This window comes from Acipenser ruthenus, chromosome 2, assembly GCF_902713425.1.
Source record: "Acipenser ruthenus chromosome 2, fAciRut3.2 maternal haplotype, whole genome shotgun sequence".
Lineage (NCBI taxonomy): Eukaryota > Metazoa > Chordata > Actinopteri > Acipenseriformes > Acipenseridae > Acipenser > Acipenser ruthenus.
Window position 1 is genome coordinate 25,616,464 of NC_081190.1, and position 121,896 is coordinate 25,738,359.

The 121,896-nt window shown below is 36.6% G+C and overlaps 1 protein-coding gene across 4 annotated transcripts; it reads left to right on the forward strand.

Annotated features, from left to right (window-relative positions):
• The first annotated feature begins 63,003 nt into the window (after positions 1-63,003).
• Positions 63,004-120,706, forward strand: LOC117433312 (semaphorin-6A-like). 4 transcript variants are annotated; one of them, XM_034903357.2, is made up of 20 exons: positions 63,004-63,513; positions 83,552-83,695; positions 84,472-84,589; positions 89,546-89,606; positions 90,031-90,093; positions 91,212-91,313; positions 94,875-94,965; positions 96,033-96,152; positions 96,820-96,908; positions 98,020-98,237; positions 99,195-99,326; positions 100,076-100,231; positions 100,817-100,990; positions 101,704-101,844; positions 102,079-102,156; positions 103,415-103,473; positions 103,865-103,885; positions 104,039-104,092; positions 107,348-107,506; positions 116,911-120,706. In XM_034903357.2, the coding sequence occupies exons 2-20, from the start codon at positions 83,596-83,598 to the stop codon at positions 118,077-118,079; spliced, it is 3,105 nt and encodes a 1,034-aa protein (XP_034759248.2). In that variant the 5' UTR covers positions 63,004-63,513; positions 83,552-83,595; the 3' UTR covers positions 118,080-120,706. The 4 variants fall into 4 exon arrangements, with proteins under 4 accessions (XP_034759248.2, XP_034759262.2, XP_034759255.2 ...); XM_034903371.2 differs by lacking the exon at positions 107,348-107,506; XM_034903364.2 differs by lacking the exon at positions 104,039-104,092 and having other exon boundaries at positions 63,005-63,513.
• The last annotated feature ends 1,190 nt before the right edge of the window (positions 120,707-121,896 follow it).

Here is a 121,896-nt window from a genome sequence, read left to right on the forward strand (position 1 = left end):
TTTTATAAAGAAACACATTGCAGTTCCTGCTTGGGTTTGTGTGGCATTGTGTCACTGTTTATGTTGAGTTTTATAAGAGAAACAGATGTAAAAAACGATAACAAAACATGTATGAATTAGGTTTTGTTTCAGAAGGTGGCAGCATCAATTAGAAATATATGTTTCCATATAGCCTCTTGGTTTTTATTAAAAGGTAGATATATTTTTTGAAAAATATCAAATAAATCACAGAGCACTGATTTATTGGGTCATTGTGTGGATGTTAAATTGTGTGAAACATGCTTTAACTTGCATCCCTTTGTAAATGAAATTTTGGATTTCATTTTTTTTATAACAGTTATTGTTTTTAATAGCTATGCTTTTCTTATTATTATTTTAATTAAAAACGCCTGTCAATTGCGCAGTAAATGGGAGAACGCTGTGCAAGTTTTTTGCATGGACTTCAAATTCAAACAGCCCCACATTTGGCATATGAGAAGGTTTATTATTGTCATTATCATTTAATGTAAGAGAGTTTCTTCCAAGAATCTAAGTGTTGATTACAAACCACAGCAACTTTAGATCAATGAGTTAAACAGCCTTACAATTTCTGATATATACAAATGTCACTTCAAATGCCACTTCAACTACAGATGCTAAAAAGTTGAGGAATGTTAGAAACCGTTTGAGTACTTGATCACAGCTACGATGTTATATGCAGATTAATGCAGTTAAAAACTGAATAACAGAAGTGTTTAAAGACCTACTGAATTAGAAAGCAACATTGATTTAGCATTGGAACAATACAACTTATGTATGAGTCCTGCATCCTCATTATTATTATTATTTATTTCTTAGCAGATGCCCTTATCCAGGGCGACTTACAATTGTTACAAGATATCATTTTATTTTTTACATACAATTACCCATTTATACAGTTAGGTTTTTTACTGGAGCAATCTAGGTAAAGTACCTTGCTCAAGGGCACAGCAGCAGTGTCCCCCACCTGGGATTGAACCCACGACCCTCCGGTCAAGAGTCCAGAGCCCTAACCACTACTCCACACTGCTGCCCTCATTTCAGCATAACACCTGGCCACTCCTAAAATAGTAAATGGGTTCATCTGTTAATTTTGTAAATATCTATTTAAAATAATAATAACTGTACATTTATCTTGTGTGTAGGGATGAGTGGGGTGGAGTGAGGACAAAACAATTTGATTTTAGTGAAGTGCCTTAATATTAGAGCTCCTTTCAAACAGACATCATAGGTTGAAAAATAACCACACCCTGCATTTAGTGAATAAATACGTTAACTCAGATGTAATCTACATTGTGGCAGACAGGCACTGCAGCTTGTCTGGAGGATAATTTATATTGAGCTTGGACCGGGTTTGCAAAGAAATTAGATCGAAGCTCAAAAGCCCCTTTTTAATCAATTTAGAGAAAACAAAGCAACAAAAGCTATTTTACTATCTTTTTATCTCCCGTGCTCAGTTGAGTTTTGTATATTTCAAACCATTATAATTGTATCGTTGTTACACAGCAGGAAACTCTAAACATTTTATCTGGACACAGAATTGTGTGTGTTACTGTATATCTCTGTGTAGCTTGTGATGTTGTTGTTGTTGTTGTTGTTGTTGTTGTTGTTGTTGTTGTTCTTGTAAGGTTGCTTATTTTATCTTTTTTCCTTTCATGTAAAGACCTGCTGTTTATTACACAGATATTGTTTGATTTATCAGCATAGGGTTGAGCCTGAACACAAATTCTTATTCAGGTTTGTTACAAATAGCACATTTTTTTCTTCAGCACTCATGGGCACCCAAAATTTTCAAGCAATCTCAACCAAGTTTAGGCCAAACTACCTAAAAAAAAGCTGATTGACTGGACTCAAGATTATTTCTGAAGGGGAGGCGAGCCTGTGTGTCGGCCCATTAATCAATTGCTAGGGAGTATGGGTGCTCTTTTTTTAACCCTATCAGTGTACATCAACATTGTCTGTTCCAGCATAAGAAGGAACTCACTATAGTATACTAAGAATTCGGTACACTGTGATGTAAAATAAATAATAAATACATTCATATCTTTTCATTTAAATTTGTATTTATTGGCATTGTATTTTTCAGTTAAAACAACAATAACAAATGTCTGCGCAGTAAGGCAGTGTTTTGTGTTTAACACGAGAATGACCACCTTTATAGACATACCTAGAACTTCCATGACCAGTCCATTTGACCGGCGTATTAAAAACAACATAAATATTATAATGAAAGGACAAACAATTCAATATAAGTTGTAGTTTTATTCAGGAATGTCATATAAAGCATCTACACAACCAAAACATTGTAAATAAACTGACATTTGAATAGAAATGTGTTTATATGAAGACATATCACATAAAGTGTAACCTCAAAATGGTAAAAAATGAAATAAACAAATATTTGAAAATAAATGTGTGTATATATATATATTTTTTTTAATAAATGGGTTTATATTGCCTACATAACAAAGTGCATATATACTCAACCGAAGCTATGTGTTTATACACAGACATACTAAATAAGACATACATAAATGACATGAATAAATAAACATTTGAACAGAATGGGCTTCATTTACATCCTCTCCATATTGGACCCAAACAAACGGTTTCTATATAGAAACTGCAAATCTCCTTTACAGCTGCTATCTTATACATTATTATGTACAAATCACTTTTTTTTAATACAGATTTACAGTTTAAACATATCAACCCTAATGTTTTTCCGCCAAGCCCTACAGTATATAGAACACCCTAACCTACACAGGCCTTGTGTTGTGCTGTCATTTTCTCAAACAGTGTGCTAATTTATTGTAAGCATAAATGGAAAAGTCAGTAAATTTAAATAGATGGATTCAGTAGCAGCTCGGTTAAAGTTTATTACTATAGCTGTCAATAGCATACATATTTTACTGTGCAGGCTCATTAGCTAGTGTGCTTTTGAATAACAGGTCTCGACCATTCATCAGTTTTGTTTTGTTTTTTTTCCAGTTTAAGTGGATGTCTTAAGTGTTATTGTGATGGATTGGCTGGAATTTAATATATTTAATCATTGGTTTAAATATACCAGTAGTTGACAATGTTATTCTTAAAACTACAACGTACAGGAGGCTCCAGACTGATTGTGGCTAAAAGCTTTTTTTACATGTCCTGAAACTTGACTTTTCTTCAGTGTGATTTGGGATTCAGGCGGTGATGTCAGAAGACCAGGAATCCCACGAACATCAGTAGCTCTCATAGATCGTTTGGAAGTTTCATTATATTATGGTTTCTTAAGTAGTCGATAACAGTTTTATTTCATGTAGCTCAGTAACTAACTATTTCATGTCATGTAAATAAAATAAAGGATAGTGCATTAGTAAACATCCCCATGTATTTGAAATACAATGATCATAATCATATCATAATCAAATCAAAACCCTTAATTGTTTTCAATAGGTTTCACCTTTTTTGAAATGATGGATTTAAGCGTTTTATTTTTACTGTTGCTTATCATTTTATAGTGTTTCACTGTCAAATTATCTTTCATATTTTATTATTCTGAAGGCTGTATTCATGTCTCTTCATATGTAATGACTCTTATTTAGTATGTCTGTTTATCTCAAACCTTAGAGAAAATGAGAAAACACTGCCAAGCTATCAATATCCACAATTTATGTGAAAATGTAACTGTGCATTCTGTACATATGGAGGTATGGGTGGGGGGGTGGGTATCCACTGACAGACGTGAGAGACAGGAAATGCCCAACAGGCGCCAAAGATTTATTTACAATATTTATAAAAGTTTCCACAATGCCAGTTGCAGTTGTAGGTGGCTGTGATTATAGTCCTAGTGGGGTTGCTTTCATACACACACACACACACGCGCACACACACACACGCACGCACACACGCACATGGTGATATCAACAATGGTTATGACACGTGGAAAAATACACTGGCACAGCGCATTAAAAATTAACACAAAATACTGTAGAAGATACAACTAAGCAAACAAAAGTTGGCCAAAACAGCAGCCCAATGCTACAAGGGAGGTCCCGCTCCAGGAACCATCTATCCTGTCACACCCTCAATATACTATTGCGGGATTGGAATCCCCTAAGCTATGATCAATAGTGCGTGATCAATAGTGATTTCTTTTTTTATACTGTTTACTCCGGTTACTTACAAACTATACACAACCAGCTTCAACTTCAGCTCTCCTTCCAGGCTCCTCAGCCCTGAGGGTGTGTCTCATCGGAACATCTCACTATGAAAGGAGCCGCTGACACACCCTGTAAAATGCTGAAAGATGCAAAAAGAAATTAGGAACAATTTTTGTATTACAGCAGGTTCACAGCAGCATTTTAAATAGGTGATGTTTGAGTGCCCTATACTGTATGTACATGCATTGCACTTTACACACAACTGCAACTTGCATTTACATGTGTGTTCAAGCAAGCTGATATAATATTCAACAGCAGGATAAAAAGACTTTACATGCTGTAGATATTGAGGATTTTAGAACTCAACCCTTCAGGTTTTGTGTTACATACTGCAGATTAGAATCTGCATGTAAAAACAGCAACTTGTCCATGTTAGGTCCCTAATGAGGATTAGTTGCTAGATTTGTCAATCAGAATTTGGAAGCCAAGACTTCCCAGCGTTTTCTTGGGTTAGTTATTTTCTAAAATATTTTTTTCTGACCGGTTGTAAATATGGATGGAAACATTACTAAATGTATTTCTGAATCTGAATCTATATCTCATGAATATCTTATACTGCTACATTGGAATACCACAGCTTTTACTTACTAGTGGACTTAAAAGTGAGATCGAAACATATCTATGTTTTGTGTAGTTTGATACAAGTACATGTAGTCAAAGTGTCTGGAAAACTATGCTAGACAAACTTGAACATTTCTTGCTAAAACAAAATAAGCTTTATATGGTTTGTGCTTTCTTGCAAGTCCTTTATAATCTGTCTTTAGTTTTTAGACTTTATTTCCACTTTGAATTGAAAAAAAGATCATTTATCCTGTCACCATTCACTTCCTGTGCATCAGGTATTAAGATCCCTACTGACACCACTGAAAGTTTTATGTGAAGCAACTTAACTTTAATCTTTTAAGTGGGGTCCTAATAAATGCTGAACAGGGAAAGGGGTGACAGGTTATAAATGGAATTCATTAAAACTGAGTTAAATTGTAAATCTGGAGTGGAAAACTAATCTACAGAAATCGTATAATTGACTTTCGAGAAAGTTGCTACTGAGAGGAAATAAAATGTGTGTTCTTCCCTCTTTAAAGCAGTACAGTTTTGTTCCTAACTGTGAACTTGTTAAGAGATTGGCAGGAGTCAACTTATTAATTAGTAATTTGATTATTTTCCAGATGGACGGCAGTTTGTAACTTACCCTTACATGATTAAGTGGGGATGTAGGGCAAGCACTGCATAAATAATCTTGCAGCAACCAGCCTAACCCTGGGAGATTTGAGACATGTTGACAGATTAGAAAGACTAGTGAGTCTTCCCTCTGGAACACACTTGTTTTAAGCTAAACAAGCCTCCACAGTCATTAAACTGATATGGTATGACATTAAGGTCTAACTCCAAGTGAATTTACTTGGAAGAAAAATGAATGAATCCGTAGGACCTTAATATAAAATAAAGCATGCACATCAAAGAATACATCGTCCTGCTGTTTGACTTTTTAGATGACCATTTGCTTTTTGTTTCAATGCGTTGTTTCATTCTAGGTGAAGCTGTCTGTTTTACCATATTTTTTCTGATGAATGGTTCAAATAATTAAATGTGGTGCTTTTGTTGGTACTGTAAGCAGTTCAAATTAAATATTTTATAACACATCTATAGAAACAGAAAAACCTGAGCTATTCTAATGTTCTTGGGCGATTGTGTTATTCTGCTAATGCTGAATGTATGCTTTTTCAAATTTTCAAGGTGAAATCTGTCCAATAGGACATGTTTGCTCTGGGTGCTTGAATACATGATTAGGTTGTTGCTATAGTTACCAAGCAGTTTTTTAAAACACTCGTTTTCCTAGTTGAAGTCACAATAGAATATCTTTCTTTGTAAAACATCTCTGTTTTATTTGTGAAACTAAAAGAGTGACAGATGTCAAAACATAGGGTAGCTAATTTATTTAATGAATGAAAAGAAAAAAACGGAATGCAAGAGAAGAGAGAAGATTACTTCAGTTGTTTGTCTTAGTAATTTTTGGTTCGGGTGTAGTCAAAGCCATTGCAGGTTTAGAAACAACAGAGATTACTGAAAAAGAAGCTGCATTTCCAGCTACTGACTTTAAGTGGAGCCAAGACAGAGAAATCTCTACTGGCTCTGAACTCAGCAGGTGGTGGAATGTACTGAAGGGGGAAAGCTGCACCAACTGCAGGTTATAAACCCATGAAAAAGATGGTTTTACTTGGGCTAACATTTTTGGAGAGACTTGAAATTAAATTTTGGGGGAGGCTAAGTCTCTTAAATGCACTGCCACTCATCCCCATACCATTACTAACCTTGGTCAATAATTACTGTTGCCTCTATGCCGAGCTTTGCTTAAATCACAGATTACTTGGAAGGATTTTGTTTTTACAACTAATAGCGATTTTATAAAAAGAGAAACCAAGGTCTTAAAACATGATTGAAAAAAACCAGCTATACAGGAGACAAAACTGTGTCATATTATTGCTAGATAATTTATTCTTAACGGTCAACAAGTGAGCCTGCAGATTGAGAGAGATAATGCAAAGACTACAAAGTCAAGAATAGGGTTCCAAAGTCTCGAGTACTCACATAGAAATAATGTTTCACTATGAACTCTTTCACATCTGCACATTCTATTGATTTTAATTGTGTATGGGGATAGAAAACTACAAATATTGCTCATAATGCAAGTGTCCAGAGTTCTACTGTGCATTCATTCAAATTCAAAGACAGAATCACAGGGCAAAGAACACAAAGATGAATAGAAAAACATGCCAACGGGGGCGATGCTCAAGCCCAAATGTGTATATCACATGTTTAATTAACTACGAGTAGATATAAAGCTGTGTGTTTGAGACCTTATCTCATTCATTCAGCGTTGTAGTGACTGGTAATGTTAACACTTATAGTTAATTAACCATGTGATATGGGCTTCTCTGCTCCCCATTTGTGCAAGTATTTATATATTTTTTCATTTTTATTTATTTTTGGAGAGATTCCTTGACAACACACTGTTGAGATTTGGTGTGAACCTATTCATGTTAATCACAATCAAATTATATTTCTAAATCTTTGAAAAAAAAAGGTGTTTGTTTATTCAGAAGGGCTCGATCAATGAACTAAAACAGATTGCAACGTGTGATGTTTTATTAAATGAAATCCCAAATGGAGTGTAATGGAATGGGACTGGTAAACTGTTGTGCTCCTGTTGTACTCAAAGAGCCCTTACACCTGGCTTACTTTGGTAATTGGATCTACTTCTAACCAATTTGACTTAATCTGATTGCGAAGAACATTTATTCCAAAGGAATTACCTGCTAATAACATTTTTGCTGCATAACAAGAACGTAGATATTGATTCATCTCAAGCAGTTATGTGTATTCACACTAATGGTTTACATTTTCAAAGTACTTTTGGTAAAGCTTTTTTGTGTGGCAAAAATAGGAATTTAATTGATATGCCAGTAGGCATTCATTGAATCTCTATTTACATGTTAATTAACAACCAATAAATAATATAGAACATTTTGAATTACATCTTTTTAATACTCTAGAATGCCTTACACCACATTAATGTGACCATGACCTATAGTAGCATACTGGTAAGTTCATATGTTATAATGGACTGTTTTATTGAAAATATATTAGTTAACATACACTTCAATTAATAGTTAATTGTATAACAATACAATACTTATTTATGCACACAAAATGAAGTGTTAATAAAGATGTGTTAAATTTAGATTACACTATAGCATTGTTAGCGGTCCCACCCGTGTGTAACATCCAAAGAAGTAGCACACAGAATATTATGTTAAATCCTAATTGAGGTTTCCACACAGTTTATTGATTAGTCAAATGACCACCAAAAACATAATTTAATACAGGCTTACAGTGGACAGAAACCATTTGTGTTGATACACTGTCCTACCACATTATTATACTCTTGGTTGTGCTATGTCACAAGTAGCAATGTCATTAGCAATTTTGAATGGGGAACTGAGACCTTACTGTGGAAGCACAACTAGTAGTTGATCTTGAGAAAATATTGAGAAACTCATTTTCCAGTAGCAAAGCACTACATGCCAATGTGAACCGTGGTTGGAAAAGACCAAACAGAAAAGGATATGTGTCACCTGAATCTGAGAATGATCTAACAGGAATGCCACACTGACAGCTGTCACCTTAGAGAGCAACAAAACCTGTCAGCAATTAGTATCAAGCAGCAGCGTGAGCCAGGAGCTGCTCAGACAGAGCTCTTAACAAAGGGCAGCAGAGATGGTTCACTATAGATTGGAGATTAATACATACAAACAACATTTTCACATTAGCTACTCTGAGCTTTTTAATTCTCTATACAGGTACAAAAAACACATTTGAAGTGAATGTGTGAGATTTCAAAGCATTAAAACTGCACAACATCTCTGGTAACGTAGAAATATTACCTACATTTTCCTTAGCGCTTATATTTTCACAAGTAGGATTATAATCATTATACTGTATGTAAGTTCAGCTTGTCCAGAATGGATTGAACCACCCAGTGGGTCACTATTTAGGTCACTAAAATAAACCTTGGGATATTTTAGTAGATTTAAAAAATAATGAATGTGCTGAATGGCAGTTGTAGGTACAGTTGTAAACAGCCTTGTTGCAGTTGCTAAAAGCAGGTGGACCAATAGGACTGTGGCAGCTGTGAAAAGGCTAGGTCTGAAGAGTTGCATGGGGAGTGAGCAGACATCTTGTAGTAACTAGGATAGTGCAATTCAGAGTGAATAATCATTTAAAAAGCAATTCAACACTGTAGCTTATGTTTCCACAAGTCTCTTTGACATGAGATCAGTAAATGAATTAATGACGTTGTGCACTCAGACACACAGCACTGAAAGATACAATCAGAAACAAAGTCACTCCCATAACCTCCAGGTACGTTTTGCTTCTCATAACTTAAGGCTCTCAAGGATTTTTAATCTTTGGTGCCTGTAAAGCGGTAGAGAAACTCGTGTCACTACTGATCTTCTGGTTTCAAAATGAAATATATGAATTACAATAAAAATGGAATTAAGGAATAATATTTTTGGGAAAGTCTGCTGGGTTTTGCGTTTTAAAATCCTAATTGCCATTTTGCATGTGCAAAAGATTAATTGAACGCTCTTTTTTCATTCTTCATGACTTGCAAAGAGCTGTGTTGCCAGGGATATCTGAGATAATGGAGTTCTATTGATGGTCTTCCCTTGATTGGATTATCAGCTGTAGTGATCTCAATGTTATGACATCAGTTCACTGGCAAAGTGCCATCTAGCAGGTTCTGTACAGCAATCAAAATTAAATTTCCTCAAAGCCTTGAGGCTAGATGGCTGGAATCTTAAGAGTCAGGAAACAGCTGGCTATATACGTTGGAGTAGTTTTACATCCCAAGTAATATTGATTTATTTTTTATTTTTTATTATTAAATCAACATGTTTAGGAGTAATTCAGTTGTGGTAGAAAATGAGGTGTGATTGACACATATTGGGATGTATTCATTATTAGTTCAAGATCAATTTAAGATTTTCAGCTACCATCTGTTTAATAACAGCAGTGCTTTAGTTTGGAAAGTGTTTTGTATGTGTTGATGAGCAGATTAATCACAGGTGAGATTAATTAATTGGGAATCAAAGCATTGCTGCGTGCATTCCTATCTCCATGTGCCCACAATACACTATTCATGGCCAATGGATAACTCATTTACATGATAACAGACAGGACCAGACAAAAGGGCGAGAGCAACTGAGGCCGAAACAGGAGACAGTATAATCTAGCTCATAATTTGGTACAAGAAACAGGAGAATAAAGAGGGAAGATCCTAAATCCTACATATTGAATAACCAGTCTGCCATATTAGGAGTCATGTGATAGCCAAAATGTGCTAAAAGAAGTCCTTACCAAGCTCTGAAGATAATAACATGAAAAACCAAAGCATATATTTTACTTGTTTACTCATACCGCTTACCTTTATATGTTTTTCATATAACTTCCTGTACAAATACCATTCATTTAACATCCATCGTATTGTATCAAATGAGGCGTCCATTGTACAGTAAATCACAGCAGGGCATAATTCTTTGTCTGCAAATAAAACACATGTATATTGTCTCTGTTTTTCTCACCAATATACATATATATATATATATATATATATATATATATATATATATATATATATATATATATATATATATATATATATATTTAAAAATATGTTTTTTTCTGTTTCATTGTGAGGGAATCACCTGCTGACTGAAGTTTGTTAACAAGGTTAAGTCTTGTGAATTTGATCAGATACTATCGTGTACAGTTCCACTTCAGGAATGGAACAGAGACACCCCTGGCAAAGGCCTCTAATCCTGAATAGTTTGACAGAGTTCAATGTGTCCATTGGTGGCTCGGCGCGCTCTTAGTCAGGGGGTCAGGCTTTATACTTGAACAAATCGAGTCTGTGTTGCAAGTTTCCATGGTCTGCTGGATCATCTGTTAAAAAAAAACTGAATTGTGTTGATGAGTGTTGCCGAATAAGCTGTATTCATAAGAGCTCGTTTAAATTTGTTCTGATGCAATGCACGTTGCACAGAGACCACCAGACTTTTTCTTGGGTGTTGATGACTTAATATACTGTTTGTTTTTCAACAATATACCTCAGTCTTTCAGCCTTTTTCTTACAATCAAACTGACAAGATCTCAAAGTGAAACTCTTGTTCTGTCTATCAGTTTCTTAAGAAAAACAGAGCGTTGCTTTAAAACAACCCAATTGGACGTATAGACTGGCAATATATTTTTTTTAAAAACTGAATTTTTCTTTTTGCTCTGAAAATACACGCCAAAATGACCATACTATAAAATATGTTTTCATAAAACAATACAGAGCTCAAAGAATAAGATCTGAACAAAATAATTACAGCAACTTAATATCTAAAATTATATGTATGCATATACATATCAAATAGTTTATTGAAGGGTCATGTAAACAAACAAAAAAATGTTTTAATACTTTTATGTAAACAGTTTATTATTTTGTGTTGAACTTTACAAGAAAAGGCATAGATCCAACTGTTGATGTAAAAAAAATAGATTTTTCAACTGTAACTATTTAAAATTAAGAAATGAATACTTGTGTATTATTATTGTTAATATGACAAGATATTTTACAATACAAACTGTTTTTTAAAAGCAAGGAATTTAAAAGTAAAATGTAAAGAAACATTGTATTAAAAAAAATAACTGTACAGCTATGGCCAAAGGTTTTGCATCACCCTATATAATTAACTAATTTTGCTTCATATAGTCAAATGAAATCTGCTGAATAAAGTTACATTAACATATTGAATTACATGCCGCTTTGTAGTTAAAAATTGAAAAATGTGACATTTCAAAATCTAACATGAAATACTGTACTACTATTATGACTTCCAGCAGACTTTTGCAATATAATTTTGTAGTTTCTTTGATTACATGATGTTAAATAAAATATCTAAATCATGTTCATATAGTTTTTTTTCCTCAATCCAAAAATTCTAGGTGATGCAAAACTTTTGGCCATAGCTGGAAATAACCAGATTCCGAGTGGATAAACATATGAAACCTCATTAGAGAGGGAGACATATTTTCCAAGGCTGTTTATACTTGCGATGGAGACAGTTTTCTGAGTTTTTTTAAACAAGACAGAAATATATATTTTTTTCAAACAAAGTTGGCTACAGTAACTGCATATGATCAGGTAAGATAGTGCTGGTAATATGTTGTATTAATTACACCCCGGGGAATTACACAATTACGCGCCCATGTAATTTTACACATAAAATGTATCACCACGCATAGGTGCGTAAGAATAAATAATATCGCTGTTAACAGAGAAGGATAAGAGAAATGTTGGATCACACTAAGGATCAAGATCGATTTTGCCAGAAATCGCCACGACAAAGTTCCCACGTTGCAAATACAAAAGAGAGAGTAAAAGATTTTCTTTGCTTTGCTTTGAAGGTGGCACCGATGCAATCCAGAGCGCTCTACCACCTGGGAGATTGTCATTGACAGCTGACCATCTTCCTTGAAAACATTCACTTTCAGATATATCAGTGCAGCAACTCGCTGTGTAATCTTGTCCTGTCCGATCGGAGGCGTTCTCTTTCGGAAGACAAACTGAAAGAGCTGGTATTCCTTTATTTCAATCTTGGAATTTAGTAAGACTTTATGTTTTAAAAAAATCCATTGTTTTCTACTAGTATTTTGAGAACCAGTATGAGAGAAGAACCCAATACATACTTGTACAAAGATATCACATAATTTATGTTTTTTCTGTGCATAATTTCTATTTTTTCTGTGTATAATTCCCTGGGGTGTAATTAATATTTCAAAGTGATATGCACAGGCCCTTTGAAAGTACAGGTTTAATTCAGTGACGGCTGGGATTTGAGCTCAATTCTAATGAAGTAAAATAAAAAAAAGATCAACATATTAACAATACAACTCATTTCCACACATTTATTCACTATAACACTATAAAATGTGTCTTTTTTGACAGTTTTTTTACAGGTGATTTTATCACGTCATAACTGGGAACAGATGTTATAGTAAGTGCTGTTACATGGAGAGCTGTACAGTTCTATCAGACATAACAAACTATTTTGTAACTTCAAAAGGCAAAATAAAAATTGATCCAAGATTAGTCTCCTTTCCGCAACAGACGTTGTTTTAGTACTTGCAGGTGCGGCATTAGATTTGTTTGATATAGTTTAATGTTTCCTTTCCCTCATTAACCACATAAAACAGATTTAAAATATTGACTAGGATATATTGTCTGCTCAGGTTACCGTAATACATTTTAGCTCAATATAGTGTACACCAAATATAAGTCTAAACCTGAGATGGTTTATCTTTATATGGGATAAGATATTGATTATTCCAGTTGTTCTTAAGATCGATACACTGTACTTAATGAAATTGCAGTTGCAGTCATGCTGGCAACAGTAATGCAATGTATTTCATTCTTCAATGTACAGTGTTATTGTTTATTGCATTGCTGTCTGAACTGCTGGGACATGGGATTTATCCTGATGTGCAAAATGCAAGAAATAAAAACGTAAACATGCAGGACTCCCGAAGACCTTTATTAAATATCATTACATGTGGAGACTAATGAACTACAATCTACCGACAAAACTACCTTTGCAGCTCCAACTGACCCACACAACTAATCTATAATACAGCCCCATTATTGCCCAGCAGTAAACCCAGTTAACGGTACCTGAAATACACAAAAAGTGTTATGTGTGCATGCCTATTCATACCCTGAATAACAGTTGTATTGTTGTAATGCGCATTATGACCCTGTTCGATATTCACAAAACGTATTTCACAACTTTGTTTTTCATGACCTCGTATGGAATAGAGCCAGAGGATAATGTTCTGCTGTTTATCCTCTTGTTAAAATCACTAAGCCACATAAACCCAGTAAAGTGCTGTTGATATTCCAGAGTCAAAGAAGAGTGTGAGGGTGTGCCATAATGATCCCAAGAGCCAGCTATCAAGGACATGTCAGTAAAGTACACGTGCAGGAAGGGTGTAACTAGTTTGTCAGTCACTTTCAATTGTGAAAGGGAAGAAGCAACTCTTCCAGTACAAATTAGTTCTTCTTTGTTGTTGAAAACTGTAGTTTTCTTTTTTTCTGTCAGTCACCTTGGATGTTAAAGATGTTACAGGAGACCTTACTCGGGTTCATCCACCACAGACAATTAAGGCTTAAAAGAAACGCTGAGGCGAAGCTCAAAACATCTTGTCAACATTCTCTGGTAATATAAGTGAGGCTCCGGAAACGACTCCTTAGCATTTAACAATCAACTCGATATACTAACAAATTATATCTTGAAAAGCCAGGAGTATAAAAATTGCTTCAAGAGATAAACAACAGAGCCAGAGATCTCATGCTGGTTAATCCACTGACATTCAGCAGCTGTGGGTGAATTTTACAGCTGCTTCAGCCCTGCCTCTCTCAGCATATGTTGCTAGCTGAGCAACCTTATCATGGCAAAATGGTTGAAACTGAAAAAAATTTGGCCATATAAGGTAAATCTAAAAATTAATAATAAAAAAGCCTACAAGGCAGCTTAGGACAGGAATATTCATTAGGATAAAGTGCAATTTCAGCTTCCTTAATCTGATGAATCATTTCACTATTGCATGGGACTTTTGGTTCATGCAGCTTCATGGCTTTTTAAAATTAGAATTTATTGTACCATGTCCTGATTCCTATAAAGCATTAGTAACAGGCTGTTATAAAGGTATTATTTTTAGATGTCCTAATTAAAAGGTTACTTTTTATTCCTAATGCCATTATGTTAATTAAATACACTAACATATTTTTAATTTTTGCCCCTTCTCTTCTCTTGTGGAAGTTGTCACACGTCTTACGAAAGTAAGCCTCTAGGGTAACCTGGCATGCTTTCCGACGCACATTGCCTACTAGGAATTAGAAGTGTGATGCTGTTATGATACAGAATTAGAAATGTTCTCATATATATATTTCAGTTTGGTTTTCAAGTGGGTTCCAGCAGTTCAGGCATTCAGGTTTAATGTAGCATACTTGCTAGGTGTATATTTCATTACTATAAAAAAAAAAAAACATCATTCCTCTGTAAGCCTTGACACTTTTTAAAATGTATTTAATTTATTTACACACTAAAAGTAAAATTAAAAAAAGTAAAAATGTTGCCTATATCTACTGTAACATACTCTGTTACTTCATATTTTTGGGGAATTTGTTTAATTATAAATGATGAATAATTTAGAAGAGTAGACTAAAGCTTTGTTGCCCCCCAAATAATGGCTTCTATTTACTTACCTTTCCACATGACCAGTAAGGATTTTAGACTGCAGAAGTCCTTTGTGACAGAGATTAACTCATTTTATTTACAATCATAACCAGAACTAATTCAAACTTTACAATGCATTAGTAAGACCTCATCTAGAATATTGTGTTCAGTTCTGGTCACCTCACTACAAAAAGGGTATTGCTGCTCTAGAAAGAGTGCAAAGAAGAGCGACCAGAGTTATCCCGGGTTTAAAAGGCATGTCATATTCAGACAGGTGAAAATAATTGAATCTATTCAGTCTCGAACAAAGAAGACTACACAGCGATCTGATTCAAGCATTCAAAATTCTAAAAGGTATTGACAATGTCGACCCAAGGGACTTTTTTCGACCTGAAAAAAGAAATAAGGACCAGGGGTCACAAATGGAGGTTAGGTAAAGGGGCATTCAAAACAGAAAGTAGGAGGCACTTTTTTACACAGAGAATTGTGGGAGTCTGGTACTCCCCAGTAATGTTGTTGAAGCTGACACCCTGGGATCCTTCAAGAAGCTGCTTGATGAGATTCTGGGATCAATAAGCTATTAACAACCAAACTAGCAAGATGGCCCAAATGGCCTCCTCTCGTTTGTAAACTTTATGTTTTTATGTTCTTTTGTTCTAATTGATTAACTCTCCAGCTAAACTAACTAATTTTAAGTTTTTACTCTTTTGTTATAGTGAAATCAGGCAAGTAGCTCTTAATGTTATTACAACATTAAGACATGATTCAGGTGGATTCTGAGGTATGTGTGTGTCCAGGCCTGTGTCCATATAGCAGCACCACCTAGGTGTAGTGGGGATAGATGAGAGAAGAGGGGAAGAAATATGTAAGACTATAGTGGCATTGAAAAGCTTGAACAAGAAAAGCTTGAACAAGAAAAGCTTGAACAGCTTGAACAAGGAAGACAGAATGAAATCCTGGTTGAAAGGTAAGTGGAGATGTTACATCGAGGGAGTGGGAAGATTGAGCGATGGCAGAGGCCATATAATCTTGAGCTGAAGCGAGGAGATTGCAAATATCAGCTCGCTGAATGGAGGTACAAGCAGGTGGAAAAGATGAGAAGAGTGAACCAGACGTCTGAACCGGGAGATCTGCAGAAGGTTGCGAAGGCAGACAAGCCAGATGTGTGGGAGGAGCGAGTAGATGGAGCGAGGGCAGCAGCCATGTAATCTTGAGATATAATCATCTGAACCGAAAAATCTTCAATAATATTGCATCTAAGCTGAGGAGAGAGAGAATTCAGGTGGACCAGAGAATCAGAGGAGGAGCCAGATCTGGTGCTGCAGGAGTGGCAGAAGTGACACGCATGGCTGGAGTGGCTGATGTGGGGAGGTGGGGCAGGCTAGAGATTTAAGTAAAAAGAGCAGGATCGGGATTGAGCACAGCGGGGGAGGAGCGTCTGCTGCAAAGCCTGGTTTGCTGAACAGGCTGGATTGGCAATGCATATTAAATGAAATCTGATCGCTCCCCGTTGAAACTTTCAGAAGCTTGTAAGTGGGCCAGTCTTTAAAGAAAAGCTAAGCTGGAGAAGCATCCCGGAGGTAAAGGCGTTTAGCACAGCAGAGATGATAAGAAGCATCAGAGGCCTGAGTGATCCAGAAGGAGAAGCGTGGTCACCATTCGGGAATTCAGGATTCAATTGATAATCTTAGATTTCAATGATTGAGTCGGAGTCTGCAGAGCTGGAGTGGCATTTGTTAGCTGTGTAGCGATACGCAAACAAAAAAAGCAAGACAACAGAATAAGGGCGTAACCCGGGGTTAAATAAGGAGACTGATTGATATTTTGGCAGGACAAAACAGGGGAGGAGCCCTAGCTCCGTCCCCCTGAACCACACTAAAAGGTTACAATAAATTGACTGATTTATTTATAAATAAAAACAGACAAATACTTTTCTTTAAAAGGGTAGAAATAAAAAAAATAAAAGGTCATCATCACAATGAAAAAGCAATTAAAAAGCAAAAAATATTTGGTCTGTAGTCTGCCTCAAGCATTAATTCTACAAATGAACAGGGGCTACACAATATTTTTTTTTTGCAACTCTTAAAATTATCAAAGAGTATAGCATGTACTCTTTTACAAGTTTCAGAGAATTTCTGCTGCTACATACAAGCTGCAGTACAATGCACAGCATACTCAGTTAATAGTGTGATACAGTATATAGTACAACACAGTTTTTGTCATGTTAATATATAACACAAGATGTTTAGGTTATACAAAGGATGTAACTGAAGAATGCAATGTCTTGTGGAATAAATTAAATGGTTTTGTCACTGGTGGAGAGTTTTAAAATCCAAGGACATTAGTCCACAAAACAAAACAAACACACAATCAGTGCAAGAGTACAGAGCATTTGGAAAACCAAATGGCTAATTTGTATGGAGCAGGATGTAAAGCACACATTTAGCGACTGCTTCACTATCTAACGGTAACACTTACACAAGCAAGCTAAGAATAAAAACTATATTTTTGGCAATAAAATTGCTTTACATTTTGACAAAATGTCTCTGCAGAGTTAAAAAATAGTTAACAGCAATGACATATAAACCGTGTATACTTGCTCGAAGACACTAGTAGAGACGAGGTTGGTCGCACACTTAAAAATCTCTTCTTTCATTCTTGACCGCTAATAATTATATGCAGATTCCTCTTACATTTTGTTTTAAGAACCTTTTATTTTTTATTAAAACAAAACATGAAACAAACACAACTTGTTTTGACACATAGTGTGTCTTCATCAGGTGTTGCAGCGATTGTCCATTAGAAAACACAGTTTTATCGTATATAAAGGACACCAATCAATCCAATTGTTAATCATTAATTGGATTATAGCCATTGACATTATTTAAAGTTACAGATGACAATGTTCACCTGTCATAGCATTCATTAATTGAAAATGGTTTTAGAATCCATTATTAGTCCATAGTGTAATTATACAATAATTTAACTCAGACACTGATATATTTAGAGTGTACTGTTAACTGGGGCAGCAGTGTGGAGTAGTGGTTAGGGCTCTGGACTCTTGACCGGAAGGTCGTGGGTACAATCCCAGGTGGGGAACACTGCTGCTGTACCCTTAAGCAAGGTACCTTACCTAGATTGCTCCAGTAAAAACCCAACTGTATAAATGCGTAATTGTATGTAAAAATAATGTGATATCTTGTAACAATTGTAAGTCACCCTGGATAAGGACATCTGCTAAGAAATAAATAATAATAATAACATCAAAATGTGTTTTTAAAGAAATATGAAAATGTCATATATACTGTAGGCGTGTCAGAAAATCAGCAGGAGAAAAATAAAAGAAAATGAATGTGAAAATGAATGCTTCAAATGAAAAAAACAATCCTCCCATACCTAAAACTTTATCCCATATCTATATGTGTATGATTCTCCTTTGATGTAAAACGTATTGTAGTTGTTAACACAGAAAAGCTAAATAAATCAATGTCAAGCCTAACAATAGTGCATCACACAACACTGCACATTAATCTGTGAGAGGAAAAGAGAATCAAAATGTTGACTAATCTGCTCTTACTTCAATTCTGAGTTCTGACACAGACACGCAAAGTGAGCTTTTTCACCTTTGCAAAGACTCTTGTACAAAAACATGTGTTACAAAAAGAAAGCAACACTACAGTATTTATATGACCTTGAAACTGAACACAATAAAAAAATGGAATGCAAGTATGTGTCATCACGTTTTGGCAATGCAACATTGCACATTAATCAGTTTTAGAAGATCTAGATTAGTTCCAGTTTTGGGTGACTGGAAAATGTCATCAATCTCACTAGACCCATTAGACCTAGACTTTCACCTTTTACATTTACTTGATTTCTTCCCCTATAACATTTGCAGTAAGACACTATCTAAAACCATCTTCAATACTTAAAAGGTCACGTTTCTATTCCCGGGAACCAGCTTAAATTGTTGTTAGACAGGCGTTGGCCATGAACACAAAGCCATGCATAAGAAACAGTTTTCCACTTCTATTGAACATCAGCTGTTTTCGGTTTGCATACAATTCACAAAATGCGGCAGTTATGGAAATAGTGCGTTTTGGCATTTGGTGTTTTCATATATAAAAAAGGAGACAGACAATATTGCTATTATAGAATCCTACATTAAATTAAAAAAAACATCTAGGAAATTCTAAACCAGTGTTCTAGTTTTAATGGGTGCAACAGACTAATGCAAAATCAATGTGTTATTTCTCTGGTTCCAGTGGTATAATGTACTTGGGGACAGCTGAATGTTTTCATTGAGCATGAGTCATAAATGTCATGAGTCATAAAGAAGTCTAACAAGTGGGTTTAATTCAAGTCATCAGATTTAAAAAAAAAATGGTAACATTTATTGAGATTTTCCCCCCATAAACATGTCCGTTTTCTGCATTAAAAACCATGAGCTTCGATAGGTCATGATAATTCAGTTTAAAAGGCCTTCCTTATCTAAAACTATATTATTTTTAAAACGAATTATCTCTTAATTATATATTTGATTTTCCTGTGTGTTGGGAGATGTACAGTATCCGAGTTCAAAAATCTGAGCAGGAGGGAACAACCCATAAAATAGGGTATATAACTAAGGGTCTTAAATGTGTCAGTAATTCAAATATAATTATGTATGAACACACATTTTTCTAATTGAATTCATATTAATTATGCATTAAGGATACATTATATTGGTTGTATATATTTTTAAAGTACTTAAATATTAATAATTATGGTTAAGTATGAATTATTGCTTACTTCACAGAAAGAGATCTGGAAATTATTTTAAGGTATTAATAAAAAATATCAAGTATCTTTTTTTTCCTTGTCAGAATACCTCCATTGGGAAATTTAACATGAAAGGGTTTTCTTTTTTAATTAGAAATAGGAGATTACATTGATTATTTTTGCTGGAGAATGTAAAAAAAATAGAATATAATGATGTGCAGCTTAATGAAACAGTGCTGGTGAGTAATAACAAGAGTCCTCCTGGTAGATGTTAAAGTGTAATAGGAGTGTGCATATAAGGTTCATAGCGTTGTCTTTAATATGAATTGAGAACAATGCGTAAACTGAGGTGCTGGGTTTCTTGGTGTGCAGCACAGAGGAAATAATCAGTGCTGATCTCGTGATAAGCAAAGGCATCACAGTTGCCTCTTGTCCAAGCAACTTGAAACCCTCTTGTCTAGAGCATCAAAATGAAATCCAGTTGATGTATGGGGCTTCTGTGCAGTCTTCAGTTTACACACTGTGACAGGGAGGATTTTTAACCTGTCCTTTGTGTATCTTGATTTTTTAATGTTAGTTTAATAGACTGCATTAGTCAACAGTACTATACTCCTAAGAGCTGGATTGTACTGTGACACAAAATAAAAGATAATAAGAAGCATATAGTTGGTAGGTTTTCCTAGTAATGCAGTGGTGTGCAACTAAACTGACAGTTTATGATGTAAGATTACCAAGAACAACGTGGCAACGGGAGAATAGCATTACAGTTCACTGTATCTGCAGCCATAGCACCTTCAAATCTCATAGGTTAAGCAGCGTTGCTCCAGGTCAGTACTGTGTGGGTGTGAGACCTCCATGGAACAGCAGTTGTTGGTGTTACAGTAGGGGGCACTCTTCTCTCTGGGATGCCTACCACCCAGTGAGCTAATAAACAGCAATTCTGTCTGCTTTTGAACTCCAGTTTTATTCATAGGTATTCAAGTTTACTCAACTCCCAAATCTGCCTTAACAAATCTCATCTACAGTATTGCAGCTTGATTATGTGCAATATATATAAATATATAAATGTGAACTTTTTCATGCTATAAAAAACTTTTAAACCTAAAGTTTCTAAGGTTACATCACAATGAAGTTGAGGCTTGTGAAAAAGAGCAAGGACATTTTGCAAAAGATCAATTTCTGGATAAGAGTTATATTTCTGAATTTCACAAACACTGGCAAATATTTGTGAGTAGCTTTCTCTAAATCCAATGCAGTCAGCGGTGCACAGTTTTGAGTTTGTAGTTGAAACAGAAAAGATTAAAAAGGGAATATCGATTATATTGAACATATTTTATATAATGAGAAAAATCTACGCTAATATGCTAAATCCATTTCTATGTTTTACAAGGGTGTTCGTGACTGTATCATCACATTTTACAGCTGTTAGGAAAAAATCGTCAATTACAAAAACTTGTGGTGTATATACCTGGTTGTCGCATTCAGTCTTACTGATGAAAGTATTTCGAAAATAATATAAACTAATAGATTTATTTATGTATTTAATTTTTTTGCTGCCACTGTTTACAGATACGTTTACAGATACTTTAAAAAGAGATCTGCTCATATCACCACAGTTTCATGGTAGACTGCAATACATCATCATTATTATATACAGCATTACTTATTATTCAAGATTTTTATTTGGTTTTTTTTGTGTTCAGCTCAGAATGAATGAGTAATGTCTGAGGCTGGTGCTTTGTATGGATTCTAGGTTTTATTGATGTTTTGGGGCCAGCTGTGATTAGTGTGGAGACACTGCTGTATCTGCAATCTAAAAAGTCATTACTTTTGGGATCTCTACATTTCAGGGTACATTTTAGGGTGAAAAGGGAACAAGGGACAGAAGCTTGTTACTTGTATAGCCCATGATTGATGGAACAAATTTCCAGACTGCGATAGCTGCCAAAGATTAACAGTTTAAAAATAGTTGCTTATGTCCTTCAAGAATGCCAGCCTGTTTTTAAATTGAATTGATGTACTCCAATTATGTAAGGGTTTTGGTATTTTCTTTAAGAATTAGTATTTACATATTGTACATATGTTATGTTGTTGTTAGTTGGTGAGGGGCTTTCCAAAATGATCAGCATTTTCTGAAAGCATACAGAACGTGTGCTGGGAGGTGGTGGTGGTCGTGATGGGTTAGGGATGAAGTGGTTTTGGGCAGTTTATGCTTTTTATCAGAAATGATGAGCTTGGAATATTCACATGCCTTCCTGAAATAGTACTACGCCTTGTTCTCTTGGTGGAGATAACAGTGCCATGGGAGGATTCCATAGATCAGGCATACAACAGAAAGAAACTCTAGTATGCTGGAGAATCCGGGTTTATTCCAGTAGAGGTGGGCTGTCGGGATTCGTCAGGCACTCCATGACCCGGCTTCTCAGAGATACTAGATTCAGTGGGCAGGAGTTGCAGAGTATATTGAAGGCTCTGTCCGAGGAGGCAGAGAGAAGTAGCAACTGGCTCTGGTTGAGGAAAGAGGCCGATTGGGGACCTCAGAAGAGAGATGATGGAGGAAGATAACATCAGTGAAAAGGAAAGGATGACTAAGGTAAGTAAACTGTGCTGGGTTGTGTGGGGGATGGAGGGGAGTGGTGCTGGGACGCCAGCCTCACTGTCGAGCCTTCCTGAAGTGTCGTGTGCTAGTTGACAAAACACCAAAGACGGGAGGTGCCCATCTGATGACCCCTGCGAACTGCCCCACCCAGCCTATTTCAGACGATTGCCATGCTGAGGTTGTAGAAAGGCCACATTTTGGTTCCTGGAGCCAGTATCGCTGCCATTGTGTGTGTGCTGACGTGCAAAGGAAAAGGAAAAGCACAGAGGCTCATATATTACAGCAAAGCTGTGTCTTGCTTGGTTCCCATCACTACTGTCACATGTTATCTTGGCTAAAGCCAAGTCCAATATTAGCATGAAGTAAATAACAGCTACTCTCATGTAATAAAAAACAGCCACCAGATATGTCACTTTTGTCAGAGTTCATGATATTTTACTTTTGGTTGAGAAAAAGTAGGAGGCTGTGTGTGGTCCAGTGGTTAACGAAAAGGGCTTGTAACCAGGAGGTTCAAATCCCACCTCAGCCACTAATTCATTGTGTGACCGTGAGCAAGTCACTTAACCTCCTTGTGCTTCGTCTTTCGGGTGAGACGTAATTGTAAGTGACTCTGCAGCTGATGCATAGTTCACACACCCTAGTCTCTGTAAGTCACCTTGGATAAAGGCGTCTGCTAAATAAACAAATAATAATAATAAAAAAAGAAAAAGGATTCTGTCAGCACACATCTTATTCACACAATTTCAATAGTGAAATGTATATAGTCTGTATTAAAATCTGTGTTAGATTTTCTGTACAAAGAGCAGCAAGACTTCTATAGTTCTGTTCCATACAAAAAAGCTTCTGCAAACTAAAAAAATAAATACAACTAGTTTTATTTAGAAATCTGACTTTTGTAGTTGCCAAACTAAAACCACTTGTACTAACTAGCGGGCCTGCCAGTTGCACAAGAGTCTCTGGTATATTATTATAGCCTGTTGCTCTATTGTACATGACTCCATGAATAATGCCCTTATACCTGAATCTGAATTCAATCAATGTACTTGTAACCGGGGGAAGTGTTACGTGCGTGGGTCGTCACTGAATAATGAGTCAGACACAGAGCATTGGGTGTTATTTACAATGGTAAATAAGGGGGGTTCTTTAGTAGTTATCCTGCAGAGTGGACACTCTCCTCCTAGATGTAAACAAAGCACCCCGCTGAGGCACAGACACCCTTTGAACTGCGCGCAACCTCCCTGGGCACGTCCCCCAGCCAATCCAGACCTCCCGATCAGCTCAGCAGCAGGCGAGCCTACCTGCTCAGTTGGTTGCCTAGCAAAGCGTATCCTATTATGCGTCCCAGCTGTTTACATCCGCGCAAGAACCAGCGACAGGGTCCTCCCTGTCACAGTACTGATAGAAATCAGCAACAAAGTAATTAGTCACACAGAATTAATTCCATGTCTCTATAAATACATAGTAAATGAAACTACCTTGCTTAAAAAAAAAATTCTAATAATTACCTGCCCTCAGAAGCATCTGATTTCCGTAAAGCAGCTTTCAGATACAGTATTTGCACTCTAAGAGGTTGGCTCCTTTGCATCCAGGTGCTTATTTTGCTTGTTTTGGAACTGGTTATAAGCACGGTCTCTCTCAAGTTACTCTCACATTGTTTTCGGATGACGGTGTCCGGGTCCGGTGCATCTCTTTCTCTTGTTCGGCAGCTTCGCCCGGTTCACTGTTTATTCCAGGTTCACTCTTGTTCGGGACCTCAGCTAACAATTTATTTTCTTTTGATGCTTTTGCCTCATCAGTTACATTTGTATCTGTAAATACAGATAAGGTTTCAATTAAGTCTACCCACAGTGACTAACAGGTGTTACAGACCACTTTTTATTACTCAAACCCTGCTTGCTTTAGCTTTTCACTTCATGACATGATTTTTTTAAGAAAGGTTCGTTGCCCTCATGGACAATAAACACAAGATGTTGCATCTTATTAGTCTTTCCTGGAGAGAAACTGCATGTAATTTTCTGTTCAATCCAAAGTTAAAGTATTTTAATAATAATCAGGTTATTATTATGTCTTTAAAAAGTATAATAAAGCATACTTGAAAAAAAGGATAATGACAAGTTGATACCAAGAATTCATGTGTTGTCCTGTATGACCTCACACATCCAGTAAATTGATTTTTGTTTGTTAACCTATGCCAGTATCTTATGAATGTAGTTATTGTTACAGAAATGAGCTATCTGGGCTCATGACCTAAAAAAATATATTCAATTGGAAACCTACTGGTAATCAGGGAAGTTAATAGAAGCTAATCTGCTTTGTTTGCCCTAGGTAAAAAAATAAAATAAAAATAGGTTTACTAATGGTAAATGATGGCTTTACTTAAAAAAGGTTTGGGAATCATGTTAGTAAGGAAGCAATCATCAGCCACTTCCTACTGTTACTAACAATAGTCCAATATTACAGTAAACGCAAGTTTTGTAACATTGCCTGTTTTGCAGTTAAAGTCTTGCAGGTATGCTAAATTGGGAAGTTATAAGTGAGCAACAACACAGAGGCAAGCTAATTATTTTTCCCCAGGATGGGAGACTCCTTCCTGTTGTTAGCCATGTGTTTCCGTTTCTAGGATGGCTGATTTTGACAGATAGCGTGTTAACTACCCTTTCACTTCCAACACAAGGGTCTGACGCACAAGCTGGCTTCATGAAGTACTTTGTTGATTATCCCGTGCGTAAAACTATTATATACCACTGATTGGGTATCAAAGTCAGAGCTTTCTATTGTGATCCTAGGCATGACTAGCTGAAATAGTAGATGTATCACATTGTATTATTTGGATAAAATAAAAAAAATAAAAACAGAAGCTCTGTGATCTATAAGTTATATATACATTTATATTGTAACACATCTTTCAGATTTAGCAGCTGCATTGTTATACATGTGTTTAGATCGCAAGACAAAAAAAACCTACTATTTTCAGTCTGTGTCCAGTCTCGTGGCAGTTAGAAAGTCTTTTGTTCATTATAAAAACAAATTACTGAAGTGTCTGGAACAGCCATGCCCATCTTTGAGAACATGATGAAACACTCATCTGGATCCATGTCTGCTAAACAAGATTCAAAGGCATGTCTATCCAGACTGAGGGAAATGCGGCTTAAAACTTAGATCATGCGCATAATAACACATTCAATGTATTTTAAACTCTGTCAGCACCAAATCAAATCAAACTGGAATAGAACCAGCTGTTTCCTGCTCCCCAAGATTACAATTCAAAATATGACCTGCTTTTCTTAAACTGTGAAAAATGTAAACAAATTATAGTATTTGAATCATTTGCTCACCAGAAGCTGTGGGAATACACAGTTTGAGTTCAATTATAAATTGTACAGCAAAAGAAAAGACGGTTTTAGGTAACATTTTTGCAGGGGCACTGAACAGTTTCCCCCTGTAGGTAACTGTTTTCATCTTTCATCTTTTCTAGAAAATATATTCAAGGTGTCAGGACTAAAACATTGTCACCAAGGAAATGTACTCTCCTGCATTACAAACCCAGGTCAGATGCTGAGTACAAAGAAGCCTTCATATTTTAACAGCTGTGTTGCTATTTATATGTAAAATGTTGAATGACAAGGACATAATGCTTGTCAAAAGATGGCACAAAGCAAAGTGTTTGAAGTGCTATGAAAGCTTGCAAGTACATTTTATTTCCATTATTATGTAATGTCACACTCACTAAAGCAAACTTAAATGGCTTTAGTTTAAAACACTTCCAGCACTGCAGTATGTTCATTTCCACTTTCATGTCGCAAGAAAATGCATTCTGGGCCAATTAAGTTTATTTCTTGTTTCATGTCCCCTTGCAACCTTTTGCAAAGAGCTGAGCGTCTTAAACCAATAATTTATATTTCAATGTCTATAAGAACACTTCAGTTGTTCACTTCACCAGCACTCATCAGAATGCTAATGCTTTGTCTTGATGGCCGGCCTGCCGTGTAAGCACAGGCAGAATATTTTTCCTTACCGTATCATGGCTGGGTGGTAATTTTCTCGCTCTTGGCACTGCTCTGTGAAATCAGGCCCATCATTCTCAGTGAAGGACAGCCCTGCTGTGCATGACTAACAGGTGGAGCATAGCTAGACTTTGCTGCTTGTGTTTACCAGGTCACGTCTGAGGGACTCTTCATTGTAACTTGTCATGCATATTTCATTTTCTCAATGAGTGGCTCTCAGAACACAACACTTTTTTGGACTTCGTTTGCAATACAAATTGAGTAGTAATTTATTTTTTTCAGCTGGGGGTTGATTTTAAACAAAAAGAGGTAAAAAAGAAAAAAAAACAATATGCTGGTCACCATGTGAAATTCTAAGAAGTTTTTAAGTACTCTGTAGCGTAGGTAGCAAACTTATAATAAGCACAAAATAAGATATCTATATCTGAACAGAAAACCAAAAAAATACTTTTAGTAAGTTCAATTTACATAAATGGCACATTCTAAAAACCAATTTGGACATTTAAATATAACCATGGGCAGATCGGGGGGGGGGGTTCCTGGGGGTCCTGTCCCTCCCCCATTTCATTAAAAATGTAAAAATATGATTTACTTTAACAGTATGTGAATCGCAGCAAAGTTGAACCATTTTTACTTTTTTTTTTTTTTAAATATTTTTATTCAAATTCACATTACATATTTTTCCAAACATAGATACACTAAAGAGACTGTTAGATGCTTCAGAAATACACTGGAAAGACACATGCACTGTTAGGTGTTTGATTTTCATTACCTTGGTACACAAATTCTAATGAGTACAGTGGTGGTATTTAGATCCTGCTGCTGTGTAGAAAAATGGAATATACCCCATTGTGTAAGAGCTTGTATAAGAAGGGTGAGGAAGAATGTGAGCCTTTGAGAAACTACACTTCATACAGTTGATTTTCACTACACAGACTTCACACTAGGAAGCGACTCCAGCAGCTCTGCAGAGTTCAAAAGCAGGTTACTTTGTACAAAATACCACTTAAATGCAGTCTTCACAATACTGCGTTTTAAACTGGTCTGCTTCAGTGCAATTATAGTTTAAGATCATAACCCTTTAAAACCGAGTCAAAGTAATGTTTACAAGAAAGCCATTGATTCACTTCTATCATTTTAGGGATTACTAACAAAGACTAAAAAGGTTATTTTCTGCACATTTCCCTTTGGTACTACAGTACATTTACAAAGGCATTGCTGTCGTTCTACTTTAGGCAGAATATTATTGAAGAACTAATTTTTGGGAGATATAATTTTATGTAAATACTTACATAAAGCCTTTCATGAGGATATCTCAAGAGATATATATATATATATATATATATATATATATATATATATATATATATATATATATATATATAATGCTTTAAATTTAGAATACAGCATAACACAAAACATTATAAAGCAAAAACAACAAAAAGAAAATCAACTTTGTCACAGTGCTGGTAGGCACCTTGACCGGTTCGTCTTTTACTACTATAATTCTGTCTCAATTTAAATTCTGTGATGTACTATTTATTGATTGTACGCTTGCATTTGAATGAATATGGCATTGGTATTATATTATAAAACCAAAAGAGCTTCTCCTTTAGGTGACGTGTACCTCTCTCCTTCTACAATTCAATCCTGGGCTTCTACGTGCAATATTTAGAATCCATCCTAAATCCCACTTAAAAAAACCCAGAAAGGTAGTGACCCCCTTCAGTTCTAGACCAGCAGCCACTCTTCATCAAGCAGCCTTGATAGAACCAATAAGGAAGTCCAGTGAAAAAGGAAACCATCCTTTATTTACCAGACAAGGTACAGTATCGCCTTGGCAATATTTTGTATATGAAAAAATACACTTTTCGGACATTGGACTTCAAAAGACAGTTCATTGCCAAAATATGTATTATTGTTGAACGTTTAGCAAAAACTAGACAAACAGAAGAAAAGACTTAACAAGATGTAGCCTTTTGATGTGAGCTCTTTTCTTTTTGGAATTTGTACTTTTAGCAGAATTAGAAGTAGGACTAATAGACTGATGTGTATCATTTGCATACAAATAGAAACATGTGTCATATCAGGCCTAGGGGTGACATGTACAGTACATAGTAAATAGCAATGGTCCTAAAATGAAACCCTCGGGAACCAACACAAGCCCTCAGCCTTAAAGAAAGAGGAGTCTCCCTTTGAAACTGAAAAGGGCGAACAAAACCATATAGGCACAAGCTTAGTATTCCTTTTAAAGTTGTCTAAAAGAGTCAACAGTGCTAAAGACTGTTCTTTTTAATTTCAATAGGGTAAAGAATGATGTTCTTGCTTTAGAAAGACACAACTGCAAAAACAAATAATGAGGCGCTTTGGGATTTTACTTCCCCACACGTTTTCTATACTCACATCTTGGATCCTATAAAATATAGAGCTTCATATTCTTGTTCTGCAGTGAGGTCATATTAAATACAATTTAGAAAATGTCAGATAAAGATGAAAATGACATACCAAGAAGTATTAACCTTTACAAAACAGTGCATTTCTATAGTGTACTGTTTATCAATTAAATAAATAAAATGTTTAAGGCAAAACATTTGAAACGCAAAGGCATGAAAGAATAGGCAATGAATATGTGGACGCGGCGTGTTGTCTAAAAACTGCCGGTAGATTACAGTACATATTAGATTATTTATTGTGTGTCTATTAAGTACAGGTGTACAGTGTGCCTGTACTGTAAGTACTGACAGTCTGTGGTTTCAGATACTCCATCAACCATTTAGCTGCATTAATGGATTTGTCATAGCTTGTAATACTGTATGTTCAAGCATTCTGCACAAGTCTGGGGATTTCTTTTGCCACTCCACTGCTCTGTACTTAAAGATATTCACTTCACCAACCTCTTGTTCTTGTTCGTCTGTTGATCAATTTAATGAAAATGTGGCGACTAAAGAAGCAAAAATCCTTGGAAAAAATTGTCTTGAGATTTTTACTATTTCAATATTCCTAAAAGCATCATTAGCCTCGATACTTCAACCAGTGGATTTAGTTGGACCTGTGGGACTAATACACTTGATCTTAGGGTGTTTGTAGAGTTATATGTTATACAGATCAATGCATAGCAACATAAAAGGTTTTAAAATGTGTGAAATATTTATCTCACTCATCTTTCCATATCCATAAAATATAAAATAAAACTGGTGTGACTAAAGGAGTTGAAATTGTTTACTGTTCTGGATGGCAGAAAATAATGTGTGCCCTTTTAAAAGGTTCCAATGGGAAAATGACAGTGTTATTGGGGAGAAGCATGCGGTTCAGGCTTGATTTCTCTTCTTTTTTCTTTGCTGCATGAGTTGGTTCCATGAATCTTTGAACAGTAGCGCAGGTGGCCGCTGGCTTATACCCTTCAGCCAGTGTATTCATTATGCTTTTGTAACACGTGCAAGAGGCACAACCTTGGAAACATAATGACCTGTTCCTGCATATTCTCAAGAAATTGGCTCCTTTGTGGGGACATTTTATTGCCACAGTCCAGTAATTTTGAAAGCCTGAAAGTCCATAGGACTATGCTGTAGTGTGTGAACACTCCTCACTTTGAGCAAATTACAAATCTATTTTGATTTCCACGTTTTTATTAATTAAAAATAATAGGGTCCCAAATGGCTAACTTTGTAAAAGTGGTGGCGCTTGGAAACCTTGGGTGAGACAAATAAGCATTGTTCAAATCAAGATCGTGGCTGAAGAAGCACAGGGAGCACTCTTTTGGCTTTCTGCCCCCTTGGGGAGGAAAATCAACTTCAGTGAGCCCTGTTGGTCAGGCACCTGATTACTCCAGGCAGAGACTTCCAAAGCTGGGGCCACGTCTGCAGGGTTCAGTAGCTTGATAACATCCGCTACTTAGGATCTTCAGTCCTCTTGATTGGTTTGTGAGTTTGCATTTAAAATTGGGTAGCAAAACAAGGATAATATTGATCATGGATTTATAAGTAAATAAAGTAATACATTAATAAAATAGTAATATACACTACCCTCCAACAACGTACTGGTCCCAATAATTATTGGAGGGTAATGCATACTACAATTTCTGAGCACCATTGATAAATTCAAACTAGGACCTCAGTCATCAAAATAGTTTCTTGTTAGATTGTTTTGTGGGGAGCTCAAATAACATACTTTAAAACTTAAATGCAAATATATTATGAATTGAATTCCCATCCTTCTAGTTGCCTATTTGCATACATCCTCTAATAATATTAAGTTGCTAAATCTCAAAATCTCTCTAAATCTCTAAATCTCAACTGCGGTATGCTCAACTAGCCACTGAAGCGGAACAGCGAGGATGGAGAGTCCGGGTTTACCCAGTGGAAGTGGGTTGTCGAGGATTTGTGGCACACTCTACAACCCGGTTTCTCAGAGACGTCGGATTCAGTGGCCAAGAGTTGCGTCGCACAGTGAAGAACTTATCTGAAGCAGCAGAGAGGAGCAGCAACTGGCTGTGGTTGAGACGGAAAGATTCTGGCAGGGGATCTCAAGCACAATAGAAAGAAAGAAACGCTGATGTACAGGTAAGTAAGCTGGGCTGAGTTGAGTGGGGGACGGAGGGGGGTGATGCTGGGACGCCAGAATCACCGTCGAGCCCTCTTGAGGTGTCGTGGGCTAGTCGACGAAACACTGAGGATGGAAGGTGCCCACTTGATGACCCCAGAGATGTACCCTACTTAGCTCAATCCAGACGTTTGTCATGCTGATGCGCTGGGGAGGCCGCACTGTGGTTGATCCCCGGAGCCAGCATCGCAGCCGTTGTGTGTGCTGATGCGCCAGGGAGGCAAAATAAGCTGATCCCTGGAGCCAGCATTACACTTCAGCCATTAACACCAGACAGAAGGATATCTACATCATCATATGGAAGGAAACGTAAATGGATGGAGACACATATGGATCACATTAGTTTACTGTAAAGCTACGTCTTAGTTGGTGCTTATCTTGGCGAGAGCCGAGTTCAAATCAGCATGAAGTTTTAACATCTACTCTCGTGTAATGGAAATCATCATCCATCCTTCTAGTTGCCTATTTGCATACATCCTCTAATAATATTAAGTTGCTAAATCTCAAAAGGGGTAGCAGATATCATTATTTGCTCCTAGGCTGTCAAATAGTTGGTTATTTGGAGCAGTTCACACGGAACGACTGTGGTTAAGTAAGTTTCTGTTAGCTTGATTCTCTTTTTTTTCTGGCTCGCAATGTAGAACTACAATAGAAATGGAGTGATAACAAACACATAGTATATCTTTAATGTAAAAAATATATTTGGAAGTTTATGACAAAATACAATTGATGAAATAACAGTATTTCAAATATATATTTATTTATGTTTTAATTTAACCATCTTTAATTTGCATAGAGTAAATTAACTTTTAATTAATGTTTTAAAATACCAAGAGTTGAAACTTCACTGGGAATCTAAATCTTTTTCTGAACTGTTCAGTCAGCCTGAGAATGCAATTGCTGCTATTAGAAATTTAGGTTTTGCTCATTTGTGTGTTTGAGTGGAACCATTCTATAGCACAGCTGGTGGTTATTACATTTCTTTCACATTCTGCAGGTGCAGTCCATAAGTAACAATGCACCACTACCCTGTTATTTATTACTTTGCTTAGCTGATTGAGTGCTGGAAATTTGAAGCTCCGGAGAATACAGAAATGTATGGGGCGTCACAACAAGCCTTCGGGTGGAAAAGCATATTAGGCATCTCTAAAAAGGTTGCCACTTGACCTTGATTATTTTGAATGCACTGGATATTAGTGGTAAATGCATACTAGATGGGCACACTTAAAAAAAAATGTTTTTAGCTTTCTTATCAAGCTTGCTGGCAGATCTTTAGAAATCACTTTTTGTGCGTCTAAAATATACTGCAACTTGATTGGAACTGTCATGAAATTTATTTCATTTTCAAGTATATTTAGTAGTTTTTTCTAGATGTTATACAGTATTATCAATACCAGATTTTCCAAACTTGTAATCCCACTGACTAAATCTCTGGTGGTGCACAACATTTAACAAATAAGATCTGAGCCTCCTTACTACATCCTAGTTGTTATTTATCCAATCTGAAGATCATGAAATAGTCCTCATGTTAGTATGAATCCATTTTACCAGTTGCAATTTTGCCCAATGTCTGTCCCAGTTTAAAATTATATATATATATATATATATATATATATATATATATATATATATATATATATATATATATATATTATTGCAGTTGATTTAGTATATTGGATTAATGCAATGTAACCTAGGATCAGATATCTCAGAACAGCCCACATTCAGTTGAACTATCTTTAATCAAAATTTTACTAACGGCTAGCAGACCTTGAAGGCAGCCTATCATATATTGCTGGAAAGCCATTAAACTTAATTTGAATTGATGGTATCACAGAAACGATTTTTATATAAAACAGAACGGTTTCCCTTAAAGTGGTTGTGATTGCCTAACTAAATGGTTTGAAGTCAGTCTAGGATTCAGGGCTTCCTTCACACTGTAATTTCATGTTATCCTGTTATCCTGATGCTGTACTGTGAGGTGTGAGAACACGAAGACATTAAAGTAAGTTCATATTCTCATGATCATTTTTTTAACATGGTAGCATCAGTGCAACATTTTATGTAAAAACTGTACTAAAAACTGCTGCTCCAACTTCTAGCTTCCCCCTTACTGTATTTGAATTTGTTCAAACTGTAATGTTTACAAACAAAGCTACCAAATGATTTGTGTTTTAATGCAATCGTCAGGTGTAATATTTTACAATCTACAATGTGTTGGATTTGAGTTCTGTGCATCTTGGGTGTAACTCCCAATCCATACTGTTCTAATTGGCCTTCATAAAATGACCAAGTGTGCAGAAAGATGATATAGTGTTATTTAAGAATATCACGTCGCAGAGAAGGGGTTTGGGTAATAGCTCCTTTCAGACGTACATGTGTATACTAGAGCATGGTTTAAGACAAAGTTGAAAGAAGACAGCAGAATTATTACATGTAAGAGGGGACAGACTTGATTTTGCTTTGAATGCATTTTTTTTTTATCAGTTTGACTTGAAGTCATTGAAAAGCGCACAGCACTTAAGTATTTATTCTGTATTCGTCCATGTACAATATCTACTTTCTATAGATCAAAGAAATTACAAAACCATATAACTTTAGATAACTGAGATAAGAACTTACTAAAAATCTGATTCATTTCTGGTATTTGTACAAAGATCAAATAGTTTAACGTGCAATAGTCATGTGTAAGGGAGACTTGAGCTGTGTAAACCATATAATAAAATATATACTGTATATATATGCTTTGAATATATATACTGTATACAGTCAGCACTCACATATTCGACACTATAAAATTTTGACTTCAGTGATGGTTAAACGAGTGAGACACATATCTGATTATTTCTTTTTGGCCTGTTCCAACCCTTGTCTGTTTTTCAGGGAACACAAAAAAGATACAATGTCAAAAATACATAGCTGAAAGGAATGTGTTTTAAAATGAGTAGGCTTCCATTTAGATGTACTGTAGTTGGTTTTGTTGGTACCGTACAACAGTTAAAGTATTTTAATTCTGAACAATATGATTCTGAAAATATCACTTGCCAAAAGAGACAACACCTGGACTGTAATACAGTACATACTGTACTTTTAAATCGGTACATATTGTAGCAGTATGTCAACTTCCCCATAAACGACCCAACAGCAGAGTATAGTGCTTGGTAAGGCCCTAATGTCACAGCTCACTTGCAAATGAAAATGCACAAAAGCAACTAAAGATAACAGATTTAAACAAAGCCATCACAGTATCTAAAACTGTATAATGATTAACTGGTACAGTGAGAGAGAAATGATAGAGTCTCTGGGTGAGACAAGAAATAGCGCAGAGCTGCAAAAGAACAGTGTGGTAGGTGGTCCCCTCTGACTCGCTGTGGCGAGGACCCCCCTTTTAACAAAGGCATGAGTAGCTGCGGCTGACTCGAGGTCGGGGAAGTGAGACTCACTATCCTCCCAAAAGGATGGACCACCGGCTCCCTGCAAGGACCGCCCCTGTGAAGACAAACAAAACCTCTCTGTTAGGAGAAACCTCTGGTGGTCCTGGCGGGAAGGGTGCCCCCACTCTGGGCATACTAGCAATTGATTAGCAAGCTGCTGATATGTCTGTAGGAAGAGAACGAATGTAGGAGTGAACTGCTGCTGATGACCAGATGACCTATAGATTTTATAAGGTGATGACTGTGATTGGCTTTTGCTGCTGATGAGGCTGTGCCGATCCTGAAAGACTGTGGGGTATAGAACTGGGGAGAGAGACCTGCTGTAGCATAGGAGGATGTGGTAGATGGACAGAGGGCTGATGACATGTATTCTCTTGCAGATGAGAGTAGATTGGAGAGCGATGCGTTTACTTGAATATGAGATGAAGGAACTGGAGAACCTGAAGAGGGATTGGAGCTGCTGAAGGGACCAGACTGGGAAACTTAGTGATCTTCAATAATTTTACAGTGAAATTGAGGGGAAGGAGTGTGGCGGTGAATAGCTGCTACAGACTGAGAATCTGAAGCAAGGTTGAATTCTGGGATGTTGATAGTTGGAACTGAAGTTGAAGCAGGGGCTGGCTGGGTTGCTATGGCAGGGAGGGAGACACTGAAATGTTTGAGGGGGATGGAGGGGCAGATGCAGAAAAAACTGCAGCAGCAGTTGATGGTGAAGCGACTTGGTGATCTGTATTGACGATGAGCTTTATTCGTTGATTGTTCCAGTGTTGCAGCAAGCTGTACCACATTCTGATGTCTAGAGAGATGAGAGAAGGAGGCAACGCGGATGAAGCAAATATAAAGGTACATTTATTATTGAGCAACGCCATACACTTGCTTCCAGCTAGGATGTTGATATTGTTTCATGCAGGGTTTTTAAGAGATTGTTGAGTGCCCGATCCTTGTAAAATAGCTGCTCCGGAAGGCAGAGCCTGCTGGCGGGGGCGTTTTGATCTCCGTAGTGCCTGGGCAGCAGGTCTGGGCGCTGGGTAGAGGTCTGCATTAAAAGTAGACTGTCCATCAGAGAAATTAATAAGATATTTTGAGGAGAATCAGGCAACGTATGCAAAAGCAAAACAAACAAAAAAGCAAAATGCAAGAGAAGGAACATAGATTGTGACGTGGCTTAAATAGGCAGATAGCTTTGATAGGCAGGAGAAAAATAGGAGGGGAGCAGTTTCTGAGGTCAGAAGAAAATAGTTATACATTATTCAAAAGGCACATGAAGTAAAATAGCATTTTAAATAGCAAAACAGAGTCAGTTGTAATTGAAAGTCATTACCGTCTGGTGGCTTTTTAGAAGCATATGTGCAATTAGTTCTGCTGTTTTCAACCATGGTTTTAAACATTTTCACAAAACTTAATGTTAATGTTAATGTTTTTTTGTTAACAGAGAAAAGCCTGGAATTTGCAGGATATGGTGTCTGTATTACCCCCTTGGGGTTACTGCGTCTGGTCCGTTGATATTAATCAAGGACTGTAGTTTTAAATGGTTTTAATCTAGCACTTTTCATTTATTTTTTGTTTTTATTAAATTAGATTCTGCACACATATCTTTGTGGATTAACTAGTACACATTTTTAGCATCATTTCTACAATATGTTCCCACGGGGGTGATCCTTCCTTTGGTTCAATACTTGTAAATAGAGGCTTAATGTGAAATAAATTACTGGAGGAAGCTAACAAGGGAAGGGGGCTGAGCAGTGCATGGTCAAAGTAACAGATGTGACTTTTCTTTTGAGGCAGAATGACGATGCTCTGAATGGCGGTTGTAGAATTCTTCCCCCTGCTTTGCTCCATCGAGGATGGAAAAAGGTGCTTGGTGGGTGCCAAATGAAGCAGACTTATCACTGGCTTTGAATACAACCTGCAAGACAAAGGAAATAGAGAGTTAAGGACATAGGTTGGTGCTTAGCTGTGCTTGCCATTGCATTGACATGAAAGGGGCCCAGGTCTGATGACAGGATGTGCAAAATATTTTTTAGCCAGTGTCACTGATGGTATGCAAGGGGTAAGAGCATTGACAAGTAAAGGCCACCTGGGATTTAGAAGGCCCTTGAAGGCAATTATGAAAGCCAGAGCTGCACCTGCTAGCTGCACTGTCCCTTTTCTAATGACTTTAATACCCTATTGATAAGAAAACAGCTTGTTTTTTTTAGATGCACCACAAAAAGAGTTAACTTTGATTCCTTAAGCTCCAAGAGCCATTGTAAAGAAGAATAGCAATGGAAAGCAACCTATTTCTCTCATTACTAAACAAAGGAGCTCCTGAGAGCGATTAACATTCAAATCTCAAACTGTTGTATTCTCAAGGGATTCAAAATATCAAAGAAAATGGCAAACTTTAACTATATTAGTGTTCCCCCTGAAAAAAATTATGTTTGATTATTGTCTTTTTACAACAGAAGATGACCTTAAGCATGTCTGTTAAAGAAAATAATGGAAAACAGGGCAGAAACAAGAAACAGAACAGAAAGCGTAAGTAATGCAAAACAGCTGGGTCATTCCACAGCATCTGGAAAACTATTTAGCATCTCTCTGATTTGACAATAAAATACACCTTCCATAAGGGACCTGTAGCTTTAGTATAGGTTTTTTTTTTCAATAGGCTGTTTTGATTTTTAATGATGGAATCCCACTTCTTTGTTTTGCATTTACATTTTAAAATTGTGATGTATGACCTAGCATTACTGAAGTGTTTTTGCAGCTTCTTGTACATACACGAAATTCAAACATTCCCAAGATGCTTTGTCAGGGGCTGGTTACTTTGTTTTAAGGGGTAAAATCTAATATATATATATATATATATATATATATATATATATATATATATATATATATATATGTTTCTGAAAAGATATGATTTGGCTTCTGGGCTCAGATCAGTAGGTCAAAAAAGAAATGGATCAAACAGTTTATATATATATATATATATATATATATATATATATATATATATATATATATATATATATATATATATATTATTATTATTATTATTATTATTATTATTTATTTCTTAGCAGACGCCCTTATCCAGGGCGACTTACAATCGTAAGCAAAAACATTTCAAGCGTTACATATATATATATTTATATATATGTATATATGTAAGCTCTGGCGTTATATATATATATATATATATATATATATATATATATATATATATATATATATATGTAAAGACGGCATTCCAATTTGCCTACATATTTCCTACATACATACACAACATTTTGAACTAAACACAGCTCACAGAACTATGGATTAAAATAAGAACGAACTATTGAGAAAGTAGATTTAAAGTAGAAAATGAAACCGAGGGAATGAAAATCTCTACTAAAGCTGACAAGGACTTGCTTCTTTTAGGTCTAATTTGAATTATGTATAGTGAAATAATGATAATATTTTGCAGTCCTATGTAAAGGCATTCACTTTCAAGAGTTAGTGCATAATGAAACTCCAGAGTCATGGGCGGGCACGGATATACTGCTGGAACAAAGCTCTGCTGGCCTTTCATCTTTCACCTCTTTAAAGCTGGTCTCCAGACCAAAGTGAGCAGAAGTCAATCTGATTGGCTGGATCTTCAGTTCTCCTATGGAATGAGTTCAGGTGGCTTTCAAGTGCTTAACTGTTGTTGCAGCAAAACAATTGCACTGGGAAGCTCAATGGGGGGTTTATTTATGTTTTCCTTGAAAAGAGGCCATTATTCAAAGAAGAAAAAACAGCACCTGCATTTCGCTCTCTTAAGGGTTAAGATATACTTGAGAAAAAAGGCAGTTAAGCTGATCAGAGAAGAAAAAAAAAACAGGACTTCACTTCTTCAAAAGTAAACTGAAATTTTGGAAAAAACAAATTGATTAAAGGATGCTTGCGTTAATTTTATCTATCTTACTGTGAACATTTTGGAGTGCTATAAGTGTCAGGTGTCAAAATATTAGATACATAAGGGTAAGTTCAACTGAAATTTCCATTGTCAGACCATGGAGTTAAAACAGTGTAGTAATTTACAGGTGTCTCGAATTGGTTTGGATAAGTAATGTGTGAGTGACATGATATACCCTGCTCAGCACTTACTTCTTGTTGAAGCTGATACCCTGGGATCCTTCAAGAAACTGCTTGATGAGATTCTGGGATCAATAAGCTACTAACAACCAAACGAGCAAGATGGGCCGAATGGCCTCCTCTCGTTTGGAAACTTTCTTATGTTCATCACAATGGTTTTGTCTGTTGTTTTTTTTTTTTTTCACTTGGAACAAGAAAAGAGTTCTGTAAAGGTAAAATGAAAAGACACTTTTAAGTTTCTTTTCCCACACAGAATTCCATTATACAGTACCCAATGCTATTATAAACTGGGTTAAACACAGGTCAAGAAAAAGGTTTGTTAACAATGATTTGATGAATGAATGATACCAACCTTCCCCCATACAGAAAACATTGATGACAAAGAAACATTTTGAAGATAACACTGAATAGTCTTTAAATCAGCAGTAATTCTCAACATGCAATCATGCACAGTTGCTTGATTGGGTGGGTTAATACACTAGCCTGGGTTCATATCTGGGTCATGACACAAACAACACACATTTAGCCGTCTCATCTTGGCCCTCTTGCTAAGGGTAAATACCATTTTTAATTTTTATTTGCTACATTTTTAATAGATTAGGATTTTTTAAAGACTGACTGCAGTAAAACATGCTTCATTGAACCCTGATACCATTTGGCCTTGAATGTTGCTGGAAGAACACAAATGATCGGTTCTGATGAGCAAACCTTATACTGTATAACAGTGAGATATATTCATAAGCAGGTGTCTGAGAACAAAACAAAGAGTTGTGTCTGGTGTACAGGTTCATCCATTCACAAATATGTTGAATTATAATGTTTTGCCTGACTGGGTACAATGTTTTCAGGTAATGAGGAATGGTAAACATGCAATATTATTCTCTAAGATCATTATTGAATACAGTATTGATTAAATATAATCACTCACTTCACGTGAAACAAAGAAGGCTGAATTGCAATAGTTGTATGCATTGCAATTCAGAAATAACATCTACAGCCATTGGTAGACATAGATTAAAATATATAACAAAATTAATTATAGGGTTTAGGAAGGTGGGTGTCTGTGTCTGTTGATAAACTCATACACAGACGCTCTACTTTATATAATTTACTGCTTCATTGTCAATATACAACTATAGTTTTTTTTTCTATTCATCACCAACGTTTATTAATCCATTGGTTTCTTTTTTGAAAAAAGGGAAACTTTTTTTAGAAGGAAATACTTTTAGGGGCTCCCGAGTGGCGCTCCAGTAAAGGCGCTCCTCGCAGGATGTGCCCTATAGCCTGGAGATCGCTGGTTCGAATCCAGGCTATGTCACAGCTGACCGTGACCGAGAGTTCCTAGGGGGCGGCGCACAATTGGCTGAGCGCTGCCCGGGTAGGGAGGGCTTAGGTCGGCAGGGGAATCCACGGCTCACCGCGCATCAGCGACCCCTGTGGCCGATAGGGCGCCTGTGGCTCTGCAGCGGAGCCGCCAGATCTGTGTTGTCCTCCGGCACTATAGGTCTGGTAGCATTGCTGTGGATCTGCAGTGCGAAAAATGACGGCTTGGAAGGAGCACGTTTCGGAGGACGCATGTTTCAGCATCCGTTTCCTGAGTCGGCGGGGGGGTTGCGAGCGGTGAGCCGGGGATACAGATAATAATTGGGCATGCTAAATTGGGGTGAAAACCGGGGTAAAAATAATTGGCGACGACTAAATTTATAAAAAAAAAAAAAAAAAAGAAGGAAATACTTTTAAGTGGCTGAGATACATGGCTGATGGTGATGTCATCATTTTGAACTGACTTTGGATTTGAGGGGATTTCTGAAGGTTATGATTTATTGAGTATACAATACGACAGAAACTCAGTATGGGAGGTAGATTGATGTCATGTATGGGGCCTCTTTGTGGTGTGTCATGGGATACAGCAGGCAAAACTGGTGCTCTGGTCGTCTGAAACATCTTCAGCTTATAAAATGAAAATATATTATAATATTTTGCACTTTTTAGTCTCTGACTTGTACAGTACATCACTTCTTGCCTTAGTACAAATACAGTAGATACAAGCAGATCCAAACTGAAAATGTACTGTTGCAACTTAGATATGCTATTATAAATAAAAATAAATAGGTAAAAACTATAACACAAATCTGTGTTTTTTTTCACAACTTGTATATTGTATTTGTGATAAGGCTGGGATTTTTTCACTGTAGGAGTATTGCAGTTTGTGTTCGATAGATAGGGGATTGTGAAGGTTTAATCCATTGCCAGGCTTATTCAACCTGGTGGACGTCAAGAAATGAGTGCTCTGATTCCGACTGTCTGCCTATCAAGGGCAGGTACATCTGTGTGTTTAGAACAAAATCACCATGGGAACTGCCTGCTCCAGCCTCAGTGGAGTGGAGATTGGCGCCGCCAGAAACATTAGTCCTATGAGGCTCATTCTAAATGACGTTGAGCTCCTACACGGCTCAACCATCTGGGAATAGGCATTCTGAAAATCAAATGCATGTAGTGTGCTTTTTGTTTTTACATACTGTTTCGTTTTTACCAACCACTACTGTTTAAAACTGCTTTAAACAATATTGTTGTTTCGTGAAACTATTATTATTATTATTTAAAAACTGCTCATGTATATAATTCAGTCAGACATGTTTTCTCACTGATCAGGCCATTAGCAGGGTTGGTACAGAACCAACAGTGATTGCCCATATAGGGACAAATAACATACAGGAAATGAGGTCAAAAGTATTGAAAGCGATGTACACAGAACTCGCTGCCAGGCTTAAGGGAAAGACAAGCAATTTTCTCTGGGGTGCTTCCAGTGCAGAAAGCAGTAAAGGAGAGACAGCAGAATAATGGGTTTAAATATATGGTTAGAAAATAAGTGCAGAGTGGGTTTTGGTTTGATACAGTAGATAACTGGAGCACCTTTTTGGGGAAAAAAAACAAGCTGCTCATGAAAGATAGCTTACACCTTAATGATAGGAGCACAGTTATTTGAAGACTGAAAAGGATCTCAGGGTTATAGTGGACTCATCATTAAAAGTATCTTGCCAATGTGGCGAGGCAATTACAAAGGCAAGTAGAATATTAGGCTATATTGCAAAAAGTGTGGAATATAAATGTAGAGTAAAATTTAATTTAGAACTGAAGGTAGGAAGTGATGCCTTTTTACACAGAGTTATAAAGGCATGTGATAGAAGGATCTAAAACAGTGGAAACATTTAACAAAAATATTAAATTCTGTCCAGTTAAATTAGATCTCACAACTAGGGACAAATGGAAACTTCATGAAACAATTAAGAAAAAGTACTGCCATGAGAATAATAATGCTTATGCCTGTATATGTAGAGTTTTGGGGAGAGAGAATTATTCATCCCTGTTTAGTGGTGGTATTGCTATCATAACATTCCCTGCTGTTTTTAAGTTTTCGCTTGTAATGAATCTGTTATTTTTGGAGATTTGTGGTTGTAGATCAAGGATGTAGGTCAGAAATAGAAACTGTTTAAATAGAAAATAGTGCTTATAAATACACCATAAATCTGGTCATTGTAAAAATGGCAAACGGAAATAAATGAAGGCAATTTTTCAACACTCCCTGGCAATGTAGGCGTCAAGGGTCCCTTAGCGACAATTTGGCACAAAATCAAGAGTATTTCCAGGTTGCAGTCATTGTAGTAAACTCAGTATTAAGATCACTGTGTCACCTTCCAGAATAGCAAGTTCATTTATAGGGAAGGAGAGGGAGTGCCTCCTTTTCATTAAGACTGTACCTAAACTGTTACCTGATATCCAAACCTAACAATTTCACATGACAGAGGGATTTTTTTTTTTTTTGCATTTTAAAAAGAATAAATTACTAATACAGTTGAATTTTTAACCACAGTATAAGAAATTCAATTAGTTTAAAGTACCAAAGAAAGAATATGATTTATTGGGGCTTTATTTGGATTCCCAAGAACCGAAGTTACCCAAGTCTGTTCAAGTCTGTCTGTAGCAGTTTTTTATTTTATTATTATTATTATTATTATTATTATTATTATTATTATTATTATTATTATTATTATTATTATTATTAATGTGATGTGAAAGGACACAGTGAACGTTATTCACAAAACTATCTCATGTTTTATGTGACAGGAGATCATGTTGCTGGTTCTTGGGTGCATGTGTGCCTTAATGGAAACAGCTGGGACGCACAACAGGAGACATGTTGCTAAGGAAATAATTGAGCAGGTGGGCTTGCCAGGCACTGGCTGGGGTCGTGCCCGGGGATGGGGTGCGGAGCTCAGAAAGTGTCTGCTCTACAGCACGAGTCTACTGCACGACCATAGCCATACAGACGGGCACTGAGAGAAAGATTGCTTTGTTTTGTGTCATGTGTTGCAGACTTGTATCAACCCGGGAGCTGAAGCTATGGAGCCAGCGCTAACCCCGGAAGCATCTACCACTGCACACGACCACAACCCAGGAGAGCGTCCGCTCTGCAGGATTAACAAGTACGGAACCCTTCAACTGCAAGACGGTATTCATGAAGGCATTGCCCAGCCGAGGCCGTGTGAAGAGGCAGGAATCGCCGTGAGGCCGAAGCTCCGGGAGCACAGAAGTAGGTTAGTTTAGGGGAGGTTGATCCCAAACAGTATAGAGAGGGTTTTCATACTATAGTAGGTTCCTGGAGCAGGACGTCTCTTTTAGTCAGGTTAGCACTCGCCTTGTGTGGTAATCCTTTATTTTCAGCTTTGTTTTGTTTCGTTTTCTGTATTAAATGCTGGTAACCCAGTGTCGGCACTTGTGTTATTAAATCTGTGTGCCTATGCAGCGTGTCAACACCCAGTGCTCTGTGTTTCCCTCAGTATCATTCAGTGACGACCCGCGCACGTGACAGTACCCCGTTACAATTTATTCAAAAGAAAAAAGTTTGTTTATGACAAAAAATAAAGTCTGAAATTCATGAAACTCAGGCTTCATAAACAACAATCCATAACAGTCTGAGGAACATCAAATGTTATTCTTAAAAACAGGCTTTGAAAAAAACATTCTATAAATAACTCATGCCTCAAAGTTGTAATGTTTTCTGTAAACTAGGATTTGTACCATGGATTAATATTTATCTGCTATTCTAATTATGTCCGTGATAAACAGCACAACATGAAATAATTCTCATACCCTTAAAAGCATGACAATTGTGACTTATTTTCAGTTCAATACGGGTTGTTTATGTCTCATCTGGGTTTGTTATTGGACTTTGAAGTTTACTGCAGTACACTATGGTAAGTAACAAGCAAAGTGTAGTAAAGAATATAGGTGCACAGTAGTTACTGAGACTAAAAGGGGAAGAAAAACTGCTGTGACAAGTCTATATACAGGACCAAACTATATATATATTTTTTTCTATGCCATTGATGTTCTAAATGTTAGAATCCCGTTGTTTTTGTTTGCGAACTGATCTTGATACAGGAAACGCAAGCAAAATCAACATGAGCAGTACAAGCAAAGCATACAGCAAATTAAGGTGGATTAGAAGGTCTCTCATTGAATAGGCTTAGAGTGGTTGAGATCCTTGCTTGCTCTTGAAACTGTGTTTATTACAAATAAGATCAATCTGTCTTGTGCAAATGTGGTAGATACTGATTTTGTACAGCAAATAACGTAGACACAGTTTGTGGTTTGTCAGTCAAACTTACCTGCAAGTTAATAATTGAATCTCATGGTACAGTACCCCCTTTGTATTGTTACAGAGGTTGTATTTTCTTGTATCCTAGTTACTGTTTAGTTTAGTTCTATGTTTTTTATTGGCCTATTTGTGTTTTGTTTGGATTGTTTCCATGAGAAATGTTAAAGCACTCTGAAATCTTGGTAAGTCACAGGCAAGCATGGTCAAGGCAGGTACAGTATGTGTTTAAGCAAGGTAAAGCAAAGTAAATGCACAGTAGAATCAAATGATACCTTCAACATTAATGTGTAACGTTACACTGTGGTAAGCTACAGTATAAGGCTGTATCCCTTTACTGAAAATATATTCCAGTTTTGTAATTAGATGGTTTTCAGTTGCAGTTAGACAGGGTTGACTACTGTGGATTTGTTTACTGTGGTTTCTTTGATGAATCCACAGTTTTCTGTTGAATCTTGGATTAAAGACAAGATCAAAGGACCCTGTCATCAAATTTTCATTAGTATATCATTCTATGTCTTTGATGACTTGTGTCAAATTTTTAAACATTTAAAACTAGTGTGTATCGCTTATTGCTTGAATATATGTATATTTTAAACCAATATATTCTAACGAAAAAAATATATGAATAATATATTGTATTCAAAATATGTTTATTTCAAGTATGCTTTTTTTCTGTTTCTCATGTACAAAAACATTGGAGAAATACATTCTGCATGTAAAAAACATGGGATTTTTTGGATTTGATTTAGTCCTTGAAGAAAAGCTCTCCTGAGATTGATGTGGTCATTTTCGAGATCTGTCATATCCTTGATCATTTGAAATATGTTTGTAAGTCTAATTTGAATGAACAAAATTGAAATGCAAGCCAGCACTTACTCCCCGTTGGTGTGGCTGATTAGGCTGAAATATGATGTACAGCCTAAACAAACACCTAGCTAAAGGCAGTGGAGCATTAACCAGTACAAATGTGACTATAAAAAGTGAATGTATTTATTTTATAATATTTTAGTTTTAATGTGACAAAGCCCTGCTGGTACAACATCAGGCCATTTATGGCATGTTAATTATATTATTATGGTCCACAGTAGGAATTTAAGCCACTTAAGATGCTTCTATGTTAGAGACAGAATTCCTAAATCTGAGCTTTTATAGATTAAAAAAAATATATATATACATCAGATCCCATTAGTCTTTTGAAGACAGTGTGATGTAAAAAATGCAAATATAATGCAGTCTTAGCCTTTGCATATGTCATGTTCTGTGCATTAAGTACAGTAAGCAGTCTCAGCCTACGAATCAGCTTTGTCACCACACAGTTTATTTTTGCTTATCAGTACACTGTTTGCTTCATATCCGACTGAATTTTGACTGACCTTTCCTCAGGAAATGTAACTGAAAACCTCCCACACTGTTTGAGTCCTGCTTTTAAACTCTTTAAACTGGAATCATTAAATCAGTGTGGTCAGCCTTGAATACCTTAAACATGTATCAGTGTGGTCAACCCTAATCCTCAGACCTCGAATACCTTAAACATTTTCAGGGTATTGTTTCACCAAATTCCGTTTTTTTTTTAAATTTAATCTGAATTGCAGTCTCAAGGAGGAACACTGTAGCTACACTATTCAGAGACAGTATGTGTATTGTATGTGCATTGGAAAACAATGCAGTGGCAACATTGAAATGCTTAAAAAAATGAAAATTGTGGTAAAACATTAAACAACTGTGAGATTTTACATGGTTAGCTGTTCCTGTTAGATGTGAAACCAGTCTCTCCCTCCATATGTTGCCCAATATGCCTATTGTGATTATAATAACCCCATGACTGAAGATTATTTGGATTACTGAACACAAGGCTTGTGAGTTGTGATAGATAAATGATATTCAATGATAAAATACCTTCTCAGAGGTTTCTAATGGATTATCTTTATCTCTTCAACTCCCTAGTCCCAATTACTGTTATCTCATGTAAATGGGTCCCACTCCCCTACTTCTGTTGCCGGGTAACCAATTTTGAGGTTACTATAATAATACTATTGGTTGTATTAAAATGAACTAAATGCAAATAGATAGTGCTATTTTTTATGTATTTATTTGTTAATGTTTATTCAGTCATAACATGTACAATAACATTATAAATAAATGTTAAGATTTTTTATTATGGTCAAAGCCACTTGATTTCAGAAAATTGAATCATTTGCTATGGGAACACTTAGAAGCCATTTATTTTCAATACTGTACTGAAGATGGTGTGTTTCACTTTATGATTGGATATCACTTGCATTTAAAGTTGTTTATTTTTCTACAACATATTTTTTTTCCACAGCATAACACATTTACAGCTGCATACATTTTCTGTCATTGTGATTTTTCAGTGTATGTAGGTATGGTAAATTTAACCATACTTAAATAAGTATTTGTCTTCTGTTTTCTAGTACCCTTTCTAACTCGCTATACAAGACATTAACCTCAAGTTCTGGATTTTGGATATTCACGATTTTATCCAGACCACATAGCCAAACTTAAGAGACAAACTTTGTCTGAAGCAAGTGGTTTTCACCCTTCATATATATTTTAATTTGCTTGGTTATAAACTATATTAAAATGTGACAGTTGTCTGGAATTGGACACTTTTTATACATTATAAACAAAGTAACTACAGTTGTTTTATAGTTTGAAAGCACTCAACAAAACTATACATTGTTGGTACATTAGTTATCAGAGAAACATCATCTCTTGCCAATTAACAGTCCACAAATGGCCCTTGAAACTATGATGTCTTTGTCACTTTCCTAGTACATTTGCTTACTGTTGACAGAAACAATATGGGCATTATTCTTGAAAGAACGTAAGGGGAAGGCACTGGTTACAGACACGTGAACATTAGATGGTGGCAACAAGCAGTGGGAGACAGTATCGTTTTTTATTTCTTGTTGATGCTCCTGTACAGAGGGGTGCAATTCTCACATTCATCTTCTAGGCTCTTATTGTCCTAGCTTCCTGCTGCAAATCAGCTAGTGATGGCTGGTCCTTGGAATGATGAAATAGGGAACAGTATAGTACAGTACCAGCCTGAACAATGAATATACTACAGAAGTGATTAACCCTCAAGGCTGAGCAACAGCATAAACATAAAAAAAAACAACGCTGCCAGTGTCTGCAGATACTTTGTACCACAAGTTTACAAAAACATGTAGGAATGAAGTAAGTAGTGACTATAGGGTTTGAGTAAAACAACCCCAGAGGTGCAGCAATCAGCTCTTCAAGTACTAATATGCATATTGTTTTTTTTTTGTTTTTGTTTTTCCTGAGTGGAACTGCTTATTATACTGAAAAGTGAATCGTGATCCCATGACATCACAAAGCCCCATTTCAAAATGGTGAATTTAAATAAAGGATTTTCTCATAATAAAAATGTCGTAGCTTTTCAATTAAACATTCTCTAAAGACTTTTCACGTAAAGAAAATCATTCCTTTATTTACATATTTTTTGGATACCTTCTTATGTACATTGTGTAAATACATACTCAGAATAATGAAAATCACCATTCAATGTGAAAGATTTACCATCTTAACATTTTAATGTGCAGTAAGTTATTTAAGACATATTTTGAGATTATAAGTGGAAAAAAAGTGATTGATATAGATCACAGTAATTTTAACGATCCTTTTGTTCTGAAAACCAAATCAAATTTGTTTTTTTACTATAAAGTAAGTACTGGCATGCATCATCAAGTTGCAGTGCAGTCTTTTGTTTTAATTAGACCATTCCTTTGGTAATTCTGTCCATTTTAGATTTACTTACAATAATATGAATGAAAGTGTTAGAAACATCTTTACTTAACACGTCTAAATTAAGAGATCTTGTGCTGTTTTATCGCTTCCTCAACCATTTACATTTCTCTGCAGAAACTCTACACTTTCGATGAGGCTGACAGTGGGGGAGTTTCCATTTGTGGTTATTTACACGTGAACAGCTCGAGAGGATCAGATTTGTGGCCGAAAATAACGGCCATATAGAGAGATAGGGTAAATCTCATTTACTCGTGAGCATGACGTAAACACGGGAAATACACGCCCATTTTCACATGCAAGCCCGCATTTCACGTGAAAACGTCCACTGCTCCCAATCCAGACAGCCTTGGGAGAATACTTAAAAGGTGTCTGGCACAGATCTCTATAATCCTACGTCTCCGCTGGTTTTCAGCCATGGTGATCTACAATAGCTGGCTTGGACAGTTTCATTATATACCTTGGGTTAATTATTTTCTTTTTCCTTTAAGTCATGTGATAAATTAGTTGAAATGTTATTCACTGCTAACGACATGCCATCCCACCAATGGACATTTGAAAAACAATTTGAGCAAGAGCAGTAAACGACATTATTAATACAACCAGGCATGATGCATTTACAAATCACAGCATTATTACTTGAGCTTAACACTGTGCTTTAGAGTTTCACTCAAACAAGATGTCACCTGACAACCATGGATTTCCAGGTGAGATTCGCTCCTGTACCTGTTCTCTGTGCATGGAAACGGCATTTTCCCGAGCTGTCTGCGAAAACAGCACGAGAATGTTATGCGTGGCTAATCTGCATATCATCCTCCTTCTTTCCCCTTCATTTGCATGATGTCTGGTGAAAAGAGGGTCTTCTTGAGTAAATTAAACTGAGCCAATGGAAACCCGAAATGTATAGGGCCATTTTTCATTTGGCTCGAGCACAATGTCTCGAGAAAAATTAGAACACACACGGAAACTCCCGCAGTGATAATGTTAGGATTTTGGTCATCTGTTTCAGCTTGTAGAATTACAGATGCAGTGGATTTAAATCATTGTATTGTGCACTTCGAAGCAGAGCAATTCTGTTTTTAAATTCCAGAAACAGATCGTCCTTTGTTTATGGGTAGTTGGTTTCTGAACATTAAAGCACCCTGTATGTTTTTGTTATGTGAGCCAAGTGCATGTCGTTACCAAACAAAAGTATTTGGTGATCTCTTATATCTAATGTTGTCTTGGCTTCTGTTTTAATTTATCACAGATATGGCACCAGTCCAGTAGGACAAGCATTACACAATCAATCTGGATACAGCTACATTTTACACTGGCAACTTAAATCGACCTAACCCATAAAATGGTACACAAAATACCTTAAAAGTATATTAGGGGTGGTAGTGTTAACTGAGGGAAGGTCGGAAGGTCACTAAGGCAGTGTTCTACTAGAAGATTCTTCTATTTATCATCAGTCCATTTGGCTTCTCTGCTGGTGACTCTACAGATATGATTCCAAATGTGTTGGAGAGAACGGGCTCTATGAAGGAACTTTTAACTGACACTTATTATATAGAGGAGGCAGACATATTTTTTTTCTCTATATCAGGGGTGGGCAATTCCGGTCCTGGAGGGCCAGTGTCTCTCCTGGCTTTTGTTCCAACTGTGTTCTAAATTACTTAATTAGACCAATAATTGGTAATAATTGGTCCAATTAAGTAATTTAGGGCAAAGTTGGAACAAAAGCCAGGAGGGACACCGGCCCTCCAGGACCGGAATTGCCCACCCCTGCTCTATATCATCATATCATTATAATCTTGGGGTATATGGAGCCTGTTTGTCTGCCTGTATGACTGTCATTTTAGAGTTTTGTATATCTACAGCTTCTCCCTTTGGATTTGGGTAATCATATCAATGAAAAGGTTAAAATACGGTTAGGATTAAGAAAACAAAAACAAAAAAAACTTCCCCCAAATCACTGAATATAAATATAAAGTTTCTAGAACATAACAGCGCAATACATTTTTGTTATTATTTTATTTCAAATATTTTACTCTGACCATGTCTTTGACATGATGCAAGCTTGTGTCCTTAGATGAAAAACATATTTTGGTTGCCCTGAAATAAAATAAAATATGCAAACATACAAGCCTGTTGACTTTGTCATCAACATCGATATACTTTATGCTGAGCAGAATTGTTTTAATGTTTGGTCTATAATGCTTCAAAGTAGATGTTTTGGGAAAAGGGGGGAAGGAAGCTGCAACCGTGCAACATTATATTAATAACAGACTGTGAAATGAATCCTAACATGTTGTCTCCTAAAAGTCGATTATTATACCGCTCCATGCTGAAGGAAAAAGCTCAGACTTTCATGTAACTGATCATAGGCCCCAGCAGTTAACCTTCACTGAAGTAATTTGAACCTCAAATTACCAGACAGGCCTTTAGACAGTTAGCCTTCCACAAAGGGAAAAAGAAGGGCTGTGTTTTTAATCAACTAAATCATTCTGTGGACTCCCAAGCAAACAGTAAATAGGGATCAAATGACCAAAAACCACATTTTCTAAAATTTAAAATGAGGACTGTGAGATTTAATGATACAATTATCTGTTATAACGTATACTTTAATGCCTCTAGACATTTTTCTAAAAATGAATCACTCACAAGGTTTTAAATTACTTTGACATTATACATCATTTACCTATTAAGTTACACTGATTAATGATCTATTTGTGGATGTAACCTGGGTTTAATTACTTTTCATTGCAATATTTTATAATACCTTATTTTTCATGTCATCTCTACAGTTATTAATATATCTTAATAAAATTACTAAAATAAGGAATTAAATATTTTGTTACATATTACATTGCATGCCTTTTTATGTTGCAGTCATTATTCGCCAAACCTGCACCAGTTACCATCTCTAATTGAGATGACATATACATATTCTTTATTTAATATTCCTATCCCACTCCAGAGCCATACATCTATTTATGTATATTTCTACAGTCTGACTCTGAAGGAGCAACATATATTCAAGCATGTATTATTTATCCTTACATGTAAGTGGTTATTTTCGTTTGTTTTGTATTTTTCACTAGGGATAACACATTAGCAGCCCTATTACTATTTAATAAAGTAGAAAATATTGTTGGCACATAATTAAAGTGTAGTTCACAGTTTTCTGACATTATTTTTGTAGATGTACAAAGTGTTGTTATAAAACATAAATGAAGTTAAGATTACTTCCTAAACCTGTTATATACCTATCTCCCACCACAAAGCAGTGTCATTAAATTTAGAAAACAAGTGTGCTGCCAAAGCATAAAGCATTACCCTACCTAATCCTGAAATGTATTGGTTGCAAAGGGGTCTGCACTGTTATTGAGACTGCATGATGCATCATCTGCACTTAACAGTATTAAATGGATGCAGGGATAAATAAATTGGAAGTGAAAATGCAGCTGGTACTTTGAATTCAAAGCACGTTATACATCGCTGGTGTTTTGATTTCATAAGAAAACCAGTCGAAGGATGCGCTGCTAGTCACTCTGCTCATTAGCGCTGATGGTGCGAAGGATTGTTTTTACACAAACAATGAATGTCTTAAATGCCGTTTCTTGAAGTGCAGTATACCGTGAGCTACAGATTTGTGCTATTGATTTAATTACAGCCTGGGTCTATTGACTGGTTTAGATGACCATTGGGATGAACTTTGCCATAATTCTGTTTGCTCTTGGTGTGTCTAGCCTGACAGGATGAAGAATTGCAGGAGGAGACTAAGATAAGGGTATGCTCTTCCTAATCACTCGTCAAGGAGTTTTCAAGAGACAGCAATGTAAAGCTTCTTGTTTCTTTGACAATACTAAGTCTAGTCAGTTTTTAAACTGTTACAGGCTAGCTAGGGCTCTATAGTTCTAATTGGCCTGTTTTGTAAAAGTATAGGACAAGCAACAAAGCTAGTTCAAATATGCATGTTCCCTCCTAACTTACCCAAACCAGTTTCAGTGTGCATTCCATTAATGTACTCAACATTTTTCTGCTGCTAATGCAAGTGCTTTTAAAGTGTAAAACTATAACAGGAGCATGCCTTAGGAAATATCAAGCCAGCCTGTAATATAAATATTACAGCAGCTCAGAAAATATGCAATCCTCAAATTGGGCTCCACAAGGGTGTCGGAGCAGGATCAACACCCTACTTTTTGTATAACTATATGTATAGCTTAACCAACTGTAGCAGTTCTACACTGAAATGTTTTTAAAGCATATAAAAGCTCATTCAGGAGGCATTCATAACTACATTTGCACATAAAGCATTCAGAAACAGTGTTTGTCAAACAGCAAACATATGATAAGGAACTATTATCACTTACTATTTAAATTAAGGTTTGAGGTGATGTTGGCGCAATATGCTTTATCAATGGCTCATACTATCATAGTTACCATTGGCCATTCATTCAGCAGCATTACATTGCTATTAAAGATTTGTTAAGGTAAATAAAATATGTTTGAAAGGGTGCAATGGTGGAAATGATTCATTCATTCAGAATATCATTCCAAAACCAATAACTAAATTACTTTCCTCCAAATGAGCATTTATAATTGGTACAAAATTCAAACAGGTGTTGCATATCAGACGAATGATTGTGAGTTGGTGACATAGAGCAGTTCACACCGAATAACTTGTGTAAACACACACACACACACACACACACACACACACACAAATGCATTAAAGAAATGAAACCAGTTTGTGTTACAATGATGAACAGATTATTTTGAAAGTATAATAAACCTCAAGATTCAATAGTGATGACCTTATTTTATATTTGCATATTTGATGTACTATTTCTGTAGACTATATCCCTGTAGTCAAGAACAGATCAAAATCCCAGGCTCGACATCTGTACTGATGTTTTAAAATAGGGCCTGTTTGTTTTAGATTTCCTTCTGAACTGCCTCAGGCTCTAAGTCCCAAAGTGTAATGTAACCTATATGAAAATAAGGGATAGTAAAGTAAATAAACCAGAAAATATCTCAAAACAGAAATTCTTAGAGGGCAAGGTTTGGGTAGTTCAGAGAGAAAACTTTCATATACAACTGGGCATCTGTTGTAAATAGACCAGAGTAAGATACGAATGTAGTGATGCCTGCATTTAACCTCATTATTGTGTTACTATATAGTGTTAATTTATTTGTGATTCCCCAACTACAAAATATACTCTATAGAAACAATGCTGTTTCTTCATGTGCTGACATTTAGCCAACTTATTTTTTACTTGTTTGATGTCAAGCAAGAACAAAGTGGTACCGGTACAATAAATAAATAAAAATAAAAAGACTTTTGAAGTCTCTAGATTTGCAGGAAAGGGCATTATCAGTATCTTGAGCTTACGCAAGGCTTTATCTCTAGTCAATAACCAATGTTTACTGTGCTGCTTTAGAGGTTGATTGATTTAACAGTCTAAGCTATGCTGCATTTGCAGATGTTGGAGGAGACCCTTGTTAAGTGCTAACTGATTGTATGCGTCGCCTGGATTCTTCCCCCAACTGCTGGTGCAAGTATTGTTTACTTCATACAATTGTGTTATTAATTAACTAGGATAAGGAGAGGTGTCACATACTGAACTGGCCAGAAACAGCTAATCTTTAACCAGCCACATTGTTTTTTTAATTTCCTTTACCTACTCCAGGAACAAAATATTTGTTTGTTGTTGATTGTATGGTAGTTTGCACTGGAATGTTGCTTGCTTGTGAAACTATTCCATGTCTTCTGTAAAGCCAATTCATATATATATATATATATATATATATATATATATATATATATATATATATATATATATATATATATATATATAAAAACAACCTTTGCAACCTCTGATTGGTTAAACAGCATCACATGACTGTGCGTATATATAGTGTATAGCAAGGCTTGCATACTAATGAGCCGCTTCACTGAATAAATCACTATGCGCCACTACATTCTAAATTCCATGACAAACTGCCATTTTTTATTTTTTATTTAATTAGTTACAAAACCACAGCTACAAATGAGTGGCATTTCACCTATTTCCTTTAATATATTTGAGGATGAAACATAATTGGTACAACACCAACTTTCTGAGTGAAGACAGCAGCCCACCTGAAAAAAATAAATAAATAAAATAAGTGCTCCAGCAAGAGTAACACATAACAGTAGATGAGGAACAGCTAAATGAAATAGAAGAAAACAAAGACTGAAAAAAACACAGACAAATTATTGTATTAAAAAAAACCCAGATACAATAAACACTAATGCTCATTCCCAGATACATGGATTGGGTTTCTGCATCTGCCTTTGCCACATTCTGTAAACCCAGTAAAGTCTGTGTGAACAACACTGTTGACAGCATACTTCACATAGCATATCACTGCCTCAGTAATGGAACTATCTGTAGAACCTTCCAAGATAGCCGACACATATTTAGCAGTTGCGATTCTGGGTAACTGGGCTGGACGCTGGGTCCTCGCAATAGCGTGTACACACTCCTGTGCCTGTTTAGAATTTCTATAGGTTTTCCCCACATTTAATCCTTTAGTCTCCTCCAGGTCACACATCCATTCAAAATCAGAATACGGTGGTGTATGCTTTGCAAGGGTGTGAGCTGTTCTAAAAAGTACTTCTAGCTTTAAAATCATAGAGGTGTTTATGGGGTGTAGTAATTGTTACACTTTTGGTGTGCTTTGTTTGGCAGTCTTTGCCTTCTTCAGTTTCACACAGTTATAATGATTACTTGATTTTTCATGCTCTTTAAAATCGATTGTCTTAAAGGTAGACGACCCCGTCACAAATGTGCCACTCTGGCTTTTGTCATACTGGACACAAACCTTGCTTATTTTCTGAAGGCGTAAACTTACTGCAACCAGGTTACTTGAAAAGTGTGCTGCCTCTTTTCTCTGTCATATTCCTTGTGTTTGCGAATCACCGTCTAAAAAATGTATAGACAATGTCTACCAGGGGACTTCTTTGACCTGAAAAAAGAAACAAGGACCAGGGGTCACAAATGGAGATTAGATAAAGGGGCATTCAGAACAGAAAATAGGAGGCACTTTCTTACACAGAGAATTGTGAGGGTCTGGAACCAACTCCCCAGTAATGTTGTTGAAGCTGACACCCTGGGATCCTTCAAGAAGCTGCTTGATGAGATTCTGGGATCGATAAGCTACTAACAACCAAATGAGCAAGATGGGCTGAATGGCCTCCTCTCGTTTGTAAACTTTCTTATGTTCTTATGTTCTTATGTTTTTTTTTTTTTTGTGGTGGGGGCTCGCAACCCAGTATAAACATTTTTGTAAAATTACTTTTCCACTTACTTAAAAGATGCGCTATTACGCTATTAAATACGCTATTAATTGTATTCATTGCTGTGGTTTAAATGTACAGTTTCTTTAGGGATGGGGTAAAAGCCATAACGAGATGGAACGACACTTTATTTAATTCAATTGCATTAAAAACCAACAGAGAAAGTTACACACATGTGACGGGAATATTTTAGAAGTGAGAAGCGATTAATACTGCACTGTCATTAACCTGTTCCGGCCCAGAACTGTTTTTTTTTCATCAGCAGTACCTAATGATGATCTCTCATGGGTGATCATCTTTTTCCAGCTTTGGCTGATTACTGATATTTTCCCTGCTTGAGACTTGCTTGGAACCTTGACATAGGCAACACATTTTTGGATCTCCTAGGCATTATATATGCAGCTTAGGGGTCTATTATGGGTATCAAGCAGAATAAGCCGTTCATCTGCTTCTAGGGGCCATTTTACTGGTTCTCTCTGGGAAAGGTTGTGACGAATTAGTCTTGAGAACACTTTGGCTAGGTCATCTTCTCGGAGTCCGTGGCCATGAAGTGTAGCTACTGAATAGGATTGACTACACTAGGATGAACTAAAAGTCGTCTACCAAGCACATACAAAAGCTGTCCAAATCTTTCTTTCAGTTTTTGCTTTAGAGTAGATGTGCGGCAGCTCATCAAGATCATGATCTTGGCTTATCTCTTTCAAATCTTCCAACAGCTATCAGCAGATAGACATCCTGATCTTTGACCTCTCTATGCTCAAATAACCAAAAAAAGGTGTTAACTTGTGATTCTAACTTTTCCTTCTCTACATCATCTGCGGTCGGTTGCTTGGGATCATAAACACAGGTAAAGTTTAGGTAACATATTTTGTGGTAGTAAAGGTCAAGTGTGAATATGTCATAGGATGCTTCACTAAGCAAAACATTCAAGCGTTTGGCTGCAGCATGATATTTATTCGCCTCATCATTCAGTGCACTTGAGTTTTAAGTTTCTTGAAAGCATGTTCTTTTGAGCACCTCACCTGGCCACCATTATGAACCAGATCCACTTCTTCTTTGCCAGTTCTCTAAGAATCCTATGTGGGCCATGTTTTGTACCACCAGATATACCACCAGGCTCAAAAACAGATTCAGAGCCTGACTTGAGTTTGCTGGACTTAGCCTCCTTATGTTTCACCAGATTTCTGAATGTAACGGCACCCTTTGTGGACAAACACATTGCATGGTGTGGACAGTCTTAATGATGCTAACTTGAATTCAGCATATGGTTGCTCAGAGCATAAGCTCTTATCAGTAGCTAACCATCATTCAGCAAGTTCCTGGAGAGATGCAATTCCAGCTGAAGTTACTTCTGAGAGTTGATATGTTCATTGCAAAGCAGACACCTTCTTCTGTCATCCCCTCCAGTACTCACAAAGAGGTTGCCATAGCCCTAATAATAAATAAATACAGGTCTAGTTTAAATATTCATCTGTGCAATTAGTTAATTACGATAAACTGACTAACACACGAAGAACATATGAAGGTTGTGCAATGTTTCGTCTATAATCGATGCCATGGCTCAAACATGTCTGGCTTGCATTCCTTCAACAATACCAACTCCAAATCAGGCACGTATCACTTCATCCCTTGACAAAGAAAAATTGGTAATTATTGTTAGATGTAGAGCAAATATTACAAAAAAATATTGACTTTCTCAACTCCCTGTTAGATACAAAAACACATTTATGTGACAAATTTATTATTATTATTATTATTATTTATTTATTTATTTATTTATTTATTTCTTAGCAGATGCCCTTATCCAGTACAGTACAAAGTATTGCATTATAAAACATCACATTACAAGTTATCACATTATAAAATATCACATTATAAAATATCATAATACAGATAAGAGCAGTTATGAAAGTACAATAAGATCAAATTCAAGTAAGAGCAAAATAAAGAATACAGTAAATTATAAGAGCGAATTTGACTAAGAGTAGTTAAACCTTATAGTAAATATTTGCTTATATGAGTAAAGTCAAGTAAGAACACGTTGATAAATGGATGAGAATGATTTCAAATAAGAGCAATTACAAAAAATGTGAGTACGGTTACCACTGAGGGGCAAGAGTGGAGAAGGCACGGGCTCTGGAGGCAGGGAACGAAGGGGAAGGGGGGAAGGGGGGAAGGGGGGGGGGGTATAGCTAGTCTGCCAGAGCTGCAGAAATCCAATTTAAGGGATTAAATTAACTCTCAAGGGATTTTACTACATGTAATGAAAAATGAGCAAACACTGCAGATTTTAATACGGTGTGTCATATTCATGAATAAATAAAATAAATAAACAGAATAAACTAATACATAAATAAACAGATAAACAAAAAAACAAATACATATAATAAATAAAATAGAATAAATAAATACATTGAACCTCCTGGCATTAAGCCGTTTTATTTAACCACTGGACCACCAAGCCTCCTGTTACCCAAGCTTCATTGAATACCTAGCTAATTCACCTTTTTTTAACTCTCGCTCTTACGTAATTCTTAGCCAGTACCTCACCATTCTTATCTATTAGTGATGCATGGGACAGGAAGAAGCGCATGGGGACCCAGGAGCAAGCTGGTGTTCTCTAACCCCTATATTCTCATAATTCAGTCTACAACAACATCCAGTGTACCACAAACCTATCAACACAACCTCAAATGATTGCCAACGCTAAGCGCATTCAGCCATTTACAGAAGTCACCACATTTTAGAGAAACGAGTACAGTGTTCTCAGCAAGAAAGTAAAAATACAGAATCTTACAAGTGGTTTCAAACAGCACCAGATAAAAGGCTCCACATCTAAGACAGAACCTTTTTTGCTCAATTTTTTTCACTTTAAGAGTACAACAAATAGTTGAAATTTGCTTCTAGTGCATAATCAGTAAAAAAAAAAAAAAAAAATTATCTGGTTAATAACATGATATTCTCTGTTGTCACTGAATTTGTAGGCAAATGTAGTGTTCTGACCCAGTACAGTATTAACAGTATTAACGTACTGATCAGTGCCTCTTTGCACATGTTTCTATCAAGGCTGAAAAGTGTCAAGTCTGCTTCTATCAATGAACATCCCCTCAGCTGAATATCATTCACACAATTGGCATTCCCATTCTTAATTTGCAGTAGTTCAATTCATATTAACTAATTTCATGCAGGGAAAGGGCAATTAAATGTCGGTTAACATGTTTTTTGTCAGTATGTTAGTCACATAGCTGTATTATGTGTCAGCTGTATCTTTTTCGTCCCCTGTGAAGCTTCTGGGATGTTTTATTTATAAAGCAGTTTATTGCATGGAATGGGAAGTTAAAGGTGGGTCAGGTGGGTTTTTTCAACAATGTTGTGTTATCCTCACTTAGTTGTATTATGTGTATCATTTTCATACTCTGAGCCCAGTGTTCCGGGCGGTTTTATTTATACAGCTGTTTATTACACCGAATTGGGAAATTAAATGTGGATTCGGTTTTCTCAACAGTGTTATCTTATCCTCTATCCTATTTGTATTATATGTAATTTTTGTCATCTTTGCAGCTTTGGAACCAACTGTTCCGGGAGTTTTTTGGTGTTAAAAAAAAAACGGTTTTGGGTCGGAACGGGTTGATAAACTGAAATCTACTTTTTAGACATCAAAACAGTATAAAAACATCAAAACACAAACAAGCACAAGCATATAGCCATTTCCTCACATTACGTTTCTTTGAAACGAACCATACAAAATTGTTATAATATGTTACACTAAATCTTGTAATACGAATACATTAGTAATAAAACATAGTCAAGCAATCATCTCTTAAATCTATATAGTTTTAAATACTTTAATATTTTACTCTGATTAAAGATTGACCTACCAAATAAGCGTGTTGTGTTCAAGCAATTCGGCTTTTTCAAAAAAGAAATACATCATTGAAAAATTAACCGTAATGTGAGGAAATGGCCATATTTATACTGTTTTGATGTCTAAAAGTACATTTTGTTCATACCGAGAAGTTCACTAAACCATGGCAATGAATAAATTAATAGTGTAAGTAATCACCTGGACAAAATTCAATGAAATGCTGATGCATTCGCATATTGAAAAATTTGTCATGACAAGGGGAGATGAAGGGAGGTTTCAGTTCTGTGTTCAATGTTTTGTAAGCATTATGAATGCTTGTTCACCACTGCTACACCCCGTTAGACAATTGGCTTTTCCTGCATTTTTTAAACGCAAGCCTGTGAACGTGAGAGTATATCTGTTTTTTAAGCACTCGTCGACAGGACTACTGAGGCACAGACATCAGCTAGTCCTCATCAGTTTTAATTCGCCTCGGGCGAATGGGCGAGCGTTAGTTTCAAACCCTATATATAAAGGCTAGTGTCACCAGTTCAAATCCCATTTCTGCCACTGACTCACTCACTGTGTGACCCTGAGCAAGTCACTTAACCTCCTTGTGCTCCATCCTGCGGATGAGATGTTAAATCAATGTCCTATTGTAAGTGACTCTGCATAATGCACAGTTCACAGCCTACCTCTGTGAAGCGCTTTGTAATGGTGGGCCACTATGAAAGGCGCTATATAAAAAAAATAAAGATATTATATATTATTATTATTATATACAGGGCCGTAGCAAGCCATGAAAAATCACTGAGGCACTTGCCTCTTTTTAGTCCTCCACCTTCATTCTGCTTGTTATTCGCTGGAGTAGAAAGAAGTCTTAGTTAATTGGCACATTTAACTTTTTAATAAATAGCGAGTCGGCATAAAACACATTTAAAGGCAGGTACATTTGTCAGAAAAAGAAACAAAAAATAGAAACTCTATTTTTTAAATACCAATATAAAATTGAAATACAGACAGTAGCCTACTAAACACATAAATCAAACTTGGGAATGAATGTATCCACACAACCAGGGATGACATTCATTTTATTTGTGTGGCAAAGTAGCGTGTAAAAGTCCTTAAATAACTAATTATTACTATGATTTTAACTGAGCCCTGTGCCTCTGGTGCCTCATAACTGGCTACGGCCTGTGTGTGTGTGTGTGTGTGTGTGTATATATATATATATATATATATATATATATATATATATATAAATAAATGAAAGATCACTGCTGTGCCCCTCAGGATTAATTTATACTTGATCTTTTACAACACAGCTACTCTTGTCTTTATATGTCTCTAGAACTGGACAGCAAGTAATGACTGAAATGTCAGATTTCAGCGTCCAATTTTCTCTGTGGCTCATCTCAGATAAAACACACATTGTGCAACTAAGTATTGTCTGTTCGCCTGACACATGATAAAGACTAGTTTCAATACACTACAGTCCACAACCTTGGGGTCAAAGCTTAAACTCTGTCTGTCTTGTTCTGAACTCCACAAGATGGTGCATACTAAGGTCCTTACTAAGGTCATCTTGGGAATAGAACACTGCACAAGTATATATACTGGGACCCTGGCTGCAGTTTGTGATGAGTGATGTCATGAATCAAAAAGCCATAGAGCATATCAAACATCTGATTACAACTTCCCTTCATTCCTCTGCTTACTGTCTGTAGACATTATATTACATCACAAAATCACCATACAGCTTGGCACAGTTCTGCACAATTCGTAGTGTTTGATCAATAACATCCCTAGGTATTTTGGAGATGTGGCATAAGGAATATTGTTAGGAAGGGATTTTTTTGCTTATAATAAACAGACAAATTCTTTAACCCAACCCATGCTCATTAATGCACAACAGAAAACACTGATCTGTATTTACTGCACAAACAATGGCAATTCTTACATCAGATAATCAAACACCACCCACTTGTTCTAAGTTGGATGCGAGAGTTTTTACCACTGCACAAGCACAACCGCTGCAATACATGGTCATCCTCATGCAAGTGACAGATATTGCTTGTATTTTACAGTGAGCAAAGTTTTCCACACATTTTACTAAATAGGCCCTAATTCCTTGGCTTTCGTTCACATTTCTGTGGCTGCACTGGAAATACTACAATGTTATATTTTTACAGTACAGCTGGTCTCTGTTCCTGTTTTCAAAACCTTACACTTGTTAGTTCTAAAACAAACTAAAAAAAACTGTTATAAAACTAGTAAACGGCATTGTGCATCATATTATCAGATGTTCTTTGAATTGGGCTGAGAAACACAAATTGATGTTTATTAAAGTTATTTTTTTATAACAAAAACAGCTCAAATTGTTCTATTGATTTAATGATATATTGGGGAAATAACCATATCAATTAGAATAAGTAGTAATGTATCTCTAGTTTACAACTAATTCTAAGTATTATGAAGCAGTAGAAATCTTGCTTTTGTGGATAAACAACAACAACAAAAAAATCTCTCTTTGAGGAGTTAAATTTGCTGGGTCGATTAAAACACAAATAAACAGAAAAGATGTATTCTGTAAAATTATACATTTAAAATTTCAATTCTTTCAAAGTTAAGAAAACATGGTGCTCTGGGCAAATAAACTATGCTCTGCATGTTTCTGATAGAATGTTTTTTTGTTTTGTTTTGTTTTTTATCAAGCATACGTGCTTTTTAATTATATTCATTTTAGAGGGCTTATTTAAAAGCAGTATTATCAGCCAGACGGAAAGCACTCATAGGCGCTCGAGCGCCCCTTTTAACTGTAGAACTGTCTACAGTTAAAATACGCTTTATCCCACGGTTAATACGTTTGTATTAATAAGTAAATAACATTTTATACCGGTAACTAGTATGAGTTTTCAACAGAAACAGCACCCCCTTTATAATATAAAACTATTATTTGTCATTATGCTTACTCAGAAAGCTAGAGCAAAATTCTTAGCATGCCAGTATCCTAAATCAACTTGCTTTCTGGTCTGATATATTGCCAGTTACGTTTTCCCTGAAGTCCTGTGCGTGCGATTATTCAGCACACAGAACCAGGTGCAACACTGACCGGGGAGGAGATGAAAACGGAAGGGCATAAATGAGCCGTGGTCAACAGAACACCTGAACTCGTAATAGCAACAACTTAACAGGATTTTCTGTTCTGTTCCCTCCCTGAACTGATTGGCTGTGGATCAGAGAGAGGGACGTTTCTAAAATGTGAACAGGCACGTGAAACACGGTGGAGTCGGGATTTTCCGTGGACAGCTAATTGAACTGAACACATAACCGAGGAGTAAAAAAGAGTGCTCTGAATTATGTTTGTAAACACATTCACTATAATGAGAGGGTGTGGGGCCCCCTTTTTCAGTATGGTACAGTAGTTAGTAGGTCAGCAGTACTTTTGAAAACACCTTAAGATGAATTCGTCAACGTTGTACTATTATAACCAAAACAAAGAAACAACATGTAAGTGAATTACAATTCCCAACACGCGATTATAATAATAACAAGTGGTTGACATAACAAGTGGTAAATTAAACTGAAAGATTGATTTTGAAGCATGCTGCTGGTTTACAGTTTACGTGGAGTACATGTTCAACATAGTGTACACAATGGAATGTGGAATGGGAAAATTAGTACAAATAAATAAATAAATAAAACAGACTGCTTTATAAGTGGTTGGTTTTGCAGGGATTTATGCGGAGTGACCTTAGGAGTGTGTGCTGCCGTTATCGTGTATCTTCACTGCAGGGATCCACATCCATACTGAGCGCTCCAGTCCAGAACTTAGCTCCACCTCTTGTGAAGTAGATAGCGAGTGACAGCTGGAGTTTGTAGGCTGGGATCAGCGCACACACTAGTAAGAAAGCTTCATCTCCAAATAGGATGACTCGGAGCTTTTGTGGGGAGCACTGTTTCAGCCTGCTGTGAATGTACAGGGTTCGGGACACTACATGGTCAGTGGTTGGAGGCCAGATTATACTCATTCAGTTACCTCAAAGGATTTAAACATCGGTCTCTGTGAAAGTGGATTTCTACTGGATTTTGCCGTTTGAAGAACAAAAGTTGGTTTTAAGCTCACGGGGCTTTATGATAAAAAGGCGTGTGTTCTTCGTATATTTTTCACAACATTTTTTTTTTTTTTTTTAAAAACACCCATGTAGTTAAACCGAGAAAACAGTTAAACACTTATTGGAACTGCTCAAAGACAACCTCTTAAATGGATTACTAACGGGACGATACTGCAGCTAGTTCTACCCCTGCCTGCTGCCTTTTCAGGAGCAGAAGGTAGGGTATTTTATGTTTTTATTTATCTATTTTCAATAAAAACGAATGTCGTTTTTATTTATTTATTTGTTTACGTTGATTTAAATAGTTTGGTTGGGCTTTATTTATTTATGTATGTGTTATTCCGCTGCATCTGACTCATAATTGCTAGTATTATTAAAATGTAATATAGGCTACTGGCTGCATGGCTTACCTCATGTCCATTATAACAATGACTTTTAGGGAGTGCGCCGTGTGCTGTTTCTGTGCAACCAGTATCAATATAAAAAAAGATATTTTTTTCCCACAATAATATATATATATATATATATATATATATATATATATATATATATATATATATATATATATATATATATAAAGAAATAAATTCATAAACAGCCACTGATATCTTGAGTAATCCAACCTATGTATTTTGGTTTCGTTTTTATTATACACGTCTGTTCTGAAAAAAAAAAAAAAAATCATGCAGTATGTTTTCAAAAAGCAGACATGTAAAATAACTGTACAATAAATAAGTAATTTAAAGTGCTGGCACAGATTCAAGTAAGCTGTCTTGGAATACTGAAATAGAACAGTGCGTGTTTTATTGAATAGTGCCTACATTACAGAACTAGCACAGTAGCCGACTCTACGGTATGTTAAATATTAAAAACAACTATGCGATGTAACTTGAACACAAAGAAACGCCTTTACAGAGTAGTTATTTTTTAACTTCATAGTGACCTACGTCGTCACCTGTTTTCCTGCGATGGTATTTAGAGTGGTCCGTCTTTGTTAGTTGTGCCTTGGATTGTAAATTGTAATGGGTGGTCATTCCCCGGCCGGTACTAAGTGGAAAGCACTTTTCCCCCAAAGTAAACCTGCATTATGTGCACCGGCTGTGAATGCAGACGTGAGATTGAGAACGCGAGGCTGAGTGTTTTTTTCTTCTTCGCGCGGAGTATACTGTTAATCCATTCAGAAGTGAAACAATAACACTGACGATGTGTCCTATAAGTCATACTGTAGCCTTCTTTCTGTTAAGATCTGTATATATATATATATATATATATATATATATATATATATATATATATATATATATATATATATATATATACTAACTGAGCATTGCCCTATCACTTTTTGGTCCATTTTATTTATTAGGTAAATATGTATTGACTAAACATCTTTCACAGCAGCTTATATATGTTTTTTTTTTTCTCAACAAAATCAATGAGTGTAGTATAATGTGGCAACCATAGTTTACACATGTGAGCAGCTCATGAATAGGCTGCCAGAAGTTCGGAATCTACCAATTCTATCCTGTAAACGCGTTCAGCACAAAATCTAGCGATTGTGTGTAATCTTATTTTCTCATAATCGGCATAAAATTAGTTGCCTACTTCTTACGTGTAGATGAAATGTGATATTAATATATACGGACCACGTGATGCCATGTATTTGGGGTTTCTGAATAGTAGGGTTGTTCCAGCTTTAGCATTTAAGGTGACACTTTGTTACATGTAGATGGGGTAACGATATCAACCTTTTATCAAGGAGGTTATTATTTACTGCCAGCTGCATAAAGATTTAAATTGACAATATTGGTAATTTAAACGGAGAATTGAGATATGTTCGCAGAAGTGGGTGGAACAGACGAGGTATGAGGTCTGTGGTCTATTGAATAGACAAACGGCTGCCCTTCTCGTGACAAAGGAAAGACAATAATTGATGTTGTGTGTCCAAATCTAGTAGGAATTGCTTGTGCTGAAAATGGCAAATAGCAGTAAGCTAGTTTTTATGCCTGTTTGTAAAGAAGAGGCGAAATTAGCCCCTTTTGTTATAGCATAGCATTTAAGAACGGAAGGTGTAAAATGAAGGAGCCCCCCGGGGTAGAGCAGAACTAACGACAGCACACAAGAGTCTGAATTAAATTGACCTCTCCTAACGCCTCTTCGGTAAAATTAAACCGAGCCAACCAAATAAACACATTACACATCGCAAGTCAATGACACCATTTCAGGAAACTAACTTCTGCACGAAATCTTAATGTAAAGAAGTATACAGATACATATTTTTTTCTCAATCAATATTATGATGTTAATACAGTGCAGATCATTAACTATAAGACAGACTTGTAATGGAGATGTTAATATGCAGATTTTATTAAAGTAATTATCATATATGATTTTATTGTCCAGAATGTCACAGTAAGGGTTTCAGATCTTTATTGTATTTACCAACGGCACTCACTGTGGTTGTGTGTTGTACACACACACCTTTCATTACTGAAGTGAGTGACTCCCGGTTTAAAAAAAAACACTGAATTCGGACCATCATTACTTCACGATCGTGAGGTGTTGTGTGACAACACAGAGGCTGTGTTTTTGTTTATTGTTTTTGAAGAAAGTACTGTACGTAATCGATCGAGAGCTCGTCAAGCACAGCTATGCTCTTTTCTGCAAAACCAGTGGAGACGCCGTTTTGCTTTTTCTGCACTGCTAAATACAGTGGCAACGATCTGCAGGACCATGATGGTAGATCAAAACATTTGGGCGATCTTCCAACCAGAAGGCTCGTGGGGAACGACTTGAGTGGTTTCCAAATGACTGAATTAAAAATGTATGCATGTCTAAATGCATGTCTGGAGTGCCAAAACACACAGATGAGACGTTCGGTATCGGTGGAAAAACGAGTTGAGGTCTCACTGTGGCGTTTGGGGATACGAATTGACCCATATTGTTTTATTTAGTTGCAAACCCAAATATATATATATTTTCTTACAAGAAAATATTAATATAATAAAAAAACGTATATTCTATGTATGCACTATTTACCATTGTTATGAATTTACTATTTATTAGTATTACAAAATCAACTTGGCTCATCAGGCATATATATATATATATATATATATATATATATATATATATATATATATATATAATATATATATTATTTCTTTAGCCATGTTTATCACACGGAAATGTCTGATACACAATGACATCATTAGTTGCAGAAATCCACTGAGCACCAACTGCGGTTGTGTTAGTGTGGTTGTAATACACACACACAGTTAGTGCACATTAACCGAACTGAATAAACAACCACACTCGATACTTGCTCTGAAAAGAATTAACTAGTGCGGTTGTCGCTGCCCTTTGTAACCGAACTGTGTGTGTATACAAACCGTATTAAGAGCAAAAGGTGAACTCACAACCTGCATTCAGCCTGTGTGTGCACGTAGGGCACTTGCACACCTAGTTCACTTGCAAGTGATTCGAATCGTAGTTCACTTAAAGTTTGCTTCAATTCGTTTCACACCAGAAAAATTCAAGCAAACTTGAGTTTCTTTTAAAGTGAATTCCGATTTGCTTGTTCGGTTCACGTGCAGCTTCATCCAGACCAGAGTTCTATTGGTTTCACATTGCGCTTTCCAAACACACTGGGCTCTCTTGCTGATGATGGTGCTCAACATGGAACCTTTTACTTGATGTGGTTGTTGTCCGTGTTTTTTTGTTTTATTTAATGCTAACAGCACCAAATCATTGCCGAAGAAACAACACGCCGAAAGAGCGTCAAGTATTTGTCAGAAAACACTTTTCTTTTGGAGGAAATGCCAGAGGCAGTCATGATTATGAAAAAAATCGACATTGTACATTCAACCAACTTCAATTTGGCTGTTATTAATAATAATAATAATAATAATAATAATAATAATAATAATAATAATAATAATAATAATAATAATAATAGCTTGTTGTAAATGTCGTACACTTGACAGTGTGGTGAGATACAGATGCAACAAGAGATGGCTTTCTAAAATCAGGTGCAGCAGCATAAATGCAACAGTGACTAATGTCTGTACAGACAGTGGCCTACCACTTTGTGCTGGCACAATGTTTTCCCTGCGAGAGTATATGGCACAATTATAATAAAGCCAGATGTAATACATGTGCTAAATCATTATTCAATTGTCATTTCATACTTTTCTTTGCTTGTGACAGTTTTGCTATGCTTAAAGAACACGCTTGCTGCAATAGTAATTCAATCTCAAACACTATTAGCGTAATTTCATTGAATAGCCCAGGGTTCTGCCAGTTAGTAAATCAGTCCCATAGTATTTTTCAGTTTGTGAAGTGCTGGTGTGTACATGTGACATTATGGTGTTCTTGCCTAGTTGTATGTGTGTGTTTTTTGACAAGCCCTGCGTTGCATATGTGCCACAAGGTGAGGCACTTTTTTTGGTGCTTGCTGAAGTACGTCCCTTCAACGACTTGCTTCGCTGTTTGGAGCCGTTAGTTTCCAAGTGAACTGGAATATGTTTTGTTTTAAAGTTGAAACGGAGCAAAGTGGCAAATGTACCGAGTCCACTTCCAATTCACAAGGCCTCGTACACACACAGCCTAAATGCAGTTTAACTACACACACAGTTCAGCTGCAAAAGGCAGCGACAACCGCACTAGTTAATCCTGTTCAGAACAAGTAGTGAGTTCTGTTATTCAGTTTGGTTAGTTAATGTGCAGCAGCTGTGTGTGTGTGTGTGTGTGTGTGTGTGTGTGTGTGTGTTTATTAAAAGTGCACTAAAACAACCGCAGTAGGTGCTTGGTGGATTTCTGCGCAAGTAATCACTTCCATGTGATAAACATGACTAAAAAAATATATATATATATATATATATAATGTGTGTGTGTGTACAACAAACAACCACAGCGAGTGCAGGTTGTTAATATGGTTGTCACGCTAACCACAGTGTGTGTGTGTACAAGGCCTTGGTTTGATGCGCATTCTGGTGCGATCACGTGGTTCTCAGAGGTTTCACCTATTACTCCAAGCAAACCGAACCGCACTTCAATCCACATTAAAGGGTCAAACGAACTAGGGTCTAGGTTACCCAGTTCATTAAAGCTGAATGCTGGGTCATTGTTCCTAGAACCCTGCTGGGTATTGCCTTATTAATAAACTGGAGTATTGGGAGAGAGAAACAGTTCAGATTCCAGGATACTATCCTTTGAAATCACATTCAGCGGGCCAGGGCCAGGTAGATGAACAGATGTTCTAAATATTCAAGTGTAAGCCCAAGTGCACTAAGAGATGGATTTGGTGTGAGCGCCTCTGTGCGCATCCTGAGTTATGGCCTTGGTAGACTCTGTCACTGGGATCTTCATCTATTAATCATGGAGGCTGCTTTCTTATTCAGTTGCCATAGTTTCAAAGCCGCAGATAGTGTTGGGGTGCCTTGGGAATGGCTGGATATATAGTAGGGCAGTGCACTTAGTAGTCATTTTGACTGCAGATTTGCTCTGAAAATAATAAAAGCTTCCATTATCTTGTTTTAGAATATATAAAAAAAATGTACGTCTCTCTGGAGCTTGTTATGTGAAGTTCCATCTGATGTTTGCGTTAGTTTGCCTTACTGTGGGTTTTGCTAGTAATTTACAGTTCAAAGACTGATGCCTTCTGTATCATTAAAACAAATGAAGAATGGCTGGCAGAGGGGTACATTTAAACAGTGTTTTGTTGTTGTTTTTTGATAAATGTGTTTGTTTTCGTTTTTTATAACTGTTGTCCAGCTGTTCTCTGTTTTGCACAGAAAAATCTGATAACTGCCCATTAAAGCCTAAAATAAACAAGACTATTCAATAAGCACTTTATTTGAACCAAACAGAGGATTATTATTTATTTAAACTACCATTTTTTTGTGTTGAGGAAATGTGATTTAGTACACTGTTAATAAGTCCATTGTAAGTCTTTCTTTAGATTTTTTTTTACAGACTTCACTGTGTAGACTTAGATGTTCCCAACTGATTAAAGGATGTGTAAGGTACAAAGCACACTCATTTAGTGCCTGAAGCCCACTTTGACCGGTTCCTCGTTTATTCCTTATGGAGGAGTTTTGCACTTCAAGTGTCAAAGCAGTTTTTAGTCATGCATTTACAGTACATCTATCCCATAGGCTGCACTTATCACCTACAACATTTTTAACTAAGTAAAGAAAACATGTGTTAGCTAATCCTACATTCTGGTAACCCAATGACCTTTGATGGCATAAGGAAATGCCTATTTCCAACATTTCACTTTTATACTTTGCTAAATGACTATTGATATACATATATATGAATTCTCAAAGGGGTTACTTACACAAATTCAGTGATCTTTTATTCTTTGGACATCTGTAAAACAGTGATTAGGCTCAGGTATCAGGGAAGGCACACCACTGATAATGTGGCATTGAAAACCACACGCAGTTGTGCTAAACCATGGACCGGATAGCCTCTGCTCAAGTTTAAAAACTAGTCAGTAACATTATGATGTTGGTAAACTATGATGATGTTGGTAAAATGGCTGAACAGTTTTCTATTGAGCTGTGTCTTCAAACGCTTTCCACTGTTAGATTTGCAATACAATTTCAGAATGTGCTTGTAGGTGGTCTGTTCCTTGTACGTTGCATCTGATAAAGCTGCCTGGGTGAGTGGTTGTGGCAGTGATTTATTGTTAAGACCAGAGACAGAAGCTACAAAGAAAATTATAGTTTTATGCTTCTGTCTCGCAGTGATTTTGATGCCATGCTTTGATAAAAAAATAAAAAAATAAATTTAAAAAAAACATAATTCCTCTAAATGACATGGTTTGTGTCCAGGCCTAAGGGATTTTAAGGACCTGTGGAGGCTGCATTGTTGTGGGATTATTAATATTGAACTACAACGTTGGTCTGATCTTCAAAGATTGTATATACAGATTCTTTGTTACTTAAAAAAGAGTGTTGAGTTTTTGTTATTGAATTGATTTTTTAAACTTTGACAAGATAACCCTATGATTCTGTATTTTTTCTTTTCATTGTCTGTCTGAATGCAGCTCCAGTTTGATAGAATAACGCAAGCCCATTCAAGCCTGTAAATGCTGTTGGGTTTAAATCCAGACAAGATGACACAGGTGCTGTGATCCTTTCCGATATGTGACCTTTTCCAGAAATAATGTTCTGCTACATTCAAAAGGGAGATGCTGGACTTTTTCATGCAGCAATCTTACACCGTTTTTGCTTTAAACTGATGTGATCTTACCAGAGTACACTGGGATCTCTGTGAAAACATTGCCAGGTGCAGTCTGAGATTACTGGAAATAAATAGCTTGAATTTAGTTTGTAAAATGGGTAGCGTGTCTTTAATTTGACAAGAAAGGACTATTTGAAAATTGATACTGGAAGTGGGCAAAGCTGCTTCTCTTGTGCTAGGGGAGATTACTCTTTTTTATCTGAAAGGTGTTTCCTTTTGAACTCTGATTAAAGGAAATTGAACATGCTGAATGGTGCCCTTTTCAAAGATGAATTTTCAGGGTTGGGTTCCTCTTTTTCATGTCTCTTGTCCGACTTCAATTTTATTTTATATGATTTATTTATTTATTTTTAATTATTTTTTTTTCCCAGGGATAAAAAATGTATTTCATTCATGAGAAAGAAATACTGTGCAGAAAAAGCTGGATTATTAGTACGAACGAATGTGTGTTACAAATTATATGACAAGATTTTTCCATGAAGCAAAGTCCAATGCTGCTCATTATTTTCTTTTTGCATCTAAGTTTTTTGTTGTTGTGGTGTTTCACTTGCTTTATATTTTTGGGCTGAACTAAATAGTCATTTCATAAACCGCAAATACATATTGTAATGTATTTTCTGCAGAACCATCTACTACAACAAATTAGGCATTGTATTTGACTCTGTTGATTTTCATAATTTCTTTTTTGACCTTGTCAGAAAATAATATATTGCAAAAACACAGGTTATACTGTGTTAATTAGCTAAATTGTTTCCATGTGCTTTACAGAATAAGTCCAGAAAGGCCTGCTACAAGGCCCACAGTGTTTCAGCAGCTTCAGGTTGTTGTTCTAGTATAGAAAGACTGACTAAAAAAAACATTGAACAGTCTAAAAGGCCATACAGAATTATTTTCTTCCACACATGGTGCTAAGATCATCCCTGAAGCAGTTATACTACAAGGGCATACATAGTATTAACATACAGACAGAATGTGTTATAAAGTTTCAAAAAATTCAGTGGTAAGACTAGTATTAATCTTTTGTTAACATGTCTTTGTCAGTAATTGTAGCTTTCATACTTGTGGTTTATTAGACTGCCCTCTATTGTTTGTTTCAGTTAATGCAGCTCAGTTAGTGCCAGTTGTACAATACATCTAAAATTAGTTTTAAATATTACCAGTAAAAATGTAAACCAAAGAATTCCATGGGCCGGTGGTGTCTCTTGTATAGTAATTATTAATGTTTTATTTTGATTGCCATTTATCAGTTTTAACATTAAGTAATGCATGCGACTTCCCTGTAGGGTTTCAATAATCTGAGGCCTGGGACTAGATTCTCTTTAGTGTTCAATGTTTAAACACTTCTTATCTTAAACAAACAAGGTATAAAGTAACTGCTTGAGTTTATTGTTCATACAGTTACAGCTTAACAGTGTTGTGACACCACGTTGTCCTGGGGTGATTCGACTGTAAAAGTAAACAGGTAAAATGTAAAGCACAGCTCTTATTACCTTGTTTTCTGTAGAACCAAGTGTGTCTAAATATCTTGACATTCTGTTAACAAAATTCTCAATGGCATAACCACATGGAATTCATCTTTCTATGTGCTGTTTCGTTAACGGTACAGCTAATGCCACTTAACAAGGTAGTTAAGACACCTGCTAGCAAATGATTGATTATTATTGGTAGCTTACCACCTTGAAGTAAATAAAAAAGCTAACTTGCTGAAACGTTAAAAGTGCATCGGAAGGAGTAGTTTTCAGGGGGATTAATTACACACATTCAGTACAGTAACTCATAAATCTTTGTGTGGCACAAGCACTCATTGTGCACCGCAAATAACACAGCTTCATTTAGGCGGTTTGAGCCCAGCAGAAGGCTGTCAAATCCACATTATAAATGATGATGTCGTTTTTCATATGGTAATGGTCGTATGTGAACGAGTTCTCCGAACAGAGTTTGTTTAATCTGATCGAAGTTGTCACTCACTGGGTGCTGCGGTATGGAATGTGACAGCGTTTTGTATTTAAGTGCTTTAATTGTGTTCTCCACCCTCGCATGGAGTGCAGGGCTCATTAAAGGAACCATAGCATGATTCACTTGCATTGTCAGTGCTGTAAAATCTATTGTGTGCTATGTTTAATAGCCAAGGGTGCACACAACCGCCCAGGGAAAAACTCTCACAGACAGTGAACTAGTGTGTTGCCTTTTCACAATGGACAGTAACTACCATTACCGCAGAGGAGAGATATTAAACAGTCTGACTGAATATGCACATAATAATAATAATAATAATAATAATAATAATAATAATAATAATACAAATACATACTGTAGCAGGATCATTTTGGCAGACGGTGAAAAAGCTTTGAATTCTATTGCTGTTTTCAATAGGAGAGTGAAAATAATCTTGCAGATTTGCTCTGTCCTTGGAAATGTTTTTTTTTTTTTTTATCACCAGCCCTGTAGCTCAGAGGTGCCTTTCTGTAATCTCTGGTTGTCAGACTAAAACATGCTGTAAAATGTGCATGCAGAGCCAACTGCTTCAAGGTCTCTGGCTCTGTTATCACTCATGTAGGATGTGCTTACATCGTGAGGATAAGATTGTCAGAAGGACCTACAAAATCCCTTGTGACTTTAGCTTTGTGGCACAATTTGGATTGGGAAAACAATGTCTGTGCCTTGAGATCTTCATCCTGAATTTCCAAAATTGTATTTGAATACAAATATGATGATGTTTTAAATGTTGTTCTCTATTATTATTATTGTTCTTATCATCAGTTGTGATATTTAACCCAATGTTAGCTTTTCATACAGTCATTTGGAGTTCCATTATATTGTCTGTAAGGTTATGCAGTCTTGTTTGTTGCCTAAAAGAAAAACATGGATCTTGGTTACCTAGCTTGACTAAGTTGTTCATGTGTATATATATATATATATATATATATATATATATATATATATATATATATATATATATATATATATATATATTTATATTTATATTTATATTTATATTTATATTTATATTTATATTTATTGAAGAGCCTTAAAAAATAAAGGTCAAAACCATCAATTAAGAGTCTTCTAGTTTCCTGGAACCCCCAAAAAGTAACCTTCCTTGTTTCTGCACTTTGGGAGTTAATGAATTTGAGAAAACTGAAATGACCCAAAACAGGCTTATTAAACAGCCAGCTTCCAGACACTTGCTTAGCAACAACCTTGGTTAAACCAGCATGGCACCATTTCTGTGAGTGACCTAATATGTTGATTGATTTAGCAAAAATTCCTCAACTAGGCTACATTATTTTTGTAGTTCATAAAATGTACCTACCTTTGTGTCCCTCCTTCTGTTAGGGAAGAACCTGTGCGTTGTATATTCGGTTGTCTTTCACCTTCTGCTCCTACTGTAGTGTAAATCTATTTCTTGTATGCTACAGTATCCGAAATGGAGGGGTATCCCATTTTTACATTTCTTCAAGATGTCATTAGTGACCTTCTAGCTCGTTTGCTCCTGATTGTCTGCTGGGGCTTAGACCACATTCCTTTAAACCCTGTTTTGTGAGATAAACAAATTAAGTTCCATTTAATGTGTACTATTTCAGAAACATTAAGCTACTGTCTGTCACCATTGGACAACTGTTTACAGCATTGCTGTGGATTGTGTATTGCAATGCTTTTTTATCAGTCACCAGTAGCAAACACGTAAATCAATTTTTACTCTGGGCAAGCAATATGACTTGATCAATTGTATAAAAATATATGTTTTTTAATGACAAAAAGTAAACCAAGCTGAGAGGACTGATGCAGTTTTGTTGTGTTTGTTGTATGTATGAATGCAGCTGTCTGTTATTATATAAATAAATGAATGGCCGGCTTCAGTGGAAGGAATGTTTCCAGTTGTGACTGTGCTATCTGGTACTGGTTCTTTTTCCCATTGAGTTACTGCTGTCACCCCATGTGGCTCCACTAATTGGTTCTGCTGCCTCTGTCCTTTCGCTCAAGAGCTTTTGCGAAGGCATCAGCTTCTGTCACATGGCCTGCATGTTAAAGATGGGACCAGGCAAAGGGCGCATTTCTACAAGACAAAGCATTGACTGTAAGAGTGAGCTATGTGGAGTTTACAAGAATTTATCAAGTGGGGCTGTAGTGCTGCTGGGTTACAGTTTCTGTAGCCTAGATACTCATCCATGTGTAAGTCAGTTTTTTCTTTTCAACAGTAGACTGGAACAATTAGTTTGTTTTGTTAAACATTTCTTGAAGGTATAATATGCAGGTTTGATATACTAAGTAGTGCAGAATGTATCCATTAGGCCTATAAGGAGATTAAACCTTTATATTGTTCACTCTATCAAGGGGCTTTGTAAAAGGCTGACAAAGCCATGTATGGCAAAACATACCCTACTATTTCTACTACACAGTATTTATATTATTTAGATGTATGAAAAGATAACATTGCCTTGAACTACATTTGTATTGCATGACATTAACAAGACCTTGTCAGTACCTTCCACCTGGATTACCTCCATTTTAGTTATGTATTCCTAGAAAGAAAATCCCACTTAATGAAGATTAAGCCCTTGTTCCACCAACGTAGTGTTTGGGAATGTAATATTCTAGACTGCTTACTTTCATGGTAAACAATAAGCTGTGACTTCTTTGTTGTTTGCTTGGTACACCTCGACTTTACTGTAGTTTAGTGTATTTCTCTTAAAGCAAGTATTCAGTAAGCACACAACGCTATTCATAGAGGGCCTTTATTGAAACAAACACAGCTACTGGTCCGTTTCTTTCATTGGATCAGAGGGATATAATGAGTTTCATTCGGTTAAGGCTTTTATTCAGCTGCCAGTAGTTTCTTAAGTGTTTTATTACAGTTTCACATCAGCTTGTTGGCAGCCTGATTAAGGTACGGAACTGTGCTCAATGAGCTTATGTTGGACCTTGATTAGACAGTGACCATGTATGAAGCAATACGTCACCTTTAGGACAAAGCTCCTTTCTTTAACACACTGATCTTCCAGTTTTATTTATTTTAGAAGCAGCCAGGCAAAGATTCCAGTGGCCCAGACTGGAATTCATGGTTTAACGATTGTAGGAATTTGAGGATTAATATTTGCTTTTCATTAGAATTCCACGCCATACGAGTCCATGATATTATGAATGTGGGTATGTACAGTAGTAATGGAAATGCATATTATAATGAAATTATTGATACACATGTATGCGTGTACAGTATATAACTCTAAGATACTGGATGGCTATGGGATAACAACCTTAAAGACCAGTAATGATATAATAACACACAAGTGTTTTTTTTTATGGTAGCTGTATTTGGGATATGTAAATATTGTTTAGGAAGGAAACAAACAGCTGCTTGTTTCATAATTCTTGCTTGGGGGCGTTTGTTACCACCAGATGTTAGACACTTTTCACTCAAAGAAGCTATTACTCCCTCATATCAATGAACATAATTGATGCAGACAGGATGTTTACCTTAAATGTAGAATTAACAGTGCCCGTAACCTATATCAAGCAAGCTCTGAAGCCAAGTTTATAAAGGGGCCAGATTAAGCGATCGTGTAGTGCAGTATTGACGCCGCAGACATACAGTAGTGACGTATAGGAATTGGCTGAGGTTTCACAGGAAATGCATTTGGTAATCTCTTTGTACCTGGATACTTGTGGAGAGATCTATAACATCATCTATACAGTAGCCAGCAGAATTGCTGCTGAAACATTTTTCATTTTTTGGGGGGAATCACAGCTGTCCCTGGTAAGTCTGTGGTTGATATGCTAGAATTTAAGATGTCTATGTTGGCCCAACTCTCAAATGGTTAAGTGCTTTAGGGCTGAGGATGAGTAGGTTTAACTTCTTTAAGTCTTAATGACTGAGACCGACAGTAAAGTAGACGCAGATTTTATTGTTATGTCAAGATTGTCTCAGACTGCCAACTGACAATGATTGTTAACTACTTTCCTGGAAGTCTCACTGGTCCTGGCATGGAGGTGATGACAAGATATTAACTAAATGTATTGAAGAAGGCAGTTGCCTGTCCAACTACAGTATGACACTGAACACAGCAGCTGTTGATCTGTTGCTTTAGTCATTAGTTGAGTGGATACTTGAGCCTAATCAGTATCAAAAGGATGGTCACAGAGTCCTCGATTCCATTAAGTTAATTTACAGGACTCAGCTTACCCATGAATCAAATTTCCCTGCAGCCTTAATCTACTCATCGACCAGTAAAATAAGAAAAACAGATGAAGAACATTCCAACTTGGGCCTACCATTACAACAGAGACTGCAGAAACGTTTTAGGCAGCCGGTTTCAGTGAGCATTCCAGGGTTTACCTCTAATAGGTATCTATGGGGGAACAAATACCCGGCAACTCTCTTCATTTAGCACGTATTTGACTTGTGAAGTGTCCTCATCAAAACTTTAACCTCTTTTGAGGTCAGCCTCAAGTTCATGCGACTTCACTCAGCAATGATGATGGACCTTGGCAAGTGGAATTTAAATGCATTATTCAACTGTCATGAATATGCGTTTGAAACTGGATACAGCTCCTCTAGGAATGAAATGGTGAGTTGTCAGAATTCGCAAAACAATGTGATCATAGAAAATGTGATCAGGAGGGGCGATTCACTGTGTTTGCTCAGTTCTGTTTGCTTTTTAGATCTACCTGTGACTTTTAAGAACGGGATGTGAACTGTGAATCTGTTTTCAATACCATTAAAGTGCATCCCCTTTTTGTACCTTTTTTTGTGTGTGAAAGTGAAGTGCTTTTGAAATTTCATGGTTAGAAGGTTAGATGCTGATGCATTCATTCAGTATATTTCGCTTGAATGCAGTGTATTTTGCTATTCTTGTCTCAGATTATTGATTATTGGTTTTATGGGGAAACTATCATTTGATTTTTAAAAGTTGTGAAACCCTGAATACACTTGCTTATCAGATAAAAATATATATACAGCAAGTTACTGAATTCCTTATTTGTAGATTTAAGAAAATCTAGCCAATTTTGTACGGGAGCTGCTCTGTGTGTATTTATCTAAACAGCCATATACTATCTTTGTATTAGTTATGCTCACAAAAAGTCCAACAATAATACTGATGTAGTTACAAATGTACAGTATTGAGAAATGATAGCTACACCTACCCGGCATCTTTGACATGCATTTTAATGCATATTTATTAAAATATTGACCAGGCTCGCTACAGTAAATCTTATTTAGGAGGTGGGACCAGCTGCTCAGAGAGCTCTTGCTGGAGGGTCTACTGTTACCACCAGATACGATAAGACACATATCATGCAAAGCTGCTATTATTCCCATGTCAATGAGCATATGTGAGCATATTAAATGTAGCATTGTCATTGTCTATAACCCACATCAAGCAAGCACTGAAGCAAACATAAAAAGAAAAACTGGGGAAAAAGCTTACAAATCCAGTGTATTTTCCTATAGCCTAATTGCATCATGAAAACCACCACTCTGTGTACTTGCCAAGACTGTACATCATTATGATTAAAATTAATTCCTGTGTGGCATTATGAGTAGGCCTGTGCGATTAATATACAGCCAAAGGTTTGTGGGTAGTTTGTAAGCCCAAGGTCAGCGTGATTCTTTCCTCTACTTCATTAAGTACCTTAAAGCTGTTGAGTAACATTCTCAGTGCGTCATCAATCCAGATTTAGCAAATAAATCTAAATTAGATACTTAGTATGGGTTTTGTTTTGGGGTAGCCAAAAACGCCTGTTTTTTTGTGTTTATGTGGCTTACAGCTGGACCATTATCAATTTGCTACCAGGCACAGGAGACTGTGATTTTAACTCTTCCCTTCTATCAGCCACCAAGTTGTCTAAAGGCTGCCTATTTGGTTCTTTTCATCTTTTTTACTTCATGTACTTTTACTGCAGAAGAGACTTCAGATCCTTGCATATCAAGCATTACATAATGCACTCTGACAGGTTTAAGTGATCCAGTACTCCAAAAGTGGTGCCTGTGTTCACTGTGAGAACTCCATTGGCTTTGAGCTTTCAGTATGGTACATCTCAACTCTGTCACTGTTAAGAAAAGCTTTTAACTGCCAAAGCAGCTTTCTGAGCAAAAAGTGCTTTCGTAATGGAAAAATAGTAGTTGTTGCGGACATCAACTATCAGGGCCTACTGAACAAAGAATTTGATTGGCTGAGTTCAGTATTGTCATCAAAGGTTTTGATCTGTGCTGGAGATTAAATGGATGATTTCCCAATAAAAAAGACCCCATGTGCAACCATTAGACCAACTATAGAGGTTATCTATAGCATGTTTAATAACATATCAGTATTTATAGCGATTCAAATGTTATATTTAATAAACAGTTTTAAGGTCCCATTTTTGAATGAATCAACACATTCATATTCTGTGTCCTGGATGAAGTAAATCAGAATATCCTTCTTGTCGTTCTGTCTAGTTGCTATAGTGGTTGTTTGTGCTGCTGTATTGCACAAATGACTGGATTAATGAAACACTTCCATAAAGAAAATCAAACAGATTCAGTGGGTGAACTTCTTATCGAGTAACTGTCATGCATTTTAAGATTAATATTGTTGTTGCTTCCAAGGGACGAAAGACACTGTGTTGGGTAAATCAGTATGTGAACCCGAGAAAAGGATAGTGCAGAAGGCAGTACGTCTAAGTTGTGTTTTTTAAAGAGCTGTCTACTGATCTATTTTAAAGATCTACAGATTCTGTGTTCTTATTATACAAGTTTTGTGTTAATTTATGAAGCTAACGAGACATTCTTTTTCAAGTGGACTCTCAACCAAAATTAGTTTCCTAGACAGCGACAAGGAATAGCTTTCATTTTAGAGTTGGTTATTGTTTATCCACAGACCAGGTGCTGCACAGGCAAGTACAGGACTCCCACTCAGGTGTGTGTGGTCAATAAGTTATTTTGACCACTTCAAATCCAACCCTTGTCCTCTTAGCCACCCTTTTTGTAGAAGTGCCCATTAGTGTCAGTTGCAATGTGGATTCTTGTAAGTTAGGAACTCCAAGGACCAGAACTCATTTAACCAGCTACTGCATCTGGAAGTGACACATGATCACTGGCAATTGAATGTGTAGCAGAACCAGACTGGGGAATAAGGGGGTTGCATGAACTATTCCACCCACTCTGACATAAAATGATACCCTTTAAAATATCAATAAGAAATGCATAAATTAATGTATTCCTTGTAGTTGACTATTGTATGTGCTTTGATGAATATGAAACCTTTAAAAAAAAACAGGGTGTTCTGTTTAATGACAGCCTCTTCCTGAATTCAGTGTTTCTGTGAAACACTGACCAGGTGGTATGTTGGGTCCCTGTGGACTGTTTGTGGTAAAGGTTGCAAACAGAATTGATTGGCCTTCTGAGGCTTTTTTATTACAGAGGGATTGTTCCTCTGCAATCAAGCAGCCCAGACCATAAGGGACAATATCCCATTAAGAGCAGAGTTATTAAATGCACGTTGTAGGCCAAGAGAGGGTTCTTCAATTTAAAGTCTTAATTTATTCTGTAAAGTTCTCCAAGCTTCAGAGGGCATTACGAGCAACACTTTCTTTCTCAGAGGTATGAGATGTTGTGCCAATAATCAATCTCATGTATTCTTGTTTAGATGACATTCATCTGTTGCAGCTGTCCAAGTGTCAGTCTGTGGAGTGGAGCTGTCTGTATCTCTTGGGCTTATCTCTGTCTCAACTAGGCTGCATGACTACCAAATATCACCTTTGACACTTGGATTTTGTTTGATTTATGGCTTCCATTACACTAGCAATGAGTAGCAGTGGATGTTTTATTCACCTTTATTGATTTACGCTCCTAAACCCATTAAAAGCTAAGCGCCCTTGTTTCTCAGCCATGGAGATCAGATTGTTTATACCATGTATCAGTGTTTTCACTGTTACATTTGCTGATACAGTATGCTGAGAACAAAGGCAAAATAATAGGTGGTGGTGGTGGCGGCATAGTGGCGGTCAAGGCTGGCCAGCGGTAGAAATGGCAAACTGAGACATGGAAGACTGCAATTCAGTGCTTTTGCACACTGTTATTATTTAATAAAACAAGCACAAGGATTAAACAACCACACGTAACCGCATCCAAATCAAAACAAAAACTCCCTCTGGGAGAACTAAGATAAACTTATAAGGAGGTAAGTTCTCCTCAACTCCGTCCTACACTAACTGTGGGGGAAGGCCAAGTCCTTTTACCACCACAAATATTTAGAACTTTTTAACTGAACTTTTGTTTGTACCACATGATCCAAAACAGCACCCAAGCCAAGCTATCACAGCTCATGAACAAGGAGCACAACCAACTGCTCCCAGTCTTCTGTCTAAACTAATCTCTCTATCTGCCCCCAACAAACATTGCTGTGTTCTTTTTAAATGGTGTGGTGTCTTCACCAGGTGGTTAATTGACTGATTGATCAGCCGACCAAGAACTGCATACCTAGCATTCTCAGGCCGATCAAAGAGACAGTCAGCCTCCCCAGAAAGACACCACACCAAATCAGTTATCTCATTTAAAACCCTGTTGCTGTACAAAGGGTGGCCATCTTGGCGCCAGGCTGTTCCCCTACCCTTGAGCCAAGATGTCTGCCAGCCACAGAAACCCATATATTATTATTATTATAATTTATTACTATTATTTGTTTATTTAGCAGACGCCTTTACCCAAGGCGACTTACAGAGACTATACTAGACTTACTGGATATTTTAATATGCCACTGTGAAAGGGACTCTGGAGTCTTGGTCATGTGTTCAAATCCAAACTGGGGTATGAGTTACTTGTCTCTTGAGAACAATGCAATACCTATTTGTTCATCAGTCCTACATAGAGGTAAAATGGTTATAAAAAGGACCCCTCTGTGTATTGAATGTGCTTTCCCTGCTGGTCAATCTTCATTGAATTATTTTTAAAGCTGCAGCTGGGGTAGAACAGTTTGGATTTATTCTGGACAGTTTTCACAGCTGTGTGTTTGGAGCTTTTTTAAGGTGCATATCTGAAGAAAAGTAGCCTACGTACTGTAATGAGGAAAAGTAAGGAACAACACCCAATGCCTTGCACGGGTGTCACAACCTCATGTGACCCATTCTTTTTCTAAATGGTACTGCTGTAATCAGCAGCTATAAATCCCAATCACACCTATATGACAAGGCTGGCCAGGAAAATTGCACAAAAAACCACTGTACTGGCTCTGTGGCTTATGAACACAATGGCATGTTTGATTTAACTTCTATAGTAATCTTCTTGCTATAGTTTGTTGCATTTGGCACTTTAATCAGAATAGATCAGAGTGAGGTAGAAATACAAACAGTGAAAACGCTCTTTTCTTTAGGTGCATTTACTCAACAGAGATCCTTGCTTCAGAAAGCTGTTCCACTTAGGTTTATCATTTAAACAATGTGTATTTGTAAAAACAGGAGTATCTGATTTATCGTTTGTTTATACAGTGTATATTGATTTTTTTTTATGTCACCTCGCCGCTGCAAAAAAAAAAAAAAAGTTACATTTTTGCAGGCTTTGCTGCCATATATTGTGCTCTGGAATGACCAGAATTTTGAGGACAGAACTTTGTGTGAATGAATTGCTGTTTTTTTTAGGTATGTGGGGTTTAGAGGTTTAACAACAAGAGCCAAACCACGTGCCGTAAACTGTGTACCCTGGTAAAAATATAACTGTACATGTCAGCTGAGCAACAACGGCCCCATTCATTTCCTCCTCTGCTTTGCTGTGATTGACTGGAGGAAACCTCATTTTGTGGAGAGTCAGAAGCAGCAGTGGGCAGAGGTTCATATTAATAGCTTTTGATTGACAAATAAATCAGGAAGGAGTCCGGACACACGTCAAGGTGATGCATGTACAGTAATGCTGTTTTTGAGTAAACGATATTTCGATATAAGCCACACTTAATTATATTGAGTGATTGACGTGCTGCCGGGAATGGTTTTTGAGCTTTAAACTAACGTTATCCTTGGTAAACTGCACCAAAGCTTTAAGTTCTGAGAGGGATGATGAAAATCCCTGCTCTGAAATACCAGTGCTTTGCTTATAAACACTTATCTGCCGCTATGGAAATCAGAAGTTCACACTGAGATTAAATGAATTAAGAATGATTACAGGTAGAAAACCCTTAGTTTATAATTGACTGCAGAAAGAGCTTGTAGTTTTGTTGGAACATGCCAGATACAGTGTTGGTTTTCTAGCACTTATCTGTCAGATTTAATGTCATGCTGCAATTTTAGGTCCCAAACTAACTGAAATCCCAGATCTAGATCTAGTTCTTAAGGTAATTCAGTATGCAAGATACTTTCCTCTGGGAAAGGTCATGACTTCAAAAGCTCCTGGGAAGCAAGCTTGGTTTGTGTCTTTTATGTTCAGTCGCTTCAGCATCTTGGGTGGGGACCCTATGCTGTTAAAGACACTTTCCTTTGGGCAGGATATGAAGCCAGCATCCTGACTGATAACGTCTGCCCTGGCAAAATCCTCTGCAAGAAGGGTTACTTCCTCAACCCATCAACATGTTTTACACTCGTACACACTAAGGGATTTCTATAAAAAAAAATGTAAAACTATTCTAAACTTTTACTACTGGGTTAGTATTTAAGTGCTACTATGTAGCAGTGCTGTCAGTTTAATTAACTGCCTTGTTTTATACAGTTATTTGGTACTGTGGGTGGAAAGTATTCCATTGCTGTGTAGGCCTGTAATTAATTCAGTATCATGGGCAGGGATTCAGCTCTGCATGAAGTTCGAGGATTCCCATAATCAGCCATGCCAGCTTTCTGAATGAAGATTTTCATACAATTAACTCGGTGCATTCTGTAGCACATTGCTATGCTAATCCGGCTAATTTATTGTACTGTGGCACAAGGTGCAATTCGTATGATACCAGTACCACTTTTAATGTAAGCCGAGGCATGATAACTAAACTGGATGTATTTTCTAGTAAGATGCAATTACATAACTCATTTTTTCTGTTCTCTTTCAGGCTAAAGTAAAGAAGTAACCAAGTAAAGAACTAGCTGTGCTACTATGAGGTCTGAGGCCTTGCTGCTATATTTTACACTACTACAGATTGCTGGGGCTGGTTTCCCAGAAGACTCTGAGCCAATCAGTATTGCACATGGCAACTGTAAGTATACCGCAAAGAACGGTAACTTTTAATGTATAATGATGTCTCGAAATATACTTGTATGTCTAACTGCTATGATGTATCTATAGCTTTATTTCAAATACATAACCTAAAAATGAATACATTTGACATGTATTTAATTTCCCTGAAAAATCACCCTTCACAGACAGCTATGCTTTTGCTTTACCTCGAAAAGGAACATATTTTTAAATTAAATAAATTAAATGTCTGCTTTACTTTTACTAACAGGAATTACAGAATGAAATTTGTTCAACTAGTACGAAATAAAATAGATGTAGGACCCTCTAAAACAGCTTTTTATTTCTAGTTTTATATATATATATATATAATGAATGTGGTTTTTTTTTTTAATTATTTTTTTAAAATCCTGATCTGTTTATAAGTTAGTACAGCCCACCCTAATGAAATACATAAATACATGCTGGGAGCAGCTGCAAACGCAATTTCATCATCATAATTTTATGAGAAGTTCATTTTTTATTCAAACAATTGTTTTAAAATAATTAAATACATACAACAAAAACTAGAAATGCATTTCTTATGATGATGTAAATATATGTATAGTTGAAGCTTTTATTAAAGGATTGAAGTGGGTGGCTTTTTCTGACAGAAAGGAGGATTATGTTGCTGAAAGACAGTGAACCCTTATCTATTTCTTCCCTGCCCAGGACTGCAGGAGAGAAGAGCACTGGCCATAGGGACTTCGACAGGAGTCTGTCAGGTTAAAATGATTACATTGTCCCTTTCCCTCACAGATACGAAACAATATCCAGCTTTCGTTGGTCACAAGCCGGGAAGAAACAACACGCAAAGGCATAAGCTGGACATCCAGCTGATCATGATAATGAACAGAACACTCTACATTGCTGCTAGGTCAGTATTGTTTTACTAGCCTCCTCCAGGGGCCTTGCAGGGATGGAATTTCTGAAATGGCGTTGGACATATAAGCTGTTATCACAATACCAATGGGGCTTAACCTTCTTCCATGACAAGGTTACAGGGGAAAGCAGGGGACTGTATGTTTGTATTTGGTTGGGTTGCTGCCTACATCAGTAATACCAATTACCCATTACATTTCCTGAGTGTCTGGATTGTCATCATTTTTAACCCTAGAGGTGTAGCGGGCTGATTTATTATTATTATTATTATTATTATTATTATTTGAAGTGTCTCATTTCCTCTTACCTATAAAATGCAACTGCTAGTATATTTTAATGGCTTTCAGATATGAGATTGCATGGGGATTGAAGCATGAGAAACTGTTGTATCGGTTTTATTGTGATTTTTGTTTTTCCCCCAAAAAATCTCTAATGAAGTCCTTACGACTTTGCAACGTCACAGGGATAAAGAGGTCATAAGGCTGCAAGGTAACCATGTATAAGGGGGAGGATTTTTAATGCATGTTCTGCCACTGTCTCAATTTGTGACCTTTGCATGCTGCATTCTCTCCCAGCTGTGAGAGTAGAAACAAGAGACCCAATTCAACATTTTCCTTCATGGTTTGGTTAGCCCAGTAAATAAGTTTGAGTAAAAGTGTTTGTTTTTTTGTTTGTTTTTAATATGGAATATTGCACAACCATTACTAACAATGGTTAACATTATATCTTATAACATATATTGTATTCACTTTTAATAAATAAGTTCCAAGCACACAAGGAGGTTGTCTGTTAACTAAACAGGACAAAGGGTGCAGACATATACACACACGTCACTTGTTTAATTAAATGGAAAAGGCACAAGTGATGCTTCAACACGCCACATTATTTGTTTAGCATACAGGCATCTTATGAGTTGATATTTATTTTTACAACACAACAGTGATACTGGAAAATATTAGATTATTCTTCCCAGGCATGCTCTGTGTGGTCAGAAACTGCTAAAGATATACCAGTATTGTATGCCCATTTGCTGTCTTCCCCAGTTAACTTAAAACACATGGTTACTTGTTCACAAGTTTTGTTTACAAATTCGTGTTTTATTTACAACTTGTCCAGAAGGAATTGAAATGAGAGAAATATAATTGGTTTCTAGAATAATATTCCTAATCTTTACCAAATGTGCAGTCCTGGCACATTATCAACTGGATATACCAGTGGATTGTAATGCCGATGTTTGTATGCTCATGTCTTCTACCGCCATGGTAATAATAATAATGTATTTATATTTTTGAGACTTAGCTGTTTGTTGCTATTGTTAAATTCTATAATCTAGTCTCAAACAAAAATCCCCCCCCCCCCCCCCCCTTCCCTTTCAAAAGTTCGAGTGAGGTGATCTTATTTAACACGAAAAGCTTATACTGTATATAAAGCAAAATATGAACAGCACTGCTTAAGCCAGCTGTTTTGTATGGGCAGTATGTTTGTTGTGCATTTCTGTGGGCTTTTCCATCAGTAACATCTGTCGTTTTACTGATCCTGCTTTGCCCCAGGTTGACCCTCGCGATTGCCGCACTACACTATTATCTTACAAAGAGCTGCTATGTTATATTAAATGTAACAATCTGTTATTCATGTTTTAAATAAGTTTTCCTTGGATCCTAATTAGGATACATTATTTTTTAAACTGAATTATAGGAACAAATTAGATAACCAGTTTCACAAGAAACGTTGCTGAAAAGGGGTTTAAAATGAGCGTGCTTTTTCCAGCACTGGTTTCTTTGTGAGCCCAGATTACATTTATATAAGAAGTGATTCTGAGCAATTTTTTGAAACTGTTAACATATATTAGGTTAAAGTACTAGTGGTGGCTCATTTTTTGTTCCTATGTTATCAATACATGTAATTTTAATTCTCCAGGAAATATAAGACATAGGAGCACCAAAGGTGCATCAATTAACAACTTTTGTTATTTTGGGATGCAACATTATCTCAAAGAAATTGTTTCATATTCCCCAGCTAATAAAAAAAATATATAAAATGTGTTTTTTTTCATTAGCATTGCAAAACGAATACACAAGGGAATTATCCAAAAGCTTATCGTATACAGTACAGAACCAGCGCCAAACCTAATTAAAACACCAGCACAATCCAACCCACTCTTCATAGCGCCATTTCATTTGCAGGTTTCACAACAGTTTTTTTTTTTTTTTTTACCCAGTGGCATTGTTTGAATGATCTTCCTGTGTTACATTACACCATGGCAACCAAATCCAATTTCGCTGACTGAAGGTGGGAAACGGAAGTTTTGGGATTAAGGGAGTCTGTGTTAAAATAACTTCCTGAACAAAAGGCTTTACATGCATGACCAGGGAGACAAAAGAGTTAATTATGTTTGCAACTTGTAAACAAAAAATATGAAAATACCCTCAGTATTTTTCACAAGGATGTGTCTCTTATTTTGTATGTCAAATCCAGTTAAAGCTCTCTTATGGGGTTCATTGTGTTAGATGTTGCTATAGGGTGATGGCTTAAATATATAAAATAAAATATATACTGCTGGTTAACAGGATATCAGGATCTGCTTTATGCATAGTTTTTTTTTTATTATTATTCATTAAGGTTCCCTGCCATGCATTCGCCATTGATGAAAAGCAAAGGAAATAGTGGGGGTGGGGAGCTCTATTGGAAGTTAATAGTTGCCCAATGCATACTGATGAGGTTTCCTTTTTTCAAGTTCTCATAGTGATAGATTGTTTTGCAGAAAGCCCTGGGATGCACTGCATTGCCTAACAGTAGCACTTGAGAAATGAGGTTTTAGGAAAAGTGCAAGCGTTATTACCAGGGGTGCAGCAGTCCTGAGACTAAGGGCCCCCTTCATATGGTTTTGTGTTTTAGTTACAGCACACAGCTGATTTTTTTTTTTTTTTTTTTTATGTATTTCATCGCCTCTTTTCTTGTGGAAGTCTAAATATCTGTTCAGTTAAATAGTTGAATTGGCATTCATTTACTCTCTTCAAAATATACACACATACCCTTTTTGTATGTTCCTGTAAAAATGTCTCAGCTTAGAACGATTTCAGTGAAATGTGTTTTTTTTTTCACAGTACATAGTTGTAGATATTCTGTATCGATACAGAAACGTAGAATTAAATAAGGAAAGATTTATGTAAATAGGAATATTTGATGTAGACTTTCACATGATAATAAAAAAACATGATGTTGGTCGGTGGTCAAATGTATAAGGTACTTTCCGTTTAAAAATCTTCCTGTTAATTAATATAGGTATATTTGTATCTCAATTCCATCAGAATGTTGGTACCAAGCAGGATTTTCTAGAATGAAAGAAAGAAAACGACCTGCTACAAGCCTGTGGCATATAAACATGGATCAGGTGTATCTAAATTCAATTTTATCTTTATTAATGGTAAACCTGTTTTGTGAAGATAGATATTACTTTAATATTTGCTTTTAGTAATATAGCATCCATTATCATACTTATAATGGATGATTCCGCCCATTCAAACTGTTACAAGAGCTTAGTACTTTCATAAGTGCCATTTCAAAAGGCCTTTGTTAGGGGGCTTCTCTTTTATAATCCGAATTTCATCACCTTTGAAATAGTTTTTTTTTTTTTTATCATGGGGATAATGAAACGGGCATGTTGGTTCATACAAACATGACAGAACAGCCTGGAACCTATAACAATGGTGCTAATGGTCCTTTTGTTACGCAGCTTGTAAGGAAAAGGGGCAGGAACATTACACAGCAGGAAACAAATGTTGGCTTGCATAGGCATGACTGAAGGTTCAGGCACTGTTTACCTTGCCTTGTTTATATAGAGTCAGCTTTTCCGAGATGTTTCTAGTTACAATGACGCATTTAGTCTCTTGGTTGTTTAGCTGTAAATAAGCAATTTGTATAGAGACAGACTAAATGTTCACCTCTCTTAAGTGGAGGCAGAGGCAGAAATGAGAAATGCCACAATAGCCATTTCGCATTGTTCAGTGTGTGGGAGTAGTTTTAGATGGGCAAATTAAAATCTAAAATACCCCTTTTTAATATGAAAATTACCATTTGACAGCTGCTTTGATTCAGTCGTGTAGTTTGTGTGTTTGAGGACAGAAAATGATACCCTTGTCACTACAGCTCGCTCAACACTAATAAAACAATTTTGATGTTCAAGGAGCTGGTGGCAGTGCAGTAGCCTTGAAAACCCTCCTGTGTTGGGGAGGAGCAATGAATGAAAATGACTGTTTCCCCAAACTCTAATAATTTGGTTTAATGAGCATTGAACTCTTAGAGCTAACTGTAAAGCATAATCACGCAGAGGCTCACTAAACCGAAATAACCTGCCGTCCAGACAAAAATACATTTGTAGGTAATTCTAAACCAATTAAACAATGATGAACCTGGTTCCAACCCTTTTTTTAGCTAATATATTCATCACCTTTCCTCCTTATTATATGTAGTGGTATGGCCTGTAAGAATGGTTAATAAACATCTTTAAAAAACATGTTGTTGCTATTTGCCTTTTTGACTCAAAGATTGGCATGTTTAGAGAACTAGAATTCTCAGCAAAACAGGAAGGTATGCAGTGTATGCACACTTAATATAAACTTTCCTGAGGGAAAACCATCTGAGGGTAATTGACCTGAACTCTGTAGAAAAAACACAACAGTAAAGTGTATTTTTTTTACACTCCATCTGTATACAATGCCTTCCAGGGAAACAGTAACGCATTTGTTTGAAACGGCAGTAAACCACTTACCTACGTCTGACTTCTGAGAACTGATGGTTCTATAAAACAGCCACACGCAAAGTACAGCTAGCCCAATGTTTTAAAAACCCCTGCTGCTGTTTTAAAAAATATATATCATATACCTGTACTAAAATGTAGATTTCCACAATTCCGTTTTTCTTTATGTTTTTCCTTTGTTTTCCTTCTTTCCAGGGATCATATTTATACCGTTGATATGGATACATCACATTCAGAAGAAATATTTTTTAACAAAGTAAGTGAAATCCTATTTTTGAATAGCCTTTGTAGTTTTAGTTCTCGCTACCTCTGTGTGTTCTAATTCCCTGAATATTCCGAAGCCTTAGAAGGATCAAATTGTGACCCTATTAACATGATCCTATCAGGAATCAAGTGACGTTTACAGTAAGTGCTCCTTAGCAAAGAGGAGAAAAACACTTGTCCTTGTTGTCATGACTTTTACAAATGGAAGCATTAAAAGAATTCTACCTTCTGGCCTACTGCATTCCCCTATTTTATATAGATATGCTTAGATTTATTTTATTTTCTTAAATTGCTTTTTGCTATCAGATGAATTGAAAGGGATTTTACTTCTTTGCCTCAAGAAAGCAGTTGCTTTGAACATCAAATACAATAACGTCTTTGCCTCAATTGATTTGCCTTTTTTTCGCTCTTTGTAGAAATTGACATGGAAGTCTAGACAAGCTGACGTTGACACTTGCAGAATGAAGGGAAAACACAAGGTATGCTGGTTTATGTTGGAACTTGAATATTCTGTTGTACTGTCGGTTCGTTTTCAGTTTCCATGTACTGTACCTTTTCTCCTCATTCATAGACACACTTGCCCACACATCCACATGCTCTGTTGGCAGCAGTTGAAGTGATGTCCAGTCCCACACATTCTTAAAGTATTTGGGAATATCAGCTGCCATGCCAAGACTATTGCTCATCTTTTTAAATATAGTACCTGTTGCTGTCTTAGTTATCTGGCACCATGGCATACAGTATGAGGATACTTGAAGTAAACCAATATAGTGTATCCTGGAGTGACACCAGCATTTTTTTTTTTTTTTTACTGACCAATAATGTTTTATACTGAACTGTTAACTAACCACTACAGAAACCACCTCTTTGCCAGATAAACTTTTGCTTCATGTCAATTTCTTGTCTTTTCCTAAAATCATTACCTGTGTGCCTGCATGACAGGACACTGTATAGAGGTGTATACTTTGACCTGAATTAATTACCCTTCATTTGCATTGGCAGATACTTATTTTCCTTTTAGGCCTTTATGCCAGCTTTATTAGTTGCTGTGACAGGGTAGCGCCACGGCCTAAGATGTTACCGGCAGGAATTAGAGACTCAAGAGACAGAAGCTGCAGTGAAGCGCTGTTGCGAATGTTTAATTAACAAAAATAAACCATAAACACGGCACGAAAATAAAAGGCTCACACCAAACTGTGATTGTTGGTCAGGGACAGAATTAACCCCATCCCTGCCAACCTTACATTCACACACACACTCTACATAAGCAGGGCTTTTGCTCTGCCACAGCTGCTTAGTGTTTCAGTGGAGGTTTCTCTATCAGGAATATTGGGTTTCTTGTGTTCAGTAATTTAGTAGTATTGCTTTTGCGTATTAGCAGATGCAGCCTTGGAACTGTCACCGGTGGCTTTATTTTATGTATTTATTTGTATTCATTTGTTCATTTTAATGCCATGCCAGTTACATTTATATACTGTCATGCATCAAATCCACTTTACAAATTAAAAGCAGATCCAGTACCAATTAAACAATTGTATTTATTACTTAAAATATTTTCCTAAAATGCTCATTACTCATGTTATTTTGTGTCTTTTAGGATGAATGTCATAATTTTATCAAGGTGTTGCTGCAAAAAAACAACGACACCTTGTTTGTGTGCGGGACAAATGCCTTTAACCCATCTTGCAAAACCTACAAGGTATGTTTTTTTTATTTGGTTTGTTTTTCTTGGTGATGCGAGATATAATGAATTTAACAGTTCATTTTGATGCTGTATAGGAGAGAGTACAACAAGCTGCATAAAATGTGGTGTTTTAAAAAAAACTAAATATGGTTGTTTGGTTGATACACATTTTTAGGAAACAGATACATTATCTTTCCAGTGTTTTGTCATCCCATTTTTCCTTAAATGTGTTAATTTCGTTTTTTTCAACTTAAAAAATAAAGCTCAAGATATGTATTGTATGGATTTGCTGCCAGAGCCCAGTTGTTCTATAAACGAGTGAGTAATGGAAAACCTGTGTTGCTAATAGAGAATCAGACACCATTGTGCAGGACTGTGGTTACATTTGTGCTGAGTCTAATTTATATCCGTATAACCTAAGAATCCTCTTCAAGTAATCATGAAACAACTTAAAATTCACCATATGCAAATATATTTATTCTTCTATTATTATTATTATTTATTTCTTAGCAGATGCCCTTATCCAGGGCGACTTACAATTGTTACAAGATATCACATTATACATTATTTCACATTATACAGATATCACATTATTTTACATACAATTACCCATTTATACAGTTGGGTTTTTACTGGAGCAATCTAGGTAAAGTACCTTGCTCAAGGGTACAACAGCAGTGTCCCCCACTGGGGATTGAACCCACCACCCTCCGGTCAAGAGTCCAGAGCCCTAACCACTACTCCACACTGCTGCCCTTCTAGTTTTACTCACTGCCTATTGCCTGTCCAAATGGAATTACCAGGAATAGTATTCTATCTCTATAAGTTGGTAGCAAAAGCTAAATTATGAAAGGTTTTTGTTTTTTTGTGCATGTGACAATATAGAGGTTTATCTCTGCAGAATAGATCCCTAGAGCCACATCCTGTATTGCTACATGCAACACGCCCTGGGAACACATTTTAGCTGGGATTCCTCTTTAAATGCTTGTTAGCCAATTCCCACGTTTTTGATTAAAGGATATTGGAAGCAAAGTTTGTTAAAAAAAATTGTGATAAGCTGTTTGGTTCTCTAGGGAACTGACAAATCCTACTTCTGTGAAAAACAAAAAAATAAAGAGATGATCAGCATAGCCAAGGTTCCTGCTGGTGAGGAGATGGACACTGCCAGCACTATAATCATATATCAGATCTGCAGTGCTGCAGAGACGCGGCATGACTGAGTGGCACAGGAAATGAGTAACGCGGGAAGTAATGAGCAAATAAAAGACAGTTTGATGATTGAGAAAAAGGTTGTGAAGATGTGCATTTGGTGATGTTATCTAATCAGCAACTCCATCTGCTGTGCGCTGTAGCAATCTGTAGGTCTTTTTTGTTAAACAATTGCACTCCCTTTTATTTAAAATGATAGAATTAGCTTGACAAAAACATATCTTCTAATGTAGCCTAATTGAAAGGAGGACCCGTCTGCAATCATCGACAGTTTCAGCAGCAGCCTCCTCAGCAGAAGAGACCTCTTTTAATGTGATTGGTTTACCAGCTGCTTAGCTGTAGTGCCTGGAAGAAAAAGCGGCAGCACGTGTGCCCCTCCACCTTGGCTGCAATTTCCACCCCTCCCTGTGCGATAGGCGTGAATGGAGCTTCTGTTCAGGGTTGGGCTCATTTCACATTAATCAGAGCCGCTTGATAGGGAGAGCGAACATTTATACAAATGGTTCTGTCGGTAGCATCCCTTCTATCATCCCTGTCCCAGTCTGCAGCCACCTCCATTTTCAACCCAAACGTTTAGCTTTTTCTAACACTTCCTGGCACAGTTAATGTTAATAACAAATACCTGTGACTGTGCCGCCTCTTGGGAGCTGGCTATTGTATACCTCTATTTCTTTTGTTTTATCCCTGATGTTTTGATTCAATGCCAGGTTAATAGCTCCTGCAGCTGCTTTGCTTCTGTGATATAATGCCTGTATTGATTACATCACACGTTGCCACCCTTGCTGAATTGTGCTGAGGTTTGCAGAAGGTCACAAGGATACCTGCAATGACTTTGGCTGCTGGTTATTTTCCACTGTTACTAATGACTGGGAATGCCTTTGACAGACCAAAACAGTGGACATTGATACCTTGGCTTCACTGGTTCAGAGCGAAAGTGCAGATGAGAGTGGAATGTTGTGATTCATATTGAATAAACGGGTCAGGAGATTCAAATTCATCACTGTACATTTATGTGGCTGCAGTACAAAGAAGCCCAGGCTGGATTGAGTTTGTGAAAAGCCAGTTTCTCCCCTATAATTCACCGTAACATTTTTTTTAAAAATTTTATTTTTTCAGATTTTAAGGGGGAGTCTAATTATTAACCACAATTTAATGGATTTGTGAATATGCTTTAAGCTATGATATTAATTTATTTTATATTACTGTAGTGTAGAGTGTTTTAAATGTGTTTTTATTTATTTATTTATTTATTTATTTATTTATTTATTTATTTATTTTTAATATAAATAAAATAATGTACTAGGGTACCTCCTCAGGAACTGATTCAAACTAACACTTACTAGACTTTCACATTTACTGAATTTTAAGGAATTGTTAAAACTAAATAAAGATGTTAAAGCTTCCAGATCAAAAAGGATTTTTTAGCTCCTTATTGAACCCTCCCCTCCTTTTAAATGCTTTTGTTCAGGAGAGTGGTTTTATTGGCACAACAGCTAACTTGTCTTTCTTGTACTAGTAGTTTTGAGAGAGAATTTGGCTACATTTCACTTGTCTAATTTCACAAATGCCTTAGTTTAAAGTAAGGGAATTCTAATTTGTTCTAAGCTGCTGAGTCTCAACCAAGTTCTCCTGCATTTGATAATAAATCTAAGGTTTAAGGGCAGATAATAGATTAAAAAAAGTACTGAAAATTATTCAAATCAAATGTTGTATATACAGTAAGAGAGCTGTTTCTGTATTTGATAAAAACCTCGATTTTCTATAGACCTCTCACATCTCCTGTTTGTCTGTGTGTACAGCACCATTCAGCTGAACTTGACGAGGTTAGATTGCTGAATACGTGCCAGAAACCACAGACCGCAGAGTTCCTTGCAGTGACTTAACAACGAGACAGAAAGGTTCTAGTAAGGCAAACTCTAACCCCAGGCTCTAACCCCCGAGAAATAAATATAACAAATTTAAGTACATTAGCAGTACAATGGGGGAAGCCCAAAGCTACTAAAAAAACAAATATGGTTGTTGAAGTCATTTTAGTATGCTCTAGAGAAAGAAAACAGAGTGTGGTCTCTTATTATATTTCCCTTTTGGTGGGGACTGTGTAGCTGTAGTTTCAGTAAAATGGGTGGAAGAGTTGGAAAGTGAATTCTTGACAGACTGTCATATTTGACAGATACCTGGTTTCCTAACAATGTAATTACACCTGCACAAAGGTCCTGAATGTGGCAAAAAAATAAATAAATAAATAAATAAAAAAGTCCCTGGCTGGCTGGTGGAAATATTAGTTTACCATGTCATCTATATTTTGAGATGTTGTATTTGTATTGAAGAACAAAACATTTCACAATTGAATACGTGTTTGACTTTCAGATGGATTCCTTGGATATCCATGGAGAGGAGATCAGCGGAATGGCCAGGTGCCCCTATGATGCAAAACATGCAAATGTGGCCCTGTTTGCTGGTGAGTTATCACACCCTGCAAATCTTCCACTTGTGTTCACAGATATTTAATAGATTCAAGATACAGACGGATTGGAAGTATCCAAGATTATTCATCTGCAGCGTCACTAATTCAGAAGCACAATCTTGCTGCATCGTTAAAATAATCATTTTATATCCACATCAAGGTCCTAATCTGCTTGTTCTGCTCATTCAGTGGGGTGAATGTGCCGGTTAACATTTCTGACTTTTTCATATATCCATTTGCTTCCAGTACAGCTCTTGTTGACCTTTAGTAACTAAATGAATAGCCAGTTATTCAGCATTGGTAATGTTTTTACAATTACTCTTTGCAGTATTTCCATCTGTACTATACATACTTTAAATTCTATCCAGGATAGTCCAAGATGCATTATCAACATGCGCAAGTAAATAAGTCATAAGTAAATAAAGGGAGTTTTCTCAATTAATAAATCATCAGGGATAAGGAGCCAGGATTATTCCTCTTGCTCTCATTCTCCTCTTTTCCTGACAGGACAATACTGTATGCAGTGCTCTACTGTATAAACACATTTCTACCCCTAAGAGATAGTGAGATATTCATCATTGGGTAACATGCTTGCTTGAATAAATGGGATACTTATCCAAGACTAATATGTGCTGAGCGAACTCTTTAAAATCAAACCAGACACACTGCTGTACATTTGGTTTCAGGGAATTCCAACACTTTACATGGGATTCATCAAATTAACATCAGCAAAATAGGGAATCTTTAGGGTTCTTCCCTCAAATGTAAATCCCTGGCTTTGTCTGAACTTCCTATCCAATGTGTGAGCTTTTTGGAATATATGATTTAGCAGCAGTGATATGCATTGCTGCTTTCTCAATTAGTATCCTTTTTTTGTATTTTACTAAAACAGGATTAGGATTACCCCTTAATTTCTGACAGAGCTATAAATCTTACTGCCCCACCAATTATGCATTTAATATTTCCAGTCTAGTCTTCCAAAACGCACTGAAATTATTCCAGCCATCTAGCTTTTGACTGAAGTGGGAAAGTCATTGTTGTTCTCTTTCTTCCATCTCCAGATGGTAAGCTTTACTCCGCCACGGTAACAGATTTCCTAGCAATCGATGCTGTCATTTATCGGAGTCTTGGAGACAGTCCAACTTTGCGGACAGTCAAACACGACTCAAAATGGTTGAAAGGTGAGTAAACAGAAGTGTGCATCTGAAAAGCTTGGAACATGGATGGAAATACAGTTAGCTGTCTTGTGGGTCAAATCACAGAATAGGCAGTGGGCCCTGGCAGTTTGAGTTGAGGAAAATGGTGACAGATGCCATGAAGTGGTGTTTATTGAACTAAGAGCCAGGCGGTATCCAATCCCATTCCAACCACTGATTTAATATTGCTATATTTAATATCTAATATTGCATGTGGTGACCTTTTAGTACTTGAATTATGACTTTAATAGCTTTTAGCTTCTCCGGTACCTTAAATTGGAAATTTGGTCACATTTTTGACATTGCAGAGCATGTAGAATGAATTCAATATATATATTAATGCAAACAAGATGTATATATTGTCTGTTCCCTGACTTTTCAAAGCCACAGTTTTGGCTTTCTGATTTGTTTAGAAATACTGTAGCCTGGGCTTCAAAGTAAGACATATAATGACTTTCCATTAATGCGGTTAGAAGCCCTTTAATTACATTATAATATGGTGCCAGTCGTGGATAATGTAAAAAGTTTTGCACAATAACAATAGTCTCTGTGGCTATTGACATTGATTTAGTTTCGCCTGTAGCTCTGCCGTGATTATTTGCGGCAGTCTTTTCCTGTATGTTTATTTTGTTTTTGTTCTTTTTTGTTACAGAGCCGTACTTTGTGCAGGCAGTGAATTATGGCGACTACATCTACTTCTTCTTTCGGGAAATCGCTGTGGAGTACAACAGCATGGGGAAGGTAAGGCTGAACTGGTGTAAATAGGAGCAAACTCTTCTCCCCATTGGAAAAGAATATGAGCTTAAAGTGGTTCATGAAAACAGGCTGGCGTTCTCGATAAGACCAGAAGCTGAATAAAATGTTGGCTGGGCCACAAATACAAGCTAGCTGTATTGCTTGGTTATTAAATGCAGCATCCATTTCAAGTCTTGATCACGTACCGTTTTAATTGATTCCGTTTTGTATGGAGTTCTAACTTCAATTTTATAACAGAAAGCCAAGATTCGTTTATAATATTAAGCTTTTTTCCTGCTTTGTGATCCTTATAAAATGGATTTTAATATTATTTTTTAAATTATTTCTAGTATTGCAGCTCAAGACAGTAGCTACTTCATAAAGTGTCCTATGAAGGACCACGCTGTTTGTACATTTTATGTCTGGAACCTGGGGACATTTTCTTGAATTTCAATATAGAGGATGTAAACAAAAGTGAAGAATACTGTTTTTGTGATGTGCTCATACAAAAAAAATATCCTTCCAGTCTTATCCCACATTGAAAGATCATCAGATAGGACAATAGGAACACCTTTTTATTATTATTTAAACCCATCAAAGGACAATCAACCAAGCTTGCACATTTTTTAAGCTATTTTATTATATTCTTATGTTATAGGAATATTACCTACTGCAAGGCGATCTTGGATATGATAGCTTTATGTTGTAATTCTGAAGGTCACGATATGGAGGTTAGAAAGCCAAAGCTAAGTAACCTTTGTGAAAATGAGTTTTTGAATGCTTCTAAAGGATTTATGGCCTTATTATAAATGTCAGAATTGAAAGGTCTCTGAATACTCTGCTTTAGAACACCACTTAGAAAGATAAGAAATAACGGCCTAGCTATGTAGTCATTGCTTTAGAATTCACACACATTGTTTTGATCTTCTGTTAAACAGTGAAATACAATATGCTTTGGGCAATATGTGGGGGGAACTGTAGGGACGATTACTATACGCTATTAAATATTATTACAAAATGCTGCCATGCCAGTGTACAGTGAATGTAGCATATGAATACAGTAGGCAGTCGATGAGCTGAAGTGCTCAGGTTTGACACACAGGGTATTTGTGTTCAGGTGGTGTTCCCCAGGGTTGCCCGGGTGTGTAAGAGTGATCGGGGAGGATCTCAGAGGGTGCTGGAGAAACAGTGGACCTCGTTCCTCAAAGCCCGCCTCAACTGCTCTGTCCCCGGGGATTCACACTTCTACTTCAATATCCTCCAGGCAGTGACCGACGTCATCCGGATAAACGGGCGCGATGTTGTCATGGCTACATTCTCAACACCTTATAACAGGTGACTAGGAGCTCTACAGCTGCCAGATTTGTTTCTCACATAATATCTTTTTTATATAGATTTTTTTTGTTTCCTCATTAAATAGTTTTGTTATTGTATGTGTCACTGAAGCGTGCCCTGTTGTGTTAGTAGATCCCATTTATTTTAGGTTATATGACCAGTACCTTTTAGACAGTGAATTATTAAAAAAAAAAAAAAAAATGATAATGCCGTTTGAGGCATTTTTTTATTCTCATCTGGTAATGTGCATTTAAAGAGCTATATAAAACATTATAAGTCCTGAATGGGTTAAGAGCAATAATTACGTAAAATGGATAGGTATTATCTTGGGAGATATATTGTCTCTAAATGTGTGCTTGTATTTGTGTGATGTGGGTATGAGTAAAAATGTAAGATAACATTATTCTTTATTTAAAGAATAAAGGGACATAATAAATCATCTGGAAGCCACGATCCTCCATTTCATACATGTATTTTTTATTATTATTTCAAAGTTTAATTAAGAAATAAAACCATAAACATAACATGTGTCTAACGGCCCATTTAGACCTAGAACATTTAGATCAATTTTTGATTAGGTCATATATTTGAATTAACGAAGAGAAATAAATAAGAAGCATGGTAACGCATTGCTTTATGTTTCACTGAGATAAAGCCTTTGCTAAACAATCATTAAACTGACAGAGGGCCTACATGTAATGTCTTTGTTTCTGGACATAACTAATTCTCCCATATTTGTGTTATTTACAGCTAACATTATGAACATAATAGAATCTGTTCTCTGTTGCTGTTGCTGCAGTCTGCAGGTGCCAGTTACTGTCATGAATCCAAGGTTTACTTTGTTTCTAAATAATTAGCCTTTAAAAGCAAAGTTTGAATTGAAACTGTGTTTCTGTGAATTGTATGCATGTTTCCTAGCGGAGTAAGTAATAAGTGCTTGGAAATGTCAATTTGCAGCATCCCTGGGTCTGCTGTCTGTGCCTATGACATGGAAGATGTTGCTAACGCCTTTACTGGAAGATTCAAAGAGCAGAAGTCCCCGGACTCCACTTGGACGCCAGTCCCTGAAGAGAAAGTACCCAAACCAAGGTAAACATGACATTTGTCAGAATTTGCAAACACAAAAAAACTGAAGAAGCAAAAATAACAATCAAGGAAATACAGCTGAAAAATTGGGCTTAAAAACAAACAATTTTTTCATACAGCTTACTATATCTCTGTAATTGCACTTTCTTTGTACTGGCTTCTGTTGGATTAGGAGCATGTGTTTAACAAAATGTGTTTTAAACTGTGTGGTATTATTGTTTATGCCATGAAAAGGGAAGGGTTGACAGTGTAAAGTATAAAAACAGATGCTGTCACACTTACACTAACTGATGTACCAAAATAAATATCTTCCATAAACTCAAAGCGATTTCCAAGTTTCCCAGAAAATTTACTTCTTCCAGTTGAGAAAACTGTTATTAGCATTTAATTTCCCGACAACTGTAATGGATCCTTTGTCTTGAATATTGTATTGCAAGCGTCTGAGTTATGCATTTAAAACATCAAAGCGTCTCCATTGTGTACTTTTTTCCCAACTGGTGAAGGGCCAAGTATTGTTCCCATCGGATCTGTATTCAGTTCAGTGAAATCTAACTAATGACAAAGAAATGCACCCAGAGGATGTCCAGTAAATGGTTTCATCGGATGCATTTTGCAATGTTTAGCTTTTTCTGTCGGCCTATTAGTATGCGTGTTCATAAGCTCCCATGTTTACTAAGCAGTTCATTTAGAGTACTGTCTGTTTTCACTGCTTTTTCATCCTCACAATCGCCCCCTTTGTCCTTCCGTGACAGGCCTGGTTGTTGTGCCGGATCAGCATCGCTAGAAAAGTACAAAACGTCCAATGAATTCCCAGATGACACCTTGAACTTCATTAAAATGCACCCCTTAATGGATGAGTCGGTATCTTCCATTGCAAACAGACCATGGTTCCTAAAGACAATGGTCAGGTGAGTACTCAAGCCTGTATTGTGGATTAGGGTTACAAAGTGCCTCATTACAGTGTGAGCTATGGTAGTTGTAGCCTTCCAGTGTTCACTTACAAATTAGCCAGCTTTCAGCCTAATTGTATCATTTGATTGCTGTGCATCTCAAGATGGCAGCTGATTGCCTGGATATTTTATTCAGGCTTTTCAGGTATTAAAAGGATTTGGATGGACTGTAAAGTGTCCTCAGCCCTGTATAATTAATTTGGAGTCTACCTTTTTCATGGAGTTTTCCTGGTTGGCAATTCAGGACATTGTTTTGTTAATGTAGTAAACTCATTAATTATGATTTTCTGCCTTCTTACCTTCTTTGTTTGGTCTATTTTGTAGTTTTGTTTCAATAAAAATGTGAACATTTCTTTAGGGTCCTGGCAAACAGGAGAACACTTTAGACATTTACGACTAAGATAAAATATACTGCACAAGGTGTCATTGAAGTAATGAGTAAAATTTGCACACAATTAATTGGCAAATGAGCTTGAATTAATCGTGTTGTTTTTTTTTTTCTTTTGTATTTTTGTATTATTTTTTTTTTTTTACTATATGTAGATATCGGCTAACCCGGATTGCTGTAGATAATGCTGCTGGACCTTATCAGAATCACACTGTTGTTTTCCTTGGATCCGAGAAAGGCATTATTTTAAAATTCCTGGCCAAAATGAGCAGCGGTTTCCTAAATGACAGCCTATTCCTGGAGGAGCTGAATGTCTACAACCCAGAGAAGTGTGTATCTCATTAGGTCCCCGACGAAAGCCTTCCAAGCAGATTACTTCTCTGTCATTTAAATTGTTTTATTAAGTTTCATTGCAATATAGTGGTTAGCAAATTAGAGAGTTCTCTTGGAACCATTCTGCCGATTTCCTTTTTTCCACAAATACCATGCATGTGGATAACGGATAATCACTGTTAAAGGTTTCCTTTGCATTTAACTTTTCCCAACCAAAGGAAACTCAAACATAGGAAATCAAATACATTCCAAATGTAATTATAAGTTACCAGAGATTTTCTAACGGTAGTGCATGTTAATGGATGTGCCAATCCTTTTCTGTTACAAACAGTAACCTTGGCTTTCATCCAAATGACTTTGTGGTTAGCGTAGGTGACTTTGGATTAGGGGCTTGTTTGGTTTGATTGCTGACAGTATTACACAGACTACAAAAGCCTTAAATGAGAACTATGATGCAGGCTATCTGCCTTACAGTATGTTGAAGATTAACAAATCCTACTTGGCTCAAGAAACAAGAGTTAGCCTCTCAGTCATGGATACTGAGAGTACATTTATTACTTTAGGGCCCCCTGCTGCCAAGCATAAATGGAGAGAAACTAAGAATGCTGTGCAGCTGAAGAGTAGACATGTCTGACCTCTTCTTCATTATGAACCTAGGTCATTTTCAACAGTGTCACTTACCATGCATATGTGTCCTTGTTTGTATCAGATGCAGCATTGATGGTGTGGAGGATAAGAGGATTGTTGGTATGCAGCTAGACAAGCAGGGCAATTCTCTTTTTGTGGCTTTCTCCTCCTGTGTCGTGAAAGTACCACTCTCAAGATGTGAGTGGCATGGCAAATGCAAAAAGTAAGTCAACTTGCAAATAACTCATAACAACTCGACTAACACGGTAATTCTAAAAAGAGCTGAGTCGATGTAATCATTGATTTAGAACCAAAATTTCAAGAAGACAAACTCATAGTTTATTCCAGGCTAAGAGTCTGAGGGCAATAAAAGTGTAATGTTGAAATAATGCAAACTAACGGCTAAATCTCTCAGGTCATTTTAATGATTTATTTTTATATATATCTCATCATAAAGGTCTTGTATTGCGTCACGTGACCCTTACTGTGTATGGGTGAAAGAAGGAGCATGCACAGAAGTCTTACCTGACACCAAGTAAGCCACTGCTAAAATCTATTATATTTACTTGTCTGAATTCATTATTGTTCTCGTCTGAGGATTACCAATGTTGTTTTGAATTTGTCTGTATTCCAATGCAGGATGTTTTCCCTTCCTGTTTTTCAGTAGACAAAGGTTACAGGAAATGTGTTGAAATTTCATGGAAGTAATTGTGTGCACTGGTGAAGAAGGAAGTGCAAACACACCCCAAATATTAATGTACAGTATATATTTCCTGTATCTAGTAGAGGAAATAAGTAGACGGCTCCAGGAAGTTACTTCCCCTTAGCACGACTGAGCACGAGATACACTCAGTCCCAAAGGCAAAACCACAAACACATTTTTGATGCTGTCCTGAAAGTTCTGGCATTTAAGCTATTTTTTTGAAGTTCTAGTGTTCTAGTAGGTCCCTACTTATAGTGTGTTTTGACAGGTGGGTGGACAGAGGCATTAGGAGGTGAAGTGGCCCATGGGTTGCAGTGCTATTAAGTGGCTGAGCTGGGATTAGAGAAACAGAATATCTTGGCTCTTAGTCCTTGGCACTAGGCACAAAGCCACAAGTACTTCAAAGTTTAAAAACAAACACATGCACACATACAAATCAATAAACTAAACTAAGGGTTTGTAGTATTTTAAATGCAGCAAAGACCACCTTTGCAAAGTATTCATTCAGCCATTTTCCATTTTCCAGGGTATTGCTGCACCATCTGGAAGTTGCTTGTATTTGGCCTATTGCCCATTTCAGTAGCATGTTGTGGCCCACTTATCAGCAGAGCTACACCCCCTTCAAACCTTATTTGAACAGCACAACCATATATCTTGAACTGTTTATAATCACTAACCTTGCAAAGATGTCTGGTTTTCCATTCACTCTACAGCTCCCTTTCCTCAAAGACTAGGGTTCTCTCTCTTTCTTTCTTTCTTTCTTTCTTTCTTTCTTTCTTTCTTTTTCTCTCTCATTCTCTCTCTTGATGTAGATAGATAGATAGATAGATAGATAGATAGATAGATAGATAGATAGATAGACACACACACATTGGTTGAATGAGGCATAACATTCATATTTGTCTTCCCAAACTTCATTACTGGAAGCACCATGTATAGCTGTTATGATTTACTAAACAGTGAGTGGTAGGCTTTGACTTTATGAAGAAATACATTGCATTCTTTCAGGTCTTGCCTTCTTTATCCGATTAGGTATTCCTTTATGCTGAAAGCTGAGATGCTCACCATGATGTCTTTTTTCATTATGTAGATTGGCATTTGAGCAGGACATTGAGCTGGGCAACACAGATGGGCTGGGCGACTGCCAAAGTAAGCATATCTTCTCCCCCTTTGTTTATCTTGGGCCAAAGAGTCTTTTTTTGTGACTGGCAAGAGCAGAGTTATTTTAACAGGTTTCTGTTTGGAGTAAGAATGAAGACAAACAATAATAGAAAGCAAGAGCAACAATAGCAAGAAAAGAAAGTGTCAACTTTGTACTGTTTTATCATAACCGGACCTAAAAAAGAAAGCTGAGTATTTTACAGTTGTCTTTGTAATTATAGTTATATTTATATAGTATGGCTGCATTGAATATTTATCTTTTAGGCTATAACTAGACTGTAAATAAAGCTATATGTGAATGTTTTCCAGAAAAGATTGATTACATTTGCACTACTGTGAATTAATTTTGTCTTGATGTATTTATTGTTATTTTTTTCAGATTCTTTTGTGGCGCTTAATGGTAAGCCTGCATGTTATATCTCTTATTAGTTAACTAGAAAAATCAAGTATTTCAGCACTTGCAGCTGGCATACAAAAATAAAACCTATTTCCATATAAACAATATTGCATTCCTCCTTTCTTATATTGAAGCCCGCATTTGTTTTCTTCTTAGACATTCCATCCAGTCCACATGATAATGAAAAGTCTCGAGACACAGTGAGGCATGGTCAGTTTTCTATTTGTTCACTTTATCTTCTGTTTTAGCTCCTAGAAACCCACCCTCATAACCTATTACCAATTCAAATATTGAACATTTTCCCAGCTGCCTTATGTCTCCCTTTCTGTCCTGTTTTGCATTCAGCTATCCTCCTGTAGCATTGATTCTGTCATGGCATTTAATAGTCTAATTAGGTTGCAATAGTTGTTAATAGGATAGAGCTTGGTGCTTCAGGGCCTCTTGGGCCTTGCTGACTTGCGCATATTAGAGCAACAATAATGGCTAATTTGAGAAGCTGCCCTTGTAGAAAGCTAAACATAGGCTTGCTTTCTCAGCAGTCTAGAAATAATAAATCAAGCTACAACACGGAATGTGTTAATCAAGACAAAAATAAGCTTGCTTTGCCTTTTGACTAATGGAGATGTGTTATTGTATTATTTTATGATGTCACCTTTCACTTTTGGGAAATGATGAAACTCAACACCCTGTACTGGGCTTGTCTTCTGAAATATGGTTAATCTGGTGCAAACAATATATTTGAGTTTGTAGTTCTCCTGGTTATAAGTCTCTTACATATATCACACAGACAGAGTTTGTTAAATAAATGGTTAGAAATCTGTTAAAATTATCTCGAAATGTGAAAGCCATTAAATGTGAAAGTAGAAACTGCATTTTTTCCAGCTTCTGTAGCCCCATTGTTACGATTTGATGATGTTTATTCAGGGAATTCTTAAAACTGCCATTCTTAACTCCTGGGAGGTTCAGTCCATGTGTTGGGGTAGGAGCAATTAACTGGGCAGGGAAAGTGGACAGGCTCCCCAGTGTTCTTCTTTTTATTTATAAACCTTTCATTTTCTTAGATACGTGGACAAAATCACATCTGCTTTGTGGGTATTAAAGGACTGTATGTCTAAGTGAACACCATGTCAGGGTATTGGTTCAGTAGAGGCCAGGTTATCTGTAGACAGGATTTACCTTCTGCCGAGTGTGCTACCAACACCTTTTGTGAAGGCTCAAGAGCCCCGATGGCATCTGCTCGCTCTGTAGTTTATTTTATCAGAGCTCTATCGATTTTTCTCATTTCTGTAATTACCTGCTGTGCTTTCAGTTTCAATTCAATGAACACCACACTGCTTTACTGGATTGAAAACTATTCTAGGCGCCTTTATGTCTTGGAACAGCATATTTGTTTATCAATAGTGCTTGCCAGTTTGCAATGAACCAATATATCTCAAAATGAAAACACTGGAAGAATTACAGGTCATCCAGCACCGTCTCTCCACTTACGCATTTTAATATTGCCTAATACTGAATGCCTCAAAGTTTGTAATCACCTGCTTGTTAGTAAATGTACTGTGTCTAGTGCATTTTTATGTGGGATGTTTCTGGTGGTTAACAGTCCTTATTTTGATGACCTTTCTCAACATTATTACAAAATACATAAACAGCAGATTAAAAAAACAACAAGGTAATAAAAAATGTCTGGGACATTCAATGTGTTTTTTGTTTTAGAAAAAGGCTTTCATTGAGAGGTTTGATAGTAAATTATTCTTTCTTTTTTTACAGTACTGTACCAATTACTATTGTATGCTTTACTAAAAAATAACTATTGCAACTCAAGTGGTGTAGGCCCTGAAATAAGAATTAGATTTGCTCAATCCCAAGATAGAGAAAAGAAGGGATTACATTAGCATGATTTAAGTACAGACAGGATTTGACATTCTGTAATTAATTACCAACATTTTATCTGTGGATCTTTTTTTCTGCATCATTAGTATGTCTTTTTTTGCCACAAGGCCATGTCAGCAAACATTTTGTTTGTTACAGAAATTAAGCCTTAGTTTTCTGTATTCATGTCAGCTTCTAGAGACTCCACTTCCTGTCAGGGCTGATAATGAATAATGTATAGGCTTGTCACACTAATATTTCAACCTTCAGTGCGTCGCTAAATAAATCATTTTAATGGTTACATGTTGCAGTCTGGAGATCTGGCATGCTTAATAGAAGCAGAGCTGGCTTCAAAGACCCTTTGCACAGGAATGGCTTGCTACAATTTGTTTCTTGTAAAACCTTGGATTGATCTATGTTTCAGTCTATCTGATGGTGCTTTACAAAGGTTCACGTCCCTTTTTTCAATCCAGGGCTTCATTTCAGAGGTTTAGTTTCTAGCAAATGACCTGCTGGCAGAGTAGAGGTTTTTTTCACCCTTTCTCAAATGGAAAAAGTGACTTTGTATTTTTGGATGGTAACCTCCAGAACCATGACATTATATAATCTGATGTTTTATATAATAGAAACATTGTATTATAAATAAACACAGTTGGTCTATTTTAATAGGAATTAAAAAAGGGTAGTGGTATTGAAATTTGAAAATAACATTTATTTGGAAAGAATGACAGCATGGTAAAAAAGGGGTGAAAGGGCTAAAAAGTAAGAAACAAATACCCTGAAAAAAAAAGTTATAAAATTACAGAAAGTTACAAAAAAAAAAAAAAAAAAAACACTATTTAGGGAAATAATTAGTTTTGTCCAGATATTGATTTTTATTACCTTTTGCTTTTTCTGTTTAGTATGGTTCTTCGTATTATCCACTTTGTTTCAGTCCCTGACTGTCCAAACAGATGCATCACCTACTGTATTGGCTTCCGTTTTCACAGTATTAACAACTGTCAATTTCCAATGCATGAGATGGCACAGTTTCTTGCAAATTTGAAAGGATTTGTAGATCATAAATTAGAAAAAACAAACAGACCAGAAAAAAGCATTGAAATCATGTAATTAGAAAAAACAAAAAAACATCTAACCCAAAAAGGAGGTCAGGGGTTCCTTCCCCTCAGTGATGTCAGCCGTTGTCTTCTCAGATTAGATAGAACGAGAACTTGAGATGTTGAGTCAGGGAAGCTCCTGCACACGCAGGGTCTCACTGGCAGGGCAGCTACAATGGGTTAACTCACAGAAGTTTAATTTGTCCTTTTACCTGTTATATCTGAGATATAATTGTAGTTAGATGTGAGATTTCCAAATATCTTCGGTAGTTCCACTCATAAGTGCAATGCAGCTTCAGAACATCTTGCATTTCAAGTTGGGAATGCCGATTGACTATATCTGACATTACCAGAATGTAACACAGCTGGTTCGGATAAGAGCAGCTAGTGGATTGGTGATTGTAGATCACAAAATCAAATGATGTATTTTTTTGATTCACCCAAATGTGAAAAGGTTTTAAACAGAAAATAACCTCTGTTGTGTTTCTGGTGCTAACAGGCCAATCAAGCTCCCCTTTTCTCACCACCTCCCGTTCTCCAATCAGAGAAGGACACAGCGACCGTGGGCGCATGCTTGATCAGAAAGATCCAATGGTCTCCTCTGATAAGAAAGACCCATACATGGCAGTCCCATCCCATAATCACCAGGATACAAATGGTAAGGCCTTGGAACCAATTTTATATTTTCCTGTGGTGGGAAAACAGAATTATAGTGTAGCTGCTTCCAGCTGGATCAGATATGAGTAACAAGTCTTTTTTGTTGAAAAATGTTTTGCTTTCAAAGCATTGAATCTAAACTTCAGCCCCTTCCAGCATGAGTCTGTGATAACTTGGATTGGCCACCCATTGATTTGAAATGTCATCTGGCAATAGTTTTATTTAGGCACCCTAGTAAATGTAATAGCTCAGCCTTTTTGTAGTTTAATCAAATTAATGAAAAAAAGAGAAAATAAAATAAGAATATAAAGGGACTGGCTGGTGCACCATATCAGTTAACAATGTCAGTGATGGCAGTGCCCTTGTGTCACATAAATTAACATGATCCTTTGCAAACTCATCTCTCTAAATAGCGGTGAGGTAAGACGATTCTTAAAGCTCTCTACTGATGAAATCATGTAAGTGCTGTCCTTTTTGCCCTGAGCTTGATCAGTTTCACTTTGGTTCGCAGAGTGATGTGCTGGGCATCGGTCGATTACAGTCTCCTCAGGCGGCACGAGCCACACAGGGCGCTTATTAGCACTAAACAGGGTCAGCTTAATCTCCTAGACTCTATAGGCATAATTATTATTGTTGACAAAGCTGGAAGCAGTGTACCTACAGGCAGAAAACAATGGTGGCAGAGGTGACTGCATGGATGTATAACATTACTGTGTTGTGTTGCTCCCCCCCCCTTTGCCATTGCCTGTATACATCAAAATACTTTGTTTAAAGCAAATTATAATGATTTACATGTGGGTAAAGGCACTGGGGTGTTCTGCTGAACATGCTTGAATTAAGCTTACACTTATTTTACTGTTTTTGTGGTAACTTAAGCTTTTTCAGTTTTGGCTCATACTTTGATTTGATTTTAATTAGCATTTGATGGATTTAAAAGCATTATTTTCCCTCGTTTTGCTAAATTCTTGCATGGTGTTTTTATTGCTGCTGCTTTCTGGTCTCTTGTTCTTGCTTTCAGCTCTGTATTATCATCATCATCATCACTCACATATATAGACTATTCATTCTGTGTGGACACTATTGCCTTGATAATGCCACTTCCCTTATGTGCTGCCTTTTCAACAAGCTTTCATCTCCTAGAAAGTATCCTCAAGGGTGTTTCTTTGGAGATGCTGGTTTGTGTAGAGGTGACATTTGTGAAATGCAAGCTTTGGAGGCAAAATATACTCTGAAAATGTAGAAAGTTTCTCGTACTGGATAAGAATGCCCACATCAAATATACTGTACATGCCTTTGTAACCCAAATCTATTGTAAACCAAATTTATAACGACAGTCTTGAGGGACTATGTCATATAATTTCTGGCGTGGTTACTCCAGTTTTTTGTGGTCAAGTGTCTAAATATGAAACCCCCCATCAGAAAAGACAGTAGTTTACAAGCCTTGTTTCTCAGAAAGGCTGAGGATTGAACAGCCATGGAGACTCTTGTGACTGTTCCAGGTCAGGGAAGCAGGCTATGTTTTAGAGCCTCCCTCCAGTGCTGTCAATCCAATTCCTTTAAAAAAAATGCCTTCATTATAATGTGTTATTTATTAAACTATTCAACAACAAAGTACAAACAAAGTTGTAGGGCTGGTTTCAGAGTACATTTTAATTATTTCTGCATTTGTGTGAGTTTTACTAACTGTATGTGTGTGGGTCCTGCTTTTGTATATAGAATTCCAATCACCTTCTCTAACCCTACCATCTGCTGCCATTGTACTTAGTCCCCCTTCCACAGGACATTTCATCTTCCAAGATGGAATGTTCCAAGGCTTTACCTTATGTAGTGCAACTGTATTACTAACTGAATTGTTGGAGAATCTGTAGTGGCTTAACACAATTTCTGTGTTTGTTTTCTTCCCTCCTCCCTGACTCCCTCTCCCGTTGCCATTCTTGTGTACAAACTCCTATCTTTGTAGTTCTTAGAGTCATTAGAAAAAGCAAGAACATACTTCCCTTTCTTTATCTCTCAGATAATAGATGTCTGGAACCTTCGCAGTCTCTGCTTTTAATTACGATGTTGATAAATTTAAACGCTGGCAGAAGTTTAGCTTGGCGAGTTCACCATATGTCTGAGTTTTTCAAATTTGTTTTAAGAATTAATGCTTTTTGTTTTCAGCAATATCAACTTCACAGTCTAACTGTAAATAACTCATTACTCTATTTCTTGAACAGTGCAAAGAAACTATTTGTTCATAGAAAATTAAAAGGAGTATAAAGAACCCAGCAACTAGCAGATGAGTACAGTTGAATAAACTGATTTTATCTGTGCGATAAGACCTCAGGCTGATCAGATGCAAGTTCTTGTCTGGTCAGCTTTTATTTGCACGTACTGGAAATGAGTTCAGCTCTGTGAGATACGTGACATAATTACTTTCTCATGTACAATTAAACTGATATAAATTGCAGCATTAAATTGGGCTGGATCCAAGAATTAACCCAGGAGAAGTAATTCCAATGTAGTCTTTGTCAGGATCCTTCCTGCAGCACCATGACCATACATTGGCTCCTTTATCTTGAACAGAGCTTGCAGTTTTTTCTGTCCTTGTTCACACTTGATTACTGAGTCATTACTAATGTAGAGCATGAAGCTCACCTAAGGAACTATATCTAAGGATGGTGCTGTACTAAGAAACCACACTCAAATCTACACTATGGTTCTTTGGGGGAAAAAAAAAAGTATTCTAAATTAAAGTAAAAGTAGTGATACAGAGTGGGGGAAATCCCTACTCAAGGATTGGTGCCCTTAAGAATCACAAAGTATGAAATGATGTCAGTGATGGATCAGAGAGCAAATAATTGTGTCAGTTTTGCAGCAGAACCTGAGAAATCGATGCCAAAAATCATGCAGGTAATACATTTGAACACATTTTAAAGTATGGCAGAAGCACTAAGACATTTTATTAAAAGTACCAGTGGCACAACTCTAAAATTGAGTGTTGCAATGAAATAGGATACAAAGAAGCTACTTGGCCTTTAGTAATGATATACCTGAAATGTATTTTTCACATAAATCATGCTTATTAAGAACCAGAATGATTTGGTTAAAATGAAACTGCATACCACTTGAAAAGAAATTGACAATTTGTGTAAGTACTCTGCCAGGCTGAATAACAATAGATAAAATACTGCCCTTGCCAGCATAAGTACTGAACACATACAAGGGGTGGGATGAACATCACTAACGGTAGCATTGACACAGCAGAACAGATTTCCCAACCCATAAATACACCCATTTATATTGGTGCAGATATAGTAGCAAGGATGTTGAATTAAACTTTTAGACAAGTGGTTTTGATGAGGTGCCACACAGTCCAAATCACCTTTGACCATTGTTCCATAGTCCAATGTCTGTGTTCTTGTGCATATTTTAGCCTTTTAGTCTTGTTCGCCTTTCTTCACAGAGGTATTCTTACTGCAACACATCCTTTAAGTCCTGATTTCAAGAGTGACCTTTGTACTGTTGATTTGATGGACAACAACACCTGTGCCTTCTGCCAGCTCTGTTGTGAATTCAATGCTTGTATTCTTTCTATTCCTTAGGGATATTATCTTCAAGTATTGTGCATCCTTGTTAGACAGCTTTTTGGGTCTTCCAGTCCTGGGTTTGTCAATTACAGATGATGTTTCTCTGTACTTGTTGATTATGCTTCGGATACCACACCTTGAAAATCGAGTGATGCAAGCTATTTCACTCAATGTTTTTCTTTCTTTATGCAAGTCAAGGTTGTTATAATAGTAGAAAACACTAGTGGAGGCTTTGAGTAAATTGTTGATGCTCATAATGCATCAGAGTAGAAAAATGCAACACGTCTAAGACTTTTGCACAGCAATGTGTATATTTTGTGAGGTCGGCACGGGTATCCGAAAACCCAGAGTACCCGTCGGGGTTTTAAATGACCTAACACTTCCCGGGTCTCTTTTTATTACCCGGGTATCGATTTATTAATTTGAGAATTTAAAGAAAATGTAGAAACTATGACAATGCAGTTGTAAGCACGGGTCTCTGGCTGGCGTAATAAAGACAAAGTTAAAACAAGCTTTTGCATTAAGCCTTTTCTGAACTGACAGGATATCAATGTTTTACAGAAAACAATAACACACAGCGAGCGGCAAGTACACCTCAATAATAAGAACTGCGGTGACTATTCTTCACAGGAACTAAATCAGAAACAAAACAACATAACAACACTCTGTTGGTTTATGTCAGTGATAACTGATCCATTAATAATAACCGTATGGCTTCCAATACAGAATGCTTTATCTACAGTTGTTGCACAGATATAGTTTCTTATCAAAAAGATAAAATAAGAAACCTTTATTTAAATATAAATAAGCAACTAAATTATTATTATTTTTTTAATGTGGAGCACATTAAGTAAGTGTGCTTCCTCCTTTGAATGAAATATTTCCTTGGCAGAGTTTGCACATTCCGTTTTCTCCTGCTTGGTAAAGAAATTCCACCCAGTGCTTTGCTTGGATGCCATTGTTATGTATTCACAAGACAGAATTTAGTGATGATCAGGAGGGGCACTTCATTGTTAACCAAACAGACGCACATGTCTCACGCGACTGCCGTCAAAACCCAGCTGGCTCAATTTAAGGTAGCTATTGCGACAGTCCATAACGTAATAGTGGTGCTGTACGACTGCATTAGTTTAAAAACTGAACAGAGCAGCCATGTTAACAACAACAACAACAGCAGCAGCGGAACATGGCCAATATATGTCGCAAAGAATCCAGCAGCGTGATGCGCATTTAACATTAATGAAAATTTGATTTGTTGCAGAGAAGCCGTTAGAATAGAAGTGGTGATTATTTTTTTTATTATTTTGTCTAATTGAATCAGTATGTGTAACAAGGGTGCACATTGGCAGATTTGTTTGACAGTGAGCAGAATCCCAAATTAGTAGTTCTTGCCAAAAAAACTATTCATCTTAACTTTTGAAACTGTATGCTTGTTTTCATATGTGCAGTTGCTTATGTTGATAGTCACCATCTGGGCTAAATTAACAGGGAAAGCTGTGGAATTCTGATTACCTCTAATGTTCTTATATCGCCATGATCAGTGTGGTTGTCAGGGTGTGGTCCAAGAAACAATAGTTCCACTGTAATATCTGGTTCAGTGCTGCTCTGTGGTGGAGCTACTCAGCATCACAGAATATGTTGATTCTCAAAGGATTTTTGTTTCTGCCACTGCCTGTCTCCAGAGTGGCCATTTCTGGCCCCAGTGTTAATATTCATCAAATCAAACAGGATTTTTATTCCTTTTGGAAAAGCGTCTAGCTTATATTTAACTTTTTTATTATAATTTAGACAATGCCAGGTGTGTCTTATGTGCTAAAATACTGTGCCCTGTAACTGGTAACATCCAAACAGGAAAGAAAACTGTTATGCCTTTTTATGTTCCTTCAGAATTTTTTTTTTTTTTTTTAAAGAGTACTGTTGCTGGGGGTGGGAGTACAAGACAGGCTGAAGTTGTTTTTATCTGAAATCAACATCATCTCTATATACAGCCTCACTCCCTTGCATTCCTATTTGGTGGGCTGCAGTGTCAGAGTGTAGGTATAAGACCCTGCAATTTGGCCTTTAGTGAGAATGTGACATATTTAGCCAATTAGTGGAATTTCTCACAGCGTCCAAACATATGACTTCCCCCTGCATAGATCTTTTTAAGTACTGAGAATGCCAGTTAGGCCTTTTGAAATTGGTTCGACTACATGTGCCATGTGTCTGCTGGCAGGTGCTTCTGTGGTGGAGTACATTGCATTTGGAAAAGCACATGGCCAATTTTAATACAATGCCAAGTTAAACAGATACCAACTGCTGCTTTACTTTCCTCAAGATAGGCTAGAATTATTTTTTGAAAACAACTCAATTAAACTTCACTTACATTTTTCTTATAGTATTTCCTGTACCAATTAGTGAGGGGGGGGGGGAAGTATCATAATTTGAAATGCTGATGACTGCAATATGAAAAGCAAGCAAGGCAATCTCCATATTTACATTATTCATTTGGCAGGATGAGCCTGGCAACAGGGCTCTGTGCATTGTGGAGGCTGTAGTTCTTTAGCAGAGGCACACATAGATATACCAGGACTTGCAAAGTTTACGAGAAACAAGGCTGAGTTATTTAATAATGGACCTGAGTGTCATTAAGTCAGTATGTGATTGCAATGCCATGCAAAAACTGATCAATGTTAGTTTTGGTTTATGGATTTTCTCAAAAAAATTATAATTTGTAAACTAAACTGGGACATTTACACACGTAAAGCTGTAAACATATAAATCATTGTCTAGGGCTCTGCTCTCCTTAGTATTACTCATTGAATAATAAAGATAATGTGCAACATGAAACAAGAGTCATCTTGCGCCTATTTTAAATTCATGGTGAAAAAGGGCTCTGATTTTGAGTAATTCTTCAAAAACCTAAAAGTTCTGCATTTTATTTTCTCACCCACCACCAATTAATCATTTCAGTAATTATCCGTCAAACTCCTTTTTAAGTCGTAGTGACGCACAACAAAACACATTTTCTAACTGTTTGGGAGGTAATGCTGGGACAAAACTGCATTTTTGTTATAAAACAATGGCTTTTGATTCAGTGTTTTTTAATGTGGTTCTTTAAAGTTAACGACCTTGTATGAAGCGTCTTGCGTAATCTTCTTTGATGTCTCCATAGATGAATTGAACTGTAACAGTGGCCCTGGGTAAGGGGGTTGTTAAGTGCTTGAAAATATAGAGCAGCCTCTGTAACACATAAAGAACAGCATTTTAGGATTCACTGACACAATGTGTAGGGGTCTAGCGTAGGCGCCTTTGATTGGCAGGGTGATGGGTTTAATCCCCGGTCAATTCTGAAAAAATGATATATTTTAAAAAGAAATGGAGTCACTCTGGGTGCAATTTTAGATGGTGGACATAAACAACCGTCTTGGGTAGCGAATATTCCACAAGGACTTGATAGCACCAGCTGGAGAATAACAGTACCCACCCATTAAATAAACTGAAGTCACAGGCACAAGAATGACTCAAAACATGTCTGGGTCTATTTTTAAAGTTTTACAATTAAACTGTTGCGATGATTTTAGAAAAGGCTTCTTTAATGTAGCAAATTGCCATCCTGTCCCACAAACTTTCTCCAATCCTAAAACAAATATATAATATATATATATATATATATATATATATATATATATATATATATATATATATATATATATATAATGTAGCTTTTTTATTCAGTTAGCAAGTGTACAGCTGTGGCCGATTAGTTTTGAATCACCCTATAGAATGCCATTAATTTTGCTTCATAAAGTCGAATAAAACCTGCTGAATAATGTTAAGTTAACATATTGAATTGTTTAACACTTTATAGTTTTCCATATACTTAACGACAAAATGACAAAAACTGAAAAATATGACATTTCATGTATACTATAACTTTGTAGTTTATTTGATTACATGATGTTAAATTATTTTCATAGGTTTTTTTTTTATTTGTTTTGTTTTTTAATTGTCTCAATCCTAAAATTCTAGGTGATGCAAAAAATTTGGGCATAGCTATATTGTAATATAATATGTATACTCTGTAAATAGTATACTAATTGAATTGATTAGCCAGATTTTGTCAAAAGAACATTGTTCTTAATTTTGAAGGTATAGTCAATTTGTGAAACATTCACAAGCAAAAGATTGCTAATGCCATCCTTTTAATGTATATATTAAGTGTCAAGCCTGTTTTTCATGTCTGCATGAAGGACCTTTTTAGGTTAATTCAGTATGAATTTATTGCTTGATCGTAAATAACAGCAGGGCTTGAAAATAGATACCAGATAAATCTTAGGGCATAGTAAGATACAAAGGATCATCATCAAATATAAATGGCTTTGTAGCTGTCTTCAGATAGCTTTGGGGTGTAACATTTAAATTAGCCAGACTTTGCAGAGCTTTGAACTAGTAAAAGTCAGTGTAACCTATAAAGTTCACAGTCCCTTTTGTTCCATTTATAATTCCACATGGCCATTAAATCAGACTCTTGCATCTTCACTTGGAGTCGAGTCCCGAAACCCTAAGTAGAAGATGAAAGATTAAAATCTTCAAAGGTCTTGTGCAGCCTTATAGGTGTGCGTGTGTATAAATATAATCTCCCTTTGTCCCTTCCAGAAGGAGGACTTTGTTTGACTTTCCCCCGATCCTTAATGCCCTGTTGTGCTTATTCTTGTCGGGATGGATGAATGTTGCTGTGAGCACTACGGGTCTCTCATTTCTCCATTATAAACAGGCTCTTTGGCAGGCTCATTATTATTATTATTATTATTATTTATTTATTAGCAGACACCCTTATCCAGGGCGACTTACAATCGTAAGCAAATACATGTGGCTCATGCATGTGGTTACACACTTGGTAGCATATCTTGTCAATTTCATCCTCAGCAGATAATAATAATAATAATAATAATAATAATAATAATAATAATAATAATAATAATAAAAACATGTTTTTAAAGTCTTCCATGCAGAGCCATCTTCTGGTTGTCAAGACCAGTCATCTGAAATGCTATTCTGGCCTTACTGGAAGCAACTGAATCACCCAATATTGTTGACTTTCTTCAGATACAGTTCAGTTAGTCACATACATTTAAAAACTATAAAATAACTAATAACAGTGTCTTAGCAAGAATCTATTTTGCATGATGACAAAAGTATGTATGTTTTACTATAACTGCAAACAATAATTTTAATCTCAATAAAGCCATCATTCCTGGAAGGCAGAGATGCTACAGTGTGCAAACATGGCTCAAATCAAAACTTATTTTGTGTATTAAATTAAGTCAACAGTCTGCCTGAAACTTCTTGGGGCCTTTGCTTAATGAACTGATACAGTTTCCACATGAGGGCTTTACACTTAGCTTGATATCTTTCAACAGTAAGGAAAGATGTAAGTCTACAAAATGGCACTCTTGCGCAGGATGCCAGCTGCTTCTTCAAACCACCTCCTCAGTTAACCTTCATCCCCATGAAACTGCAAGCAACAAAAGACCACCCTAGTAATCACAGCTGTTTAAAGCGCATAACATCAAGTCATCATTGTGAACTGTTGTTTAGCACCATCAGAAGTTTTGTGTAGGTTGATACAGAGGTTGTCAAGTCCTAATTACATTTTCTTCCTGTTAAGTAATTAGTGTAAATTCCTGTTGTGTAAACTACACTCAAGAATTTGTATTTAAACATAGTATTTTAAAATACAGTCTTATATCCGGGTTGTAGAGTAGTCTGAAAAGTGAGATTTAGCCTCCCTGTTACCAAAACCAAAACTTGGCGTAAATCCATTTTTATTAACCAAGTGTCACATCTGTTTCAGGAGTGATCCGGGAGAGCTACCAGAAGGGCCATGACCAGCTTGTTCCTGTCACCCTGTTGGCGATAGCAGTCATCCTTGCTTTTGTGATGGGAGCCATCTTCTCTGGGATAATTGTCTATTGTGTGTGCGATCACCGGAGAAGGGATGTGGATATGGTGCGTCGGAAGGACAAAGACTCTGTCCATTTACGGAGGGGTTCCATGAACAGTGTGACCAAGCTAACTGGGATTTTCGAGACCCAATCTAAGGACCCTAAACCAGAAGCCATCCTAACCCCGCTGATGCATAATGGCAAGATGGGTACTCCCAATGGCAATGCCAAATTGTTGATTAAAGCCGACCAGCATCACCTGGATCTGACCGCTCTGCCCACTCCTGAGTCCACACCTACCTTACAACAGAAGAGAAAACCCAGCCGAGGCAGCCGAGAGTGGGAGAGGAACCAGAACCTGATAAATGCATGTGCAAAAGACCTGGCCTCCATGGCTTCCCCAGTGATCCCAACTGATCTCCCTCTGCGTGCATCTCCCGGCCACATTCCCAGTGTGGTGGTCCTCCCTATCACCCAGCAAACCTATCAGCACGATTACGTGGACCAGCCACACAGGGTCGAGATGACACAGATGTCCTTGGAAGACCAGAATGCCACGCTGGAATACAAAGCTATCAAGGAGCACCTGAGCAGCAAAAGCCTCAATTTAGTGGAAAATAATACCATCCCTCCAAGAGTTCCCCAAAGAGAGGCATCGCTAGGACCTCCCACTTCTGTACCTCAGATGGGCAAGCGGTTAGAAGTGCATTCTTCGGTGTATGGTCACGAATACAAGAGGGGCTACCCTGCTAACTCTCAACAGAAAAACCATCAAACTTCCACTCTGAAAAGACACAATACTAACTCTTCAAATTCTTCACATCTTTCAAGAAACCATAGTTTTAACAGGGTAGAAAACCCACCCCCTGCTCCACAGAGAGTGGACTCCATACATATGAATGCTGTGTCGTCTCAGATGCAGGCCGTGACTGTATCCAGACAGCCCAGCATGAGCTCATACAGTTCTCTGCCGAGGTCGGGGGTGAAACGCACACCTTCCTTAAAGCCTGATGTACCACCAAAACCCTCATTATCTCCCCTTTCAGCAAACATCAACCCTAACGATGCATGTACATAATCACAGTGTGGGAGAGAGGGAATACAATTCCAGTGACTTTACTGTCTCAGTCAGTGTCCAGCAAATGCACACATGTTTTGTTTTTTTACAAAAGGCTGTTGTTGGGCTCAGGATATTTGCTCTCACTCCCTGGGAAAAGTGGAATATTTGCTTATCAAGCTTGTGAACTCAAATGGTGCAACAACAACACCAAGTACAGAATCAATACAAAAAAGCAGCACAGTCAGCCACTTAAGGTTTAGAGGCGGCTATAAAGAACTGTAATCCCACTGGAAATTTCAGCCAACAGGCCAAAAGCACAATGTTACATTGAATGTGTAAATCACTCTTGTACTGTACAGCTCCCTTTCAACCCAGGGAGTTGTGAGGAGTAAAAGTTAATTGACAAAGCTGACTCAGACTTTCACAATGGCTAGAGTTTACTATGTGCAGATATCTGTGAAATGCCTGTCTGTGTTACGTCAATTGGTCATTGCAAATAAGTACTGCTTGGGTCAAAGTGCTTTGGCTTGTCATTCTACTACTGTTCTGATTTACTGAATAACAAGACAGTTAACACTAATCGTTCCTTGTATTTATTATTTAAGTGCTTTTAAAAAAAAAACTGATTTACTTATGAGGCTATGAATATCTCTTGAGACAGTACATGAAGTGTGAAGTTATTTAAAGTCAATTAACTGGAGCCAGTTAATGTTTATTTTTTAGCAGTTGGGTCCACTAACAATGTGGAGCTTGGGTCCTTGAACTTTGTTGGAACTTTCTACATGCATTTTCTGAAAAGGGGAAATATTTATTTAATCGTGCCACGTGGCTGCTGACTGGATCTGGGATCTAAGGCAAGCAGAAACTCCAAGGTCGAATCTTAAGGAACTACAAAAGGAACTCCTGAACTGCACATTTATCACACCATTGCTGTCAATATCAAGTAACATGGTTTTTGTCAGTAGTTGATACTTTTTTCAAAGGCATTGGCTTGTGACGTGCCCTCATTTCACCTTTGCATGTAAAAATGCAAAAAATTAAATGGAAAAAAATAATAAAATAAAAAATCACGCAGAAGTAAATAAAGGATGTGAACTAAATTATATGCCAGCTATTGAAATACATAAGTTTTAGTCTTATCACACAGGTTCTTAGTTGGAATACATCTGTGAATAGCCTGTTTTTATCTTCCACACGTACATTTGTGCCTTACACCCTGAGTTGTGTATAGTTCTTTAGCTGTTTTAATAGACTTCCTTTTTTCAATTATTTTTTACTTTAAATTATTTTTCCAGTCTGATTTAAAGCAAATAAAAAAGAATGTAGATGTTATTGTCGTAAATCTGGTCTCTAGACATATTGGAGGGTGGCACCACGCCCCTCATCGTGGTTCATTTTTAATTGTGCCAATTATGCGCTTGAACAAATCCCTATTTTGTGCTGGCAGTGTAGACACAGTGCTGTGGGTGGCATTTTCTGTAATTTAGTTTTTTTATCACAAAGACCTAATGTTTGTGTTTCCACTGGTCGATACAGAATGACAGAGTGCTTTCTTACTATAGTCCCTTTGTGTCTGGTGGAAGCACTGCAATATGAAACACTATCTGATTGGCTATGATGTAGACGAAAGGCTTCCCAACATGAATAATGTAAATTCTGATTTAAAACAATGAATAGGCAGTAGAAGCAGGCTGGATCCTGCATTAACGGAAAGCTGCAACAATAAGGGCAACCAGAAGGATTTCAGAAACCTTTTGGAGTGGTTTCTGAATTATTTTTGTTTCCCTTTTATTTTTCTTTGTTTTTTTTTGTTTTTTTTTTTTTAATCCATGCAGATTAGTGTGTTTTTAATCTCTTAAATATTGATGTCAACATACTGTAGAAATTAGTTTTTTTTATCTACTGATCTGTATCTCTTTTTTTTTTTTTTATTATTATTTTTGTACCTAAAATTGCTTCATTTGCATTTTTCCCCCAAATGGACAGGAAGATTGCGTGTCAGGTAGTGTTTAGAAACTAGATAGAGAAATCTAGGCTGACTGGACCAAAGTGTGTAACTAGGGTGCATGCATGACCTCCCTCCACTCCTCCACTCCTCCACTCCTCCATGTTGCGTTTCTGTCACCGTTTATTAATATCTACCATTTTAATAATAATGAAGAAAACCTATGTGAAGAGAATTAATAGGAGGGTATTTTCCTAGTTTGTTTTAAAATGGGCAATTCCTGTACTTTTACTTAATTGCACTTAACTCTAAATGTTAAATAGCGGTTTTGACCAGTATTGGATGATTTTGTCCTGGAGATTTGGTACAGAAATTCTCATTTTGGCACTCAGGGAAAACTCAGTCATGCGTTCTGTTCTCAATGGATAAGCACAGATACAAAAACAATCTTGATAGCATATATACAGGCTGTGTGTCCCTAAGTGTGCCTTTGGCTCTCACCCTTGATATACACCACTGATTGCAACCAAGTCAGACTGATTTTTTTTTTTTTTTTATTGTAACCTTGTAAAATATTGTGATGTCACAAAGTTCTCCCCATCTCCACATCCCTAACATCAGATTCACAGCTAAATGTATGTTGTAAAGAAATTCTCTTTAATAATTGCAAAATGTAATAAAATAAAAAACGACTGTTCTATTTGATGTTGTCATTGAGTTTTGTCAACCAGCACTGCAAATCAAAGGTTTAAAAAAAGCTACATCTTTGCACATTTTAAAATATGCATGCTTGCAAAGCACAGTCTTATTACAACAGTGTATGAATACACCTAGTTTTCCTCCTTGAGCTTAGTTGGTATGCTCGCAATACCACAGAAGAACCCGGTATACAAGGTCTGCAAGTCAGACAATACGGTGAGATATCAATCTTCTTTTAGTTGTTATCTTGCTTCAAGTAAACATACTTTTAAACTGGTGTAAAGCCAATAAATATGGGTACAATCCTGATAAAGCTTCCTAAAATAAAACAAAAATAAGATAACGATCAGACTGGAACCTGTATATCTCTTTGAATGGTGAGTCAGACTTAAGGAAGGTTAGGTTACAGCCAGTAAATCAGTGATAACAAGTTAAATGAAATGACAATGCAGAAGAAGACAGCCCTTCAAATCTTCCAGGGAGACTTAGTGAGTGGTTAAAGGAATGCTAAGCAAGGCCATATCATTTACACATGAGCATAATACACATACTATGGAACACAATTTTGTCAGAATGCAAACACCGATCAATGAAGCAGATCATCTTTTCACTTGCACTTCATGTTTGACTGTGAACAGGGGACTGTAAATACACTTAATATTTGGGAAGTGTTGTTGTCAGTTCAACTTTTATTTTATCAAAGGGACTGGGAATTATGAAATAGGATACATTGCCTCCCAGGTCAGAAATAAATTCTAAAATTGTCTCTTTGTTTTACATGTTGCATAGATACACACCGCTTTGTGACTTCTTATTTACATGTTCCTTTTCCTGTGGCGTAATAGGGATTGAAAAAGTGATGTTCTATAATGAAACTGAGTGATTGTCACCTTGAACCTTGAAGGTTAAAGTTAAAGAAAACTATCAAATTCAATTCACACAAATCCTTTTGAAACATGTTGGATGCCCTTAGGTTATTCTACACAATACATTTTAATTAAAGTCCATCCTTAATCCAATTTTCTTCAAACTCAGGATGCATATATTAATAGATAAGCCCAGTCTGATGAAATTTACTGTGACAATTGCAGGCATAGTGTGCCTGAATAGATGATCCTGAATAAATAAGTTCTAATAAATAAATAAATATGAGCTTGAGAAAATCTGTAATATAGTGGTGTATATATGTCT

Bases quoted from the DNA above. Each gene is read 5' to 3' on its own strand.
- LOC117433312 (XM_034903357.2), top strand. From the start codon at position 83,596: ATGAGGTCTGAGGCCTTGCTGCTATATTTTACACTACTACAGATTGCT. The intron at 83,696-84,471 runs GTAAGTATACCG...TTTCCCTCACAG, and splicing joins CAGTATTGCACATGGCAACT to ATACGAAACAATATCCAGCT. The intron at 107,507-116,910 runs GTAAGGCCTTGG...CATCTGTTTCAG, and splicing joins TAATCACCAGGATACAAATG to GAGTGATCCGGGAGAGCTAC.